General features: G+C 47.6%; 7 protein-coding genes across 16 annotated transcripts; 5 read left to right on the top strand and 2 right to left on the bottom strand.

Moving 5' to 3' along the window:
• Positions 1–573: 573 nt before the first annotated feature.
• On the top strand, positions 574–12,076 carry LOC121484185 (zinc finger protein 502-like). Of its 9 annotated transcripts, none has more exons than XM_041743046.1 (5): positions 717–1,031; positions 5,736–5,812; positions 7,370–7,493; positions 7,799–7,888; positions 9,646–12,076. In XM_041743046.1, exon 5 carries the CDS (start codon positions 10,443–10,445, stop codon positions 11,295–11,297), a length of 855 nt encoding a protein of 284 aa, XP_041598980.1. In that variant the 5' UTR covers positions 717–1,031; positions 5,736–5,812; positions 7,370–7,493; positions 7,799–7,888; positions 9,646–10,442; the 3' UTR covers positions 11,298–12,076. The 9 variants fall into 9 exon arrangements, with proteins under 9 accessions (XP_041598979.1, XP_041598980.1, XP_041598977.1 ...); XM_041743043.1 differs by having other exon boundaries at positions 7,367–7,493; XM_041743050.1 differs by having other exon boundaries at positions 717–1,062; positions 7,367–7,493; positions 10,122–12,076.
• An 8,537-nt stretch (positions 12,077–20,613) lies between these two features.
• On the top strand, positions 20,614–34,426 carry ZSCAN22 (zinc finger and SCAN domain containing 22). The gene is made up of 4 exons (XM_041743033.1): positions 20,614–22,172; positions 22,806–22,977; positions 26,115–26,567; positions 29,128–34,426. Exons 3-4 carry the CDS (start codon positions 26,168–26,170, stop codon positions 30,201–30,203), a joined length of 1,476 nt encoding a protein of 491 aa, XP_041598967.1. The 5' UTR covers positions 20,614–22,172; positions 22,806–22,977; positions 26,115–26,167; the 3' UTR covers positions 30,204–34,426.
• A 1,447-nt stretch (positions 34,427–35,873) lies between these two features.
• Positions 35,874–40,354, bottom strand: A1BG (alpha-1-B glycoprotein). The gene is made up of 8 exons (XM_041743022.1): positions 40,232–40,354; positions 40,109–40,144; positions 39,739–40,017; positions 38,804–39,076; positions 38,163–38,456; positions 37,223–37,519; positions 36,411–36,710; positions 35,874–36,046 (listed from the first exon to the last, which is right to left on the bottom strand). The coding sequence occupies exons 1-8, from the start codon at positions 40,344–40,346 to the stop codon at positions 36,039–36,041; spliced, it is 1,602 nt and encodes a 533-aa protein (XP_041598956.1). The 5' UTR covers positions 40,347–40,354; the 3' UTR covers positions 35,874–36,038.
• Positions 40,355–64,475: 24,121 nt separating this feature from the next.
• Positions 64,476–83,111, bottom strand: ZNF837 (zinc finger protein 837). Its single transcript, XM_041743018.1, has 2 exons — positions 82,947–83,111; positions 64,476–66,310 (listed from the first exon to the last, which is right to left on the bottom strand). Exons 1-2 carry the CDS (start codon positions 83,017–83,019, stop codon positions 64,662–64,664), a joined length of 1,722 nt encoding a protein of 573 aa, XP_041598952.1. The 5' UTR covers positions 83,020–83,111; the 3' UTR covers positions 64,476–64,661.
• A 109-nt stretch (positions 83,112–83,220) lies between these two features.
• On the top strand, positions 83,221–88,876 carry RPS5 (ribosomal protein S5). Its single transcript, XM_041743055.1, has 6 exons — positions 83,221–83,369; positions 84,071–84,179; positions 87,304–87,513; positions 87,673–87,801; positions 88,576–88,674; positions 88,756–88,876. The coding sequence occupies exons 2-6, from the start codon at positions 84,072–84,074 to the stop codon at positions 88,822–88,824; spliced, it is 615 nt and encodes a 204-aa protein (XP_041598989.1). The 5' UTR covers positions 83,221–83,369; position 84,071; the 3' UTR covers positions 88,825–88,876.
• Positions 88,877–90,392: 1,516 nt separating this feature from the next.
• On the top strand, positions 90,393–91,789 carry RNF225 (ring finger protein 225). Its single transcript, XM_041743037.1, has one exon. It carries the CDS (start codon positions 90,393–90,395, stop codon positions 91,392–91,394), a length of 1,002 nt encoding a protein of 333 aa, XP_041598971.1. The 3' UTR covers positions 91,395–91,789.
• Positions 91,790–113,619: 21,830 nt separating this feature from the next.
• Positions 113,620–137,090, top strand: ZNF584 (zinc finger protein 584). Of its 2 annotated transcripts, XR_005985957.1 has the most exons (5): positions 113,620–115,593; positions 116,495–116,621; positions 121,089–121,211; positions 121,815–122,954; positions 136,581–137,090. XR_005985957.1 is itself a non-coding variant. In XM_041743035.1 (4 exons), exons 1-4 carry the CDS (start codon positions 115,555–115,557, stop codon positions 122,816–122,818), a joined length of 1,293 nt encoding a protein of 430 aa, XP_041598969.1. In that variant the 5' UTR covers positions 113,620–115,554; the 3' UTR covers positions 122,819–123,897. The 2 variants fall into 2 exon arrangements, 1 of the variants encoding a protein (XP_041598969.1); XM_041743035.1 differs by lacking the exon at positions 136,581–137,090 and having other exon boundaries at positions 121,815–123,897.
• Positions 137,091–140,677: the final 3,587 nt, after the last annotated feature.

Genomic DNA, 140,677 nt, shown 5'->3' with positions numbered 1-140,677 from the left:
TTCAAGTTATTTCATTAAAGTCCCTGTATCAGCCCAAATTATGAGAGCCCACACCACACATGAATTGTGGCCAACAGCCAAGTTGCCCATTTTCAGTATCGCCTTGTACATCTTCAGAGATACTCAAGTCGTTTGTGCATGAGGTAACTGAGGAGAATTCCTCATCCAGTCTGAAGAGCAGTCTCCCATAGATTTCTTGTAAGGAGACCCAAGGTGAATATCTTCCAGACGTTCCAAGGTGTCTAGCATGGTAGTCACTAGCCACATGTAGCTATTTAAATGTAATTTTAAATTCACCCAAAATTAAAATAACAATTGAATTCCTCATGTGAATAACCACATTTAAACTGCTCACTAGTTACATTTTCCTCATCTCTAGAAAGTTCTTTTGCACAATGCTGGTCGAAAGTAAGTGGCTGAAGATTAACTAATGTGAGAAAGCCTGCACACGAGGCGGTGGCCGTGTGCAGTGCGTGGTTTTTTATTGGGTTTTGAATAAAAGACGAAAACAAAAAGGTAGGACGTCATTGGAAGAAATTAGCATATAGGCTGAAGTAGGTAATCGTGTGGTTTCCTGGGTAGGCAGAAGAATGTACTGGATCTTAGAGGAAATCTGATGAAGCTTTACAGGAAACAGGGTGCGTGTGTGTGGGGGGGGGAATTTCCCAGACTATACATAGCCAGACATGTGTGGGTGTACGTGCGTGTGTGAAGAGAAAAAGGTACGCTGTATATTTAAAAGTACATAGCCTACGCGTGTAGCTGACTGGTCCTACGCTCCAGCGGCGCAGAGCAACCAGGTTCCTACGCTCCCTCCCTGGTGCCGGCGCCATTTGGACTCCTTTTCCCAGAAGGCTGTTGACCCTATGCTTGGCTGGTTTCCAGCACGCATCGGCAGGGCTCTCTGGGAGAATATCCCGAGCTCAGCGCGGGCCACTGGCGGAAGAGCAGACCGGAAGTGTCTTTGGCTATTGTACTCACGTCGACGGCTGGTGGCGCCATTCCCGCTCTGTGAGGGGTTGGCTGCGGTGGTGAGTCCGCTGTTCCGGCGTGGTGGCTTATGTGAGTGTGAGGGACGACGAGGCCCACGTGTGCATGCCATGGTAGTGACTGAGTGGCCGAATGGGGCCCAGAAGGGAGCGCGGCCCTGGGGTGGGGGACGGGAGAGAGGAAGAACAGTGGGCGCGTGCACATGCCGGGGAATGTGAGGAAGAGACCAGTGCGTGCCCGTGAGACCTCAGCTTTGTATGGCCGATGTGACACTGCACGTGTGCGCGACAGAGAGGAGGGGTGTTTTGCATGTGAGTTACCACTTGTGTGTGCATGAGCCCTTAAGTGTGTGAGAGGGGCCCAGTCTATCCGTTCTTGTGTGTGCAGGTGTAACAGGTTGTACATGTGGCTGAATGTGTCACCACATGTACGTTTCAGGGGGAAGGGTATCCTGCATGCAAGACACCACCTGTGTGTGCAGATGAGACCTCAGGTGTATGTGTGTGTGGGGGGGGGGCAATGTGTCGGAGCCTGTGTGTGCAAGTGTGACCTCAGGTATGTGCATTTGCCTGAATGTATTACTGCTTGTGCATGTCAGAAGGGAAGAGTATATTGCACATCTGACACCATCTGTGTGTGCAGATGAGACCTCAGGTGTGTGTGAGTGGTCAGGTGTGTCACCATGCATGTTTGTGGGGAAGGGGTGTTTTGAATGTGTGACACCTCCTTTGTGTCTGCAGGCATGACCTCAAGTGTGTGCCTATGGCCTCTACCCCTTAGTCATCACTCCCTGTTCCCCTTTTCTCCAGCCCCTGGCAACCAGTAATCTACTTTCTTTTAATTTTCTCTGTTCTGGATATGTGATATAAATGGGATCAAACAATATGTGGCTTTTTTGTGTTTGGCTTTTTTCACTGAACATGTTTTTAAAGTCCATGTTGGGCCATGTATCAGTACTTTATTCATTTTTATAGCTGAATAATGTTCCATTTTGTTAATATACCACAGTTTGTTTACCTGAATAATGCTGCTGTGAACACTCACAGATTTTTGTGTGGACATATATTTTCAGTTTGGAGGAGGGAGGCATTTGGGTCTGTCCCAGGGAAGTACTTGTGTATGGCCACACCTGCTCCCTGTTGCTTTTGCTTACCCAGTAGTATTTCATTTCTAGAATCCTAGCCCTGAGCCCCCAAGTGAAAGCCAGGAGCCTGACTGCTATATGGGAGTAGATGGGAGGAAGCAGTGGCTTTGGGAACTGGAATCCAGCCCTGCAAGAGTCATCTACAACTTGAGATCTGTCTGAGACTAAGACCACATGCCCCCTATCTGTGGTCAAGCTGCTGTGGTCAAGCAGCCCAGAGACAGCAGAGTGGCAGGCAATGGATCTTGAGGAGCCGGTGAGGCACATGGCAGAGTGGTGGTGGTAGGGCTGAACATGTTCAGAAACCAGATCCTCAAAACATGCCCTGCTCCTCCTGCCTTCACTGTTCTGCCATCCTCAGCCTAATCAAGACTACCACCTCCTCACAGATCTCCTGCCTTCCCTTGCCCTCTCTATTGCTCTCTATACTGCCCTGAAGGGGTCTTTAAATCCTGAACAGTGAAGCTATGTCCCCCTTAAACCTTCCATCCCTGCCCTGGTTGTCACAGCAGAGGTGGCAAACTCTCCCTTTAAATACCAAGTAGCGGGGTACCTGAGTGGCTCATTGGGGAGCACCTGGGTGGCTCAGTGCTTGAGCTTCTGCCTTTGAATCAGGCTGTGCTCCTGGGGTTCTGGAATCAAGTCCTGCATTGGGCTTCCCACAAGGAGTCTGCTGCTGCCTCTGCCTGTGTCTCTGCCTCTCTCTCTCTGTGTCTCTCATGAATAAATAAATAAAATCTTAAAAAACAAACCAAAAAAAATTTAAAAAAAAAACACACCAGGTAGCAAGTGTTTTCAGCTTTGTATGCTAAGAGGCAAAACCAAAGATGTCAGGTAGATACTTACCTAATGAGAGAATTTTTTTCACATATTTTTTCCGCATGAAATCCAGAACTTTATCAAATGCTAATATCTGAATTTCATGTACCATTAATCTTCTGATGATTTTTCCCTCCCAACCACTTAAAAATGGAAAAACTATTCTTAGCTCACACTCTGTATAGCAATGGGTTTGCTGACCCCTGATTTGACCAAATCTACAATTCTTCCCATGCCTTCTGGGTCTGCCTGTTGCCAGGCTTCACCTACGGTTCTCCCTTTGCCCATGCCCCTGCCACTGAATAACATTTAAGCTTAGATATTACCTCAGAGGCCCTCCCTGACCACCTGATCCAAAACAGGTGCCACAAATATCTACATTATGCTTTTCAGCACTTTACTACATTTGAAGACTTTATACTTGCTCCCATTCATCATAGACTGTAAGTTCATGATGTGGTACACAGTCTCCATGGAGTATTTGGTAAATGAATGAATGAACAAACACCCTTCTGCAAAAGGTACTATTGCCCAGTTTTACAGATAGAAAGCCCAGGCTTAGATGAATTGAGCAACCCAAGGTCACCCAGCAGAGAGTGGTAAGGGGATTTGATCCTAATTCTGACAGACTCCACTTATCCCTCATGCTCACTGTTTACAGCCTAGGAATGACATTGGGAGGAAGGTGGGCACTGGGTACATCAGGACCCCAGGGATCAGCTCTCCACTCTCACCCTTGTGTGTGTTGGAGGTTGGGGGGTGCAAAAGGTCCCATGTCAGTCCTTCACTCCTGGGAGTCTGATAGGACCTGAATTCAGGACAGCTGGGACTATTGCTTTTCCCTCAGAGCATTTGCCTACCTGGTATCTCACTTTGTCCCCAAACAATCCCTGTGGGATTGTGGAGGCATCCTGACGGGTGTCTGCTGCCAGCAATGTCTATAAACCTGATAGTATTGGGCTGAGACCTCAGACTGTTACACAGCATATAATTTACTTTGTATGAAGTTCAAGAATAGGCACAACTTACATGCTCTTCGAAGTCCCAGCAGTAGTCAGTCACGCTGGGGCTGAGGAGGGCCTTCCTGGAAGAGGTGCCTGACGGGAGCTGTCTGTGATGCTGAAAGTCCTAGTACTGAGCTGTCTGAAATGGTAGCTAAGAGCCACATGGAGATATTAAAAATGTGAATCAGTTAAACTTCAAATTACACATCCAGTATCTCAGTCACACCACCTGTGTATCTACTGTTCAGGAGCCACATGGAGCTGATGGCTGCCAATTAGACAGTATAGCTTCACATTTTCATCCTCACAGAAAGTTCTAGAGCTTAATCTCGACAGTGCCTATACAGGTGTGTGCATTGGTCAAAACTCATTGAGCTGAGCACTCATACATCTATTAAAAATATATCTTTTTGATGGAGCAGCCCCGGTGGCTCAGTGGTTTAACGCCACCTTTGGCCCAGGGCATGGTCCTGAAGACCCGGGATTGAGTCCCACATTGGGCTCCCTGCATGGGGCCTGCTTCTCCCTCTGCCTGTGTCTCTGCCTCTCTCTCTCCTTGTCTCTGTGTCTCTCATGAATAAATTAATAAAATCTTTGAAAAAATAAAAATAAAAAAATACATTTTTGAAAGCAGACTCAAGTCTGACTTCCTGAGTTTAGATTCTCACCCATCACTTGCTTTACACCTTTGATTTAACCTGTGACCCTCTCCTCACCTGTATAACAGGGTGATGATAGTACTTCTTTTTCCTTGTATTAGGGAACTTGGCCAGAATTGCACAGCAAGCCTTGAGAAGTCTGCACCCTGGGGTGGCATGGAGCTGCAGCACTGGCAGCTATAGCTGTCCACAGGGACTCATGAATAGTTCTGTTTTAGAAGCAGGGGTCTGAAGTCCAACCTCCAAGCATCAAATCAGAGGACTGCTTCTTGTGGAGCCCTGAGCTCAGTGACCTTCTACCCAGCTTGGGAGCCAGGATGGGATGGAGGGTATAAAGGTGGTGTGGCTTCTGACAGCAAGGACACCATGAGGTGTTCCTATATTATATTTCATTTCACAAAGAACTTCTGACACATAACACCATCCATCCTCCTGGGGACCCAGGAAGAAATGGGCTCAGAGCAGGGATATGGCTAGTTAGTGCAACATAGTGGCACATAGCGGAGCCACAGGTCAGAGCTTCCTACTCCCAAGTATTTGTCATCCTCTGGGTCATCCTGGATCCGTGGTGGCTGTGTAGACCCCTTTACGAGAGCCCGGGTGGGCTGTCACATCCCCAGACTGATTCTGGGAGGTGTGGGACCCTCTGTCTGTCCATGTGGATGCTGCTTTCTCCATAGGATTCACTATCTGGGCTGGTCATAGGTGGGAACAAGAGTAGGGGTGCTTCACTGCAGAAGCTCAACTCAAGCAAGCATCTTGCTCTTCAGTACATTAGTTTCTTTCCTGCAAAATAGGTCTGGTAGTGTTGATCCTAACTATCCCTCATAGGGACAGAATAAGGATCAAGCAAGGTGATGTAAGATGTCCACACCATGCCTAGCATGTAGTAAGTGTTGGGTGCTATGGTTCTGCCAATCCCTGGGAGGTAAGCAGGAGGGAGCAGGCCCAGTGGTCAGTCTAGGGGGAAATACCTATGGGAGGGTCTGGGGTGGGGGGGGCCCTGGAAAGAGTCTAGTGGCTGGGAAGGGTAGAGATGTGAGATGAGGGGACTTTAGGGTGTGGGTCTCGAGCCTGAGGGCAGATCTGGCCTTTCTCATATCCCCTCTCCTCCCCCAGCTCTTCCTTCTCAGTAGAGCATCAAGGAAGACAAGCCCAAGGCCCACAATACTGCATTCCCAACAGATGTTTTCCACGTGAGTTTCCAAAAATGCCAGCAGTCTCATCAGACATACTCCTTTCTATCCTTCCTTCTGTGGTACTTCTACCCCTTGGCACTGGAATGGAGCCACAGCCCCCAAGGAACATGAGTCCTGGGGCAAGACCCCTTCCTCTGTTCTGGCCACTCCTCCTCCTCTTCCTCTTCTTCCTTCTCTCTTCACTCCAGGGTGGGGCTTAGTGACCCTGTCAATTTAGGGGACCTTGGAGGAAATCCTGGCCTGGACCAATCTGGGACATAGGCTCTTTACGGTCACCCTGCTTATTAGCAAATATCCAAGGAAAGGACAGAGCAGGGCCTGGCATATGCAGACACCTGGAAGATATTAATGGGCAAATGAGTGAATGGTGGCACTGAGCAGCATTTAGAAAGATGGTTAGGGGCTTTGGGTGTTAATGGTAAGTAGTTACTCAGAAATTGATGTTGCAGGCAGCCCTGGTGGCCCAGCGGTTTAGCGCCACCTTCAGCCCAAGGCCTGATCCTGGAGATCCATGATCTAGTCCCACGTCAAGCTCCCCACAAGGAGCTTGCTTCTCCCTCTGCCTGTGTCTCTGCCTCTCTCACTCTGTGTCTCTCATGAATAAATAAATAAAATCTCTTTAAAAAAAAAAGAGAAATTGATGTTGCTTGCTGACAGACTCTTTCTTCATGGAGTCTGCAAGGAGACAGCCACACACAAGCAGAGGGATTGTTGCCACAGCCTAGGGGTGCTGCTGTGGAGCAAAAAGTCCAGGTTGGGGACACTTACTGGTCCCAGAGCATATGTGGCTGGTGTTGGATGCCATCCCATCCTCCAGGCCTCCCCTGCCCAGCCCTAAAGAGGATGCAGACCACGCAGGTGTGACAGATGGCTATATGGGGGGCTGACAGGGGCCATCCAGCTGTTTCTCTGGGGGCCACAAAGCTGAGTGCTTTGGGAAGTGATGAGGAATTACTGTGTCTTTTTTTTTTTTTTTTTTTGGAATTACTATGTCTTAATCTGCTCAGGCTCCTGTAACAAAATATGGTAAACTGTGTGTGAACTTAATCAACAAATTTATTCCTCATAGTTTTGGAGACTAGAAGTCCAAGATGAGGGTGTCAGCAAGGCTGAGTTCCAGTGAGAGCTCTCTTTATGACTTGCAGACAATCTGTCTTCTCTCTGTGTCCTCACACACTGGGGAGAGAGCCAAGGCGAGAGCACACAGGCTTTGGTCTCTCCCTCTTCTTATGAGGGCACTAGGCCCATCATGGGGCCCGATCCTCATGACCTCATCTAAACCTAACCCCACCCCCTCCAAAAGGCTCCACTTTTAAACACCTTTATACTGAGGGGTAAAGCTTTAACAGGAATTTGGCAAAGACACAATTATTCCAGTGGGACCACAGCACTCAGTGTCAAGGTGATAATAGTGCCACTCACAGCATGAGCCACACCCCTTACCCCATAACAATCAAGTGTTTCTCAGAACATTCAATCTTGCTATTCCCCATGGGGCTGGGCTGGTCAGACAGGGCCCATGGTTGAGCCAGTGCATGTGGGATGTTTCAGAAGCCAGTGACATTTAAGGACGTGGCCGTAGACTTCATACAGGAGGAATGGGGGCTGCTGGACCCCACGCAGAGGATCCTGTACTGTGACGTGATGTTGACGAACTACAGCAACTCGGTGTCCCTGGGTGAGGCCTTCCTGTCACCTTTTTATCCATGTCCCATGTGTGTATTTCCATGTGTGCTCACACATACATGTGCATATTTATCCCCTGCCTTGTCCCCAGCAACCCATACCCAGGTATGTCCTTGCTCTGATGTGTGTCCCCTACTTGGGTCCCATCTGTACAGAGTGGACGCCCCACCCCACATCACCACAGAGAGACCTCTCCCATGCCTGAGGCACACACACTGCACTATTGGGCCTGTTGGGGCCTGGCTGGGTTGTGGCAACAGCGTCAACACTTCCCTCCTACTTTATATCTATGGGCAGGTTTTCACGATTGCAAACCAGATATGATCTCCAAGCTGGAGCAGCGGGAAGACCCCTGGATTATGGAGAAAGATATCCTGAGAAGTCCAGGTGAGTGAAATAAGATTCTATCAGATCAGTATTTTTTTTGAAAGATTTTTATTTATTTATTTATGAGAGACACACACACACAGAGAGGCAGAGACACAGGCAGAGGGAGAAGCCAGGCTCTATGCAGGGAGCCCGATGTGGGACTTGATCCCGGGACTCCAAGATCACACCCTGGGCCGAAGGCAGGCACTAAACTGCTGAGCCACCCAGGGATCCCCAGATCAGGTATTTTTTAAAGTTAATCTTTTCCCCCAGCTTTTTTTAAGGTATAATCGACAGATAAAAAGTGTACATATTTATTTAAAGTATACAACATGGTATTTTGATATACATTATGAAATGGTCACTATCAAGCTAATTTATATATCCATCAACTCATAGAGTTGTGATGTTTTTTCTGTAGTGAGAACGCTTCCAATCAACTCTTAGGAAATTTGAGGTATACAATACAGTATCGTAACTACAGTCACCATGCTTCAGATCAGTTTATTTCTCCTCCTGGGAAAAGGAGGTGCAATATACATCAAACAGCAAAGATCTAGTAGTTGCAAGAGCCTGACAGTCATTTAGTAGTCACTTCCCCAGACCTGCCAGCCACCAATCTGCTTTCTGTCTCTATGATTTGCTTGTTCTGACCTTTCAGATAAATGAAGTTTATATAAATGTATCCATATAAATTCATTTCTTTTCTTTTTAAAAAAATATTTTATTTATTTATTAATGAGAGATAGAAAGAGAGTCAGAGATAGAGAGAAGCAGGCTCCATGTAGGGAGCCCGACATGGGACTGGATCCTGGGTCTCCAGGATCACACCCTGGGCCGAAAGCAGGCACCAAAATGCTGAGCCACCCAGGCATCCCAAATTCATTTATATTTCATATAGATATATGTCATGCTATGTGTATCCTTTTTGTCTGGCTTCTAACCTCTGGGAACAGTGTTCTATGCACATTCATGTCCAGATTTTTGTTTTCCATTCTGTTGACCAGGCCCTGTTGCAGTAAGTGTTTGGTTATAAAACAATCCCAATGGCAGCTGACAGGTGGGGTGACTCTCAGCCTTGGCCCATGCCTATCTGTGTTCCATTCTACCCCTTCCTTGCCCATTGTGCAGAAGAGGGTTGACAGCAGGTGTGAGGTCACCATTCTTCGAAAGGCCTGATACAGGGCTGGCCTTTGGCTGGTGTCTGGGAACTTGGATCGTGGGAAGATTCCCACCATTCCCTGAATGATAAGAGTGGTTCACTGCATCTAAGCAATTTGTACAAATAGTGTGATTTATACCAAATGCCTGCTTTCCTTCTGGGAGTCTGAAATTTTGGTACATACTATGTAGTGGGTGCATATATGGCCAGCCCCCAGTAAAACCCTGGGCACTGAGTCTCTAACAAACTGTAGATGACACTTTATGTGTCAGAATCCAGTGCTAGAGGGGTTTGGCGTGTGCTGTGTGGCTCCACTGGGAGAGGACTCTGTCCCCTGTGCCTTCTCCCTTTGCTGGTTTTGCCCAGTGTCCTTTTGCTCTAATCAGTCACAGCCATGAGTATGACTGTTGAGTCCTGTAAGTCCTAGGGAATCACCAAGGCTGTAGAGATCTTCTGGACTGATCCACTCTTCTGTCCTTATCTGCAGGAGTACCATTGAAAGCCATGGGTCTGCACTGTCCCAGTGTGACTGCTGAGGTTCTGTCCATCCCTCGTAGATTGGCAGTGCACATTCAGGTTCGGGCTTGAGAATGTTTCTTTGCTTATTTTTCAGACTCAGAGCCTAGGCACTAAGCTGCATGGCTGCCTCTAAAGAAAGCTCTTCTTCCTCAAGAGCAGATAACAATGGGATTCACTGGGCAGGATTTCTGGCACACCATCCAGAGAAGTCACAGAGCATGAAGGCCAGGTGGCAGAAAGATAATGCCAAGCAGTGACACTCGGCAAGGGGAAGAAAAGCCCAGACTGGAGGCTTGCTAGAACTTTCTCCTGGAACCCATTCCTCATTGAGCATGGGGGCAATTCCCCAAGGACTCAAGCTTCCACGAGCTATGTTGGCAAGAAGGGCCTTGCCTGTGTTTCAGTCCTAGATCAGGGGCACCCCTGCCAAGGAGAAAGTGTATGGAGGCCCTTAGTTCCTTTCCAGACCTTCATCACCCACAAGGAGCTCACAGTAAGGAGGACACATTGGAGTGTGGTGGGTGGGAAGATGCCTTTGGCAAGAATGCATGCTCTGTGGTTTATCAACAGATTCCCATTAAATGGAAGCCCTACACGTGCAAGGAGTGTGGGAAGGCCTTTGGACAGAGTGCACATCTTGTTCAACACCAGAGAATCCACACTAGTGAGAAGCCAAATACATGCCAGGAGTATGGACAGGCCTTCAGCAAGAACTTGACCCTTGTTAAGCACTAGCACATCCATACAGGTGAGAAGCCCTATGCGTGCAGCCACTGCCACAAGCGCTTCTGAGAGAACCCATCCCTGGCCAAACACCAGCGGGTGCACACAAGTGATAAGCTGTAAACCTGTGGTGACTGTGGGCGTGCCTTTAGTCAGAGCACTCACCTCATGCAGCACCAGCAAGTCCACACTGGGGAGAAGCCGTTCCACTGTTGTGAGTGTGGCAGAGCCTTTGCTGACGCCCGAGCCCTCCTGATCCACCACAGGACCCACTTAGGAGAGAGGCCTTATGAGTGCCACAAGTGCTGCAAGGCGTTCAGCCTCAGCTCCTCCCTTGCTGAGCATGAGCACTACCACACAGGAGAGAAGCCATACATATGCCAGGAATGTGGGAAATGTGGGAAAACCTTCAACCAGAGGTCATCCCTCAGCAAGCACCTGAGGACATACACAGGTGAGAAGCCATACACATGCAGGGATTGTGGCCGTGTGCTTTCAGCCAGAGGTCCTCCCTGGCCAGACACCAGCAGGTGCACACTGGTGAGCAGCCCTACACGTGTAGAGAATAGGAAGACCTTCAGCCAGGTCTCTTACCTGACCCAGCAACTCAAGATTCATAGCAGTGAGAAACCATTCATATGTGGTGAATGTAGGAAACCCTTTGGGGATTCTTCAGCCCTGGTCCTGTACCAGCAGATGCACACAAGAGAGAGGCCCTACCCCTGTGGAAAATGCGGGAAGCCCTTCAGCCAGAGCAAGTTCCTTACCCAGCACAAGAGGATCCACCCTGGGGAGAAGCCCTTTGTGTGTGGCAACTGTGGCAGGGCCTTTGTGCAGAGCTCCTCCTCCACCCTCCACCTCAGGACATACACCAGGGAGAAGCTCTACAGGTGCAATGAGTGTGACAAGGCTTACATCCAGATGTCACCCCTCACTGAGCACTACAGGGTGCACAGAGGGGAGTGGCCCTATGTGTGCAATCTATGCAGCAAAGCCTTCAGCCACAGCACACACCTCATGTAGCACCAGCACATCCATGCATGTGCCAAGCCCTTCATATGTGGCCTGTGTCAGAAAACCTTCCATGAGTCTACGGCCCTCATTTTGCATCAGAGGATTCACACTGGACAAAAGCCCTTTGAATGTCATAAATGTGAGAAAGTCTTCAGCTGGAGCAGATCTGTGGCCTAGCATCAGAAAATTCATTCCCAGGGGACACCATGTGAGGGCAGTGAGTATCAGAAAACCCTCAGCAACTCTTTGGTTTTCATCTATCAGTGAAGTGGGGATATGCCAAACATGGCAGAGACCTTCTGTCTGTCCTTAGTGTGGTGTTCTTCATCTGGCAGAGGGCCCTCTGAATGTCAGGAACTCAGGACCAGTGCAGAGCAGCCCCCTTGCTCATCATACGCCTCTCTGCAGTGTCACCCAGTTGGGTGAGAAAGCCAGAGTGAGCCTTAAAGGAGAGCAACAGCCCCTCCCATTCTCCATCATACAGGCTCCCACAGAAGTCCACCAGATGGTGGGAGAGATCCACAGGTTGGACGGTTTCAGCAAGCCTGGAACAGAGCTTGTTCCAGTTTTGCCAAGCAAAAATGAAAACAAACAAACAAAAACAAACCTTAAAAAGATGCTTTTTGGGGGCCAGGTGGGTGGCTCAGTCAGTTGAGTCTGACTCTTAGTTTTGGTTCAGGTCATAATCTCGGAGTTCAGAGATTGAGTTCAGAGGGGATTCTGCTTCCCCTCTCTCTCCTTCTACCCCTGTCCCACCCCCACCCCACCCCCCCCACCCCACCCCCCCCCCCGCTCCCCCACTGCTCATGAGCTCACTCTCTCTAAAATGAGTAAATAGGGATCCCTGGGTGGCGCAGCGGTTTGGCGCCTGCCTTTGACCCAGGGCGCGATCCTGGAGACCCGGGATCGAATCCCACGTCAGGCTCCTGGTGCATGGAGCCTGTTTCTCCCTCTGCCTGTGTCTCTGCCTCTCTCTCTCTCTCTGTGACTATCATAAATAAATAAAAATTAAAAATATATATAAAATAAAATGAGTAAATAAATCTTTAAAAAACAAAGATGCTTTTTCAGTTGTTTGTGCCTTGTGTTAACTCAGGCCATATGGTTTTGGGTTATGTGGTTTTGTTTTGCTCCTCTGCCAGAAAGTAAAGTTTATAATGTTGAAATGTGCTGTGTCATAAAGTCGTGGTCTTTTTTTTTTTTTTTTTTTTAAGTCGTGGTCTTTAAAAAGACTGTGTGTCATTCATCAGCTTCAGCATGAGGACTTCATTAAAATCAGTTGAGCCAGTGACATTTATGTAAGACTTTAGCACTTCATAAGCACTTACATACATTGTTTTTTCTCCTCAGCAGCCCTGAAATGCAGATATTTTTATCCCCACTTCATAGACAAGGAGCTGAGGTTTTTAAAAAAATATTAATTTATTTATATATTTAGGGAGAGGTGGAGGAGAAAGAATCCCAAGCAGACTCCTCATTGAGCATGAGCCCCATGCAGGGCATGATCTTATGATCCAGATATGACCTGAGCTGAACACAAGAGTCGGATGCTTAACTGCATCATTCAGGTGCCCCAAGGAGCTGAGATTTTGAGAGGTTAAACCACTTGCCTGAGGCCCCTAGCGAGAAGCCACTCATATTTCAGGATGAAAATACTAGAGTTAGCATATAGGGACAGAGTGGCAATAATCCCTCCATCCTTTTCAGCATATGCCAGGGGCATTTACTGTAAGGAGGCAGCTCTAGAATGTAATGTCCTTGAAGAAGCAGGTTGAGCCATCTGGCTGACTTAGAGAAAGATGAAATGTAGGATCTGGGCACCCATTGCTCAGTCCAGACGTTGGTTATGTGCCTGCTGGAGCCATGCCTTTGTTCTGTCACAGGCATGAGCCTTTCACTTTTCCATACAGCCTCACTCAGGGATTCTCTGTGGCCATCAGGATGTGGTCTGGCCTTGAAGCCTCTGAATTCACCCCCACAGCCCATCTTTCCAGGTTTATTTCCAGTCATTCCTGTGTTGTCCAAACCCAACTTGTTCCGTGTCCTCAGCATCAGTACCCTCCAGGGTACCTCCTTACTGGCTGAATCAGAAGCAGCCTGTCCTCCCCTTATGCCCCCCATGGCAGCATGAACATTGTGTTGTCACTGACCATGTCCTTGTTCAGAGCCCACCCTGGACCCAGAGGCCCTTTAGCACACTCTGTAGACCCACCTCCTGGCATGTGGCAGGGCCAAAATCGACAGGGAATGAATGAGTGAATCAGTGAGACACCAAATACAAAATGACTTCAAGGAGGACGACTGGGTGGCTCAGTTGGTTATACATCTGCCTTTGGCTCAGGTCATGGTCCCCAGGGTTCTGAGATCAAGTCCTACATCAGACTCCCAACTCAGCAGGGAGCCTGCTTCTCCCTCTCCCCCCTGCTTGTGCTCTCTCTCTCAAGTAAATAAAATCTTTTTTTTTTTTTAATTACTGCAAGGGAGTTCCCAAGACCACCTTCAGGTTCCATGACTCACTAGGACTCCAGAACTCAGAAAAAGCTGAGATACTGTTTATTACAGTGAAAAGAATACAAATTATAACCACGAAGTTAGAAGGTACATAAACTGGAATCCAGGTACAAACTTCCATTTGCCCTCTCCCAATGTAGTCACACAGACTCTGTAGTACTCCCTGCAAGGCATGACAATACACATGAAGTATTGGCAGCCAGGGAAGGTTACCCAAGCCTGAAGGCATTTACTGGGGGTTGGCCACATAGATGTGGAGTACCTGCATGACTGGCCTTAGTTCCTGAGCCTCCAGCTATCTCAGAGATTAGCCTGATCCGGTGTGACTCAAGGTCCCATCATAAATCACACCTGGTGTAGCCTAAGGCTCCTGGTGAGGAAAGACACTTATCAGGCAGGATATTCCAAGGGCTTGGAGGTTCTCTCAGGAGCCAATCCCTAGGGCCTGTCAATTCTTTGTAATGTGCAGTTTGGACATCCCAGGTCTACTGAGTTCTACTCATTGCTGCACAATGGCCCAGCGCAGCTGGTGACCAGTGATGCCTCCTTACCTAGCCAAGTGCCACAGCTACTACTACAGCACACAAGAGAGAAGAGGCTTCAGCCAACTGGAGGCAGTGTTGTTTGGGATGCTCCAGATTCCCCCACAAGAGGGCAAGACCACCTCAGGGGCTACATCTTCAGGAGAGCATCTTGTGTGAGCCCCAGGGACCAGGCTGAGAAGTAGGAGAAACTGGGCAGCTGGTAAGCCTCTGGGGCATCACATGGCATGGATGGGGCAGGCTTGCCATGGGCCTTTCTGTAGGGTGGTCGGGCCTCAGAACCAGCTAAATCCAGCTCCATGAGTTTAAGTCCACCACAACCCAAATAAGCTCTGGGTCTCTACCCTCTGCCTCATATTCCTTATCTGAAAAATGGGATAGTGATCCCTTCCCTACAAGGATTTAACATTTAACTTGTAGAGAAAGAGTATGTCCAGTATGAGTGCTGTTCCACCAGGAAACAGTCTCCAGTTGAGGCAGGTCAGTGATGGTCATAGATTGGCTGCAGTTGGGCAATGAGAAAGATGTGCAGCCAACAGCTAGTGTGAATGGCCCTATGGGAACTTGGCTGGCCATGTGGAGAGGATAGCAGTTGTAAAGGCATGGGCTTTCGGATTGGGAAGACCTGAGCTTTTCTGGCATCTGATGGTCAGGGCAGAGGCTGGCACAGCACCACATAGGAGCAGGGTCCTAGCCACAGAATGTCCCTGGGGCCATTCCTTCCCATAAGGACAGATGGTCTTCAAGTTCTTTGCCCATTACCATTGATGGCTCACCTCTCTCTCATATCAAACATCTGTCTGCAAAGAACTGTCCAGACACCATGCCAAGGGCAGGGGAGCCATGGGTACTGACTGGAGGAGGCAGAGGCTGGGCATCCAGGCCCAGCCAGACAGTCCTGCAAAGGGGCAAGGGGGAGTCCATGGGGCCTCAAGGTTCTCACTTCTCTACTTGGGTGGCCCCTGGTAGGGTGTGCATCTGCACTTGAACACACCCTCACACATCGCACACTGACAAAAGATTCTCTCCATGACCAAGTTTCAGTCAGGTTGTTCTGAGCAGTTTTTGATGAGGCCTCAATCCTGGAGCTTCTGTGTCCATTATAGAGTCTAGCTAAGTCACTTTAGCAAGAATCTCCCACCTTCCATATGTGTTTACTCTGGTTCCTCCTCCTCCCCCTCTCCCCAGTGATGTCTGCACACCCTGGCCTGCCTTCAGCAAGAATCCTGTTCGACACCCCCTTTCCCCTGACATTTCCTCTTAGTAACTGTTTTTCCACTGACCCCCATGCTGCTCCCTGACTATAAATCTCCACTTGTCCCTAGTGGAATCAGAGTTGAGCCCAGTTCTATACTGAGGGCACAGGGAGAGGTAGAATCTTTTCTTTTAACTTTTTAATTTGATTTAAATTCAATTCAATTAACATATAATGTATTATTGGTTTTAGAGGTAGAGGTCAGTGATTCATCAGTCTTATATAATACCCAGAGATCATTATATCATGTGCACTCCTAATGTCTATCACACAGTTACCCCCTTCTCCCACCTCTTATGGTTTGTCCAGTCTTTGACCTTTCTTTTTTTCTTTCTTCTTTCTTTCTTTCTTTCTTTCTTTCTTTCTTTCTTTCTTTCTTTCTTTCTTTCTTTCTTCTTTCTTTCTTCTTTCTTCTTTCTTTCTTTCTTCTTTTTCTTTCTTTCTTTCTTTTCTTTCTTTCTTTCTCTACTTCTCTTTCTTTTTACCATTCTTTTTTATTTAGTTGACAGAGGGTGGGGAAGCTGCAGGGAGAGGGAAAGGGAGAGGTAGGCTCTCCAAGGAGCAGGGAGCCCAATGCGGGCCTTGATCACAGGATGCCAGGATCATGACCTGAGCTGAAGGCAGATGCTCAACCAATTGAGCCACCCAGGTGCCCCATCTTTGCCCATTATTTATTTTTATTTTTATTTATTCATGAGAGACAAAGAGAGAGAGGCAGACACAGGCAAGGGAGAAGCAGGCTCCATGCAGGGAGCCCAACATGGGACTCAATCCAGGGTCTCCAGGATCAGGCCCTGAGCCGAAGGCAACGCTAAACCGCTGAGCCACCCGGGCTGCCCATCTTTGGCCATTCTTAAATTGGTTCTTTGTTGAGTTATAAGAGCTCTTGATATTTTCTGGATACAAGTTGTATTACCTGTGTGTCTGTGTGTCTTTACGGGGATCTCTATGTCTGTGCATCTGTGTGACTCAGTGTGTGGCTATATCTGAGCAGACACAACTTTGTCTCTCACTATGGGCAGAGGTAAGCAGAGGGTGTCATAATCAGCTGGAAAGAGGTGGGAGTTTCTTATCTCAGTTCTCCGTGTTACAAAGTCAGGTTTATTATCCCCCATGTTATGGAGAAAGAAGTAGAGAACCAGAGAAGTAAAATCATCTGCCTGAACAGGATAGAGTAAGAAGTACAAATGGGAATCGAGATCAGCTGGATCCCCCTCTGTAGCCCATGCTTCCTAGTGCATCACCCTGTTCTTCCTTAACCAGTGGTTCTCAGCCTTGTCCACACATGAGAATTGCCTGGATAAAAATCTGGATGCCCAGGCAAACCCCCAAACCAATGAAATTTGGATCTGTGATAGGCAGAATAATGCCTCCTCTCCCGGAGCACACTCTAATCCCCAGAACCCATCAATATGTTACCTTACATAACAAAAGAGAATTTGCAAATGGGAAAGAGTATCCTGGGTCACCAAGTATATCCAATGTTATCACAAGGGTCCTTATAAGTGAAAGAGAGAGGCAAAGAGGATCAGAGAGATGGAAATGAGACAATGGTGAAGCAGACATGAAACAAGGAATGTGGGGCAGCTCTGGTGGCCTGGGGTGTGGTCCTGGAGACCTGGGATCGAGTCCCATGTCAGGCTTCCTGCATGGGGCCTGCTTCTCCCTCTGCCTGTGTCTCTGCCTCTCTCTCTCTCTCTCTGAATAAATAAATAAATCTTAAAAAAAAAAAAAAGAAAGAAAGAAAGAAAAGAAAAGAAACAAGGAATCCAGAAGAGGCAAGGAAATAGGTCTTCACCTGGAGCCTCTAGAAGGAACTGGACCTGGGCCACCCTGGCAATTTTAGCCCTGTGAGACCCATTTTGGACGTCTGACTTCCAGAAAAGTAAGATAATAGATTTTCGTTGTTGGAAACCACTATGTTTGTGGTCATTTGTTAGAGCAATAGGAAACCAATAGAGCCTCTCTAGACACCAACCAGACCAATTGAGCACAGCCAATTATACTCAGGTGAAAAATAGGAAAGGTGGTTCACGGAAGTGATAAAGTAAAAACCAGGAAAAATGTGGGGCTCTTTTCACTGGTAGGTGGAAAGGCAAGTTCTGCTTAGAGGTAGGGAGGCATCAATGATGTGAAGCGGGGCTGTGCAGAAAAGGCAGGGCTGAGAGCTGGCAAGCAGGAGCTGCCAGAAATAAAGCCTTCGGTGGTGCAGAGATGATCACAGCAGAGTTGGGAAACTGGGTTAACTGACAGTACCCAGAGAGTGCCTAGTGCACAAAAGGGGCCCAATGAAGGTATGGTTTATTGTTATGATTATTGGGAGTCAGCATCTTCGGGTTGTTCCTTTGACAACAGAAGGCATAAAACCACAAAGAAGGCCAAGAAGACCCAAGGAGATGATGGCAGCCAGTACCATCTACAGGCCAAAGCCCAGTACAGAGCTTGACAGGAGATGGGTCTTGGTTGAGGAAAGCAAAGGATTCCTTGGAGTAGAACCGCTGTGGTCTACAGTGGTCAGAAAACACAAAGGGGCCATTTATACAAAATATCAGAGCAGGTAAATCCATGGAGGCAGAAAGTAGATTAATGGCCCTCAGAGGCTGAGGGCAGGGGGAATAGAGAGTGACTGCTAATGGGTATGGGGTTTGTAGGTGGAGTTATGAAAGCCTTCTGGAATAGTGGTGATCATTGCACAACCTTGTGAATATACTAGAAAGTGAAACTATACATTTTAGAAGGGTGAACTTAAGGTATGTGAATTATACCTAAGAAAGAAAAGAGTTAAATTTTAAAAGGGAAAGAATATGGAAAGAGGACCAGGTGAAGGAACAAACCTTGGCAAAGGGAAGGGAAGCAATGAGAATCTATGAGGTGTAGGATGAGGGAGATGAGATGCCTCGGGCCTTCAAGACAATGGTAGTTGATGTGGGGCATGGAGAGAACATGGCCACCAGTGCCACTCCCTGGTGTGGAGCTTCTGGTGATGGGTAGGTATGAACTGTAGCAGAAGGCCTTGTCACGCTCATTGCACATGGAGTGCTTCTTACCCATGTGGATGCACTGGTGCTGGCTACGACTGCTGGATGAAGGCCTCATGGCCTTGCCACATTCCAGGTAGGCATAGGGCCTCTCACCTGCATGGGCCTGCTGGTGCTCAACAAGGTAAGCTGCAGGACTTGCCACATGCTGGGAACTCATAGAGCTTCTCACCTGTGTGACTCTGTCGGGGCTGGCTGAGCCATGAACCCTGGATGAAGGCCTGACTGCACATGAAGGTGTGCCAACACTCTTCACACACATAGGGCCTCTTACCTGCATGGACTTGCTGGTGCTGGCTGAGGTCTGCAGTGCCCTTGAAGGCTTTGCCACACAGTCCAAGTACTTGCAGGGCTTCTCACCTGTGTGGAACTTGTGCTGCTCAATGAGTGTGGAACTCTGCCTAAAGGACTTGCCACACTCAATGCATTCAAATAGCTTCTCACCACTGTGTGTCACTGATGGTGGATCAGGATGAGCTCCACTTGAAGGCTTTTCCATAATCCTGACACTGGTAGGGCTCTTCCTTTGTGTGAATCCTGTGTTTCCGCAGGTCTGATAGGCTTTTCCCTAGGATGTGTCCTCTCATGCACAGAGAGGGCCAAGTGCTGCTTGAAACTTTTCCCGCACAAGCCACACCTGCAGGGTTTCCTGTCCACACAGGCTACCTACAATATGGCTGGCTCTGGAACCCATTCAAAGCTGCTTCCATATGCAACTAACATGTGTGGTTTCTTTTCCACAGCAATGCTGTCTCGTTTGATAGGGCTGGAAGGTATCCTAACACTCCTCACAACTTCACTGCCTATAACTTCTCCTCACACTAGGAGTTTCCATGATGGGGACTGACCTTTGTTTAAAATCTTCTTGTCAGAAAAAAAAAAAATCTTCTTGTCAGAAAAGGATCCTCAGTAGGACCTCTGTTCTGGTTCCCTGAGTGGGCTTCAGGAGTGTCAATGTTGGAGATCCCTGGGTGGCTTAGTGGTTTAGAGCCTGCCTTCGGCCCAAGGCGTGATCCTGGAGCCCCAGGATTGAGTCCCACATTGGGCTCCCTGCATGGAGCCTGCTTCTACCTCTGTCTGTGTCTCTGCCTCTCTCTCTACCTCTCATGAATAAATAAACAAAATATTTACAAAAAAAAAAAAAAAAGGAGTGTCAATGTCTTCGAAGGCAGAACCCCATGAGATCTCTTTTCTGATGACCTCCATTATTACTACGATGATGAACTGCAGCAGGTCTTTGAATATGCTCTGTGGTTACCTTTGTTATCTGCAAGAAACCAGGTTAACTTTGTTGACTTGTTTTTTGTTTTGTTTCGTTTTGTTTTTTCACTTTGTTGACTTTCTAAACTGAAAAGAAATCAAAAGGCTTGATGAAATGGATGAAATTATTGGCTCAATTCTTCACTCTTCCTTCCGTACCCTTGGCCATATTTGCAGTTCCTCTCACTAAAGACAGCATGGATACCTCTTCCTTGACTTTGGGTGTGGCCATGTGACTTGCTTTGGCCAACAGAATCTGGTGAAATTGCTAGTATGTTAGTTCTGAGCCTAGGCTTCAGGCCTGCAGGCATCTCTGCCATCACCATGAGACAAATGTGCCCTATGAGCCCTAAAGACAAGTGCAGCAGAGATGGACCCAATTTATAGCCTTAAGCCAAACTCAGGCCATATTAGTCAATCCTTAGACTCATGAGAGAAGTAGGTGCTTATTGCTGTCAGTCACCGAACTGCTGTAACTAACCATTACAGAGCAATAACTGACTGATATAACTGCCAAATTATTTTTAAAAAGACTTTATTTATTTATTTGTGAGAGACACACACGGAGAGAGAGGCAGAGACACAGGCAGAGGGAGAACCAGGCTCCACACAGGGAGCCCAATGCAGGACTTGATTCCAGAACTCCAGGATAACGCCCTGAGCTGAAGGCAGACACTCAACTGCTGAGCCACCCAGGTGCCCCATAACTGACAAGTTAAAATGAATACTCCCCGAAAAAGATGAGGTTTGAATTCTGGGGAGAGGCTGAGAAGGAGAGGCAGAAAGGACGGGAGGAGGGTCTATTCAGGAAAACCCACAGGCCTAGAGCACTGGTCGAATAATCATAAAACAAGTATAAAAGGTGTCTTCCAAGGTCTGGGGTATGGAGTGGAATGGGCCGTGGTGGGTATGGAAAGTAAGGGAGAATCCAGTTAAGCAGCTTTAGGTAAGGAAACATTGTCAGTCTTTCATTCATTTATTCTTCAGCAACTCTTCTTGGGGCTCTGACCTATGCTAAGCACCAAGGATGCCCTGGCCTCAGGTCAAAGAAAAGGCATGACTCCTCCTAGCTCTAACAGCACAGACTCCCAGTCTGGACAGAGAGGAAGGCCCTGGGGAAAGCTTCAATGGACTTTCCAGACCACCCCACAGCTACTGTCAATCCAGGCTCCTTATTCCCTGGCACTTGGGTATCCTCCTGCTGTTGCCCTCTCTCCCCTCTCCTCAGAAGCCTCCTCACACTCATACCAATGCCCTTTCACCCCATTATGGGCTGAACTGTGCCCCGCCAAGTTCACATGTTAACATCCTAACCTAACCCCCAGTATATCCCAGAATGTGACTGTCATACACAGTCTGGGACCTTCATGCTCTATCAGGCCCTCCTGGGCACCACATCTCTGTCCCACAGACACCATTACACAATGTGACAGCATTACACAGAATGCTGCAAGATTATCACATTATATATCACCATTATATGGTGTCTAACACGAGGTCTCTCTCACACACACACAGAACTACCCACACACGTGGTCATAGGGAATGACACACGCAATCTACCTCTAGGACACTTATAGTCGCACAGGACAAACACATGGAATCACCTGTATACGGTCACAGAAAGCAACACACACTATATAGGATGCACACTCTTCACACCAACACCCGCACCCCTTACCATCACGCACCATGCACAGTGCTGCCTCCCGCACAGACCCCGGCCCAACTCTCTGCTCACAGCCACCACAACCCCGTAAAGGCACCCTTCAGCCAGCTGTCCCGTTCAGACTACAACTCCAGGCGTGCCCCGGGACGCGCAGGGAAGACGCGAGGCCTTCTGGGGATTGTGGTCCAAAAGGACGAGACGGCGGCGTGGGGGCTTGGGGGGCCGCGGAGCTCGAGACGCGAGACCTGATGAAAACTGTAATCCTGGCTAGCAGGCGCGTCTGCTGGACAGCGCAGCGCATTCTGGGAGTCATGGTCCCGGCGAGCGGGCGCGCAGGCGGCCTACCCTAGGAGGCGCCTCCGAGAGCACTCCCGGAAGTGGCCGCAGCTGCGCGGGTGAGGGGGTTGCTCGGGGTGCGGTCCGCTGGAGTCGCGGCGGGAGAGGAAAGCGCCAGGCCCCGAAGCCCGCGGCAGCCTGAGCCAGACGGGCGGGCCCTACCCGCCGACGGGGGCTTGAAGCGCTAACTACCAGCGGCGCGGCTGGAGGACCGACTGCCGGACGCACGGACCGAATGTGGAACTCCCTGTCGGATGTGGGAGCCATATAATGGTGATATATAATGTGATAATCTTGCAGCATTCTGTGTAATGCTGTCACATTGTGTAATGGTGTCTGTGAGACAGAGATGTGGTGCCCAGGAGGGCCTGATAGAGCATGAAGGTCCCAGACTGTGTATGACAGTCACATTCTGTTGACTGGGACGCAGCCTGCCTGTGGGCTCCGGCAGCGACCTCATCGCGGGCGTGCGTTTCTGACTGGTAGCCTGGGAGGGGGGGGGGGGTCTTCGGATGTCCTATGCGGCTGACCAAGACGGTGGCCTGAGCTTCCAGGGGATCCTGTGATGTTATGAGAGAGGGTGGGGGTGTGGCTGGCCGTGTGACCTCAGGTGTGACCGCGAGCATCTACCGTGTGACTTGACTGTTTGACGGGCTGAGATTATGAGTGGCTGTGCCGGCATCCTCCGCTGTGACGGCGCTGCTGTGAGGGCCTGTGTTTATGGGACTAACTGTGCATTTTGTGCGTCTGGGCATAGTTTGGAGTATGACTGACACCATGCCTGAGATAGGATGTGTGTGTGACTGTGTGATTGACTAAGATTTTGTCAGGCCTACTGAAATTTGGGTGATTTGCAGAGAGTTCACCAAGTAGGTGACAGGGACTTTGTGCTTTGTGTATCTGCAGTTGGAGTTATTTGACAACCCCTAGCAGGGTTTATGGATATGTCCCCCAGCACCTGTAGACTTAAGTCTGGCAGTCAACAGATTGGTTGTTTACCACATGTTTGCTGTGTGCCAGACCTGTACTGGACATCTGTCATGGATCACCTTGGGTAACCTCACAGCAGCTCTCTGAGGTAGGTGCCAGCGAATAGGGTGACTACATGTAAGGACTATTCTCCTCAGTTGGTTAAACACTCAAGGTTTGGAGGCCTTGACCTGATGTGAGGTCACCATGTTGGGAATGGGCTGAGGCAGGTGGGTGTACATGTGTCTCAGAGACTGTTATCAGTGATTTTCCAGGACAGGAGCTCCAGAGGTACAAAAAGGAGCTTGGAATCTTGCTGCATTTATTGTCATCCCTACAATTCCTGCTTCCCCTCCCCCTGTATGGTGATTCCCCACATCTGTGGGTGACCATGCTCAGCCTTTCCTCGTTCCTCCATTTGCTTAGCATCCATCTATGATGTACTTGACATAGACGGTGCCCTGGGAACTGTTGCTACAGCAAGAGCAAGCCCAGTCTCTCTGGGGCAACATGTGGTTATAGCCAGAGCTGGGTAAAGAGAGACCCAGACCTCAGAAGGATACTTAACTTGCTCCCAAGTGCTTGGACAATTCTTGGAGAAGATGGCAGGTAAAGTGCCATTTGGAGGACTAGGAAGAATTAAGTGCAGAGAGAGATTTTAGAACAAGAGGGTAACAGGGACAAAGGCTGAGAAAATGGGGATTGAGAGTAATGGCAAGGTGACAAGAGGCTCAAGAGAGCTTCATGATGGAGCTGGGGGCTAAAACACAGTTTTGCCAGAAGTTGCCAGCTACCACTGAAAGGTTTTAGGGTTGGGGTTTATTTTACTAACATTTGCTTGTCCCTATGCCCACGGCCATGCCTCAAGTGCAACATTTATTATCTCTTTAAGTTTAGCTCTCTTAGCAGTGTAAAGTGGTATTTCATTGTGGGTTTGATTCACATTTCTCTGGTAGCCGTGATGAGCAACTTTTCATGTCGCCTGTTGGCCATTTGTATATCTTCTTTGAAGAAATGTCTAGTCAAAATCTTTGCCCATTCTTTAACTGGATTATTTGTCTTTTTATTATGGAGTTGTTTAGATACAGGTTCCTTTTCAGGTATATAATTTGCAAATATTTCCTGACATTTTGTGGGTTGCCTTTTCGCTTTCTTGATGGTGTCCTTCAAATTGGGAAAGTTTTTAATTTTGATGAAGTTGTTTTTCTACTTTATCTTTCATCATTTATCCAGGAAGCCTTTGCATTTTTCTAATTGAAGTATAGTTAACATACAGTATTATATTAATTTCAGCTGCACAACATAGTGATTCAACATTTATATACAGTATAAAATGATCACCATAATAAGTCTAGTTACCATCTCTTACCATAAAAAGTTGATACAATATCATTATCTGTATTACATGTACTATACCTTACTTCCCCATGACCTATTTATTTTATAACTGTTAGTTTGTACCTCTTGATCCCTTTCACCCAGTCCCAAACCCCTTCTCTTCTGGCAGCCATCAGTCTGTTTTCTGTATATATGCAGCTAGTTTTGTTTTCTATGTCTGTCAGGTTTAATCCGATTGGTAGTCAAATGAAATAGGCTCGGCAAAAGTTGGTCGAAACAGGCTTTTAATGGGACTCAGGCTTTTATTGGGACTGTCTCTCGCTCTCCGCTCTCTGGTGAGGTTCTGTGGCCCGCAGGGGAGGGAGAGAGCGAGAGAGCAGGGAGTCTCCCGTGGGGAAGTTGCACGTAGGGGAGTGTAAGCAGGCTTTTTAAGAAGGGAGGGGTAAGGGGTTGTGTGTCTGTACGGGGTGATAGGTATTAGGACATATTACTGGTGAAATCAGTATGGGGGATAACTGCTCATGTCCTTATGTGGGGTCTGGGTAAAGTACAGTTCAGGTTTCCTGCATAGGTCCAGTCTCCCCCTGATGACTGTCTTCGGGCAGTCTGCTGGTGATGGGAAAGTTCTGAGGTGGGGGCAACAAGGTGGAGGGTCCGCCGCCATTTTGTTGATGCCTCTCGATCCCCCTTGATCCTGCTGGCCCAACAATGTCCATTTGTTTTGTTTTTTAGATTCCACATGTAAGTGAAATCATATGGTATTTATCTTTCTCTGACTTATTTCATTTAGCATAATACCCTCAGGGTCCATCAGTGTTATCATTTATGGCAAGATTTTGTTCTTTTTTAATGGCTGAGTAATATTCCATTATATATATGTGCCACATCATCTTTATCCATTCATCTATTGATGGACACTTAGGTTGTGTCCATATCTTAGCTATTATAAATAATGCTGCAATGTATACAGGGGTGAATATAGTTTTTCAAGTTAGTGTTTTCATTTTCTTTGGATAAATGCCCAGAAATGGAATTGCTGGATTGTATAGTAGTTTTTAATTTTTGCATTTTTTTAAGTTTATGCAGAACACTGGCCAAATTAACTATACACAGGGTCACAAACCAAGTCTCAGCAAATTTCAAAAGATTGAAATTGACTAAAGCACGTTTTCTGAGTACAATAGACTTAATCTGGAGATCAGTAATAAAAAGACAACTAGAAAACCCCAATTTTTTGGAAATGAAATTGCAGATTTCTAAATAACCCACGGGTCTAAATAACCCACAACAGAAATTAGAAAATATTTTGAACTCATTAAATGATAATGAAAGTGCAACATCAAACTTGTGGGTATGCAGCTAATGCTCGCTGTGTTTAGAAGGAAATTTATAGCCTTAAGTTGTGTAATAGAAAAGAGGAAAGAAAGGCTGAAAGTCAATTATGTAAGTATCCATTGCATAAGCTACAAAATAATTAGCAAATAAAGTGAGAGAATGGCCATTTTGTTCCCTGAGGAGTGTGTGTGAGATAGGAGGGAGACCTGGTTTTGTGTGGGAGGAGCAGGCTGTAAGCAGACTGGCCCTGGGGTCAGGCTCCCTCGATTTGTAGCTCAGCTTCCCAGTCCCTTCAGTATCTGGGAAACTTTGGGTAAATCTTTTCTTCCTGTGTATCTGCTTCCATATCCATATAATGGAAAGGAAGTTCCTACCTGAGTTTGTTGTGGGTTTTAAATTAGTTACTATATGCAGATGTTTAGAATGGTGCCTAACACCTGATTATTTTGAGCATCTATGTCTCTGTGAGAGTGAGTCACATCTCGCAGGCCCCAAGCCTGCATCTGCTATGTTCTACTGGTGTGAGCAGAGGTCCAAGTTCCACATGATGATAAAGTTCTGGCATTCCTGCAGATCCAGTTCCAACACTCCAGCCAACCTGTGCCTCACTTTTTTGCTGCTGCTTGATGGCCATGCCCAAGAGACCTCTGAGCCCAGTGCTCTGGGAACAAGATGGCTTTCTACATGTGAAGGTGGAGGATGAGGAGGCCAGCCTCTCTGAGATCCAGGAATCTAGACTTGGCCACACTGCCCACCCTGAGACTGCACGTCTTCGCTTCCGGCACTTCTGCTATGAAGAGGCATCTAACCCACATGAGGCCCTGGCCCAGCTCCGTGAACTCTGCCACCAGTGGCTGCAGCCTGAAGCACACTCCAAGGAGCAAATGCTGGAGCTGTTGGTGTTGGAGCAGTTCTTGGGCGCACTGCCCCCCAAGATCCAGTCCTGGGTGGGTGCCCAGCTCCCCAAGAGTGGTGAGGAGGCTGCCATGCTGGTGGAAGGTCTGACCCAGGCATTCGACAAGAGAGGTGAGGGGGAGCAACAGCACACTTAGAGCAAAGCCTGTACTGGAATGTAGGAGTGCAGGGTTTGGACTTGGGGGCTCTAATGCACATACTTGTCACCTTTGTACTTCACCCAAACTCTTTTATTTTTTTTAAGTTTGAGAGAGAGAGAGAGAGAGAGAGCGAGCGAGCGCAGAAGCAGGGGGAGGGGCAGAGGGAGAAGGAGAAGCAGACTCCGTGCTGAGCCAAGAGCCCAACAGGCTAAGTCCCAGTACCCTGAGATCATGACCCGAGCCGAAGGCAGACACTTAGCCGACTGAGCTACCCAGGCACCCTGAGCTTTACTCTTAAGTATCTTCTATCCTCATTGGAGACAAAGTTGGCTCAGCAACCCAGGCTTATTTCTTATTAATGTAGAAATCCCAGGGGAGAATAGTAAAAGGTTCTTAGCCTGAGCCCCACTGAACTGGTTGGGGTCTTGTGTTTGCCTTTGGCTGACCAGATCCCAGGGATGGACATGAGCGAAGAATACCAGGCTGCTGGGGACTACAAGCCTGTGGGGGTGAGGGTGACAGAAATGTCAGGTATGTCCCCTCTGCTGGTCTCTAGGATCTGTGTGAATCAGACCTGCCCTTAGCTAGAGTGGGCACTGTTGCTCTGGGGGACCCACATTTATGTCCCAGCCCAGGGAGGTCCTAGAGTAAGCAGCCATAAGCCATAAGACAGTTAAGAGCAGGGAGTGAAGGCTCCTCCCAGAAGGACCTGGCCCAATTTGACCTGGCCTGATGGTAGCAGATAGTGTGTGTATGCCAGGACCAGGGAGAAGGCGTGCTGTGGGTAGGGGGAACAGAAATATCATCAGGGTTTGGTAGATCCAACCACTGCTCCTCTCCCTCCTGGCCACATGACTTTCTTGTGCCTCAGTTTCCCTGTCAATAAAATGGGAATTGCAGTCATAATACCAATTCAGCGTCATTGAGAGGCGTAAATGAGGCATTACCTGTGCAGCACATGAAACAGTGCCTGGCACAGATTAAACACAGTGGAAACTGTAGCTATTAGGATGATTTTTTTTTTTAAGCTCCTTGAGAAACAGACCTTTCTGGAGAGGTTGATCATGTGCCCTTCCTTGGCCTTATCAGCTATGCATAGGCAGAGGTTACAGGGACAGGGAGAGGAGGTAATGACCCCATTCCCCTGCAGGGTCGAGAAATTTGTGAGAGAAAAGGCAATATGGCACTGAGACGAGGAGAAAGAGCTCCAGTCCAGGCAGAGGGAATGGTGGGGGTGAAAGCCTCGGTGGTATGATATGGACCAGTGCATTCTGGAAAGAGCAGGTTGTGCGATATTTTTGGAATAGAGGAAGAAAGGGGATGTGAGACCAAGCATGTGGCTGGGGAGGTTGGGTACTTAGGAGAACCTCTGTGGGCTTAGAGGAGGAAAGCTGAAATCTACAGCTGAAATCTCAGCTTGTCCACTAGCTAACTGTGTGATCTCGTACCAGTTAGTTACACAAGAGCTTCCTTCAGCTGGGCCTTACTTTCCTTGTGTGAAGTTCAGTTGTTGCAGTATGTCCTGTGAGAGCAGACTAAAGCTGAAATGAGGCAATGGAAATTACCCGCTGTACTTGGAAACTAGCACATAACAAGAGCCTAGTAATGACCAGCAGCCTTGGGAGGCAAGCAGTATAGTATCCCTCTCTTCCAGGTGGGGAAGCAGGTCCAAGTGAAGGTAAGATTGCCCAAGGCCCCAGAGCTGGCTAGTGGCAGAGCTGGGGCTCCACTGTGGACTCCAGCAGCAGTTGTTCTGCCTGCCTCCATCTCTTCCTGAATTCTGTCCAGTACATGATGCTATTAAGTGTCCGTAGGTGCCCTGTGCACCCATCAAGGTTCAGTTCAGTTCAGAGGGTCAGTTCAGGCATCTACTACCTCATTCACAACCAGTCTCCTGCCACCTTTTAACTACACTCTGCCTTCACAGCCATTTATAAAGAGTGGGCCCCAGGCCTCCTGGGGGCTTAAAGAGGCCAAGCGGGCATGTCACCCACTCACCCTCAGCAGCTGTTGTCTACTTAGGGCTCAAGGTAGAGTCGACTGGAGAAAATTGCACAGTTGTCAGCATCTGGAATTGATTCCCTCATTTAGCCAGTATTTAATGAATGTTTGCAGAAAATCCTCAGTAGGCTGTCCAAACCCCGGGAGAAAGGTACTGCCCAGAGGGAGTGAGTACACAGGCACTGGGCAAGCAAGCCCCTGTGCATGCTTACTTGCTCTCACTCTTTCAGTTCAGTTCAACCTCAGGGTCTTCCTTCTGACTCTGGAGCCAAAATCAGCAGCCTTGAAGAATGGAGAATTTGGGGAGAAGGGAGGATTGGAACTTGTGATCCAATTTTCGATGGTGTGGGAGGACAGCCCTATGCCCTTTTGTCATTGAGGATACCAAATGAGAAACTCTTCTTTGGAAACAGGGCCAAATGTCAGGAGTGTCTATGTCTCCCCTTAGAGAGTGAGACCCCAGGGCCCAGGCTGAGTGGGGGAAGCCCCGCGTGGAAAGAGTGGTGATGCTGTGGTTTGGATTGTTTCAGGATGGGACCTGGGAGCCAAGCTCTCAGAGGCAAGCTGCAAGCAGAGTGATTTGGAAGAGTCAGAGTCATTAAACAGGGCCACTGAAACCCTCATGAGAGGTGTTACCCTGGGACTCACCTGTGGTGATGCTTGTGAACCTGAGGGCAGCTCAGAGAGGCAGGCAGGACTCTCAGGGGAAATCTGGACAAAGTCTGTCCCCCAAGAGATGGATTTCAGGAAAACTTCAGAGCCTCACAAGGATGTTCCCACAGACCAACCTAGCTGTGAATCTGGTGCCTTGGGGAATAGTCCCAATGTGTGGCCAAATTTCACCTCACAAGATAAGACACCAGAAGATAAATTTGATCCACTGGATGGCGATAGGACAGAGCCTCCATACATATACTCAGGGAGGAAGTCTTCCAAGTGTGGTGAATGTGGGAAAACATTCCAGAACTCCTCAGCCCTTGAGACACACCAGAAGAGCCATTCTCGGAAGACACCCTATACTTGTAGTGAGTGTGGGAAAGCCTTCAGCCGGAGCACTCACTTGACCCAGCATCAAGTCATCCACACAGGGGCAAAGCCCCATGAGTGTAAAGAGTGTGGGAAGGCCTTTAGCCGAGTCACCCACCTAACTCAGCACCAGAGGATCCACACTGGAGAAAAACCCTACAAGTGTGAGGAATGTGGCAAAACTTTCAGCCGCAGTACTCATCTCACTCAGCACCAGCGAGTGCACACAGGGGAGAGGCCGTATGAGTGTGATGAGTGTGGGAAGGCCTTCAGTCAGAGCACCCATCTGACTCAGCATCAGCGCATCCACACCGGGGAGAAGCCCTATAAGTGTGATGCTTGTGGGAGAGCCTTCAGTGACTGCTCAGCTCTGATCCGCCACCTGAGAATCCATTCTGGAGAGAAACCATATCAGTGTAAGATTTGTCCAAAGGCCTTTGCACAGAGCTCCTCCCTCATTGAGCACCAGAGGATCCACACAGGAGAGAAGCCGTACAAATGCAGCGACTGTGGGAAGGCCTTTAGCCGCAGCTCGGCCCTCATGGTTCACTTGAGGATCCACATCACAGTGCTGCAGTAACCAAAGAAAGCCCTTGGGACCCAGAATAACAACTTCCCCTCAGAGGCTCAACATCTAAGAGAAACCCTAAATTCCAAAGAACAAAGAATGGGATGGGTGATTGATAGTACCCTAAAACGATAAGGTGCTTAAGGGCAGACTCTGGGGCTGTCTGGGAACAACTCTGCTTTTGGAGACCCAGATGGAGGTGCCTGATGAACACAAAGCTATTCAGGTCAGCTGAAGAAGTAAGCTTCCAGAAGAATGTTGCTTCTCTTCATACCCCATTCAGGTCCATCAGAGAAGGGACAGCTGAGCTGAGAACTTGTATTGGTCTTCAGAGCCAGGGCAATTAGGATGAAGTTTCTGTTGGGACTCAGTGGTCCCAAGATGCTCTGAGCAGACAGGCTCCAGCTTCATGTTCCCATGTAGCTGCTCTTCTTGCCTTTTCCTCTTTCGTTTAACCCAGGAGGGATGCTGGCCCATGCCCACCTCTGTGCCTTCACACATACTCTTTTACTCCACCTATTCATGTCTAACTCCAAGGCCAACCTGTGAGGCAGCCTGTTCTGTGAGGCCTTCTCCAGGCCCTCAGTCTCTCTCCCATTCTCCGTTAATCGAGGGTACAGCATGATATTTGCCCTGCATCTGTTTCTCCTTGCCCTCTCCAATATCCCACCAGTCATCAGCCCTGTTGGTTTTATAAAAAATTCACCTCTAATCTGTCTTCTCTGCCATTTTCACTTCTTTGAGCTCTCATCTCCTCTCATCTGGATTACAGCTGGAGTCTCCTACCTTCATTCTCTCCCCTGACTTCCTTCACTGTTTCATTCTCCACACCAGCCTCCAGGGGGTTCTTTCTGTAATCCAAACCTGATTGTGTCACTCCGTCATGGAAAGCTCTCCAGTGCATCACCTTTGGTGGCAAAGCTTCCTGAACGATTACAAGTATGCCAAGACATAAGTCTTTCTGAGCCCCAAACAACCTCTCCAGCTATAGGTGCATGTGAATATTGTCATTTTGCTGTGTGTGCAGTTATGTGAAAGTAGTTTCAAAATACTGTCCTTTAAATATATATGTCAAACTCTTTCACCTGCCATTCACAATCAGCCTCATCTACTGTAGTAGCCCCCACCTTCTACACACCAGCCATGTGGAATACTTGTGGTTCTTAAAGAAGCCATATTTTTCCTACCCATGTGCCTCTGTACCTGTACCTGGAAACCTCCTCTCTCCCCCCACAACTCAGATGTTTCACATCTCTCTCTCTAACAAAGCCTTCTCTGCCTCCTTGAGCAGACATCAACTTGCCTTCTCTGCTTTCAGAGCACCTCCTTAACTTCTCTTTAACTGCCTACCATGTTGTATTTACTCCTTGAAGAGCTTGAAGTCTGTGTTTCCCAAAGACACTGTGAGCTTCCAAGAGCAGGGGCCATGTCTTACTCTCAGTATCCATAGCACAGGATGCAATAGGCTCTGACCAATGTCTGTTGAATGAATATACTGGGACTGGTGCCTTCCTGGAGGCAGTCACCATGGTCCACTCTGGAACCTAATATATGTCTTTGCTGTCTCCTCAGCACCCCGCAGGACAAGAACAATCTGATTTCCCCAGAGCCCCAGCACCCAGACAAGCCTGGCATACCATGGCCTCAATAAAATGTTACGGTATTTTAAGTCTACCCTTTCTCTTGCCCCAGAATCCCCCTGGACTCAGTGGTTGCCAACATGCTGTTAGTACTCTCTCTCTGCTCTCTCTGGCCTTTTCTCACAGTTCTATATCTTCTTTCAGGGTCCATGTCTGTAACTAGATGTCACAGCCTCTGTTCTTAACTGTCAGGGTGTTAGTCTTCATCTCTTTTTCTGATCATCCCACCATGTGTTAACCATTTGATCTGCCATATGGTTTTGTACTGTTCATCGTCACCATCTCTCCCTATGTTTCACTGTGTGTCTTGGACTTGTTCCCTCCATGTCACAAGTAAACAGTCACACAGACCAACCAAGGAGTGAGGTTCAGAACAGGAAGGCTGAGACCCAGGGAAACAGAAATCTTGTGCCAGTATCTGAGAGAGTCCCCGATACACCTACACAAGGCAGACTGCCAGGTATAATGAGACCAAGGCTGAGAGACTCAGAGAAGGTTGACAGATGTAGGGAAAAGCTCAGAGATGGTAGATATACATTCCTAATGAAATGATCACACAGGCCTCCCACAAACCTGCAGGCAGTGGAAAAGATGTGGGCCTAAAGTTAGGCTACAGAGCCCCACTCCTCCCCACGGCTGCTTTTGGGACTTGAATAAGTGACTTCCCTGAACTTCAGTGACCTGCTCATCTGTAAAGCATGAATAAGATGACCTGACTTGTGCAGCAGCCAGCCAAACCAAGGCCTGGCCACCAGCTTGTAGCATCAATCTCCACCTCTTTCTGTCCCTATCTTCCTGCTCTTTGGCACTGAAGAAATGACTCTCCACCCCCTGGCACTCTGAGCATCTCCAGCACTCACTTTGTCACGAGATGTGTCTTCCCATGTTTATCTAAAGAGGACGTCAGGGGGGCAAAGAATCTTTATTAAGGATCTACATGCATTGTCCAGTCTGCTAAATATTATGTACATCATCTCACAACACTTAGGGCAGGATGACCATTCCCACTTTCTAGAGGAAGGGACTTGGGGTTGGAGAATGTGAGTGGCCAAGTTTATACTGCCAGAGACTGGAAGCATTGAAATTTGAAAACCTATCCAAATATGTCAGCAATTTCAATAAGCATCACTATATTCAACAAACCAAGGAAGACAAATATTAACATTGGGTTTCAAATCCGGATATAATGTTCTTTAGAATAAACACATCTAAAGTGGAAAAGTTGAGGGTAAAGGAATAGAAAAGGATATACAAGGCAGACATGAATCTGAAGAAAGACAACAGAGCTGTATTAATTTTGACAAAATAGATACAGACACAGAAAAGCATTAGTAGGGTCATAGATCACTATGTTTTTTATAAAAAGAACAATTCATTAAAAGATGTGATAGTTTGAAACCAGAGAGAAATGGATTGAAATGTGTTGAAATCATAGAAATGGATAAGACCATATGTGTAGTTGGAAATGCTACCACATTCTTTGTGATAACAGAATATTTGAAGAAATAACTACTAAAACTTTCCAAATTTGGTAAAAGTTGTCAATTTACAGGTTTAGAAAGCTCAGTGAACCCCAAACAGCATAATCTCAAAGAAACCCATACCTGCACATATCATAATCGAACTGATGAAAACAAAACATTTAAAAATTTTGAAAACAGTCTGTGAAAAACTAAGCATCATATAAAGGTCAATGCAAAAGATTATGGGTTTCTTGTCAGAAATATTGGAAGCCAGAAGGCAGAGAAACAACATGCTTAAAGTGCTGGGGGGGAAAAAATCCTGTCAATCCAAAATTGACATCAGGAAGGAGAGTGAAATACAGGATTCCTGGGTGGCTCCGCGGTTTACCACCTGTCGTCAGCCCAGGGCATGATCCTGGAGTCCTGGGATCGAGTCCCACATCAGGCTCCTTGCATGGGGCCTGCTTCTCCCTTTGCCTGTGTCTCTGCCTCTCTCTCTCTCTCTCTCTCTCTCGAATAAATAACATCTTTAAAAAAAAAAAAAAAAAAGGAAGGAGAGCAAAATTAAAACATTTTCAAATGATGTAAAACTAACAGTCTTTTGCCAGCTGGCTAAAAGCGTTGTTTTGGTGGAAGGAAACTGATAGCAGAAGGAAAATTGGAACCTTGGTAATGAAGAAAGAGTAATACATTGCAAATATTTGATCTTTAAGATACATGAGTGTTTTTTATAAAAATATATACGTGGCTGTTGAAAACAAAATTTATAACAGTGGAGTTTTCAGTGTATGTTGATATGTATATGACTACAACATAAAGAGGGGAGAGTATCAAAATTCATTCAGTGATGTATTTATTTGAGATCTGTATATTTTAATGCATATACATTATGTCTCAAAGATATAAAGTTGTCATATCACTAGGTTGTACAACTGAAACTAATGCAATATTGTATGTCAGCTATACTAAAAAAATTGAAAAATAAAAGGATGAAGAAAGATATAATCAAAAAATGTTAGAGTGACTATATTAATATCATCCCAAGTAAACTTCAGAACAAGGAAAATTACCAATGATAAAGAGAGACATTACATAATGATAAATGTCAATCTACCAAAAAGACATAATTCCAAATATGTATGCATCTTAACAACAAAGTCCTAATATATATGAAGCAAAAAGAGAACAGAAGGGAAATAATAAATAAATTCATAATTATAATTGGGGACTTCTACACCCTTCTTTCTAGAATCAACAGAACAAGTAGATAGGAAATCAGGATACAGAAGAACTGAACAACAGCAACCAACTGGATATGATTGATGAAGTCGCCAGTATTTAAATATTGCCAATTATTTTTTATGCACAAAAAAGTAATCTATTACTTAACTAATACATACTTGTTTTTAAGCCTAAGAATGAGCTGTTACTGATGTTTACCCCCAAGAAATCAAGGATCTATGTTTCCTGACGAAAGTGAAAAAGAACAAATTAATTCAGAAGTAAGTAGAAAGAAGGGAATAATAATGATACAAGTAGAGATCCACAAAGTAGACAAGAGACCCCAGAAAAAATGAACAAATCCAAAAGTTAGTTATTTGAAAACATTAATACAATTGATAAACCCCTAGCTAGACTCACAGAGGAGGGAGAGAAGTTGGGGTGGGGGAGGACACAGTATCAAGCATGAAAGAGGTGACATAACTACAGACCCAGCAAGCATTGAAAGAATACAGGAATGTTGTAAACAACTATACCAGTAAATCAGATCACTCAGATGAGATAGGCAAAGTCCTTAAACAAAATTTATCAAGTATTAGTTGATAATGCTAATACATACCCCTTGGTATGCCAGTACCTTAACGGCCAAGCTCTAAATGGACTGCAATGAGATGGTCCAGGAAGGTATTGGGTCAGGCAAAGGGCCTTAGATCTGAGGGGAAGGAGGAAAGAATAGAATAGCCCCACCCCTCCAACAGTTTCAATCTCCAGTGTGAGAGACCTAGCCTTTGGCTGGGGAAAGAGTCCAGCTCTACCAGCTGGTGGCTACTCAGTCCAGAAAACAAAACTACAGAATGCAGCCTCTCTGAAGTGCCTCCCTGTCTGAGGACCAATTTGGTCAGGGTGGGATTGGGTATGTCTGGAGCCTCAAGGTACTTCCCCAGACCCACTGGGGACCAGGCAGAGGTGCCTGGGGAGTAGGAGGCAGCTTGAAGAAAGCAAAAGGTAATCTTGAACAATGTGGACCCAAGTAGCCAATATATCCCCAGGATCCAACCCAGAGGCCATCTACCTTTAGGACCCCAGCCCACTTCCCTCAGCCGTGGAAGTACAGGCCCCTGCATCAGGGCTGCCATTAGCCAAGGACACCTTTTTTTTTTTTTTTTTTTCTTAAAGATTTTATTTACTTATTCATGAGAGAGAGAGAGAGAGAGAGAGGCAGAGACACAGGCAGAGGGAGAAGCAGGCTCCATGCCGGGAGCCCAACGCAGGACTCAATCGCTGGACCCCAGGACCGCGCCCTGGGCCAAAGGCAGGCGCTAAACCACCGAGCCACCCAGGGATCCCCCAAGGACACCTTTTAAAGATTCTATTCACATTTATTGATTCCCAGGAGGAATTAGGGACAGTCCTCCAGCACTTCCAGGGGGAATCCAGCCTCTAGCTGCAGCATGAGGGATCATAGCCAGACCGGAGAAAGCACTTGCCAAAGATACCATCAGTGGCCTGAGTCTGCAGCTTGATCAACTTCCTAGACAAATGTGACAAAAGAGAAATGGTAGGGGAGCAAGGCATCATGTGTGTTCCTCCCTAGTGAAATCAGGGAAGACCTCACTGAGGCCCCTCAGGAAGAAAGTAGCTTGGTCAGCTGCCGGCCAAGACCCCTCCCACACCTCGGCCTCCCTCCAGATGCTCTAGCTGACCAAACCACTCTGCTTCAGGGCCTTTGCACCTGTCATTTCCCTACCTCAATTTCCCTCATAACCCCAGCACACTAGGCACACTAACCAATGTGCTGGGAGAAAATTCAGGGTAAGGGCCCTCGTGATAAAGGGCACAATCTGGGCAAAGGCCAGAGGAGGAACCCAGCTCACAGAACCAGAGGAAAAGTTTACCTGCCACCTGGAGCTCCACTGGGTCACTGAGCTCAGACACGAAGGGGATGGGCAACCATGAGCGATAGCGGCAGCTGTAGTTGCCTGCGTGCTGGGGCCCCACATAGGTCAGTACAAGGTCCGCTGAGGGGTGGGTGGCCCAGACCTGGGTTGAAGGCTCCTTTTTGCCTTCCCGCAACAGCTCAAAAGTGATGTGGGGCACGACTTCCGGCACCTGGCCCTTGCAGCGCAGGATGGCATCACGGCCAGGAATCATAGCCCCACTCCACAGAGCCTGGAGCTGTGGCCTGGGAGGGGGTCCTGGGTGGAGCAGTCAGTGGTCAAGTGAGGTCCTCTCCTCAGACAACAGCTGCCCCAGCGCCCCTCTGCCTTCCTGCTTCCCAATAAACCCAGGCCTGCTGGCTGCTCCACCCACCAGGAAGCTACCCTGTGCACACACCTTTCCTCCTTTTCCTGGTCCTGAACAGAAGTGGCTTCTCCTATTATCCTCCCTATCACCCTCTTCCTCAAGATCTTGCATGTTCCCTAGACCTGGGCCTGCTCTGAGACTTCCTGGGGTCCGCAGCACTTGGCACTTTGGGCCTCAGGACAGGTGTGGAAAGAAAGAAATAGCCATGGGAAATGGTGTTCCTGGCCATGGAACCAGAAATAAGCCAAATGCGAGGCATCCCCTAGTAGGCTGTGGGCGGCAGCCCAAATCAGCCCAAATTACGTTTGTCTGAAAGGTCTGCTATGGGGACAGGACTGAGGCCTGGAGCACTTCCCTTGGGCACCCTCCTTTGCTCATGGCTGCTCCCACCCTGCCAGCTCACCATCAATGCGCAGTTCCAAGCTCGAGCTTGGAGCAGAGCCGGCGAAGGGTGACGCAGTGTCCTTGTAGACACAGCTGTAGTTGGCTGAGTCTACCACTGAGACATCTCGCAGCTGGAAGCAGGCCTCTGTTCCCTCGGGGCTCAGGACATGGTGCACTCGGCGCTTTCCGGCAACCTCGCTCACCAGAGCGAAGCGCAGGCCGGCCCTGGGTGCCTGACACCGCAGCTGCACCAGCGTGCCGGGCGTGGGGTGTAGAGTCTCGGGCTCCACGGAGAGCTCCGGAGCTGGGAGTGTCTCTGCAGGGAGGACACGGGCTGATCCGGGTGCCGAGGGGGAAGGCTTGGGCCTCATACCCCATTCAGCCTGGTTCCTTCTGCCTGAGAGCCTATGCGGGCCCCCTCTCTCCCTCAACTTAAAACTGCATCACCCTCCAGACCTCACCAGATACCTCACACACAGTCCTATACTATTCCTTGTTAGTTCATTTGTCCATGAAAACAGACGTGGGGATGGGATTGAGTTTTGTCACCAAGCCCAGGATGTGCTCCCCTGCAGGCCTGGATCCTCTTTTGGGGTCAGGCCTCCTGATCCCCGTCCTTGGCAGGCCCTGCAGCTACAACCTGGCTGCCTTCAACAAACAGGTCTCCAGTGCCCATCTGGACCTGGGAGATAGAGGGGACCCAGGCAGGTGGCATTGCCTGCACAGCCTGTGGCAGACTTGTGTGTTCATCCAATTATTCTGATTGAAGTTGCTGAGCTAATTGTCTCATTCTCAGGGAAACTGAGGCCAGGTGGATGAGTTGGGAATGGGCCCCCACCAGAGCCCTCCAGTTCCAGGGGACCCCTCTCTGGATCCCTCCTGTTCCCCGCCCCCAGAGCAGAGCAGTCTTGCCCTCCCAGCCCCATTCCCACGTTCCAGCCTGGGGCTGCCAGGCTCACCATCACTCAACAGCAGCTCGACAGGCACACTGTCGGAAGACCAGGTTTGCTGGCCACGCAGCTGATAGCGGCAGGTATAGAGACCGCCAGACCCTAAAGCCACCATGTCCAGGTGAAAGGAGATGCGGTCTGGGTTGCTGGAGCTTCTGCGTACCAGCAGCTCCTCTTCTCCCTGCCGCAGCTGGAAGTCCACGCCGCTCAGGGGCGCCACACAGACGAGAGTGGCCTCGGCACCAGGACGCAGGAGACCTGCAGACTCTCCCTGGAAACTCAGCTTGGGTGGCAACGGTGCCGCTGCAAGGCAGGGAGGGTCGGTAGAGCTAGAGTCCTGGAAACCCCTGCTGTGGGACTGTTCCTGAGAAAGCTATAGTCAGCCAAGCTCCCAGACCTCTGCCCTCCCTGCAGTAGCCCCAGGAACACCCTTCTTTGTGGCCCATCCCCAACACCCCACCCCCACCCCACCTCGCAGGGCCACAGTGTCCATGTTTAGGTCAGGTGTGATCCATCCAACTGTGTGACCACTGTTTCCCCAACCCAGTTCTGGGCAAGGTTATTCAGAGTTGAGGGTGAAGGTAAACATAGCTCTGACTTCCAGGAGCCTCCTATCCCAGGAATCCCTCTGGGATGGTCCACACACTCACCCAGTTCCTCGACTGTCACAGTAGCACTGGGCTCAGAGGGTGCACCTGCTGCGTGGGTCCGGTAGCTGCAGCTATAATTGCCAGGCCGATGAACTGGGAAGGTGGCCTCCATGTCTTCAGGGGCCTCAGCCACCTCCAAAAACTGATCATTGCCTTCCTGCCTCAGCAGGTAGGTCACACCACGAAACCCCCCATGGCACAGCAGTTTCGTCTTCAGACCCGGTGTAATCCAGGACACGGGCTCAGTTGAAAGCAAAGGTGGGGGTAGGGACTCTGCGTGTGGAGCAGGGTTGATGGGTGGTTCTAAATGACTTGACAGACATGCGAGCCCAAACAGACCAGGACCTCCACACTCATGAGGGGCACCTGGGTGGCTCAGTCGGCTGAGTTTCCGACTCTTGATTTCCATGATCTGAGGAGGGGGGGGCTCCATGCTCAGTGGGGAGTCTGTTTAACGATTTTCTCTCTCCCTCTCCCTCTGCCCCTCCCCCCATGCACAATTTTCTCTGTCTGTCTGTCTCTCTCTCTCAAATAAATCTTGAGAGAAAGAAAAAAAAAAATATCAAGGAGCCAGGGAGTTGGAAGACATTGATGGAGGAAAGGGAGGCAAGGACAAGAGACAGGGGAAAAGCAGATATGGTAAGGGAAGTATGCTGGGCTTTTTCCCAAGTACTTTCTGTAGATTCAGTCATTTATTCCTCACAACCTTCTGGGATCAGTGCACACATCATCCTCATTTTACAGATGAGGAAATGGAATCAGAGATGTAAGATGACTTGCCAAAGGCCACCTAGCTGCTCAGGAATCCCCACCCACCCACCGCCACCCCCATGCCAGAAAAGTAGGACCAGGAGTGTAAGGAATGGAGGGAGGAAGTGAGGAAGTGAGCAGCCCTCTCCCTACTGTCTTGTGGCCCCACTAAAGCCCCTGCTTACCTGCTCCAGTCACCTCCAGGAGGTTGCTTAACTGAGTCCATCTGCTGTTCAAGCCAGAACGGCAGCGGTAGAGGCCCCGGGTGTCACTCGTCACTGCTCCTAGTGGGAACCGGTGCTCCATGGCCGGTAAATCAAGGTGTACAAGTTCCTGGGTTACTCCATCCTTGAACAGCTCAAAATCTGGAGTCTCCAGGCGGGCCTGACATGTCAGTGTCAAGTTGGCCCAGGGCTCCAGCAGCGATTCGGCCTCTGCCCACAAATTCGGCCGGGTCTCAAATACTGCATGGCAGGTGGAGGTCAGTGCTGGGTCCCACGACAGAGGCTCACCTCTGCAGGTGCCCACCATCCCCAAGACCTGATCCGGACTTACCTGTGGCTGCCTTGGTCGCTGGGCACAGCAAGAAACCTGCGGGGACCGCACCTGTGAGACCCCCCCATTCCTATCCCTCCCCTTTCCTCCCGCCCCAAGGGACCTTGGCCCCAGCAACCTCACCCCAGAGCACCAGGAAGGCCCCAAGCGTGGACATGATGGCCAGTCTCCCTCCAGCCGGTGAGTGTCTGTGGTGATAAAGCCCAAGCAAGAGTGGCAAAGGGGCAGCAAGGGGCATTGACCTCTTCCCTATTGTTTGTCCTTCCCAGAAGGCAGGGGTAGGGGGGTGTTCCTGCAGGGGACAAAGGGCAAAATTCCAAGGTCTTGGAGCCTCATCAATAACTATAATCAATAATTATGTATAATTAATAAGCTAAGTAATAAATTATGATTATTTTAAAATAATATAATTTAAAAAATAAAAAATAATATAATTAAGTCACAAACCAACAATATCAACAAATGAAATGACTTAAAATATGAGAAATACAATTTAAAAATAAAAATTAAATTAAAACAAAACAAGTGGGATCCCTGGGTGGCGCAGCGGTTTGGCGCCTGCCTTTGGCCCAGGGCGTGATCCTGGAGACCCAGGATCGAATCCCACGTCGGGCTCCCGGTGCACGGAGCCTGCTTCTCCCTCTGCCTGCTTCTCCCTCTGCCTGTGTCTCTGCCTCTCTCTCTCTCTCTCTCTGTGTGTGTGTGTGTGACTATCATAAATAAATAAATTTAAAAAAATAAATAAAATAAATAAAACAAAACAAGTAATATAATAAATACTAATTGATAAAGGAAATTTTCATTTTTAAAAAAATTTTTTATTGGAGTTCAATTTGCCAACATATAGCATAACACCCAGTGCTCATCCCACCAAGTGTCCCCCTCATTGCCCATCACCCAGTCACCCCAACCCCCCCCCCCCGCCCACTTCCCCTTCCACTACCCCTTGTTCATTTAAAGGAAATTTTTAATTTTTAATGTTTGTGGGCCCTGCTCCAGGGCTCCCAGGAAGCTATATTTCAAAATTTATCAAGATCAAAATGACTCCGCAAAACCTCAAAGCGTAGGCTCTATGTCTGCCCTGAGCACACATTGTGTGTCTGCTTTGTGAAAACAAACAAGGGCAGCCCCGATGACCCAGCGGTTTGGCCCTTCCCTTCCACCCTGGGGTGTGATCCTGAGGACCCGGTTGAGTCCCTCTCCCTGCATGGAGCCTGCTTCTCCCTCTGCCTGTGTCTCTGCCTCTCTCTGTCTGTCATGAATAAATAAATTTTAAAAACCTTTAAAAAACAAGCAACAAAAAAGAGCATTTCAAACATAAAGATGAGAAAAAATTTAAAAACAACCTGGGCCTCATAAGATTAAAGTCATACAGACTTGCAGATACTAAAAACAGAAGTTAAAGTCTGTAACTTTCTGAAATGTCCATCATGATGATTTGTAATTCTTTTTTTTTTTTTTAAGATTTTATTTATTTATTCATGAGAGACACACAGAAAGAGGCAGAGACATAAGCAGGCTCCATGCAGGGTGCCCATTATGGGACTCGATCCCAGGAGTCCAGGATCATGACTTGAGCTGAAGGCAGATGCTTAACTGACTGAGCCACCCAGCTGCCCCTGTTAACTCTTTATGTAAAAAAATATATATATCCTTGCATCAAATGTTTCTTCCCTAGAGCACTCTCTTCTTTGTGCAGACTGTATCCTGGGCACCTGTCCTAACTTGAGCTCGAATAAAACTCTTTTCCTTTCTCTTTAAAAAATTTTAGTGTGTGTTCATTTTACATCAGTATTTCTTGGCATAGTCAACAGGATATCAGAGCAACTCGCCTGAGAACATCTGGGGATTATCTGGAACTCAGTGCTTGGTATCAGCTTGGGCCCTCTGTGCCCCTCTGGCTCCTCAGCACCTCATGGGTGTATGTATCTGGTGAGATCTCCTGATACCTGGACCTCTTCAACTTGAGTTGGCAGTCCTGACTTTTATTTGAACTGTTAAAAGTTACCAGTGATGCCCTCTAGGGGGGTTGATGGGTTAGTTGATTTAATTTGGCATTATACTAATTGATGTTATTAATATATAAAGCTTGAGTAAATTTTCTGGCTAGAAATATGAATAGCTCCGCTCAAAGAGAAGGGACACCTGCTCCTTTGAGTTAAATGGTACTTTCAGGTGAATGAAGGCCTAGCAGAAGTGTCTGAGGATATTCCTCAGATGTGTAGTAGTCCCATAGGAATTTCCCATCTCATAAGGTAATTAGTGATTGGCTCATCCAGGAATACACACATAAGGACTGATTTTGCAATGCTCCAAGCCCACTCACTGGTCCTAGACCTCACAAGGGTAAAATTATCTGAGGTAAAATATCCTACATTCAGACTTTTATGTTAATCTATAATAAAGATGCCTTATAAGAAGGGACCTGATTGATGGTATGAAGAGGTAAAGATGAACAAAAATTTAAGACACCTGACCCCCTTCCCAATAGTCAGAATAATGAGGAAAAGGAAGAAGAAAATAGGCAGACACTAGAAATCCTAAATACAGTCCCCCTACCCCCCGCAAGCACAAGCACCAGAACCAAAGCCCAACCCACTGCCTGCTCCTCTTCCAGAGGGCTAAAGAGCACCCAGAGGAAAAGATAGGAGACAGAGGGTTTTTTTTAAGATTTTTATTTTTATTTTTTTAAAGATTTTATTTATTTATTCAAGAGAGACACAGAGAGAGAGGTAGAGACAAAGGCAGAGAGAGAAGCAGGCTCCCCGAAGGGAGCCCGACGTGGGACTCGACGTGGGACTCGACGTGGGACTTGATCCCAGGACCCCAGGACCACGCCCTGGGCTGAAGGCAGGCACCAAACTGCTGAGTCATCCAGGGATCCCCAAGATTTAATTTTTAGGTAATCTGTACACCCAGTGTGGGGCTTGAACTCAGAACCCTGAGATCAAAAGTTGCACTCTACCGACTGGGCCCCAGAAGACAGGTGCCCCAGAAGACAGAGGGGGAAAAAAGGAAGGAAGGGAGGAAGGAAAAGAAAGTTTAAATCTGTCTCCAGCCTTGCCAATGGCACCCCTGATGCCTCTACATCCACCTCCTCCTGTTCTTGTACTCACACAGCCAACCCTTCTACTACCCTCTGTACTTCTGTACCATCAGCTCCTGCTCTTCCTCCCCTCACTATCAAGGAGCAAAAAGCACCCCAAGCTGTTGGGACACCTCCTTACGAGGTTCAAACTGGAACACCTCCAAAATCAACATGAAGGGGCCCAGGTGATCCCCTGGATCTAAACAGCCCACTTTAGATTTCCCCACAGGAGCCCCAAGTAAAATTGTCAAATGGGGAAACAAACTGATTAACCTTTTAGTGGACACAGGTGCAAAATATTTTATATGAAAGCTAACTCAAGGTTATTGGTTTAATTAAGATAAACATGTTAGAGTTATCTGCATTAAATATAAAACTTTTATTTGACCAAGGTTTTCTAAAGGTCAAGTAAGTTCATGTCATCTCTGTTGCAATCTGTAAACAAAAACATTTTTTTTCAAGATTTTATTTGAGAGAAAGAGCACAGGTGAGCCAACATGGGTGTGGGAGAGAGACAGAGGGAGAGGGAGAAGCAGACTCCCTGCTGAGCAGGGAGCCCAATGTGGGGCTTCATTCCAGGATCCCAAGATCCTGAGATCATGACCTGAGCTGAAGGCAGACACTGAGCACTCAGATGCCCCAACAAAAACGGTAACTTAAAATGATGGTTAATTTTGCCTGTGTTGTACAATTTTCATGGGTAATTGTTAAAAGCAAATAGGCTAAATAAATAAAATGTTCATAGATAAACTTTTAAATACCTTCCAAAATATTTAGTAACCCAAAACTTTGAAGTTTTGCTAAGTTAAATGATAAATTGGGTTGAAGATATCATTGGATATCTAAGTCTTTTTTAAAAAAAGATTTTATTTATTTATTCATGAGAGACACAGAGAGAGAGGCAGAGACATAGGCAGAGGGAGAAGCAGGCTCCCTGCAAGGAACCCAATGGGGTACTCGATCCAGATCCCGGAATCAGGACCTGAGCCGAAGGCAGACACACTCAATCACGGAGCCACCCAGGTGTCCCTGAATATCTAAGTCTTTATCGAATAAGATAAAACCTTGAAACATTAATTACCAAACCATAAGATTTGTCTGCTTTTGTCTTGTTACAGAAAAAACTAAAGATACTTGGGTCTGTTAATAAACAGTTACACTTTCTTTAAAAGAAAGTTACACTTTCTTTAAAAATCAAACCATGGGACACCTGGGTGGCTCAGTAGGTTAAGTGTCCAACTCTTTTTTTTAAGATTTTATTTTATGTATTAATAAGAGACACACATAGAGATAGAGGCAGAGACACTGGCAGAGGGAGAAGCAGGCTCCATGCAGTGAGCCGACTTGATCCCAGGACCCTGGGATCACACCCTGAGCTGAAGGCAGATGCTCAACTGCTGAGCCACCAAGGCGTCCCAGCATCTGACTCTTGATTTCCGCTCAGGTCGAGATCTCAGGATTGTGGGACTGAGCCCCACGTAGGGCTCCGTACTCAGTGGCAGAGTCTGCTTCTCCCTCTCCCTCCACCCCTTCCCATACTTGTACACATACTCTCTCTCTTAAATAAATAAATAAAATATTTTTAAAAATTGAAGATGCCTGGGTGCTCAACGGTTGAGCATCTGCCTTTGGCTCAGGGCATGATCCTGGAGTATTGGGATCAAGCCCCTATCAGGCTCCTTGCATGGAGCCTGCTTCTCCTGTCTCTGCCTCTCTCTGTGTGTCTCTCATGAATAAATAAATAAAATCTTAAAAAAAAAAACTTAAAAAATAAAATAAAATTTAAAAAATTGTACTATATATAATAAAACACATTTCTAAAAATTATGAAATATATTCATAAATTTGTCACTCTAAAGAATTCTGGTGTAACAGTTCACAAGTGATTCCTACTTAGTTTTCACTGGAGACTAAGTTTAATAATACTTAAAATTCTGCTAAATGTAATTAAGACTGATAGAAAATGATAAAGAGAACAACTCTGAATGTAGAAAAGTAAGGGATATATAAGACAGATATAAGGAATGAGTATACATTTTTATTGAGGGAAAAGAAAGTAATTTTGTTTTGAAATGAGATTGGCTACTTAGGGAAAATGTAGGACAAAATCTGAATGAAATAATTTTATGCATGATCAGGACTAAGACTAATACTTTTTAAAATAAGTGAGTTTTAGAAGTATACTGGCATAAATTAAAATTCGGCTTTTCCCTGTTAAAGAGACAAGGATTTCTTGGTTTGTTGCCCTGCCCATGAGAAGAAATTATAAACAAGGGTGTTTTCTTTTTCTTATCTGCTCAAAAAACAAGATTTCTATATTTGTTTTTATCAAGTTTTTAACTTATTTTTATTTTTTAAAGATTTTATTTATTTATTCATGAGAGACACAGAGAGAAAGGCAGAGACACAAGCAGAGAGAGAAGCAGGCTCCATGCAGGGAGCCCGATGTGGGACTCGATCCTGGAACCCCAAGATCACGCCCTGGGCCAAAGGCAGGTGCCAAACCGCTGAGCCACCCAGGGATCCCAGGTTTTTAATTTCTTTTTTTTTTTTTAAGATTTATTTATTTATTCATGAGAGACGCAGAGAGAGAGAGAGGCAGAGACACAGGCAAAGGGAGAAGCAGGCTACCTGCAAGGAGCCCAACGCAGGACTCCATCTGGGGCTCCAGGATCACACCCTGGGCCGAAGGCGCCACTAAACCACTGAGCCACCCGGGCTGCCCGGTTTTTAATTTCTTAAGAAAACTAAACTTCTCAATATTAAAAGAGCTAAGTTTTGCTAGCAACTGTATAACCTTCTCTTATGGCCACCTTAGTTAAATGGTTAAATAGATAATTAAGTTTTAAGTTTTGTAATGATCTGTGATGCTGTATAGGATACACACACACAGACTTCCAAGAAATGTAAATCCTAAAAAAAGTCTTTTTGACCAACTAGGCTTATTTATTTGGTATGTTGAGTTACATGGAAAGCATTGTCAAACAAATAATAAATCTTCTTAGGTTCTATTATGTGGATAAATGCTAAAACCGTTCCAAAATTTATATAAAGCTCCTAAAATTTCAATATCTTCAATACCTTACCAAGTGAGTAAAGAATGTCACTTCCTGGCAGGTTTGGGGACCTCAAGATCTTTTGGGGACCTCAAAAAGAGGAATTCACCCAAATCTACAGGTATTTCAGAAAAGTCCAATGGCAGGTTATTTGACTGAGCTTCTGGCTTTAAACAGCTATTTAAGGCTCAATCAGAAATTCCTTATTTTTTTTAAATTTTATTTATTTTTTTAAACTTTTTTTTTTAAGATTTATTTACTCATGAGAGAGAGAGAGAGAGAGAGAGAGGCAGAAACACAGGCAGAGGGACAAGCAGGCTCCATGCAGGGAGCCCGATGTGGGACTTGATCCCGGGTCACGGGGGTCATGCCCTGGGCTGAAGACAGGCGCTAAACCGCCGAGCCACCCGGGCTACCCAAGCAGAAATTCCTTATAAAATGTTCTAGCAGGGGGACTGCTGGGTGGCTCAGCGGTTGAGCTGATCCCTGAGTCCTGGGATTGAGTTCTACATCGGACTTCCTGCCTGTGTCTCTGCCTCTGTGTGTGTGTATCTCTCTCTGTCTCTCATGAATAGATAAATAAAATCTTAAAAAAAAAAATAAATATAAAAGTTCTAGCAGTTAAATGTCTGCCTTCTGTTCAGGTTGTAATCTCGGGGTCCTGGGGATGGAGTGCTGCATCAGGCTCCCTGCTCAGTGGGGAGTCTGCTTACCCCTCTGCCCCTCCCCCCACCCCACTCTACCCCTCATTCTTGCTCTCTCTCATGCGTTCTCTCTCAAATAATAAATAAAATATTTTTTAAAGTATCAGTCCCTTTTTTTTTTTTTAAGATTTCATTCACTTATTCATGAGAGACAGAGAGAGAGGCAGAGACACAGGCAGAGGGAGAAACAGGCTCCATGCAGGAAGCCTGACATGGGACTGGATCCCTGGTCTCCAGGATCACACCCGGGCTGAAGGCAGCGCTAAACCACTGAGCCACCCAGGCTGCCCATAAATCTTTTTAAAAAAAATGTTTTTGCAAAACAGATTTAGAAAAATCTATATGGTCAATCACTATTCTTGCTGCACTTACATAAATTATTAGGCCAAGTTTCCTAAAACTGAACTTATTTTACAAACAAATTAGTCTTAATTTAGCTATCTCTGACAGGAAGGAGGGTGACTTTAGAGAGAAAGATTATATAACATTTTTCTAGTTGTTAAATTCTAGTTTTGTTTAATTATCTTTGAGTATTTGCTGTTTGCCTCTAAAACTGGGCTGGATATTGAATTCTGCTTTCCTCAGATATCTGATTCTGACTCCAAACCAAAGTTTCTTCTCCAAACCAATCTTCTCTCATTCACTTACCTTAAAATCATTAAGAACTAAAAACTACCTTTTTGTTTTCCTCCAGCCTTGCAAGCTAAAGCTAGACAACATGAAATAAACTCAAGAGAAGTTTCCACAATAGCTCATGTACAGACAATCTTTTTTTTTTTTTTTTTTTTTAATTCATGAGAGACAGAGGCAGAGAGAGAAGCAGTCTCCATGCAGGGAGCCAAATATGGGAGTCAATCTGGGGACTCCAGGATCACTCCCTGGGTGTAAGGCAGATGTTTAACCTCTGAGCCACCCAGGTGTCCCTATGTACAGACAATCTTATGGCCAGTCGTGTTCTACAGGCCACTCAAAAGGATCACCAGAGACATTTGAACTACAAACAAGAAAAATCCATCAGATTGCTGCTGCCTGCCACCACTCCATCTGAGGTGCTTCAAACCTGACATCTAAAAATCTTCTCACTGGGGACTCACACAGTGATTGATAATCTGCTCCTACCATTAACCATTTTTCTTTTGTTTCCATACAAATGCCTCTTATTAATTACCTGATTGCTGGCTGAACAAGGCAGAGTCATATGGCTAACACCACTTGCTACACCTATATCAACTCCTCCTGGGAAATATGGATCCATATAATAAAAATCAAACAGCAAGCCATGTGGCTACAAGAAGCCCTTGACTACCACAGCCCCCTTTCCAAAGTGGCTGGGATTGGTTTACTGGTGAGTATCTCTTGGATACTTACTGGTATCAGATCAATTTTAGAGGGAATAACAAAATAGGGTTTGACTATTGACACTATTACAATTTCTTAGAATATACTTGAGGATAAAACTAGTGATGTCATAGTGCCAAACTATGTAAAGGAAATATCCAAGTTCTCAGATAAGGGCTATCTCTGATATCCTTCCATTAGAACAAGGGAGTTAACAGCCTACACCATGCCAAATGTTTTCATTCTTTTTTTTTTTTTTAAGATTTTTATTTATTTATTCATGAGAGACACAGAGAGAGGCAGAGACATAGGCAGAGGAAGAAGCAGGCTTCATGCAGGGAGCCCAACATGGGACTCCATCCTGGGTCTACAGGATCATGCCCTGGGCGGAAGGCGGTGCTAAACTGCTGAGCCACCCAGGCTGCCCCAAATGCTTTCATTCTAAAGTCTCTACTCCACCCTAATTCAGCGTGGAGCAGTTGCAGAAGATGGACCATCTTTTCATGTTGCATAAAAGTGGAATATAGGATTGACAATTATAACAGGAAAAAACTTACATGCCTGACTCCTTGTTGCTTCTATTTCCCTTGCTGCTGTGACCCATAGGTTAAAAACTTCTGAGCCCTGCTTATAGACATGTTACAACCAAGGTTTGCAAAAACTGCTCTTTATCCAAAACCTACCTTGGCTGAGGAGATAAAAGTAGCTAGAACCATCATCATCCTGAATCATCAAGATTGAGGAATAATAATAATTCAGGGGAGAACTGGGACTGTGCCCCTTAAGGCTAATGAGACTGAAGCTAGCAGAAAGTTTAAAGCTTGTTTTTCAGAGAACTGTTTCCTGGAATCAACTATTGTGTCTTTTCAGATCCCACTGACAAATCCACTAGCTATCTCTGTAGAAGCCTGGACTCAAGGTCAAATGACTGTTCCCAGTGCACCAACAAACAAGGCCCTGCATTCTTTACTGGAGACAAAAAGCCTACAACCTCATTCAGGTTATACCAGCTCTTAGAGCATACCTATGACCCACTTCTCTTTGTCCTAAGATAACCCCCCTGACATCAGGGATTGAATTTTGCCTTGTTCTGATATTAAGTCTCCACCTCAAAGTAAACATAAGAATATATTGTTTTTGCACAAGATTCACAACAGCCATGTAACTTTATTATTATTATAGAATGCATTTTGGCTCATTAATCCAGTGTTCTCTGACCCTCATAACCCTGCTTTGTCCAGTGGACCACAGAGTGTTTGGGGATTAGCCTCAACTCAGTCATTCTCAATCCCTGAAAGATCTGGATATTTCCATTCTTCCTCCCCACCCCCATCCCCTGTGGAAATGGCAGCATGGCCCTCTGAGGAATATCTACTGTCTATTCTTGTGGCAGGTCTGGTCCTTTCTTTTTTTTTTTTTTTTGGTCCTTTCTTAAGATGAATTAATCTCCCTTCAATCCAGGGGCATTACATCTGGCAACAACCTAGGTCTGGAAACTCAGTGATACTGTGAGTCTTCACTGTGACATCTCAGAGTCAGGCTTCTGAACACCAGATTTCCTGTCACATTGGTCAAATGGCCTTTTAGCACGTTGCCCACCTGAGGTAGTTTCCTTGCAAGGAGGTATCCATTCTCTCCAACTACCTCTTATTGCTCCCTAGACCTCCAATTCGAGTGGACATGCTCTAAGTGGACAAGTGTAGAATCTGATGCTTCTATACTCTAAAAGAATTGCAAGGCTTTACTCATGTGTTGGCATAGACCTGGAAAATAAACATGGGAAGAGCATCTAAGACTATCTGACCAAGGAGGATGAGATACAACAACACTGGGCTGGGTCAAATTTACTTATATGGGCCAATTTACAAAGACTGGATTTAAGATGTTAGATTGAGTAGCTTGAGGGAGATTTTATTTGGTAGACCTGGCTCACAGTGGCCTAAATTGGATGAGGTTGAATTGGACTTCCCTGGTATAACATGCAAGAAGGAATCTGAAGGCTTAGGGGCAGAGGAATGTGGAAGTATTTATCATGTGCAATCTGGTACATGCATGTACACACTCATCCCCTACACACAAACTCAGTAAAGAGGAGGACACCCTTTTTAAAAAGACATTGAGAAATAGGTTAGTTACGAGGGTATCTGCATCCCTGAAAAGTAGCAGTGCCCTCTAGGCCAGTGTGGGAGATGCTGCCATCAGGCCTGATTTCAATGGAGATTAAAAAAAAAAAAAAAAAAAAACAGAGCTTCAATGGCAGAGACTACCAGTTAGCCACTGTTGGCAGCAGCAATGAGGCAGTAATTAGGATGTTGTAGCCCTCAGAGGGGCTGCTTCTGTGGGAAGAGGTTTAGGATGACTTCAGGGGCTCAGAGAGTCTCACCTTAACAGATATTGTTCTTGCAAGTGCTTCTTCTCTACCAATAGGCAAGGACCACCACAAGCACCTCATTTTCACGGGGCAGGGACAATAGCACACTATCATGGCTTGCTTCTGGACTGTCAACTCAACTTTCTTTTTCTTGATCGAGATCCTGATGATCCTGACTTCCCACAAAACATCACACCCATGCATTATTGCTACTATATGAATGACAATAGCTGACTGGACCTAATGAGCATGAAGTAGCAGGTCTATTAGATCATTAAGTGGGATGGGACACCTGGGTGCTCAACGGTTGAGCATCTGCCTTTGGCTCAGGGCTTGATCCCAAAGTCCCAGGATCAAGTCCCACATTGGGCTTCCTACATGAAGCCTGCTACTCCCTCTGCCTATGTCTCTGCCTCTCTTTCTGTATGTCTCTAATACATATAAATAAATAAAACCTTAAAAAAAAAAAAAAGACCATTAAGTCAGTTAAATGCACACCAGGGACTCACCTCCTCTGTCAAGTGCCTAGGGATCTGGAACATGTTAAGACAGGCCCTTCTAAGAACAAAAATCCATTGCTGCAACATGTACTGTTACCACTAAAAAAGAGGAATAATGGAGGCCTCTGAACCTCAGACATAACACAAATACCTCAGTGTGCTGCTCCAGTCTGTTTACACCTGCAGTTTTTTTTTTTAAGGTTTTATTCATTTATTCATGAGAGAAACAGAGAGGCAGAGACATAGGCAGAGGGAGAAGCAGGCTCCATGCAAGGAGCCTGACATGGGATCTCTAATGCGGGACCCCAGAATCACGCCCTGGGCCAAAGGCAGGTACCAAACCACTGAGCACCCAGGGATCCCCCTACACCTGCAGTTTTGTGTGGGGCCCATGCTGCAAGTCCTGGATACAAAGCAGGCTGCTCTGGTATTTAGCCCCTATTACCAGAAGATCCAATGGTGCTCCTGGATAGTTTCAATGTGTCATGCAAATAAAGATGCTATGTTGAGCCTTTGGCAAGCCCAAACAGAATTCATTGCTGCTTTCAAAGCAGTCTCTCCTGTACACCCTCAAAGTTCCAGCAATAGCTATGGTACAGCCATCTCAGAGGCCCAAGCCCCTCCCCGCAGCCCCTTGTAAGTTCACCCCTTCTCTTTTGCATCCCCAGACCTAGAGGTAGTAGCTGTTCTAGGGTTATGCATCTCTGGGTTTCCAGTATCCCCTTGCATCCTTTTAGCCTTACAAAGCTAAATAATCAATTCCCTCAAAATCCCTAGGGAGATTGCTTATCTGCCTGCCCCCTACCTGAGACAGCCCCCTTCTGGCCCACATCCCACCCACCATGTGAGCCGCCAGATGCTCCTCTCCACCCAGTTGCAGTGAGATACTAGTAGGCAGATCTGAGCTCTCTATGTTGACCTCTTCTCCCCTCCCCTGGGGCCAGCCTCCCAACTCAGCAGTCAGGGTGCCAGTGGAGGAGTCCCTGCAAAGCACTGGATGTATGGTACAGTCATGTTCGGTAACGCTTATAATCAGATTTTGCTACTCTGGCACACAGCCACAGAGGGTTCTCACCAGCTGGGAATCCTCGGGCTAATTGAGTCCTTCTGGGGCTCCACTCTGGAGACAAGATGAGAAGGAACTTTCCAAACTAGAAAGGTTCCACAAGTCAGGGCTGCTTCTCTCACATGCTTATGCTGGAGGCTGCTGATCCCAGGCCCAGGAGCAAGAGGAAGCACAGCACATCCAGGGGCAGCCATGGGCAGAAAGATGCTCCCTAAAAAGGTGGTGGAGCGGAGAAGACTGACAAACACACAGATTCCAGGGGAGACCTCAGAGCGCACAGTGGCGCAGACCGGGGCAATTCTGGAATGGGAAGCAAGAATGCATGGTGGTGGCCAGGCCAGAGAAGCGGCCTTGTGCACAATGGGCATGCTGGGGGCAGTCCCCCAGCACAGTCCGGAGAGAGGAGACACAGACGCACCACCGTCCAGAGAGGATCTAGTGGCGGTGCTAGACAGAGCTAGTGCTCACCCCTCAGCGAGCACAGCGCAGAGGAATTAGGCCAGGGCTAGGGGAGCAGATGCATAGAAAGTTGCCCAGGACCAGGGAAGGGGCTTCTGAACTGGAGCGCTGCTGAAAAGAACAGGCCTCCACCAGAAGAGGTACAAGCACCAGGTGTGGGAGCTGGGGCCGGGGGCGGGGTAGGCGTGGCTGGAATAGGAAACTCCCCCCCCCCCGGCGTTTGGTGGATAGTCTGCCCCGCCCACCCCCGCGCTCTGTGGATGGTCCGCTCCGACCCCTCCCACCCCAACCATTCTCCCAGGGAGTCCCGAAACTGCTCTGGCCCGGCATCCTGCACTTTCCAGGCCGGCTCCTCCTCTAATGTCCCTTCTCGGAGGCCGCCCCGTTGGCTGCTGTGTGTTCTCAGCCCCCCACCGTCCTGCCGCTCACCCGGCTGGCCTTGCCTCGCTCTGAAGCCATCCACAATCCCCTCCGTGGTGCCAGGAAATGGGTCCGAAACCTGCTCTCTCGCTGAAGGCAGGACTTGGGGACTGTGACAACCCCAGATGTGTGGGTGTGATGTTGGGTCCATAACAAGCCACAGATGCTTCAAGCTGCTTAGGTTTATCTTTTTATAATGGACTCCCGGCTACAGCTGTGGAGAGAACAGGAGGGAGAGGAGGATGGTGGGACCACCCCTACTCCTCTCTTTGCCCTGCGCCTTCAGCTGCTCACCAGGGTGCCCTAGCAAGGCCTCTGGCCTTCTGGCCCTTGTGGGGGTTTTGTTGTTGTTGTTTTTTAAAATCATTTATTCATGAGAGACACACACATACAGAGGCAGAGACATAGACAGAGGGAGAAGCAGGCTCCCCGCAGGAGCCCAACGTGGGACTGGATTCCGAATTCTGGGATCACAACCCGAACAGAAGGCAGCCGCCCAACCACTGAGCCACCCAGCCATCCCTGGCCCTTGGCTTAAAACAAAAAAATCCTGTGCAACCTCTGATCCAGCTGAGGTGGAAGGGATGCAGGGCAGTGCATTCATCCAGCCCTCTTTCCTGGGGAGCCAACTGGGCTCTGGATCTCAGTCTCACAGGCTTCTGAGACCAGACCGCCACGTCTGGGGTGCCTGGGTGGCCCAGTAGGTTAAGCCTCTCCCTTTGGCTCCGGTCATGATCTCCGGGTCTTGGGATGGAGCTCCACTGCTGCCTCCCTGCTTAGCAGGCAGTCTGCTTCTCTCTCTCCTTCTCCCCCTCCATCCGTTTATGCTCTGTCTGTCTGTCTCTCTCTCTCTAATAAATAAATAAAATCTAAAAAGATAGAAGAAGAAGAAGAAGAAGAAGAACAAGAAGAAGATGATGAAGAAGAAGAAGAAGAAGAAGAAGAAGAAGAAGAAGAAGAAGAAGAAGAAGAAGAAAAAGAGGAGAAGGAGGAGGAGGAGGAGGAGGAGGAGAAAATAAGACCACCATGGCTGTGGCAACCTCCATCCTCTGCACCAACCCCCAGCACCAAAATTCACCACTTTTACCCCGTAAACCACTTGAGGTCACACGTCTGCAGTCAGGCCTTAGGGGTCACCAGTGAGACCCTCATCGTTCTAGGGACTGTTGTAACTGCTTGATCCCCTGCCACAGCACTCCAGCACCAAGCGGTTTTACACAGTGCTTCTCATCTTGATCCACCACTGGCCAGGTCCTGTGCTGCGCCACCAAGGTGGCTCAGCCCCCCAATCTCCCAGGGCGTCCCAGAGTTAAGGTGCAGCACCATCCGCGAGCTGATTCTGGTGCTCGTTGAGGTTGGAGCGATGGCTGAAGGGCTTGCTGCACACCGGGCACACATAGGAACCCTTGCCTGTGTGCGTGCACCAGTGGCTCAAGAACTCAGAGTTGCCCACAAAAGCTTTGCCGCAGTCGGTGCAGACAAACGGTTTCTCGCCAGAGTGCACACCCTGGGGCCGGTGCAGCTCAGAGCTGCCGCAGAAGGCCTTGCTGCAGTCAGGGCAGGCGTAGGGCTGCTCACCGGTGTGCGTGCGCCAGTGGTGTGCCAGGCTCAAGCTGCCCACGATGAAGGGCCTCTTGCCGCCGTGTATGTGCCCGTGCCACTGCAGGCCCGCCGAGGGCAGGAAGGCTTTGCCACGTTCGGGGCATGCATGCAGCCGTGTGCCTGCATGGATCTTAAGGTGCTCCGCCAGGTTAGAGCTCTGGCTGAAGGCCCTGCCGTGGTCAGGGCAGGTGTGGGGCTGCGCCCCGGGTGTACACGGTGCTCCAGGAAGTTGGAGTTCCAGTTGAAGGCTCTGCGGCATTCTGGACACTTGCAGGACTTCTCACCCATTTGCCAATGCTGCACCAGTATTGTGGTGCAGACCTTGCCGCACTCACTGCACCAGCAGGCTGGCTCTCTGGGGAGCGGTAAGGAGCTTAGCACCTCCGGGTCTTCTCAGATGCTTCTGGGCCCAGCTCAGTCTCTTCCACAGTCTGTAGGCTCCAGCTCCCCTCTGGGGGCCTCCAGGTCCTCTGCCTCCGTCAGGCCCTCTGTGGGGTCTTTCCAGGCTTCCAGGTATCCAGATGCAGCCTGTAGTTTCAGTCTTCAGCACAATCCAGGGAACATACCCTTTCCCTGGAGCCACCTGCAGGGCCCACTGTCCTGGGGACTCAACCTTGCCTTTGTCATCTGAAACAAGAGAGAGAAAAAGCAAATCCTGAGAGCTCAAAGAATTCTGGGAAATGAAGCAGAGGGGACCAGTGGGTCTCATGAATGATGTGATTGTGACAGATCTAGAGCAGGGGTAAAGCTTGGAGCTGGCTGTATCTGGGTATGGCCATCAGCCCCACCTTTCCTGAGCTGGTGCCCCAGCCCCTCTTCAGCCTGGAACAGGGAAACAGGGCAGGTTGGCCTGCAGACTCTCCAACTTTCCCCATAGAGACTGCCTCCAAGGCCAACTCTGAGTCAAGCCTTAGCCCTGCTGCATGTGGGCAACTGAGACTATGATGGGAGCATTCTGGGAACCAGTGTGCTTGCCTGGATGGTCACTTTCCACACACCCACACACTGACTGGGCAGCAGGGTGCTGGGAGGTATGGGTATGGGTGTCAAGATTGTGGAAATATTCAAAAGCCACCTGCCTCACCTCCACTAGCCTCCCATAGGGCCTTGGTCTCCAACTCTGCACAAGGCAGCTCCAGGACCTGGCTCTCATCCCCTTGCTCCACCTTGGGGGTCACAACACAACAGAGAAGTGAGGACACCTGTTTGTGAGGATGAAAATGGACCTGGCCACTTGTAAAAACACTAGAAATGAGGAGCGTCTGGGTGGCTCTGTCAGTGAAGTGTCTGACTCTTAATATTGGCTCAGTCATGATCAGAGTCATGAGATTAAGCCCTGACTCAGGTTCCATGCTCAGCATGGGGTCTGCTTGAGATTCTCTGTCTCCCTCTGCCACTCCCCATGCTCACAGGCATTCTCTCTTGATCAAAAAATAAAATCTTAAAACAAGAAAAGAAAGAAGAAACATCAGAAATGAACTACTTCCACTCCAGGGAAGGAGTGGCTGCCAGGCAGTGTTAGGCCACATCAGGCCTCTGCCTCAGTCCAACCAGGCTGTCCAGCTGCCTGAACCAAGAAAGGAGGGTGGCGGTGCAGAGCCAGATCCCTGGGGGAGAGAGGCTGAGGGCAGGGGGGGCAGGGAGGCAGGGGGACTGTATTGGCCCTGAGGCCACACCTGCATCTTCAGCAGTGTCTCCACAGCAAGCAAAGCCCATCTGCAGCTCCCCTGATCACCTTGTTGTCCTCTGTGGAGCCTGTAGCCAGCTGGTGCTCTCATGCTGCATACATGAATTGTCAAAGATCTCCGGGCCTCCAATCCACCCGCTCCAGAGTGAGGCAAACCCCAGGGGCACCCATCATTCAGGCCACCAGCAGGGTGGCCCTGGGTCAGCTGCCAGGACAAGGTAGGAACAAGTGCATGGATAGGTGCTGCACCTGGAACTAGGCCGTGGGGAAACTGCTGCTCCTCTCCCTCTATCCTGGGGACCAGCACCTCTTGGGGACTGGGGGCTGGGACCAAGGGACAGGGATACAGGCAGGACAGGCTGATGCTGACAGATCCAGAGAAAATAAGGGGCATGCAGCAGCACATCCATCCTTCTTGGTGACCCCCACCTCCCCACGTTCTGAGGACAGTGCTGAGAACAAACATCTCAAGTGTGAACTTGAGGGCATCTGTCTAACTCTGGGGTCTGGGCCAAGACCAAGTTCCCACCACCCTTCTCCCACAGCACTTCCATGCCACCAGTTCCAGCTGGGAACTATAAGCCAGGTTCAGGAGGAAGCCGACGCAGCCCAACCCAGCCAGCCCTCACCTGGAGTTCTAGCCTGGCCAGCTACTGCTGCAGCCTCTCAACCAGAGCAGCAGCCTCCTCCAGGCTGCATGGCTGCTGCCTCCAAACACAGGCCTGGATCTCAGGTGGCAGAAACTGCTCCCAGAAACTGCTCCAATATGAGGGGCTCAGCATCTGCTCCTTGGAGCATGCCTCTGGCTGCAGCCATTGACAGCACGGCTCTTGGAGCTGGGCCAGGGCCTCATAGGGCCTCTCTTCCTCCTTGTAGCAGAACTCCCAGCAGCACTGGCCAGGGGTCTCAGAGCTGGGCTCACCCACCATTAGGGCTGGTGTGCTCTGAAGGACCCCAGGGGCCAGAGCTGATGCCTTGCCCATCTGGGCAGCCATCATACCTCTTCCCAGGCAGGACAGCCACATGTTCCAGGACACTTCCTCTGGACCTGGAGACACAAAGGTGAGCCTCTGAGCTCAGCCAGGCCATGAAGGCCCCTCCTGAGAACTCTGAGAATAAATGGGATCTGCAGGTCTGGGTGCTTGCGTCTATTAGTGAATCAGGAAGTAAGTGCCCCCACCTGTGTGTCCATGTGTTTAAGAGATATACGGAGGGGCCCAGTATGTGGTCTTCTGTACCATCTCCTTCTCTCTCCCTACTTTTCTCAGGGGTCTCTGCCCTGGCTTCTTCAACTACTTGGCTCCATTCATCCCCCACAGAGAATGCCAAAGTCTGCAAACTGGATAGCCAGATTTGGCCAGCACACAGATCTTGCTTGACTGACCCTTTCCAACATGCTTTTTAAAAAATTTAAATGAATTACCAATGTTAAAAAGCAATCAGATGTTGGTAGGAATGTAAAATGATGTGGCCTATGTGGAAAACACTCTGGTGGTTCCTTAAATGGCTAAACACAGAGTTACCATGGGATGCAGCAATTCCACTCTTAGGTATCTACCCAAAAGAAATGAAAACATGTCCAGGCAGCTTTTTTGCACACAAATGAAAACAAAGAACTATATGACCTACCTTAAGGTATCCTTTTTTTTTTTTTTTATGATAGTCACAGAGAGAGAGAGAGAGAGAGAGAGAGAGAGAGAGAGAGGCAGAGACACAGGCAGAGGGAGAAGCAGGCTCCATGCACCGGGAGCCCGATGTGGGAGTGGGATTCGATCCCGGGTCTCCAGGATCGTGCCCTGAGCCAAAGGCAGGCGCTAAACCGCTGCACCACCTAGGGATCCCCCCTAAGGTATCCTTTTGCCATTTTTTTCCCTCCTTAATCTTGTGTGTATTTTCAAATTAAAAAAAAAGAGAGGGATCCCTGGGTGGCGCAGCGGTTTGGCGCCTGTCTTTGGCCCAGGGCGCGAGCCTGGAGACCCGGGATCGAGTCCCACGTCGGGCTCCCGGTGCATGGAGCCTGCTTCTCCCTCTGCCTGTGTCTCTGCCTCTCTCTCTCTCTCTCTCTCTGTAACTATCATAAAAAAAAAAAAAAAAAAAAAGAGATCTGAGGACACCTGGTGGCTCAGCGGTTGGGTCCGCCTTGGTCTCGGGGCATGATTCTGGGGTACCAGGATCGAGTCCCACATCGGGCTTCCTGCATGGAGCCTGCTTCTCTTCTGCTTGTGTCTCTGCCTCTCTGTCTCTCACGAATAAATTGATAAAATCTTAAAAAAAAAAATAGAGATCTGTTGCAGTGCTGGGGATGAGGAAACTCTTGCTAAGGGGAATTCGAGCTTTCTCCCATTTCTTTTCCTCTCTTCCTCTTTCTTTCTCCTGGTCAAGATTATAAATATACCAAGAAGTTGTCCTTCACACACACACACACACACACACACACACACACACACAAGTATCCATGTAAAAGTTTGCACATGTCATAACATATATATATATATATATATATGTATAATAATACAATTACTATAATAGCCGAAAAGTGTTAATAGGCCAATGTCCATCAACTGATGAATGGATAAACAAATGTGGTGGATACTTATAATCAAATATTATTCTGCCACAAAAAGAAATGAAACACAGATACATCCTATATGATACAAAAACCTTGAAAACATCACGATAAATGAAAGAATCAAGACACAAGAGACTTTACATTCTATGATTTTATTTATCTGAAATGTCCAGGATAGGCAAATCTGTAAGAAACAGAAAGTAGTGCCTGCCAGGAGCTGGGGAGGAAGAAATGGGAGTTTGATAAATGGATATGGAGTTTCTTTCAGGGTGATGAAAATGTCCTGGAATTAGATTGTAGAGATGGTTGCACAAAAATGTAAATATATACCAACAACATCTTGGGATAGTATCCAAATCCCCGAAGGTCCTTCCAAATTGCCTTCACTGAACCAGCCTCCCCACTGTCCTCACACTCACCTTGTGTGCCCCTTTTCTGCCTGAAAGCCTTGTCCACCACCTTTTCCCCAAAAATGCGTACTCACCATGGCCTGTGGCCACCTCCCCAATCAGTCCCCATCTCCCATACCAACAATTGGCTCTCATCCGAGGGATCACAAGTGACTGTTTGTGTCTCCCCCCAGCCCCCCAGGCCTGGGCTCTCACCTATTGGGGGCTGGATGAAAAAGTACACGGTGAAAGGAAGGAACACTGCGCAGGAAATGCCCAACGTGGGGGGTTTGGTCTCAGGAAGCGTTGGGCTTGGAGCACACCAGGAGGCCACTGAGAGTGGAGGCTGGAAGCTCCTGCGGATAAGGCACGTGCAGAGGCCCAGAAGCAGCTCGGGGAGGAGGTCTGAGTGTATGAATGAATGCGTGGAAGAAGGAATGATGGCGCAGGGCCTAGGGAACTAAGGGCGAGACTGGAGAGCTGGAGGAATTAATGAATGAGTGAATAGATGGACAAACGAATCGGAGTTGGATGACCCGGCAGCTTAGTGCAAGAGGAACCAGAAAGCAAGGGGACGAGTAAAAACGTGAATGAATGAAAGAGCAGGGGGAAGGGATGCTACGGAAGTAAATGAGGACGCCCACGGAAGAGTGAGAGGCGAAGAACGGCCTCTAGGGGTGACAGCGCTTCTGCCCCGACCCTAGGCGGCAGAGCCACTTCCGGGGCCCTCTGGGCGGTGCGAAGGCCTCACTCTCGGTGGTCCCAGAGCGCGCCCGCCCTGGTCTGCGCGGCCCGGCAGGGGGAACCGCGGGTGCGGGTCCGAACCCTGCCGGACCGCGGCCACTCGCCTCACGCACTGTCCTTGGCCTGCCCCGGCATCTACGTGGCGCGGCCCAGCTAGGACGGCGCCCTGGTCAGCACCCGGGCTCAGGCCGCGGGGTACCGGGCGGGATGGGGGTGAGCGCAGAGTGCCCACCGAGGCACCCTGGCGGTACTTCCCACTGCGCCCGAGCAGCTGCGGTGTTCGTCCCCAGTCACCAGCCCGCGTCCTTCGGTTTCTATGGGGACCTTCGGTTTCTATGGGGACCGGCCAGGTGCACCCGTTGCCGTGGATAAGCACCGTCCTTTCCGTTAGCCCCTCCCTGGCCTCATTTACACTTCCTGAGGGACACACACACCTCCACACTAAAGTCGCCAGGATGTCAGACACGGGAAGCAAATCTGGAGAAAGAACTGTTCTGCAGCCAGAGGGTTGCACATTCTTCACCTCTGTCTATTCTCTGGCCATCAAGTCCTCTTTACAACCCCATGGACCTTGTCCAGCAGGGGCCTGGCGGGGAGGGGTCCGCATCTCATCTACCTAGGCACTGGCCCCGCGGCCCTTCCCTGGGGAACAGCACGTCCAAGCTGGAATCACTCTTTGCTGTATAAAAGTTTCTCAGTTGCCTCCACTCTCAATCCAGGTGGTTTGGACAAGTGTGAATGCATGACTCGGGCACACAGCATTCCATGCCCCTTGGCCCTCATGATTGACTTAGGATGAATATAGGAGCAGCTTTCTATGGATATCACTGGAGCAAGAAGTTCTTTCTGAACTACTAGGGCTTCTAGTTTCTATGGAACTTGAAACCATGAATAGCTGTCAGCTGGTAAGTGTCTGACTCTTCATTTCAGCTCAGGTCATGATCTCAGCATTAGGGAATCGAGCCCCGTGCTGGGCTCTTTGCTCAGCAAGGAGTTGGTCTGTGTTTCTTGCCCTCCCTCTGCTCCTCCCTCCTATGCTTGCTTTCTCTCTCTAAAATAAATAAACCTTAAAAAAAAATGTATCCTTAACAGCAGGTAATCATACATGCAGTAACAAAGAATCTCAGGAACACAATACAGATGTCTTTTTTGCTCATGTCACAGTGTGATCAAGTGACCCTCCCAGAAGGCTGTCCTTGATTCAGGGATCCAGGCTCTTTCTATCTTGGTCTTTTCTATTCCTTATGTCTTCATCAGAATTTCCTGCTGAATCTTGTAGGTCCAGCTGGCTGATGAAACAAGTGAAGATGATATAGGCCATTTTATGTTACCCATCACTTCTGCCCACATTCCAATAGCCAGAACTCAATCACATGACTCCATGTAACTGCAGGAAACCTGAGAAATATAAGTTTGTGGGTGCAGGAAAAGGGGATTACAGGGCATTTTAGTCCATCTCTGCCATAGGACCCATAATATCCCCTATATATTGAGTTCATATTGGCAGCACTCAAGAGTCCAGTATAGTCCATTGTACTTGCATTGAATGTCCCCAGGGCCTCCTCATGCCCCTTACACACTCAAGAGTTTTCCCCAGCATGAAGTCCCTGGTTTTGACTGGGCTTATAGGCCCCTATACTCTTAGCCTTTCAAGTAGCCATTCAACTCCTTGCCCATATAGACTTTCTGGTGCATGACAAAGTTGAACCACCACCAAAGCTTTTCCACATGCTTCTTAGTGTAGTAACCAACCTTCAAGAGGGCTGCTAATGATCCCTGTTGGTATTCACACCCTTGTTGGTGTAGTTTTCTCCTACATTGAATTGGTAATGGTCTGTGTCACCAATAGAATATGTCATAAGTGAGTGTGTGACTTGGACTCTTGAATCGCTCCGGGGGGGGCGGTGTAGGATTCAATTACCATGTCATGAGAACACTCAAGAAATTCTATGGAGAGACCCTTTAGACAGAAGCCACTTGACAACTATATGAATAAGCCATCTTGTCAGTGGACTCTCCAACCCCAGTCACACTTCAGATGACTTCAGCCTTGTGAGATCCTGTTATGTGACTCATTCTGGCCAATGTGTGGTGAGAGGAAGTAGCTTCCAGCTCTCTTGGGCTGTGCATTCACTTGAGAGGTGTGAGACCCTCAAAAGTCCCTTCCTATATTTCATATTAGTGGCCAGCCATGTTGAAGATGGTGGCTGTTCTGTAGTCAGAGCCCCTGACAAGTGAATAGGAATGAGATGAGCAGCACCCTTGCCAACCCGTGACATACAGTTTGAACAGGATTAGTGTTTGCAGTCAATAAGGCAGTAAGCTTGTTACTGCAGTGGAACTGAGCCCACCTGGTCACATTCTCAGGTTTTCTCCAGGAAGAATTCTCTTGTGTTGAGTTTTAATGGAATGTTTTATTACACTTACCATATCACTTGGGTTTCTCTTTGGGTTGAATGTTTTTAGGTCTATTAAGGCGTGCTGATGGTTGGAGGTCATCCATGGCATATTGACCAGTGGTAGAATTTATCTCCTTCAACAATCCCCTTACATCTACCAAGGATTGATTTATCAATAATAGAATCTCTCTCCAGAATGAATGTTCTGGTTATGTGTAAAAGATTGAGCTGTCCTTGGGGATACCATTTTAGTTGGGTTTCCCTCCAGGGTAAATTCTGTGTGGACAGTAAAAAATAAATAAATTAATTAATTAAACATCCATTTTTGCCTGAGGTCCCCATATTGGCCACGTGAGAGGAAGGAGACTCTCAACGTCTACTGAACAGCTTCCCATACTTGCCACATGGAACTGCTGTCTTTCTGGTATGAGCTCTCCAATGGGTGGGTGGCAGCTGCAGTCTTCCTTGTGCTACCCAGGGTATCTTCCAGCATGACTCTGCGATGTTTACTAGTATAAAAGAAGTTAAAATGGACCTTCAAAATACTGAGAATAGACCATAGGGGTATGCGTTCTCATTTTTGCAGGACTTGCAAAGAGATTAGTGAATATCAACTTTGCAACTTTTAGCTCCTCTCCCAGGGTGGAATATGAAGCAGCCAGGAGAGCTGTGATTCTGAGGATTTCTGTGGAAAGAGTACTGAGTGACTGGGTCTTACCCTGTGGGGGCAGGGCAGGGACTCTTCTCCCTCACCTAAGACTGGGGAGGGCTTCAAGGAGACCACCTGGCTGGAGGACAGGCTGGGCGTCCCTCAAGAAGGATAGATATTCCAGAGCAGGATTTAAGCCCTCAGTGGGTGAATCCTGGATTAACCAGGACCTGGGTCTTTGTGGGGGCCATTGAGGGTGAAGGATACTATATGGTAAGTCTCCTTCAGGGTGGACTCCCTTGGGGCCGCTGAGGCTGGTTTTCTAGGCTGCCCCCTTTCTCTGTGGCTGCTTGAACTGAGAACTTTGAGCACTTCCCATCCTTGGGAACATTTTGGAAGTATACTGTGCCCAGGCCCTTAAAGATTCAAAGATAAGCCAAGCCAGCTCTGCCCTCCCTCCCGGAACTCTGGCTGGGCCACGTGGCCTCTCTGGGGCTCTTTGATACAGGCCAAGAACTGTCCCTCCTCTTCCAGTTAGGGCAAGGATCAAAGGGGGTGATTAAAGGTAGAATGCCCAGCGCAGTGCCTGGCATATAGTAAGCTCACCTAAAGTGCAGAGCTGTGGGAGTATCATTTTGGAACTAGTGTGGAGGATGGAGTGGGGAGGAAACTGGAATCACATATGTACATAACTACATATACTGCTCTGAAAGAACATGTTGCTTGTTCTAAGCCTCTGGTGGACTCCCTCTTATGTGGTGGCCATGGGGAATTGTGGCCACACATCTGGGTCCCCTCCTTGATTCTTCCAGGTAGCAGGAGATGGCATCCAGCTTGGAGTCCTCTGACAGATGAGGAGCACTGACTGGACCACCTTGCCTTGACATAGCACAATGAAGTCCCCACCTGCAATCACAAGGCCAAGGCTGCCAGGGAATCCCTCCTCCTTCCAACAGGAGCCTTCTCCAGTGACTAGAAGCAACCCAGGGGCAGGGCAGAGGCCCTACCCACAAAGCCCATGGCCATCGGCCCCAGGAGGGTCATGAAGTATGCAGAGTCCCTCTCCAGAGGCCCAGGGAGGCCAGACGAGAGACAGGGCCAAGTTACACTAAAAGGTGTGCAAACACCCAGAGGCTACCAAGGGTTAATGAAGCCCCCTAGGAAGGTGCAATGGGAGGCCCTGGGTTCAGATGTTACCTCTACCATTTTCTGACTGTGGCCCCGGGGAGTCACTCCCCACATCTCTGCTTCCCCACTTCCCAGCCCACCGCAGGAGGCAGAGCAGGACTCCTGATAGCCCACAAAGCATCTGGGTCACATCAGTGCTCCATCCCTGTGTTTATTAGCGCTTCACCAAAACCCATTATTATGCACCCACTTGAAAGGGCCACATAAAACTTTGAGTCGGGGAAACCTGCAGATACAGGGAGTACCAAGTGAGATTTAAGAAAGACTACAACCGTGGCTCAGGTGTCTGGGAGAACAGCCCCCGCAGCCCGGAGCCATGCGAGGTCAGGAGGCCGCGTGCCGCTTCTGATGCTCCTTGAGGTTGGAGCGCTGGCTGAAGGCTCGGCCGCACTCGCCGCAGGTGTAGGGCCGCTCGCCCGTGTGTGTGCGCTGGTGGCGGACCAGACTGCAATTGCGCACGAAGGCCTTGCCGCAGTCTCGGCAGATGAAGGGCTTCTCGCCCGAATGCAGGCGCTCGTGCTGGCGCAGCTCGGAGCAGCCCCGGAAGGTCTTGCCGCACTCGGGGCAGCCATATGGCCGCTCGCCGGTGTGCGCGCGCTGGTGCTGCACCAGGCCCGAGCGGCCCTTGAAGGCTTTCTCGCACAGCGGGCAGGCATAGGGCTTGGCACTGCTGTGCGTTCGCTGGTGCCGGCTCAGGTTTGAGCGCTGGTTGAAGGCCTTGCCACACTCTGGGCACGCATAGGGTTTCTCGCCCGTGTGCACGCGCTGGTGTTCTACCAGGTGCGAGAACAGGCCAAAGGCCTTGGCGCACTCAGCGCACTCGTACGGCTTCTCCCCCACCACCGACACCTTTGGAGGGCCCTGAGTCCCCTCGCTGCAGTCCCCAAAGGGTGGGCACCCAAAGAGGAAAGACCTCTGTGCCAGGGGCAGGCTGTGGCGGTGGCGCTTGGCTGGGTGTGTCTTCTGGTGGCGGTAGAGACCCGAGCAACGCACAAAGGCCTTGCCACACTCAGCACACTCATAGGGTCGCTCACCCGTGTGGATGCGCTCATGCTGCAGCAGGCTTGAGGTGCGCGTGAAGGCCTTACCACACTGGTCACAGACGTAGAGCCGCTGGGCCGGGGGGTCCCGGGCACTGCCACCAGGACCCGAAGCCTGGCCACAATGAGGACACATTAAGGGGCCTTCGGCTACCTGCTGCTGCTTGTTGTAGCCAAAGTGCTTTCCACACTGGCCACACAGGTGGGGCTCCTCTGCCATCTGCATCATTTCCTGCCGGGCCAGCAGGACCCTCCAGGGAAAGTCTTCCTCACTGCAATTGCAGGCCTGGGGCAGCTCCTCCAAAGGGTTCTGCTGAAGGAGGGTCATGTGCAGGCTCTTTGGGAAGGTCTGGGTGCCTGTGTGCCATCCACATGACCCATCCTTTGTGTGGCTCTCCCACAGCTGGGTCCTGGGGCAGCACCAGAGCAACACCTGGCCTTCACAGTGATCACACACCAGGGACTTCTCCTCAGGAGATGTTCTGTGATGCTGCACCAGGCAGCAGTTATGACTGGAGGCTTTGGCACCAACAGGGCACCAACAGGGGTCCTCCCCAGCATGTGGCCCCTGGGGAGTGACTAGGTCAGGGTCCTGACAGGAGGCCGGGCCATATGGCTCTTGTACCAGGGGTCCTGCTCCTGCACTCTGGAGGGTCCCTGGACTGGGGCTCACACCAAGGCCCCAGCTCCAGAATCGCCTGTCTTGGGGAGCTGTCTTGCCGCCTGCTGTCCTTTCATGTAGATCTCCCTCTTGAGAGTGGTATCTCTTGGCTGGGTCCTCTGCCAGGGGCCTTAGTTCCATCTTGGGCCTCTCCTCCTGGCCCCTCTTGGCTCCCTGGAGATCTGCCTTGGGAATGCCTCCCTGCCTGGAGTTCTGGGCCCGAGCCTCCATTCCTGGGGCCAGCCCCCAACACAGTGTCCTGGCTGTAGGATCTGGAAGAGCAGAGGAGAAATGGAGGTTGGCAGTTCTCAGGAGGGGAGTGGGGAGAACTGCCAAAGAATGATGACCCCAGGACTGATGGAGTTGCCCAGCTTTCCATAGCCCAGGAAAGAAGAGAAGGAATGACATCAGGCAGTGAGAACCCGGGAGCTTCCTGCCCTGACTCCTGACCTCTGCCAGAGTCTAGGATGTCACTGAGGCCCCAGAGAGCATCACCCCTCCTCTTTTACCAGTTGTTGGAGCACCATCATCCCTGGTTTGGGATGCAGCCCTTCTCTTGAGCAAGACATACACTAACTGCTCAGCTGCCCACTCCCCAGAATCCCTTCTCCACTCCCAAGCACCAGCTTCCTGGCAGCATGCCTTTCTGACTCCCTGCCTTGATCTGGCCCAGCCTCATTGCCTGCCATCAGCCAGGTCTTCTAGGAGTTGTGAGATGGGGCTCATCTGGCAGCAGAACTGAACACCAGATCTGCCCCTCCTCACTTCTACCAAGTAACCTTGGTTCTCTACGGTCTGGCAGCCTCATCTACAAAATGGGTATGATAGACGTAAACAGCTGACCTTGGGGGCCCTGATCATTCCAGCAACAATCAACACCAAGAGGGCCTGTTGCCTATTATTACTATTCCCAAATTCCACTGTGGCTGTTAGTTTTCTATTGCTGCTGTAACAAATTACTACAAATTTAGTGGCTTAAGGTAATGGAAATTTATTATCTCACAGGTCTGGACAGAAGTCCTAAGGCAAGGTTTCAGCAGTGTTGCTTCCTTCTGGAGGCTCAAAGGCAGGGTGCCTGCCTGCCTTTTCCAGCTTCTAGATGCCACCTATTTTCCTTGTCTCATGGCCCTGTCTTCCATCTTCAGTGCCAGCATTGAAACATCAGACTCTGCCTCTCCTGCCTCTTTTTTTTTTTTTTAATATTTTATTTATTTATTTATGAGAGACAGAGAGGGGCAGAGACACAGGCAGAGGGAGAAGCAGGTTCCACACAGGGAATCTGACATGGGACTTGATCCCGGGTCTTCAAGATCATGGAAAAGGCAGGCACTAAACCGCTGAGCCACCCGGGCTGCCCTCTCCTGCCTCTTCTTATACAAAGACACTGTGATTAAATTTGGCCAACCATAAATAATCCAGTATAATCTTCCATATCAAGATCTACTATCCTACCTCATAGTCCCTTCTGCTGTGTGAAGTAACATATTCACAGGTTCTACAGACTAGGACATGCACATCTTTTAGGGATGGTGAGGGGCATTATTCCGCCTATCACAGTGGCTTTTTCTGAGTTCTTCGTATGGTTTACTGGGAAAACACAGTATGAATCAAGATGCCATTGAGGTGAAACAAAACTGAATGTTTAGCCTGCAGGGCACCTGGGTGGCTCAGTGGTTGAGTGTCTGCCTTCAACTTGGGTCATGGTCCCAGGGTTGTGGGATCGAGTCCTGCACTGGACTCCCTGGGGGGAGCCTACCTCTCCCTCTGCCTGTGTCTCTGCCTCTCTCTGTGTGTCTCTCATGAATAAATAAAAAACATATTTAAAAAAAAGAATGTTTAGCCTGCAATCTTGAAGGACACACAAGCAGCTCAGGACAGTCCCGTCTGGATGGAGGCTTACTTGGCAGGGCATAGCTAAAACCTGTAGAGCGGGCAGGGTGACTGATGTGCAGCAAACATACATGGAGGGGTCAGGCAGAGAAGGCCCACCTCATGGGTACAAATACAGAAAGGACTTGCATGCTATTAAGTTACTGATCAATGACAGTCACTAATAGATGACTGACCTATTAAAGAGCCCATGGTAAGAATGAGAATCCTTCCTATGTTCTTGTTCCTTCCAGAACCTGCCCAGCACAGCCTTTGGGGTATAAATATGTGACCACAGTAAGTCAACACTTTGCTGAGCATGAGGGCTCAGATTCTTGTCCTTTTGCTCTGTTTTTTTCTGTGGAAGGCAGATATTCCTTCACCAAATGTTCCAGAAATTTTGGGCACCTGGGTAGCTCAGTCAGTTAAGCATCTGATCCTTGATTTCAGCTCAGGTGATGATCTCAGGGTTCTGAGACTGAGTCCTGTGTGGGGCTCTGCACTGGGTGTGAAGCCTGCTTAGGATTCTCTCTCCCCCATGTGCCTCCCCGCCTTTCTCCCTCTTAAAAAAAAAAAAAAAGTTCCAGATATTTGAGTCTATTTAGTGAAACAGTTTTCACCCATTCTTGCTTGACCCACTGCCGCTTTTCTGCCATTTTTGCAAGTTTCTAACAAGTAGGTGCCCAGGGGCACCGGTGGCTTGAAATAACATGACTAGGAATTAAAAAGAATCAGGAAGCATTTAATCAAGTCTCTCTACAAGTTTTCAGCCAAAGACACATCAGAGCAACTGGGTGTGGTTCTTTTCAGGATGCTGATTATTTGGCCCTCAGACGGGACAACCACAACGGCAGAAATTGGTTTCTGGTTAGTGCTTTGGAGGAAAATGTTTGGGGAGTGAAAATTAGACATACTGAATTGGTTAAAGGTGAAATTGCAGAGTTGAACACGTTTCACAGATCCTGAGGGGTCACAAAAGCAGCTTGGCCACTAGTGCTCCGCTCTTCAGGAGGCTGCTTGTTGGAACGTGGAAAGCTGAAGGGCCCACATTAAGGGTGGTTTGTCTGGTTACATATTGAGTAAAGAATCTGGGGCATTCTCTAAAGAAACAAAGGTGGCAATAAGGACAGAACCACACTGTGACCTGAAGTTTCTCAAACAGTCCTCACTCCAGTCACATGTGATAACTGCCAACCCTCCTGTAACTCCCAGGCCTTCAACCCAGGGCAGATGAGGCCACCTTTCTCCATTTGCACCTTAAAGCCACTTAGCATCTGGGTTGATTGAGATTCCATGAGGCCACATTCAGGCCCATAAGGATACTGATCCTTGCTGGCTCTCTCTCCCATATGTGACACTGAGGGGGGCTAATACTTTGGAAATCCAACACCTTCCTCACTTTGTGCCTTTGTTTCTCCATCTGACAGTTTAGCTATGTAGAGCTCAAGACTCAGAGGTGCTCAGAGCCCCTAGAGTGAGGGACTTCAAGCAAGCACGAGGACATCTGGGTGACAATAAACAATGGCATGTTGTACCCTAGTGCCAGACTATCCATGGGGCCCTCTAGAGTGATGCATCACTATGTAAGCCAGCAGGAGGATATGAGGGACACATCTCTTTTCCAAACACCTGTGGATTTGAGTCATCCTAGGATATTCTTTCCAGGTGGGAAGTGTCCACAACTGTACACTGTTATTGTGTTTCTGCCTTGAGATACTAACTGCAGCTCTCCAAAAACAGGGGTAGGGAATGACACAGGCTAACCGGGGAGCAAACAGCTGTGGGCTCCACCCTAACAGTAGATGGATATGAATCTAACCTGCAATGAACACCATGCCCAGGGTTGATGGACCCGGGCTCAGTTGCCATGACTCTTGCAGAGTCCTAACGGGCCCCACCTAGGAAACGCCAAGGGATGCACTTTTTCTAGAATGTGAAGCTTGCTGTGCAAATAAAATAGACAAGCTGGACGACCAAGTTTCAAAAAATGTCTCTTGTACACTGGGACTGGCAAAGCTGTTGCATTGCACAGACCCACTGCAGGTGGACTGATTAGCTTCTTCCACCTAACTCTCAACAATCAGACTTTGTCCTAATGAGGACAGACAGGCTAGAAGACCTGGCAGGAAAAAGGCAATTGCACAATGCACTCCCACACAGCTAGTGGGGATAGAAAATGATGCAACAACTTCTGTGGAAAGGAGCCTGGCGGTACCCCAAAAGGTTAAGCATGGCATTACCATATGAAAGCAATTCCACTCTTAGGTATCTATCCAAGAGAAATGAAAACAGTCAAGCAAAAACTTGTACACAGATGTTCATTATGGCCTTTTCCATAACAGCCAAAAGGTAGAAAAAAACCCTCATTCATCCATCAACTGATGAATGGATAAACAAAATGTAGTCTATCCATACAAGGGAATATTACTCAGCAATAAAATGGAATGAAATACTGATACATGGATGGACCTCAGAAAACATTATGCTCAGTGAAAGAAGTCAGACACAAAAAGATGTTGCAGAGTTCCATTTATGTGAAAAATGTAGAATAGGCAAATCCATTGAGACGAAGGATAGATTAGTGATTGCCAGGGGCTGAGGGATGGAAGAACGGAGAGTAACTGCTTAATGAATATGCAATTTCACGTTGGGGCGCTGAAAAGGTTTTGGAATTAGACAATGGTTGCAAAACATAGTAAATATATTAAAGTCTAAAAATCATAATAAGAAGGAACCTGAATTATACACTTCTAAATGGCTCATTTTTTTAATATGAACTATATCTCAAAAAATAAAAAAATAAAAAAAGAATGCACCCATGGCACAGTATTCTTGCTTTTGGTGTGCCCAGGTGTCTGCTGTAGAAGAGCCTGGGACAGTCTGCCCTGAAGCATCCAGGATGTCATCTGAGCCCCAGCCACAGGGATAGTAATGCATGGGAGGTGTGTGTGTGTGTGTGTGTGTGTGTGTGTGTGTGTGTAACAACACTTTTGTAATGAGAAAATCAAGGTTTCCAAAATTTCTAGGTAAAAATAAAATATTAACTTTTACCACATGCTCAAGCTGACTGTACACCAAGCAGAGTTTTCACATCAGAGGCTTAACCTCTATGTTAACAGCATTCTCCCCCAGACCCGGACTTCTCTTCAACCAAGTGTCTATTAATCCACTCATCTCAAAAAGAAAACTCTTGGTAGGAAGCTGGACACACATCTGGCATGATACCAGGTTGCTATGCTCCAGGTGTGAGGAACAATGGGGCCTGGGTGTCTGCCATGGCTTTGCCCCATGGCTTCCAGTAAATGCTGCCCCTATAGGGTCATGGTTGCTGGCCTCATACCCTGGCTTGCACAACAGCTGGTGGCCAGAGCAAGGCTGCAGGCCAGTACCCAGCATAACCGCCTGGAACCGCAGGGATCGAGGTCAATGACCCACTAGGGTGGGAAAATCCATCTGGGGCACCCTGGTCAACCCAGAACAATCACTGTGTAACAAATGGCCAAACCAGAGGATGGGTAGCCTGGAATGTGACGTCACCTAGGACTGGGCAGGTTCCACTGAAGGAAGCTGTAGTGGATTGAATGGTGCCCACATTCCCAAAAGATACATCTATATGCTAACCCCCAGAATCTGTGATGGTGACCTTGATTGGGAAAGGATATTTGCAGGTGTAGTTAAGGATCTTGAGATGGGATCATCTTGAATTCCCTGCGTGGGCCCTAAATCCAGTAACAAGAATCCTTCTGAGAGAAAGAGAGACGAGGTGGAGGCCAAGACTGGAGTGATGCAGCCACAACCCGAGTTACATTTGAAACCACCATAAGCTAGAACAGTTGCATGGGATGCTTTCTGCCTCAGGGCTTTCAGAGACTGGAGCCCTGCTGATGTCTTATTTCAAACTTCTGGCCTCTAGAACTGAGAATACATTTCTGTTTTAAACAACCTGGTTGGTAGCAATTTGTTCCAACAGCCACAGAAAATTAGTACAGAGACTGGTCCAGCACCCTTCATAGGATGAATGGATTTATGTGTGGTGGCTCTCCTGATCCCCTGTGATGCGACCAGATGACTGCTCAGTGCAGAGGATCAGGTAAGACAGGGTGGTCCCAAGACAAAGCAGCAACTCCCACCTAGCAGGAAGAAACCCTGATCTCACAGGATGTGGGGATCAAGGGTCACCCATTACTCATGTGTACAGGGCATCTCCAGACTGTCCCCAGACACCCTGCTCCCACAGGTGGCTTCCTCTGCCGATCTAAAACGTGACAAAAACGTGCCTCCCTGCATCAGACACAGCAAGTGGAAGCTGCAGACTATGGTGGAGTCTCCCTGCCTCTCTTGTCCTGCTCCAAGCTTGCTCCTGAAAGCTACTCCACCTGTATCTAGATGACCTTCCAGTCATGGACGTGAGACTCGAGGCTCAGCTCGGCCAAGGGTTCCTGGGAGCCTGTCTCCAACCCCACCCTGCATCTGCCCCAGTGTTCTTGGCAGTGACCTCCCATCTGCCCTAGGTGTTCCCCCAGCTTTTCTTTTCTTTTTTTTTTTTTTTTTTTAAGATTTTATTTACTCATTAATGACAGACACAGAGAGAGATGGAGAGCGCGGCAGAGACACAGGCAGAGGGAGAAGCAGGCTCCATGCAGGGAGCCCGATGTGGGACTCGATCCCGGGTCCCCAAGATCATGCCCTGGGCTGAAGGCTGCGCTAAACCCCTGAGCCACCCGAGCTCCCCACCCCGCCGCCGGCTTTTCTTTCTTTCTTTTTTTTTGTTTAATTTTTATTTATTTATGATAGTCAAAGAGAGAGAGAGAGAGAGAGAGGCAGAGACACAGGCAGAGGGAGAAGCAGGCTCCATGCACCGGGAGCCCGACGTGGGATTCGATCCCGGGTCTCCAGGATCGCGCCCTGGGCCAAAGGCAGGCGCCAAACCACTGCGCCACCCAGGGATCCCCCCCCGCCGGCTTTTCTAACGCTCAGCAGGGCTGGTGGATGGGAACAGGACACAGAGCAGCCACCTTCGGGCAAGTGGAGGGCTGAGAAGTTAACACGTCCCAGGCTGAGCCTTGCAGAACCAAGTGATCACAGCACATGGGAGAAAGGTTTGCGAGGCTGATAACCATCTGCCCTACTCTGCACTGCACAGAAGGGTGAGCAGTGCACCAGCAGGAGCACCGCTCTGTGCCTGTTCCCCCACGATGAGTGAGGAACTAACGCCAGGCAGCAGGGGGCGTGGCAAAGAGCGGCTTCTGTGTCCTCTTTGGGAAAAGGAATGGCAATCGCAGCCATCTACACCCCGGCGTCCAACTCAGAAATAATCTGTCATTCTCACCTCTAAAGGGAGGAAGAGTGGGGCTGATGCCGGGAGCAGCAGCAGAAAAGCACCTCACTACACTCAATGGTCACATACAGGGGGCTTCAGGAGTTGAGAACCTGGGTCATGGTCACTGGAGAGAAAGTGGGACTCCAACAGAGAGAAATCCAACTGACTCCAATATCAGGTTGCTGGACCAGGGCTCATTAAGACTAGAAAAGTTGTACCCTTTCACACAAGTCTCTCTCCTGAGGGGAATATCCCAGCATTGTCCTCCACCAGGGGCCTAGGTTCCACATCAGGTCTCTCCTGAAGGCCCAAGGCAAATCATTGGGAACCAGCCTCAGGGACTCTTCCCTGCTCTGCACCTGGACTGGAGCCTCCATCCAGGGGTTGGCCTTCGTTTCAGAATCCTAACAGCAAAATTTGGAAGAGCCCATGAGCACTGGGTGTTCTGCTCTGTTGGCAAATTGAATTTAAATAAAACATAAAAGGGGCACCTGGGTGGCTCAGTGGTTGAGGGTCTGCCTTCCGCTCAGGTCGTGATCCAGGGGTCCTGGGATCAAGTCCCACTCTGGGCTCCCAGTAGGGAGCCTGCTTCTCCCTCTGCCTATGTCTCTGCCTCTCTGTGTGTGTCTCTCATGAATAAATAAATAAAATATTTAAAATAAATAAGTAAATAATATTATCTTTCCTTATAAAAAATTTTAAAATAAAAATACAAAAAGGAAAAAGAAAACAGATCTAGAAGAGCTGAAGAGAAATGGAAACTGGCAGTTCCCAGGTGAAAAGGGTGCCAGAAATCATGAAAGCAAACCCCAGCAGCCAAGGAATCTTGGAGATTTCCTAGTCTTGAAGGCTGTTAAAAGTGACAGACATAAAGGAATTTCAGCAGGAAGTGAAGACAGCCAGCTCAGTGGATGAGGTGATCAGGGATGGGTCACCTCTTTGTATCTCTAGGATTGGTTCCTCCTCTCCCCTCTGCTCTCACCTGTCTGACCACTGGCTCCCTGCTGATTTCTGCCTCTCTCTGACCCTCCTCATCATCAACTGCCCTATACAACTTCCAGAACATCCATCTAAGCCCCACCCAACACTAGCTGTTTAATGGCTGTGCCAGTCTCTGATGGGAACTGCTGCTGACCTAGGTTTGGAGTCCAATGTACGTGTGTGGTAGACAGAATAATGGACCCCAAAGATGTCCACATTTTAATCCCCACTACCTGGGACTATATTACTTCATAAGGCAAAAGGGATGTTGCAGATGTGATTAAAAATCATAAGGAGTTATCCTAGCTTATTCAGCTGGGTCAATATAATCACAGTAGTTTTGTGGGTTTTTTTAAGATTTTATTTATTTATTCATGAAAGACACAGAGAGAGAGGCAGAGACACAGGCAGAGGGAGAAGCAGGCTCCATGCAGGGAGCCTGACGCGGGGTCTCCATGCCGGATCTCCAGGATCAGGCCCTAGGCTGAAGGCGGCGCTAAACTGCTGAGCCATCCAGGCTGCCCAATCACAGTATAAGAGGGATGCTGAGAGAGTCAGAGAAGGAGATGTGAAGATAAAAGCAGAGGTCAGAGTAGTGTGGTCACAAGACAAGGAATGTGAGCAACCTCTAGAACCTGGAGAATGGAGAACCTAGATTCTCCCCTGGAGTCTCCAGAAAAAAAATGCATCCCTGGCCATACCTTGATTTTAGCTCCTAAGTCTCATTGGAGTTCTGACCTTCAGAGCTGTAAGATAATAAATATGTATTGTTTTAAACCACTAAGTTGGGACACCTGGGTGGCTCAGTGGTTGAGCCTCTGCCTTTGGCTCAGGGCGTGATCCCGGGGTATAGGATCAAGTCCTGCATCAGGCTCCCTATGGAGAGCCTACTTCTCCCTCTGCCTGTGTCTCTGCCTCTCTGTGTCTCTAATGGATAAACAAACAAACAAACAAACCACTCAGTTTGTATAATTTGTTATAGCAGCAAGCAGAAAAGGGAAAAGTTTCCATAAGGCATTGGGAGATCTTTGACAATTTCTAAGCCATCTCCTTTTTGTCAGAGTGAGGGCAAGCCCAGAGCTTCTGTCTTCAGCATCAAGGACACCACAGTAGGCTGTCCAGGTATTTATTTATTTATTTTTAAATTTTATTTATTTATGATAGTCACACACACACAGAGAGAGAGAGAGAGAGAGAGAGAGAGAGGCAGAGGGAGAAGCAGGCTCCATGCAGGGAGCCTGATGTGGGACTCGATCCCGGGTCTCCAGGATCACGCCCTGGGCCAAAGGCAGGCGCCAAACCGCTGCACCACCCAGGGATCCCCTGTCCAGGTATTTACATATGGAGTTCCCTTCTTTTTTTTTTTTTTTTTTTTAAAGATTTTATTTATTTATTCGTAGAGACACAGAGAGAGAATGAGAGGCAGAGACACAAGCAGAGGGAGCAGGCTCCATGCAGCGAGCCCCACGCGGGACTCAATCCAGGGTCTCCAGGATCACGCCCCGGGGCCGCAGGCGGCACTAAACTGCTGCGCCACCGGGGCTGCCCTGGAGTTCCCTTCTTTTGGTTGGTTTTACATTTTTGGTTGATGCTGTCAAGTTTCCCTATCGATAAATGGATCTAAGCAAAAGCAAGTGAGTTGATATAAATCATGGTTCTCAACAGTTTTGCCCTCTGGGGAATACTTGGCAATGTCTGGCTGGAGACACTTTTAGTTGTCACAACTTGGGCTGGGGGTGCTACAGTGCACAGTGGTTAGAAACCAAGGATGTCACAACTGGGGCTGGGGGTGCTACAGTGCACAGTGGTTAGAAACCAAGGATGCTGCTAAACATCCTAAAATGCACAAGACAGCCCCACCTCCACCTCTTGACAATGTCAATAGTGTTGAGGTAAAAAAAAACCCTAGTGTAAAGAAAACCATGAAGTACACATGGCACATACAAGAGGTAAGGTTGGGGATCCCTGGGTGGCGCAACGGTTTGGCGCCTGCCTTTGGCCCAGGGCGCGATCCTGGAGACCCGGGATCGAATCCCACATCGGGCTCCCGGTGCATGGAGCCTGCTTCTTCCTCAGCCTGTGTCTCTGCCTCTCTCTCTCTCTGTGACTATCATAAATAAATTTAAAAAAAAAATTAAAAGAAAAAAAAATTTAAAAAAAAAAAAAGAGGTAAGGTTGTTTTGGGAAAGTGGGACTAGGCATGGGGAGCTAAGTGAAAAAAGCTAAACATAAAAGACCACATATTCTATTACTCCATTTATATAAAATGACTAGACCCACAAAGAAAGCAGACTTCACACTATACTGTGCATCACAGTTTTGCCAGTACAACATATCAACAATCTCCTTGTTCGAACACCTGGGCTGCATTATCCATTGCTGAGTAACAAAATACCCCAAAACCATTTTATGTTGTGTGTGGAGACCAGGATTTGGCAATGCTCTACATGAACTAGAACCTTAAGTGGGGTAACCAAAGCTCCAGAGGACTGAGGCAGCATATGGAGCCGGCATGAAACAATTCCACAGATGTCCGCTGAATGGGAACAACCCACTTTATAAATTACTTAAAAGCATCCACAATTTTCTGAGTGCCTGTTAGGCACCAGCTAGCACTGTGTTGATGGCGTTACATGGATTGACTCATTTAGTCCTCATGCACGTCTAGAAAGGCGGCGGCATCCCATCCGTTTTACAGGAGAATTGGGGGCTCAGAAAGAGAAAGCCAGGGACCCCTGGGTGGCTCAGCGGTTGAGTGTCTGCCTTTGGCTCAGGGGGTGATCCTGGATGCCCGGGTTTGAGTCCCATGTCCAGCTCCTTGCATAAGGCCTGCTTCTCCTCCCTCTGCCTGTGTCTCTGCCTCTCTTTCTGTGTCTCTCATGAATAAATAAATTAAAAAAAAAAAAAAAAAAAAAGAGGAAGCCAGGTGTGGGTCAAATTCTCAGCCTTCGGGGCTTCAGGAATCTGCAGATTTGTCCAGAGTCACTGCAGGGCCTGAAATGCTGATCCTGAGCCACAGAGAGACTGGAGCTCACAAACTCCCTGTGAGGTGTCAGTCACAACTTCACAGATGTGGAAACTGAGGCCCAAGCAGGAAAGCCACGCATCCTGGGCTGAACCAAGGCAGCCGGTCTTGGGACCCTGGTCCACGACTCAGTCAAGGGCTGGACTTAACCCCTCACCCGCCCTGCCTGCCGCCGAAGCAAAGGGACACCTGTCCACCCTGCTTCCATCACCATCACACACAGGCCGAACGGGAGGCCTTCGGGAAGTAAGCGGCTCCCCCGGAGCCCTCACCCACCCTCTGAACACACCAGAGGCTCCGATGCAACACGCGACCCACGCCACTCATCCTCCGAAGGCCAAGGGCCACTCCCGCAACCAGGAGACACGAGAGGCCGACACAGGGCCGCCACCCCTCCACCCCGGAACCAACAAACCAACCCTCCCCGCGGCCCCACCTGGACCTGAAGTGCACGGAGCCCAGCCCCGCGTCCCACAGTTGCACCGAGTGGGCAACTCTGGGTGCCTGGACAACTACCATCTCGGTGGTTCTCCAAGCTGGTGGGGGTCAGCACCCATTTCCCCTCTAAGCGACCTGCCGGGGCACAATGTCAGCTTCCCTCCCTGGTTCGGGCCTGAAAGAACCGATGGGAAAGGCCTGTAGGAGCCAGCGCAGAGGCCAGTGAGAAATGTAGTTATGACCGCGGTCCGAGCCAGACTCTCACGAGTCACTCTTCGGTGAAGAAGCGGACTGGGGAGGAATAAATCATCTCTGAAAACTAGGACTGAGCATCATGGTTACCATGGCGAGACCTACTGGTCTTCACGTCCAGGCGAGGACTGCAGTTTCCCGGTAAAGCTGGAGCCTTCCAGAGGCTCACTGTTGCCTTGGAGATGCCTTACGTCATTGCGCCATCCACTGGTTGTTGGTGAGTGGTTCTTCCCAGTAGGCTCCGGCCCAGTTCCGGTTCCGGCATGCGGAATGCCAGATCGTCCCCCAAAACCCCCAAAGCCCGAGGGTCGAGGGTCGGATGCTCTCTGCCCCATTGTCTGTGACTTCCTCAGTTCTCATCTCTAGTTCGCCATATCCTGATGTCTGCTTCTTCTCTAATGTTTGTGTCTCAATTTACCCATATTTGTGTCCAATTGTTCAGTATTTCCCACCTCTGGGTCTCTTTCCCCACCCCACCCCGATACGGGTCCCTGTTTCTCTTCCACTTAAAGCCTCAAATTCCCCCTCCTCAAGTCCAGGTCTCGATTTCTACCCCCAATTTGTGCCTTGCACCCTCAAATTGCTGCCACCACAATCCCTGTGTTGAAATTGTTCTGAATTCATACATCTGGTCTCCAAAATTTGAGATCCTGCAACTGATAATGGAAAATTTCAACCTTTACAGGGCTCCCAGGGCAGCTATACTTTAACATTTACCAAGATCAAAATGACTCCACAAAACCTCAAAACCTGGGGTCTATTTCTGTTCTTTCTTCTTTGATTTTATTTATTCATGAGAGACACAGACAGAGAGGCAGAGACATAGGCAGAGGGAGAGCAGGCTCCCTGCGAGGAGCCCAATGTAGGGCTGGATCCCAGGACTCTGGGATCACACCCTGAGCCAAAGGCAGATGCTCAATCACTGAGCCACCTAGGTGCCCCTATTTCTGTTCTTTTTTTTTTTTTTTTTTTTTTAATAATAGTCACACAGAGAGAGAGAGACAGAGAGAGAGAGGCAGAGACATAGGCAGAGGGAGAAGCAGGCTCCATGCACCGGGAGCCCGAAGTGGGATTCTATCCCGGGTCTCCAGGATCGCACCCTGGGCCAAAGGCAGGCGCTAAACCGCTGCACCACCCAGGGATCCCCCTATTTCTGTTCTTGAGCACACATTGTATGTCTGCTTCATTAAAAGAAAAAAAAAAAAAAAGGAGAGCATTGCAAACATAAGATAAAACAAAAAAATCTCTGTAGTTCCCATAAGATTAAAGCCATACAGACTTGCACATACTGGAAGCCGAAAATAAAGTCTGTAACTTTCTGGAATGTCCTTCACAGTGATGTTATTTTATTTTTTAAAGATTTTATTTATTTACTCATGAGACACGGAGAGAGAAAGGCAGAGACAGAAGAGAGAGAAGCAGGCTCCATGCAGGGAGCTCAATGCGGTACTTGATCCCAGGACTCCAGGATCACGCCCTGGTCATGAAGGCAGGTGCTCAACCCCTGAGCCACCCAAGCATCCCTGATGATTTGTAAGTATGTATAAAAATATATAACTCTACACAGTGTTCCTTCCCTGGACCACTCTCCTTTGTGAAGATTGTGTATCCCGGGCACCTGTCCTAACTTGGGCTCAAATAAAACTCTTCTCTCTTTAAAATTTTTCAAGAGTTTTGTTCATTTGTGTTGATACACCCCCTAATTCTGGAAATTTGGATCTCCAAACAATAAGGTTTAACCTTCTTCAAAGTCCCTGAGACCTCTATTAAGACTGTTCCAGGATGCCTGGGTGGCTCAGTGGTTTGGTGCCCGCCTCTGGGCGTGATCCTTGGGACCTAGGATCAGGTCCCAAGTGGGGCTCCCTGCATGGAGCCTCCCTCTGTCTCTGCCTGTGTCTATACCTCTCTCTGGGTCTCTCATGAATAAATAAATAAAATATTAAAAAATAAGACTCTGTTCCAAGGTTCTCAAATTCAACCCAGTACCTCATCTCCTCTATTCTTTACTCCTAAGTGCCCCAAGTGAGGGGACAGGTCAGGATCTGATCCAGTATTATCATCCCAGCCCTATACATTCTGCTCTGTTGCCTCATCCCCACCTACAATTCCACAGAGCCACCCTGAATATGTGGTTCTAATTTACAGCTGAGCAAACTGAAACTAGGCAAAGAGCTTGGGCTAGCCCACCCAACAGGTGGACTGGCTCAGGCACCTGTCCCTGCCTTAAAGTCTAGAATTCCCACTCTTGTAACAAGTTCCCCAGCCAAGCCACCCACCCTTGTAAGCCCAGCTTTACAGATGCTGATCGTGGCCAGGACAGTGGTAGGCCCTAGCCAGTGGGAAAAATCAACTTCCTGTCTGCCAAGGAGCCATGGGAGATGGGAACAAATGGACAGCACTGTAGGAATTGGAGAAGCAATTAAGATGTCTGTTGTTCCTCTCTGGGCCTCCATGACTATCTATAAAATGGGGGCATCCATCTCATATAGTTGCTTTCAAGAGTAAGATTGGATTCCTAGACTCCTAATGCCCACCTGGGAGCCTGGAGTCAGGGAGGGGCTTCCCCAGGCTGACCTCAACTAGGAGGTAGCCAGAAGAGGGGCAGACCAAAGTAAGGAGGTCTTCTGAATAGGACTAAAATTCGTGGGTCTGGAATTGGTGTGGAGGGAGTGGAGGGAGGCCCAGCCACTCTGTCTGCCTGAAGCCCAGAGTGGGAGCAGTGAGTGTATGAGGGACTAGGGTCGACTGGCCTATCCATCCATCATTTATTCAAGTTACTCATGGGCACATACTGTGTGCCAGACTCAGTGCTTGCAGCTGGGGATACAACAGGGAATAAGCCAGTTTATCTTCATAGAGCTTGTGACACAGAGGGCAGAAGAGATGGTCAGGGCTTGCCAGCTCAGAGTAGAAATGATGCACCAGGAAGTGAGGGTGGCCTCTGCAGAGACTTTCCACCCTTCAGGCTGAAGAACACAGCGCCAACATCCATAGACCTCTGGGTTCAGGCTTCAGATATCCTCCACTGTGTCCTAGAGATGGGGACCGTAGACCACCCCATGCCTGGCAAGAGGTATGTGAATCTTAGCTATGCAAAGTGATCTCCTCCACCTCACACTATGGGATTTTACTTCTGCTCTCCAGTACACAGCAGATCACTTTACCAAGATCTATAAAGAGGTCTATTATCTGGGGCTCCTGGGCAGCTCAGTCAGGTAGTGGCAGACTCTTGATTTTGGCTCAGGTCATGATCTCATGGTCCTGAGAGCAAGCCCTACATCTGGCTCCCCACTCAGCAGGGGGTCTGCTTGAGTCTCTCTCTCTCTCTCTCTCTCTCTCTCTCCCTCTGCCCCTCCCCTCAGTTGCTCATACTCTCTCTCTAAAATAATAAACAAAAAAAAAAAAAAAAAAGTCTATTACCAAGTGACAGGAGCCCAGTAGTCTGTCAAGTAGCCCAGGGCACAGGATCCAAATTGGCCCTGAGTCGTTTTTTACCTTTTTTACCTTTTTTTTTTAGTAGGCAACATGCCAAAAAAAAAAAAAAGTAGGCAACATGCCCAACATGGGGCTCAAACTCATGACCCTAAGATCTAGAGTTACATGTTCTACCAAATGAGCCAGCTAGGCACCCCTGATTCTGCTGTCATTTCTATGCCGAAGGGGGAAACTGAGGTTCGGGGGTGGGGGGTGGGGTGAGATGCTCCCAGCTTTTGAAGAGAAAGAGGCAGGGTTAGGAGCCTGCCTTTGGATCCTGCTGAGTGTGAGGGTAACTAGTGCCTTTATCCCGCTCAGCTTCTCTGCTTTCCTCCAGCAAGCACCTTTCCAGAGACCTCCTGCAGGACCAGGGAGGAGCCCACTTGTCCCCTCCCTATCCTCCCACAAACCCCAATGGGAGGTCCAAGGCTGCCGTTTTCACATACCAAGGCAGAGTGCAGGGATAAAGGCCACAAGTTGCAGGGGCTGGGGCCTCCCTACCCAGATGCAGTTCCTGTGCCCCCATGGCAACCTAGGTTCTAACTCTCTGCTCAAGCCAGCTTCAGACTGTGTCCTGAACAGTGGCATGAACTACGACTAACAGTCCAAGGGGACCCAGAGTCTCTGGTCTGAAACACTCCTGAAATTGGGGTAGGGGGCAGGGGCTAGCCCTTAATATCAGTCAATTAGTAAACAAACAATGCAGCTGCTGAGCACCTACTATGAGCGTCTTCAGAGAGTGGCAAGGGGGGTGGTCACTGGGGATGTAGAGGGCGGCTTACGTCAACTGGCTGGGCCCCCCTGGGATCTGGTTAGGGGGAGCAACCCCTTGGAGGCATAGGGAGGTATCAGAAGGTGAGGATCCCTATGCAGCCCTGGAAAAACTCCACCAGATGCCGGCGCATTACCCTCCTGCCAGCCCGCATGGCTGAGCAGCCACAGGGTCGCTGCCTCTGGAAAGCCCACCAGGACGTAGTCCACTGCCCAGCTAGACTCCAGGGTCTAGGTTTAGGAGGCGACAAACAGGGTGAGTGAAGCTTCAGGCACAAGCTAGCCACCTGGTCAATGGGTGGGGCTACAACGTGGGCGCAGCACACCCACCAATGTCGACCCCCTGCACTCACCCAGTGACCTCAGCATCAACAAGAGGACCCAGATGCATCAAATAGAGTGGAGGCCGTCCCCCTAATCCGCCTGTGTGCACAGCCCTGGCCCCACGTCCAGAGCTCCTTCCCAACCTCCGACCGCACGCGAGGAGAGGCGGCAGGAGCTGTAGGGGTCGTAGAGAGATGATGGGAATACCCTGGCATGTGATGAAGGGAAGTCAAGCCGGAATGGGCTCCCTCTATGGGAGGCTCAGGCCCGCAAAACCCCAAGCGAGCGAGTGTGGGAGAGGCCGACCCGAGCATGCACGTGGGGCCAGCACCAGCGGAGGGCAGTTCCTGACCACCAGGCCCACTCCTCACCCCCGAGCCTGCAGCGCGCGCATGCCTACGAAGCGGCGGTGACCTGGACGAGGAATGAGAGGGTGCCGAACTGGCTACCTTACTGGAAATCCGCGGCAGGTGGGGCGGCCCGACGGGATGCACAGCACGAGCCTGACTTCTGCCCTCATTAGACATGGAGGCCTTGGCTTCAGGGAGATCTCTGCGCCTGTGCACGGGCCCCCCCAAGACGGGGGCAAGGACTGAAATCAGAACGTCCGCCAGGCACACTTGTGGGCACACTTCTGCAAGTACGCATGCGCAGGGGATTTATGTCTTCCGTTTGGTCCAGAGGGCACCTTTACATTCTTGTTCCAGATTGGTCCTTGAGTATATCATGTCTTTTTGCACACGGGTCGTCCCCACTGACCCGGAAGTTTTCACCCTAGTTAAAAGCTTCGGCCCGCGATTCGCGGTCTCTTCCTGTCTGTGCCACGGCGGCGCGTGGTGCACGCGGTTCGATTGTGACGGCCCGGCTGCGTTTTCAGGTGAGGCCGTCGCTGGGTCGGGATCCGAGGAGTGATTCAGGGGCTTCCCTTCGGGGGCTTCCTCTTTCTCCGGAAAATGCGCTGAGGGACGCGAAGGCGCCGGAAAGTTAGGCTTTCCTTGGTGCCCCGCCACCCGTGTAGCTTTGCCCCACAGCGGGGCTCGGGAATACCGGTTTGGTTCCTGCAATCGTGCGTCGATATAGGAAGTTTCCGTTATTCCTAGGTAGTTGATGCACTCTGGCCTGTACGCGCTTTTCTCTTGAGTATCTCCTAGTAGTCCCTAGTATCTCCTTGGAGTCGGACACGCACCGTAGCCTTTGCCTTGATTCGCGTAGTGGTCCTTGATGGCAGGTTAGCGTTTCCATTTTATTCAAGAGGAAGCAGAGTCTAAAGCCCGGCTCTTCGTTAATGTCATGGCTGGGATTTGATCTCAGGCGGATGCAGTGTCGGGGTATTTGGCATCTCCTTTCAGATCTGGTCCCTGCCGCAGCAGTTGACCCGGGCCTGCCAGACGTTGGTCCTCGGGGTCCTTGCTGAAAAAGACGTGCTTCTTGCTTACATTAAGTGGTTTTTCTAGGACTAAGATAGATGGACCCAGATGTTTACAGCCTTTCTTGGTTCCACATAATTTCCTAGTTTACAGCGCGTGGGCCAGCCTCACAATTGGGGTTTATCTGGGCTCTGACAATTTGTGTTCCTAGGATGACCGAGTGGGAGACAGCTGCACCAGCAGTGGCGGAGACCCCTGACATCAAGCTCTTTGGGAAATGGAGCACTGATGATGTTCAGATCAATGACATTTCTTTGCAGGTGAGGGGGGGTGTGGTGGTTGTGCTCCCCAGTTAGGGGTTTTGGGACACACATGAAATCTTTCAGGGGAGGTCACTTGGAACTTGTAGCACCCACCAATCCATTTCTTCCTTGTGATTTGCTCATCAGTTGCTACACAAGGTGGTTCCTTTCTCAGTGGTAACATCACATCCCACGGGGTTTTTGGGTGCATGTTCTGTTTCTTCTCTGTGTGGTTGTTTGTTTTTGTTAAGATTTATTTATTTGAGAGAGAATGGGGGTGGGGTGGGCAGAAGGAGAGAGTTTCCAAGCAGATTTCCCTGTGGGAGAGAAGCCCGACTTGGGGCTTGGTCCCACAACCCATGAGATCTTGACTTGATCTGAACCCAAGAGTTGCACGCTTAACCAACTGAGCCTCCCAGGTGCCCCGATTTTGGGTTTTTTTGTTGTTGTTTGTTGCTGCTGTTTTGTTTTGGATCATTCTTTTGCATGTGGAGATCCAGTTGCCCCAGCCCTATTTGGTTTTTGTTTTTGGAGTTTTGTGCATTTTAGTTAGCAAATATAGGCTATAAGCTGTCTAACTTAAATCTTTTATACATTGTATAAATGTATCTCAACACCACTATTTGTTGAAATTAATATTTCCCCTATTGAATGTCTTGGGATCCTTGTTGAAAATAAGTTGAGCATAGATACGTGGATTTATGTCTGGACTCTGAATTCTTTTCTATTGGTCTATAAAGCTATCCTTAAGCCAGTACCACAGTCTTGATTTACTGTAGCTTTTTAATAGGTTTTGAAATCAGGAATCTGTGGAAGTCCTCCCAGTTTATCATAATCCCTAGTTAAGTGTTTTACACTGGGCCTCATTAGAACTTTTATGGGCCCTTCATTAAAAAGAAATAAATAGGGGCAGCCCCAGTGGCCCAGCGGTTTAGCACTGCCTTCGGCCTGGGGTGTGATCCTAGAGACCCGGGATTCCCACGTCAGGCTCCCTTCCTGGAGCCTGCTTCTCCCACTGCCTCTGTCTGCCTCTCTCTGTGTCATGAATAAATAAATAAAAATCTTAAAAAAAAAAAAAAAGAAATTACATTTGTGGTTGCTTTGGTATAAAGACAAAGTTTGGATTGGATAGAGTTTTCCCTTTTTAAGGTTTTGTTTATTCATGAGAGAGAAACATAGGCAGAGGGAAGTCTGATGCGGGACTCGATCCTAGGACCCCAGGATCACGACCTGAGCTAAAGGCAGACACTCAAACACTGAGCCCACAGGTGCCCGTCTTTTTGTCTTTTTTTTGGTTGTTGTTGTTTTTTATTTTTTATTTTTTATTTTTTCATTTTAAAAGAAATTAGGACATTTTTTGTTGTCTCTAAACACACCGTGGGGGATCCCTGGATGGCTCAGCCGTTTAGCGCCTGACTTTGGCCCAGGGCATGATCCTGGAGTCCCAGGATCGATTCCCGCATTAGGGTCCCTGCCTTGAGCCTGCTTCACCTCCCTCTGCCTGTGCCTCTGCCTCTATCTCTCATGAATAAATAAATACAATCTTTAAAAAAAAAAGCCTCTATTTCTAAAAAATAAAAATATACCGTGGGGGTCAAGGCACTATGCCTAGTGGAAGATTCAGTCTTGCTTTTTACCCTGGATAGTTTGTAGATCTGTTTCCTTCATGGCTTTGTTCAGCAACGTCCACAAACTTAGAAGGGCCAGGTGGTGAATATTTTAGACTTTGTAAATCACGTATAGTCTCTCTCACATATGTGTTTGTGTCCTTAGTTTTTTTGTGTGCAACCTTTTAAAAGTGTAAAAAAATTTTTTTTCATTTTTCCCTAGTGCTCTCTTAGGGCCTGGGGAAGCAGAAGTCAAAATTGTGCCAGAATTCTCTTATCTTGGAAGATGTGCAAGGCTCTACCGCAGAGCTGGACAGTTTAACCAAACCCTGCCAAGACATTTGGTGTTTGTGGTTTTTCCTGCCCGGTGTAAAGCCCTGCATGGAGACTTATCTACTTGCCTATTTGTGCAGGTGGTTCTCTCCAGGGTAGACCCCGGGCTGTCATTCTAATATCAGAATTGTGTTCCTTTTCTGTTGTTCCTTGTGTTTTACAAATACATTGTGTGTGGGGCCTCTCATGTGTTAAATGATAGAATGACGTCTGGGTGTATTTCACAGTGGAACAGTTGACAGTAGTCCTCTTCACATACATGTAGTTTCTTTGATTCCAACACCCCCATAACATTTTGGTATTTTCTAGGGAAATAATGTATATATAGGAAGGGTTATTGGATAATTCTTCTAGAACAGTGGTTCTCTGGAGTGATTTCCCTCACCCCTCTTAGGTGACACTTGGCAATGTCTGGATACAGTTTTGGGGCACTAAAACTGAGGGCTGGGATGCCTGGGTGGCTCAGCGGTTAAAGCCTCTGCCTTTGGCTCAGGTTGTGATCCTGGAGACCTGGGATTGAGTCCCACATCAGGCTCCCTGCATGGAGCCTGCTTCTCCCTCTGCCTCCATCTCTGCCTCTCTGTGTCTCTCATGAATAAATAAATAAAAATTAAAAATAAAATAAAACTGAGGGCTGCTATTAGCATAATGGATGTTGCTAAACATTCTCCAGTGTACAGGACAGCAAGTTACCTGATTGATTGATTGATTGATTGATTGATTCATTTATTTATTTTTTTTAAGATTTTATTTATCCATGAGAGACACAGAGCGAGAGAAGCAGAGGCACAGGCAGAAGGAAAAGCAGGTTCCATGCAGGGAGCCGGACATGAGACCGGATCCTGGGACTCCAGGATCACGCCCTGGGCCAAAGGCAGGCACTAAACCCGCTGAGCCACTCCGGGATCCCGAGTTACCTGATTTAAAATGTCCATAGTGTAGAGTTTGAGGAACACTTAAAGCTGAGATTCTGAGCTATGATTGTGGTTCTCCATGGCCCTCCCTCCCATTGTAAAGGAAGTGTTCTTTTTACTGACTTGATATTCACTTGTTAGAATATTACTTTTTTATGGCAGGCAGGGCCCTCACAGTCAAGCGACCACAGGTGGATGGGGCTATCCAGAGTGGGTGCTCATTCCTTCTGGTTTCTGGCCATCCTGCTCCTGATCATGGTCCTCCATCCCCTCTCCCTGCTGCCCCAGGACTACATTGCAGTGAAGGAGAAGTATGCCAAGTACCTGCCCCACAGTGCAGGCCGCTATGCAGCCAAGCGCTTCCGTAAGGCACAGTGCCCCATTGTGGAGCGCCTGACCAACTCAATGATGATGCATGGCCGTAACAATGGCAAGAAGCTCATGACTGTGCGCATTGTCAAGCATGCCTTCGAGATCATCCATCTGCTCACTGGTGAGGTAGGGCTCTGAGACCTGATGAGGCACAGAATGCCTTTAGTATACCCTAAAGCCGGTAGCTGCCCTGTGCTGTGCATGACAGGGTCCACTGGGTTTTAGGTATAAGGAGATGGGGAGGGATGTGAACTGGATGTTAGGTTCATGGCTGCCTTCTCCTAGAACCCCCTGCAGGTCCTGGTGAATGCCATTATTAACAGTGGTCCCCGGGAGGACTCAACCCGCATTGGGCGAGCTGGAACAGTGAGGCGTCAGGCTGTCGATGTGTCCCCCCTACGCCGTGTGAATCAGGTAGGCCTGAGGCTTTTTAGCACACACATGAATGGGCAGGAATAGCCACTGGGCCCTGGTGTGGGTCTGCTTGCAGCAGAAACTCGGACAAGGGACAGTTTATCCTGCCTGTTGTGTTTTACCTGGAGTGTCCTTTCCTCCAGGAAGCCTTCCTGCATTTCCATCATGTTCAGGAGAAATTCTGGTTCTGGCCCCTCTCCTGAGCAACATTTGCCTGAGGCACAGTTTCATTTGATTGTTTATTTTTACATACAGTGTGTGGGTATGTATTTTTTTTATGCAGACCTTTTGAGGATTAGTTGTAGGCATTCTAACCATTTTAAGACTTCCTTGGATATCTCCTAAGAACAAGGATATTCTGTCCCCGCCCATCACTCAAGGTATTTAACAGCGATAAAATTATCTCATGTTCTGTCACTGAAGCTGTCCCCAGTATATCCTTTATAGTTGTCCATTTTCAATCAAGGGTCCAGGTCAAGAGCACACACTGCATTGGATTTCCCTACAGTGGCAGGTCTTAAATCTGTAATCAGGGACCCAGCTTCAGCTTCTGTGTCTACCCTCGGTTTTGTGGCCCTTATTCTGATCCCAAATCTGGCAGCATTTCACCTGGGGAACCTGTGGGCTCCTCCTATGTTGTCCTGTGTCATTGGGCCAGTGGATGGTAATATGATATCCAGTCTTTGTTAGGGGCACAGGGTACTGGAGGACACCAGCCCTATCTAGTTTGGGGGCATCCCCTGTCCCCAGGCTTAGCTGACCTGTGTTCCCTAGGCCATTTGGCTGCTGTGCACAGGTGCCCGTGAGGCCGCCTTCCGGAACATCAAGACTATTGCTGAGTGCCTAGCAGATGAGCTCATCAATGCAGCCAAGGTGAGTAAAGACACTGGGGTGGCAGCCATTTCAAGAGGAGGCTTCTCCAACATTCAGAATTAACCATCTATCTCCTTGCAGGGCTCTTCCAATTCCTATGCTATCAAGAAGAAGGATGAGCTGGAACGTGTGGCCAAGTCTAACCGTTGATCACCTGGCTGTGGCTTCAATAAACCTGTCTGCCCTTGGGGCAGCTCACCCACTTGTGCCAGTGTCTGTCCTTGTGGGGCTCTGGGAGCTAGAGTGGGGATGGCCCCAGTGTCCTGAGGAGCTGCCTACATTTCTGACATGTCTTTTGGTCTGTGGGAACCCGGGTTCACTAGGGAAATACTCTGCTCAGAAAGCACCACTGACTCAGAACCATGGCAGCCTGGGATGCAGGCCTGGTCACCTGTAGTGTTCCAGCAGGTGTTGGAAATGAGAGGGGTGGGGTTGTCCTGTGTATATGTCACTCTAGTCTGTGGAAGGACTTGATGTTTATCCAGGAGATCTGGGTGGCAACCCACCATTCTGAGTGGCATGTATCAGCCCCAGGAAGAGGCACCTAAGGCCGCTGGTCTGGCAGGGGCCAGCTCTGTCCAGTCCACTGTGGGGTCTGCCCACCTTCCACCCCAGAACTCCAGTGATTCCTCTGCTCTGGCTAGGTTCCCCCAGGGGATCCAGGCTGCCTCCACATCTTGTGTAATCATGACTGCAGCCTGACCCTCGGTATCCCACAGACCCACTGCCACACCAGAATCATCTGATTCCACCAGTGGCTTAGAAGTGGATTCATGACATGTTGGAAGACTGGGGGGTGGGGGAGAGTGTTACTGCCCACCCATGGGGCCAGACTCCCTGGCTTGTCCACCTATGCCATCCATCACCATTCTGCTGCCCCCGACATCCGGCCAAGGTCAGGCTTGGTGTTCATCCTGGAGGGACCTGTCTTAGGGGTGGGCCCAGGCAGTCAGACAAGTCTGACAGGTACCTTGGGAACCTGGGATCTGGAGGGAGTGGTACCAAGGCAGCACCCTCTTGCAGGGAGGGGCACCTAGAATGTAGCTGCTCATAGGCAGAGGACTGGGGTCAGAACTGGCAGAGACTTGCCAGCCAGAGGGAGAAGCACCGACAGGTAGGAAGGGCCGGAAAGCCAACTGGGGTCTGTCATTGTCCAGTGGGGGACCTCTGGCTTCCATCATTGCTCTGTGCTGTTGGGCTCCAGTCCTGAGGCTTGGATGTCCTGTCCATCAGCTCCTCCCGGAATCTTGTATATATACGCCCCCAGAGTCTAACTAGTTCTCTTGGAGGTTCCTATCTTTGCTCTTTGTTCTCTCCTTGTTGGATCCTCCACATTGTTTCTCTGGGGCCCTTCCTGGTAACAGGTACTCCATTTTCCTCCCTACCGTTCTCCCTCACCCCAAGTCTGTAGCTTAGGACCTACCATGCCCCCTGGGTCCTTGCCCCCAGTCCTCTGTCCTCCCATCTCTTCCACCACCACCCCACCCCCTCCGTCCTGATTCCTCCTTGACTCCTACATGGACACACTGCTTCTCTCTGTGCTAGTCACTGTTCCCATCCTCTTTGCTCCTGGGTTCTACAACGCTTCTCTGGAAGCCGCCGATCTGAGTTGGGCCATCCCCTCCAGAGTCCAGCCACCGACCCTCCACAGACCCTCCTCCCTTCTTCCCTCCGCCTCCTTCCCTGGCTGACGGCCTGTCCTCTCAGGTTCCGTCCAGATGCCCTGCCCTCGGCCACCGTGGCTCCGCCGCCTCCGGACCCCTCAGGGCTCAAGCCCCAGCTCCCCGAGCTCACTCTCCGCGACCCGCTCCCCCAGCAGGGAGGGGGGCGAAGACGACGACGGCGAGGAGGAAGAAGGGGACAGCAGCCCAGGCTTGGGCCCCATCCTGCCCTCCGCGTCTCCAGTGGAGTGTCTCATTTGCGTGTCTCCCTTCGACGGGGTGTTCAAGTTGCCTAAGTGCCTGGATTGCGGCCACGTCTTCTGCCTCGAGTGCCTGGCTCGCCTGTCCCTGGCCACGGCGGGGGGCGGCGACGCGGTGGCCTGTCCGGTGTGCCGCGCACCCACGCGCCTGGCTCCGCGTCGAGGGCTGCCCGCTCTGCCCACGCAGCCAGGCCTGCTGCCCCGGGATGCGCACGTGCCGCCGCCGCGCCAGGGCTCCGTGCGCTTTGACCGCCGCCGCGGCCTGCTCTACCTGCGGCCGCCGCCGCCCCCGCCTGGGCCGCGCAAGTTCCGCGCAGCGCGCCCGCCGCCGCCTCCGCCGCCGCTGCGCCTCGGCCGCCCACTGTCTCGCCGCCTCTCCTGGACCAGCCCGGCCTGGGCCTTCAACGCGGCCGTGGCGCTGGCGGTGCTGGTGGCGGCGGGCCTCGTCGTCTCTGGCGTCTACATCTTCTTCCTCATCCCGCACGCCACCTCCTCTGGTCCCGCACGGCCCCAGCTCGTGGCGCTCGCCCCGGCGTCCGGGTTCTCCTGGTTCCCGCCACAGCCCACATCGGGGACACCCTGGACCCCTGCCTGGACACCGCGCCCTGTGGGCCCCGACCAGGACCCTGCCCTGCCCGGGGCTGCGGAAGACGTGCTGGAGCCTGAGGGGGTCTCCGAGGACACAGCCAAGGTCCAAGGAACTCTGGACAGGCCCCCGGATGGCCTGTGGGGGGCAGAGGGTGAACCCGGCAGGGCCCCGCGGGGCTGGAGCAGGAGGAGGGTGTGGGGGCCACAGTAAACGCATCTGTGCTGCAGGTCCTGTCTCCAGGCCTGGGGACCTCCCTGTCCTCCTGGTGGGGCCCTGCCAGGATCACTTGCCATGATCCTAGAGGAGGCCTCAGCACGGTGCATTGAAAGCGCTCACTTCTATGAGGGAGGCCTAGAGGGAACATTCCAGGCATCATCACCACGGAGCAGGGACCCTCCCAAGGAGCACCCCTGCCTTCATTCCCAGAAGGGCCCTCTGGGAGCACCCATGACCCCAGTCAATATGGGCATCCAGCTGAGGCAACCCTGACCCCCATCTTTGAAAAGGTCCTGCTGGGAGGCACTCCTAAACCAGGTCTCCATGAGGGTACAGTTGGGAGTACCCTTGATACTCATCTCAGGGACTCCAGCTGGGATGCCCCTCTGACCAACGTCCAACATCCTGCAGGTACCCTGCTAGAGGCACCATCAGGCCCTACAGAGTCCTACTGAGTGCACCCCCAGTCATCATCAGGCCCATAGGGGAGCATCCTCAGCTAGCAACTAGGGCTGAAGGCTCTGATTTACTCATCCTTTGACCTCACTACAGGTCCTGTCTTTGGTGGCAAAGCCGCTACTGCTGCTGGTCTCTAGTGATATCTCACTGCCTGGCCTACTGCAGTCCCCACCCCTGCCAAGGCTGTGGAGTTCTTTTCCACTCTGCTGCATGCAGATTGGGTCTGGGTGGGATCCAGCTGTTTCCATGCTGGTCCTGGGTTGTCTCTCTGCACTCGTGGCTGGGGCTTGGGCTTGGAGGGACAGGGGTGGCCTGGCCAGGGCTGAGGAGGGACACATAGGGTCTAAGCCTCAAAGTAGCTTCTACTATTGCCTTGGCCCACAGCTTCTGGGATCCTCCCAGATATGCTGTGGGGCAGTTTTGGTCACCAAGGCTCAAAGATGCCTAGATTGCCCTCTGGGTCAGTGCCACATGATTTGGGGAGTGGGTGCTCCTGGGCTGCTAGGAGACATTCTGGCCTCTCTTCCTAGATGCTGGAACCCGCGTCACTCCCATTTCCACTCATTAATTTCTTAGGGTCAGTTATTGCACCTCCTCTTCCCATCAACCTTTTTGGCAGCCCTATTGTTCCCCTAGGTGAAGCCTCAGCCCTGGGCAGCAGCCTACAGGGAGGGCGGTTCTTGGGCTCCTATCCTCCTCTCAGAAGCCTTCCTGGGTTAGTCATTACAGGGTAGATAGCTGTCATCCTCAACACAAACTGAACAGTTCTGTTTCCCCCCAGGCTCTGGAGCCCACATCCTGTCTCACTTCATCCAAAGTCAGGGTTCTGTGCATAGTGGGTAGGAATCCAGCATTTTCCAGAGATAAAGGTTACTTCCATGGGCTGGAGTCTCGTTTGATTTGTTTACATGTGTGTCCTCAGTGCCTGGCATACAGGGGGTGCCAAATAGTTTTCTCGGGAGTGACAGCATTGCAGGTGACCAAGAGACAGCCTGGGAATGCCTGTGGGCACTCTCGGCTTAGCTAGCTTGTAGACACCCTGATCTAAGCATGTCAGTGGAGCTCCTTTTGATGGGAGCTGCTGCTTTCAGGTGGGAAGCCAGAGGGACATCAGGACATCCAAGGAAGTGTCTTCCCAGACCAGTTCTTGTCCCACATCTAGGTTCCAGTGTCATCCACAGGGGCTGAGACCAGTGTGCTGGGTCACTGGGCAGCCATAGCCCAGCTCATACAGCGAGGGGACTTGGTCAGGCAGGAGCAGGGTTGGTGGTCTGTATTAGTTTTCTCTGACTCCCTTAACAAATTACCACCAAGTTCTTTGGAACAACACACATTAATTATCTTATAGTTCTGCAGGTCAAGAGTCGAAATCATTTTTACCTGGCTAAAGTCAAGTGTCATCCGGGCTAGTTCCTCTGGAGGCTCCAGGAGAGAATTTCTTTTCATCTTCTAGAGGTGCATTCCTTGGCTTCTTCCTCTATCTTCATTTTTTTTTTTAAAGATTTTATTTATTTATCCATGAGAGGCAGAGAGAGAGAGGCAGAGGGAGAAGCAGGCTCCATGCAAGGAGCCCGATGCGGGACTCGATCCCGGGACTCCAGGATCAGGCCCTGGGCCGAAGGTGGGCGCCAAACCACTGAGCTACTCAGCGATCCCCGTCTATCTTCATATTTTATTTTTATTTTTAAAAGTAATCTCTGCACCCTGTGGGGCTTAAACGCACAATCCCAAGATCAGGAGTCAGCCAGACATCCTGTCTTCCTCTATCTTCAAAGGCAGCAGCACATCTTCAAAGCTCTGACTGTCCTGCTTCTCTCATTCACTTATAAGGACACTGTGATTACATTGAGTCCACCTCAATGATCCAGGATAATTTCCCCAGAGCAACATCTTAATTTAATCACATCTGCAAAGTACATTTTGCCATTTAAGGTAGCAGATTCATAGATTTTGGGGATTAGGATCTGGCTATCTTTGGGGGCCATTATGCAGCTTACCATAGGATCTCAGATATTCCTCTTCTTGTCCCTTCCTTCCTCCATGCCAGGCTAGGAGAGAGAGTGGGGAGGAGTTGGGCCCAGCCAGGGAAGTCAGAAGGGGACCCTTAGCTGGTGGTACACAGAAGGGAGAGAGAAAATGCTCTCTGAGGATGTTCAAGAAAGGCTGCCTGGAAGGAGAGCTGTATCTTTGAAATAGCTGGCATCAAGGCAGAGGGACCTGGGGCAGTAAGGTGGTGGCTGAGGGCAGTGGGCAGAGCTGCCCTGTCCTAACTAGCTTCCTCCTAGGAGCTAGGGAAAGTACGGCTTCTCTATTCTCCCAACTGGGAGTCTGAGGCCTCAGTTTCTCCTTTCTCCCCCCTTAAAATGAGGCTGATGACAGATTTCGGGGGTCCTGAACATTCCTGTCTGCTAATTACTATGTCGATGCCTGCTCACCCACTGCCTATGAGCAAAGGGGCTTCCCAAAATCACCTGGGGGCCAGGATGATGGGGGAACTCCTCCTCACCCTTTGGCCACCCAGAGCTCTGCCCTCCCAGCCCTCTGTCTGCCCACATCATCCCTGCAGCACAACCACCCCTCCTCTGCTGCAGGCCTGATCCTCCTCCTGGTCCTAGTGCCTGTGAATACCCAGAGAGGCAGAATCAACCTCAGTGCCTGACATGGTGCAGGAGATGCCAGACTTTAGTTCTCTATTCTGTAAAATGGGTGACAATAAACACTTAACTTGCAAGGAAAATTAGTTAATCTACAAGTATTTATTGAGCACCTTCTGTATACCAAGGGTGCACTGGGGCATCTCAGGAACAAGGAGGGCCCTCACATGACAGATGACATCCAGAAAGCTGAGCAGAGGGGCCATCATCTTGGCCACACTGCCTTCCGTGTCAAAGTCATGGAGCCCCCAACCTTCCCCAGGTCCTCCCTAGCCCCCAACCTTCCCCAGGTTCTCCCTTAGCTCTCCCCTCTCCCTGCACCCAGAGGGACACCACATGATCCAGTCTACAGGGATCAGGCCAGCCTTTCCTCATGAGAGTCAAAGAGGTGACTGCCCACACCACACTGGTCCTAGCTGTCAGGGCATCTTGTGTTGAGGCCAACAGAATAAGGGCCATGGAGGGCCCTCACTAGACCCTGAGAGTGGCAGTGTCCAGATTAACATATGGGGAAACTGAGGCTGTCAGGCTAGGCAGGGCATGGATTCAAACCAGAACCAGAGAGTTTTCTGCAAACTACCTTCTCCCCTCAACTCCACGTCCTGGAGGGGCAGCCTTGGTTTTTTTCTCCTGCTCCCCCCAGCCCTGCAGTCAAAGTTCTCTCTCCATAAGTGGAGGCTTCCCTCCTCACTAACACCTGCACATAAACTAGGGGGCCTTGGGGGAACTTGTAGCAATCCTGGGTGGGGGCTACTTGAGTGTCCTCAGGACATGGCAATGGGCTTCCCTCAGAGCAAGTGAGCCAAGAGAGAACAAAGCCGAAGAAGACACAGTGCCTTTTATGATCTCATCTCAGAAGTCACATTCTATCATCTCCCCCAGATGCTATTGGATACCATATTCTCAGACTGAGTGTGTGAATGAATACAAGATCATGAGACACGGTGGTCATTTTGAAGGCCAGAACTCTACTAAAGTGGAGTCGCCAGCACAGTCCTCTGTCTTCTTTAGCCAAGCAGACCTGTGCCACTTCTTGGACCTGCTCTCTCAAGAGAGAGTCCCAGGCCTTTGGTTCAGGATGAATCCCCAGGTCACCTTTTTTGTGAGTGTGGGTGAGGCAAGGAAGAAGCAGCCAAGTAGGCAGTATGTTAGAACCAAGGAGAGAAAGGGCTTCATTCTTACCTGTCTCCAGGCCCCCCAATTTTTTTTTAAAGATTTTATTTGACAGATAGAGTGAGAGTGCACAAGTAGGGAGAGCAGCAGGCAGGAGAAACAGGCTCCTCACTGAGCAGAGAGCCTGATGCAGATCTCCATCCCAGAACCCTGGGATCATGACCTGAGCCAAAGGCAGATGCCTAACCGACTGAGCCACCCAGGCCCACCAAGGCCCCCAAATCTTAAGGAAGAGAGGAAACATGGAGCCATGGGTGTTGGTGGAAGGATGTGTGTCAAGAGTGATGGCATTAGAACAGTTGACTCTTTTCCTGGCCTCTTGCCCCCTGATGTTAGAGGACTGGGATTGAAACATTGTGGTTCTGACCTGGACAAACAACCTTCCTGCAGCTATCTCTAGTATTTCTGTATCACCGCTGGGTGAGTGCAGGCAGGGTGGCAGCAGATGGCACAGATGCTAGGGACCAGGTGGCCTGTTGCTGAATGTGTTAGAAATCAGAAATCTGTGCAGGAAACTGGATAAGCTGCCCTTACTCTTTGCTGTCTGATGCCAGCTGGCATGGATTCCGGAACCTAGTGAGGCACCGAGGCGGCTTGTTTCTGTAGCGGAAGCATGACTCATCCAGTACCTACCCTGTCCCACAGCCTTGGTGAGCCACTGCAGTCAGCCCTGTCCACTGTACTACCATGCATTAATATGGCACCTAACAAGAGTGGTTTGTGTATACTATATGTTGGCAAATTGATTTTAATTTTAAAAATGTAATAAAAATATATTATCTATAGAACTTTACAGAAAAAAAGAGACCAATAATCATCAGAAGGTATTCTGAAAATGGCATTTCTGAAAGGCTTGCAGTATGCTTTAATCTCCTGGCATGAGGGTCATTTTTGACATAAAGGTTTTATTGTAGGCTCAAAACTTTTGTTGGAAAATAATTTTTTACTATGTCAATAAAATCATTATGAAGTCACCCACCTCCAAAAAAGAGTGTTTTTGTATACCTGGAGCCTTGATCTACATAGGCCAACTATGCCAACAAAGTGATTTAGGTGGGCCCTTCAGGCCATGCTGCATTGGTTTGGTCTCTGGAGGAGCCAGAGACTGAGAAACTAAGTCAGTTTACATGGGTGCTGCATGCCTTCCTTACTGTTTCCCAAAAAAATCCTGGACACCAAGGCTTGGGTGAGTGTACTTGGTGGCAACAGTCAATATGTGTTGTCATATATATCATGCCCTGGGCTGAAGACATAGGCTGAAGTCTTAAATTACTCATGGCTCTTGATTTTGATATCCAGTGTGGCCCAGAAACAAGTGCCCTTCCCTGAGTGGTTGTGTGCACATTGTCTGAAAAGCATTCTTCCTCTCTGAACTAGGCTGGAGTTTGGTTCTGACTCAGCTGGCTCTGGGTGGTCCCTACTCCAAGAACTTGCCTCATCATCACAGGTGGCCCCTCCCTTGCCAAGAGACCAACTCAGAGCTTATTGCTCCACCAGTTCTGGACTCCACCCCAGGCTAAGCAAAAAGCTCTGTGGTGGGCAGAATAAGGCCCCCCAAATATATCCATGTCTTCATTCCTAGAATCTGTGAATGTTATCTTATATGGCAGAAGAAACTTTGCAGATGTGACTAAGGATCTTAAAATAGGAAAAAAAAATAGGGAGATTATCCTAGATTACTTGTATGGGGCTTCAATGCAAGCACAAGTATCCCTCAAGAGGGAGGCAGAGGAGTCTGAGAAAGAGATGTGACAGGAAAACAAAGATTGGAGTAATGTGGCCACAAGTTGAGACATGCTAGCAACCACCAGAAAGTGGAACAGGCAAGGAACAGATTCTCCCCTAGAGACTCTGGAGGGTGTATGGCCCTGCTGACACCCTGATTTTGTACTTCTAGTCTCCACAACTGTCAGACAATAAATTTCTGTTGTATTAAGCCACCCAGTTTGTGGTATTTTGTTACAGCATCCCTAGAGAATGAATACATCCATCTTTACACCTTCAACTCTCTTGTCACTTCTGCTCTAACTTCTGTCCTTGGCTGGCCCTGCTTCTGCCCCACCTCTCTGTCCACCTCTTACTGGATCCTCTCACCATTCCCTCTTCAGTGCTCTTCAGTGTTGGTCTCCACTTAATGTATTATGAGACAGAACATATGCTTAAATAGTCCTTGAATACTGGCTACTCTGTTATGATTAGATTTTCCTGGGCCTGAACACACTCTTCTGCATAATATTGACAGATTTCTAACGGCTTTGCTGAAACCCATTTGTAGAAGTGTGTGTGGAGAATCTGCCTTTTCCCATGTTCTATACTTCAACCTTTATCTTCATCCCTCAGGAGGCCTCCTCCATTCTCTGATCTTGCACAGCAGCCTCTCAACCTGATTTGAACCTCCTCGATGGGCTTATTTTTGGTGTCACACATTTGTGATGGGACTGTCCCTCCCACCAAAGTCAACAGGCATTTTGCCAGCATTTTATCATTGTCAGCTTGTTGGCATCAAGTGGAGGATAAGGAAGCACCTTTCAAGCAGGGTGTTTCTATAGAAGGAGTGTCACAAGTCCTCAAGGGGGGGGGGGGTAGGGGTCCTTCTACCCAGAAGACCCACCCTGTGACATATGGAATCTAGCTTTGAAGATAATTTTACACCTAGCTGAGCATCAAGGAACAGTCCTTAGGGTACCTGGGTGGCTCAGTGGTTGAGCGTCTGCCTTCCACTCAGGTTGTGATTCTGAGGTCCTGGGATTGATTTCTGCATCAGGCTCCCTGCTTCTCCCTCTGTCTGTGTCTCTGCCTCTCTCTCTCTCTCATGAATAAATAAAAACCTTAAAAAAACAATAAAAAATAAAAAATAAAAAAAATAAAAATAAAAGAACAATCCTTGGATAGGAACCATGCATAAAAAAAAAAAAAAGGAACCATGCATATATGGGGGGTGTGGGAGAGGCTTTTAGTTCAGTGCAATAATTTTACCATTATAATAATAATAATAATAATAATAATAATAATAATAAATAATGGTGTTGATAACCAAGACAGTAATGAAGTAGTAACACTCACTGAGAGTTTACTAAATTCCAAGAAGCATGGTTTTTTGGTTATTTATTTTATTTAAATTCAATTTGCCAACATATAGTATAACACCCAGCCAAGCATCATGGTTTACCTGTAGTGCTTTTTTAGTGCTAACACCCTGCAGATCAGTCCCAGAGATGAAGAGGCTAAAGATAGAGGTTCCAGAGCTAGATGCTCTGTGCCCTTGGACAAATAATTTTTTTGTGTTTCCTTAGCAGCCCTTAACAGGGCAAATATCACATGCTTCCATGGTGTTCAAGAGGCTTGAAGTGATATAGGTAAAAGACAGGGCAGTGACTAGCAGAACTCAACTTGTGGTTGTTAACTACTATCTCTGTATTTCAGATGGGGACACCAGGGCTCAAAGGTCCAACTTCTTGACTCAGGTGACCCTTGTCCCCAGTGTAATTATGCTTGGAGCGGGAATTTGAACTTGGGGTTATAGAACTATTATGTGTGCAGAAGAACTTTACTATACTTATTTCATGACCAATTTAGTAACTAATGGATTTACCAAACAATTAGCATTTTTAAACATTGAACAATCAAAATTCCTAAATATCTACTAGTGGGATGAGTGAAAAATAAAAACTTAGGGATTTAAAAAACTAGTTGTATCCATGTTTAAATACCAATTGCATCCCATTCATAGGTGTTTTATCAATTGAAATGAAACCTATGTTCACAGACCAGCATGCAAATATTCATAGCAATAAATTTATTTTAAAACATGGAAGCAGGGGATTCCTGGGTGGCTCAGCGGTTTAGCACCTGCCTTCGGCTCAGGGCCTGATCCTGGAGTCTGAGGATCGAGTCCCACGTCGGGCTCCCAGCATGGAGCCTGCTTCTCCCTCTGCCTGTGTCTCTGCCTCTCTCTCTCTCTCTCTGTTTATAATGATAAATAAATAAATAAATCTTTAAAAAATGGAAGCAACTCCAATATCTCTTACTAGGACAGATAGATACAACGTGGTGCATCCATAAAATGGAATCCTATTAAGCCATCAGAAGCAAAAAATAAAAATAAAAAAAATAAAAATAATTGACATATATGCAAAACACATCGGTAAAAATCTGGAAAACATGAAGGTAAGTGAAAGAAGCCAGGGAAGAATGACAAACTAATATTCCATTTATTCATTTTTTCTAACATTTTATTTTTAAATCATCTCTATACCTACTGTGGGGTTCCAGCTAACAATCGGGAGATCAAGAGTCACATGCCTTACCAACTGAGCCAGCCAGGTGCCCCTCTAAGATTCCATTTATACAAATTCTAGAAAATACAGGATTATATTTTTCCACATTGGCTGTACTTATAAGGTGAGAATTTTCTGAGTCCAAACAGGAAAACATGTGAGGGCATTTATGATTTAAGTCTTTCTTCTCTGGTTGCATGTATAAAACTCTCCTCTGATGTGAACCTGCTGTAGACTTCAAAGGTGGGAGACAAGACTGAAGACCTTCCGATACTCCTTATGCACATGAGATTTTGCTCCACTGTGAATTCCTAGGAGTAAATGAGACTTGGTTCTCTCTAAGGCCTTTCCATAAGCCATGCCCTTAGAGGGAGAGTCTTCCACGTCCATTCTCAGGATGTTCTGCAAAAGGAAATGTCGAAGTCTCAACTGCCAGAGACAAGTATAATACCGAGCAGTGGGAAGGGCCCAGGACCATCCACACCTCTGCCCACATCCAACTGTCAATTTTCCTTCCCCACACCTTTTCCTGCAGCCCAGGTTCCCGGGGCCGTTAGTCCTCAGCTGCTCAATGGCACGGCGGAAGCATCCGGGGCGGCCTCGGGCACTTGTCGCCTTCTGCGGAGACCGCGGAGGGAGGACACCACCGCGCGGTTAAGTCGCACAGCCCCGGGGCTGTCGGGTCGCGGTCGCCAGGGTTCCGGGGGGGCGAAACATTGTCCGCGGTAAAGGTGCATACATGTCATGGCGGGATCCCCCATTCCGGCTCCTGTGCTGTCCCCGATCCCGATTCCGCCGGTTAGGGGGCCCTTCTGGAGGCCGCCCGGGACCCGGCGACCCCGGACAGAAGCGAACATCTTTCGGAAGTGGACCTGAACTAACAACCCTCCGAAGCGGACGGCGAAAGTCCTGCCCCAGCAACCGTTCTGGAAACGCCTTGTCCTGAGCTCTCATTGGCCAGCGCCGCGACGTCGTCGCAGTGTCTTCTGGGTAGCGTAGTTCCCGCCACGGGGTTCCGCGAGGGGTAGGGGCTGAGTCCTCTGGGTGATATACAAACTATGTGAGGGCAGGGCCCGTGATCTTATCTTTGCCGAGCCGTGAGCATCCAGTACGGGCTCCGTCTCTCTGAGACTCGTCCCGACTATGGGACGAGCGGCCTTTCACAGAGGTATCCGCCCAGGCCGCGCGCTCTCCCCAGCCTCCTCAACGGTCCTCCATCCCCGCTGCCCCGGCCAGCGGCACCCTGGGCCCTGTAGGCTTTTTACTCAGGAGGGGGGTGGGGACTAAGGCCCAGACTGCGACGGTCAGTCTGAGGTCATCTGTCTGCTGGCAGGGCTGGGGTGGGGTCTGCTGACACGCGGGACCCACCCAAGTGTCTGCCTTTCAGCGTGCAGCTCTGCCCCCGGGGTCCAATGGCGGTTGAGTGGAGGGCATCCTCTTGGCCCTCACTCACTCAGACCCCGTATGTGGATATCTGCTTCCTGAGACTCTTCCTCCTCCCCACCGCCTTCACCTCCCTGCCCTTATTACTAGGGCTTCGGGAGTCCACATGTGGCCCATAATCCAGCGGTTATATGCAAGTTTCCCGTATCTGTCAGTCAATGCAATGTGCTATGGAAAGTGTTAAAGACCCAGGAACCAGGAAATGCATGGTAGTGAGCCTGAGCTGAGAGTGTTCAGGGAACCACAAGTCCCACTTAGGTCTTCTGGGACAGTGAGCAGGGGCAGGAATCAGGCCTGGAATGGATCTAGACCTCTGTTCTGAGGGTGCTGGGGGCCATAGCAGATTTAGGGTAGAGAAGGGAGATGATCTGACTCAGGTTGTGGAGGCTCCCTCTGGCTACAAGGGAAGAACAGATTGTGCTGGAAGAAGGCCCATGAGAGGCTACTGGTGATGTGTAGCTGCACCAGGATGACAATGGAGATGGCAAAGGTGCTGGTGCTCTGTATCTGTTACTTAAGTAGGACCAGCCCAATTGCTGGTTGTGAGACCGTGAGAGACACTGACCTATCAAGGAGTAGCCTAGGCGATTGGACTCAGTGGTTTGATGGATAGAAGATCTGTCAACAGTTGTGGTAGGTGATGGCTAGAGCAGGTCCCAGGGACAAGATCTGGGGTGTGGTTTTGGAGAGTACTCTTCAATGGAGGCACTGTGTAAGCACCCGGATGCACAGCTCTAGAATTCTGCAGGATCAGGGCTAGAAGCACCAAAGAGTGGCACTAGAGAGTGGGATTAGGAACACTTTGGGATGGATAAAGGATGGTGATGAATGCCGGGAGGACTTGTGGAAAGGGAGGCTGGGGGCTAAGAAGGACCTTCTAACAATGCAGTTGGAAGGTGGTGGTAGGTTTCACTAAGGCACTGTGAAGTCTGGGCCTATGTTAGCAGGAATGAAAAGGGAGAGTGGCAGAGTGGCTAAGGCTCCTGACGGACAAGTGGACCTGGGGTATAGCCTGTGGCATGGCAGTGATGGACATAGGGGGTAAGTGGCCCTGGGGTTGGGCTGATTAAACTGTCTGTGGGCTCACCAGGCTTTTATATCTGCCTTCTTTGGGGTCTGAGGATTTTCATTCAGAGTTGCAGAGGCATTCAATGGCGGATGGGGGTCACCTGGGAGACAGGCAATGTCCCAGGCCCAGTGGGCCTGGACTCTGAATGTCCTCCAAACGGGAGAGGAGGATCGTGGCAAGTGAGAAGACACCCTGTGCAAAGACAGAGTTGAAGGAAGTCCAGGATCCTAGAGGTCAGTTGTAGTTCTGCATGGCTGAATACTGCAGCTAGGAACAGGGCCAGGTAGGAAGCTTTTAAGGCAGGGCAGGAGGGTGCCTGTGGCAGTGGGCCATTGGAGGTATAAGCAGGCTGGAACAGGATAGGATTGTGGTCGCTATGCCACACACTCTCAGGACACCACATGGAGAGTGGCATATGGGGAGGACAGGGAGGACAGGGAGAGTGGCATATGCCAATTGGGTGAACTGGTGAGGTTGTGCTTGAATGGTGTGAGTATGGAACTATGAGAATGCTGAATGTGTTATGTACCTGATAGATGGCAGGGCCAACTGAAGGGCCTTGGGAGCAGGTATCTGGCCCTAAGGGAGAATGGTGAGTGTAGGTTTAGTCGCATCTGAGAGGTGTGGTGTGAGGGACACAGAGGGAATGGGCTGGGAGGAGAAGGGGTGAGGCCTGTGTGCCTGGACCAGAATATAGATGGCATCCATCCTGTTGTTGCTGTGGGATGGATACAGACTCCAATAGTAACATGAGCAGAAAGGCATCAATGGCATTGTGACCTTAGTATTCTCTCTGAGGTAGATTTCTAAGGGGTAAAGGGAGCATCGGAATATGGTGGTGGTGGGGGAGGTTGGGCTTCTGGGAAAATAGGATGACAGTGAGAGATATGATAGTACTCTTCCATATCAAAGGCTTGAATGTGTCCTTTTGGTTGGTTTTTCTTTTTCTTTTTTTAACGATTTTATTTATTTATTCATGAGAGACACGGAGAGGCAGAGACATAGGCAGAGGGAGAAGCAGGCTCCCTCTGGGGAGCCCGATGCAGAACTTGATCCCAGGATCCCAGGATAACAACCTGAGCCAAAGACAGATGCTCAACCACTGAGCCACCCACGTGCTCCTTGGTTGGCTTTTCTACACAATCATCAGCCCCTAGGATCATCTGAACCCATCACTGCAGAGTCAGGTGATGTTTGAGGGTGTGGCCATATATTTCTCCCAAGAAGAGTGGAGGCTTCTCAATGTAATTTAGAGACATCTATACCATGGTGTGACGTTGGAACACTTTGAGCTCATTAGCTCTCTGGGTAAGTCCTTTACAACCTCCCACGGTATACTGACCACCCTCTCTACATTTTCCCACTGGAAGTTCTGTCTATCCCAAAGCTGGATCACAGGGGCTGTTTCTTTCCCAGGTTCTCTATAGTGGGTGCTGTGAGTGCTGTGGTTGGTGTGGGCATACTCTTCATGCACTCATCAAGCAGTTCTATGAGTAGCCCCAATAGATATTACCTCAAGACTTCATAGAGTAGAGTTTGGGGGCCAAGTATTTCACAGGTATCCAAATGATCCCACAAATCTTGGCCTATCTCCAGCTTGGTGACCCAGCTGGAGTCCTGGCCCCTTTGTGCTACAAATTTGCCCGTCTTCCTCTGCAAGTCTTTGTGCAGGACTGCTCATGTCCTAGGCAAAGCTTGATCTCACATATTATTTCCATTTAATGTTAGATTTCTGGCTATGTGGGCCAGACAATTCAGACAATACCAGTTCATGACAGGAACCTCAGGTCACATGGTATCACCAGGCATCCCCTGGTTAGGCATTCAGTCTTTGCTGAAGGCCCATTAGCAAACTCGTTTCTCTAAAATAAAGTAGTTATTTGCCTAAAGTGTAGACTTGTTTCAAAATCCTAGAGGTCTGTCCTGTGGTTCTCCTGCTGCCACTTGCCACAAGCTCCATACAGTGTCCTGATTTGCCACAGAAACTTCAAGTATTATTGAATCTACTGTATCATAAGGCCTGGGCGGTAGAGCAACCTGAACCTACTCCAGAGCCTTTTCTCTTTCTGGTTCCACTTGAAACAGAAAGCCTGATGGCTGACTTGGTAGATGGTCCAAAGAAGATTTAGATATTGTATGGGATACCTCCAAAATCCAAAAAGTCCTACTAAATGTTTTTTGGCAGTTCATGGTGTGAGGTGCAATAATTAGATGGGATATCTTAACCTACTCAGGCGAATGAATTCCTGAGAGCTTCACTGAGGTGGCAGGCCCCTGAATTTTTGTAGGTTTTGTTTCCCACCATTTCGTTTGCAGATTTATTACTAAGGTATCTAAGTAGTTGCTACTTGTTGCTCATCAAGATCCACACAGCATGTCATAATGAAGTGGACCAATGTGATGTTTATACAATGTCAAGACAGAGCCAACTGATGTAGTCCTGAGGCAACAATGTGAACATATACCACAGTTAGGTTTGAGCAGATAAAAACAAATGGTTTCTGGTGTTCCTTGTAAATTGTATGGAGAAAAAGGCACCAGCCAGTTCATTGGCTGCATGCCAAGTGCCTGGGTTAATTTGTTGCAATAATGATATTACCTCTGGAAGAGCAGCTACAGTCCAGCCACTATCAGATTAAATTTAGGATGGATGATCCACAGTCATTCTCAAAGATCCATCTGACTTCTGCTTAGGCCAGACTAGTGAGTTAAATGGGATTTGGTGGCTACCACCACCTCTGCTTCTTTCATATCTTTGGTAGTGGCATTAATCTCTGCATTTCCTCCAGGGATGCAGTATTGCTTTTGGTTTTCTATCTTGGCAGGGAGCATATTGATCTATACTATGAAATATTTCCTTCTGAGAAACACTGTATTCAAATACCTTTCTAGGCCCAGGCCTAGATATCAATGTTGCCTGTTATGGCAGATATGCCCACCTTGTATTTTGTAATTAAGTGTTTGTGTTTGTAATTAAGTGCTGCCACTTGGCCTCTGCTACTCATGGGATGATCCCATAGAAAACAGAGAGCCCATGTCAATGGTAGAATCTCCTATAGTCACAACTGACTTGCAAAAGAGAGCAACCACAGAGATTTTTAATCCTCTCACTAATATATTTCTTAATTATTTTAGTGATGGGAATGTCTTCTGTGACTTCTTGTGGAACATAGTTGAGAGATAGTGTTGTAATTTTTATGCTGTATAACAAATTACTACAAATTTAGCAGCTTAATGCAGCACAAATATACTCCATGTTTTATTCTCCCATTCTTTACCAGTCAGTGCCCTAATTTTCACATGAGAAACTTGGCAAGATTTTTATTTCAATTGACGTAAATCAGTCATCTGCACAATTGAGTTTTGTTTGATTTTTAACATCATTAGCCCTGCAGCTGTAAGAAATTAGATTCCTGTAGGGATGTCATAGAATCCCTGTTTCTCAGACTATGGCTTGAGCTGGCAGTTTAAGAACATGAATGTATTATATTCTTTCTGTAAGTACTCCAGTGCACTCAGGACACTGTCCCATACTGTAGTCCTTGTAGTTGTCATCCCAGCCATAAAAATGAAGTGCAGGAGTAACTTGGGCTCCCAAGGTACAAGGTAATAGCTTGTTTAATTGATACCACTGCATGCCCTGGGTTACTATTATCCGGTTTGGCAAGGAGCTCTGCATTGTGCTTATGTCCCAAAACAGAACTAAGTTAGTCTTCAGAGTCCATCTTTGCAGGCTATCTCCTGGAACCATTCCCAGTACCAGTTCTGTATCAATTTGGGTTTGGTCAGCATAGAGAAACCACACAGTGCTTTGAACAGGGAAGATTGAAACATCACCAGGGCTGGATGCTGGAAAAGGTGCTCACACCTCTCCAGGTGCTCACTGATGGAGAAGTTGCCCAGATAGCAGCAGGCCACCAAGGGAGCACATAGCAAGCAGGAAACAAACCCTATTCATCCCTAAATTTCTTCCCAATGCCCTCTGCTAACAAAGGTTAGCATCATACAAGCTTGTAAAGAAAAATATTTAAAGAATCCATTTTCACAGAGCAGGAAAATGAGTAAATTTGGAGAAACAGACAGGTGGCAACCACCACGGTACCTATGCAGAGCTCTCCAACATTGACCTATTCTATACATGATATGAGTCATGCACATATCCTTCTGTGTCACACTTGAATTAGCTACTGTGTTGCAATGACTTTTTCATGGGACTGCACACATGCCCCTTCACAATGCTTTGTCACCAGCAGCCAAGGCCCTGCCAAAACCGATTGCAGAGAAGTGACCTGGAGACCATAGCTCTCCTCCTCCTTCTTCTGCCCCCTCTTTGTATCCTCATATCAATTGAGGTCTTTCATGTTCTGTCATCTGGCTGGGTCCTAGCCTGCAAAGTCGGCCCTTCCCCCCCACCCCCTTCACAGAACCTTCCAGCAATCCCATGGACTACTTCCTGAGTATGTTGACATGTATTGGTGAGACCCTCCAATCCAGTACTCAGTTAACTGACATTTTTCTGCTTTCAGGTTGTTTCTGTCAAGTGGAAGATGAGGAGGACCCTCTTGAACAGATGAAGAGCTGCAAAGCCCACTCATCAGAACACCCCCTTATGTGTGGGAAGTGTGGCATAGACTTCCAGGCTAGCTTTGGCCCCATCCAACAATAAGCCACTCATGGTATGGGGAAGCTATTGAGCAGCACAAAGGAGACCTTCCCTCACAGCTCCAGTCTCAGGTAGCACCCAGGTGTCTACACTGGACAGAAACCCTTCAAGTGCAGCAACTTTGGGAAATCTTTCCTGGAGAGTTCTGCCCTCCTCAACCACCTAAGAATTTATACTGAGTTGAGATCCTTTAGATGCTCAACAGGTGGAAATGCCTTCAAGGAGAAATCAATTCTTATTCAGAGAAAATTTCACACTGGAGGAGTTTCCCATATATGTAGAGTATGAGAAGTTCTTCAGCCACCCATCTGAATTGAGCACACATCATAAAAAATTCATACTGAAAAAACTTACAAGTGCAGTGAATGTGGGAAAACATTCAACCACAAATCCACACTTGTTCAGCACCAGAGAATTCATACAAGGGAAAGGCTTTATAAGTGCAATGAATGTGGGAAAGATTTCAGCTTCTCATCTACTCTTATTTGGCACCAGAAAGTTCACATTGGAGAAAGGCCCTTTAAATGCATGGAATGTGGGGAATTCTTTAGCCAAAAATCCAACCTCATTCTGCACCAGAGAGCACACACTGGAGCAAAACCTTATTATGCATTGAATATGGGAAATCCTACAGCAGAATCTCTTGTCTCAGTTGGCACCAGAAGGTTCACATGAGAGAAAGGCCATAAGAGTGCTGGCAGCATGGGAGTCTTCACTGAAATAGCCACAAGTGGTTCTCAACACAGGAAGGCCTCATGTGTATAGCACATGTTGCACTTTAGTTGCATCTCTTAACTTGTTTAACACCAGAAATGATAGGAAAGCCTTTAGATATATCTCTAACCTCGTTTAGTACTGGAAAGTTCATAACCCCCAAAGGACTATATAAATGCAGTCAAAATGGGAAACCTTTACCCCAAAGCACCAAACTTATTCTACATGCAAGTTTCCATACCATAGAATATCCTCTTTAGTCTAACCAATGTGGGAAAGCCTTCAGCTGCAGCTCCAACCTTATTCCACTTCTGAAAGTTCACACTAAAGGCCTTAGGGGTACAATGAAAGTGTGAAAGCCTTTAGCCATGGCTATCACCTTGTTCAGATGTATCAGAGAGAAGGGAGCCACTGCCAAAAGTTCAACCTTGTGGTAATAGTTTTCTGTTTCTGTGTAACAAATTACAATTACCAAAACATCCATTTATTAGTTCATGGTACTAAGATCAGAATTCTAGCACAACCTGGTTAAGTTCTCTGCTCCTAATAGGATGAAGGTGTTGGCTAGACTGAGTTCTTGTCTGGAACTTCTGGGGGGAAAAATCCATTCCGTATCATGGATTACAATGGAAAAATCTTGAGGCTATCTTAGAATTCTGCCTACCATGCTTTTTAAAAAGATTTTATTTATTCACTTGAGACAGAGCATAACAGGGGAGAGGCAGAAGGAGAAGCAGATTCCTTGTTGAGCTGGAAGTCCAACACAGGGCTCGATCCCAGGACATGGGGCTCAACCCCAGGACCTGGGGATCCCTGGGTGGCTCAGCAGTTTAGCGCCTGCCTTCTGCCCAGGGCGTGATCCTGGAGACCCGGGATCGAGTCCCATGTCGGGCTCCCTGCATGGAGCCTGTTTCTCCCTCTGCCTGTGTCCATGCCTCTCTCACTCTGTGTCTCTCATGAATAAATAAATAAAATCTTTAAAAAAAATCCAAGGACCTGGAGATCACGACCTGAGCTGAAGGCAGATGCTTAACCATCTGAGCCATCCATGCACCCCTGACTACCATGCTTTTTAAAGGGCAAAAGATCTGGACACCTCAGCAAAGAAGATACACAGATGGCAAATAAGCATAAGAAAATATGCTCAAGATTGTATGCTATTAGGGAATTGCAAATTAAAACATCATTATATATGTACTAGAATAGCTAAAATCCAAACTACAACAGGAGGGGTGCCTGGGCGGTTTAGTTGATTAAGCATCTGCCTTTGGCTCAGGTCATGATCCCAGGGTCCTGGGATGGAGCCCAAAAGGGAGCCTGCCTCTCCCTCTGCCTGCCTCTCCCCCTGCTTGTTCTCTCTCTCTCTCTGTCAAAATATTAAACAAAATAATACAACAGGAGGAACTAGACTCTCATTCACTGCTGGGGAGAATACAAAATGCAAAAAGGTACAGCCACTTTGGAAGAGTTTGATAGTTTTTTGCAAAGTGAAATATAGTGTTACCATATCATCCAGCAATCACACTCCTAGGAATTTACCCAAATGTGCTGAAAACTTACATTCACACAAAAACAGGCACACGAATGTTTGTAATTCCTCAGAACTGGAATCAACTCATATGGTCTTCAATAGGTAAATGGATAAAGAAAATGTGGCACGTCCATACAATGGAATATTATTCAGCAATAAAAAGAACTGAGTTGTCAAGCCACAAAAAGGCAGGGAGCAATCTTAAATGCATGTTGCTAAGTGAAAAAGTCAGTCTGAAAAAGGCACACACTGTATAATTACAACTTTATGACATTCTGGGAAAAGCAAAACTTAGAGGCAGTAAAATTGTGGTTGATGGGGACTTGGGGAAGGGGGAGAGGGATGAATAAATGAAGCACAGGAGATTTTTAAAAGAGATTTTATTTATTCATGAGAGACACAGAAAGAGAGGCAGAGACATAGGCAGAGGGAGAAGCAGGCTCCCTATGGGGAGACCGATGCAGGACTTGATCCCAGGACCCTAGGATCACAACCTGAGCCAAAGGCAGATGCTCAACCACCGAGCCGCCTAAGTGCCCCAGCACAGGGAATTTTTGATGCATCAAAACTATTCTGTATGATACTGTAATGACTGATACATGTGACATTAGGTATTTTTCCAAATCCATATTATGTACAACTTTAATATAAACTATAGATTTTAGTTAATAATAATGTACCAATATGGGTTCATCAATTCTAACAAATATACTACACTGAAGATGTTAACAGTAGGGGAAACTATAGAGACAGACCAGGAATATGGGAACTCTGTACTATCAGCTCAATTTTCCATAAACCTAAAACTTAGGGCTTTAAAAAGAATGTATATTAATAAAACTAGAGTAATATTGGTAAATAAATGTCAGAAATTTTAAAAATGAGCCAGACTAGAGACAGTCATTGGAAAAATATGATTTTCAGTGTAGTTCATACTGGGCTACTTGGAGTATAACTGGCCAGTTTCAGGCCATGTCTATTCAAATTTAAAACACGGTTCTTTCATGACAGGCTCAAGGAGAGTCATACAACAAACTTAAGAGCTGCACCGTTTTGAGGGAAAAGTGTCTAACAATAGGACACTACTGGAAATAATTAAGGAATCTCCATCAAAAAATGTTGGCACCCAACATATTACATTTATAATCAGCAAATATACTAATAAATATTCTTTGTCCACTCTTTAATAAGCACATGATGTTTTCTGTTTATCAGTCTCAACAGGCTTGCATCTCAGTGACTTGTTCTGTCCATAGCAGGGATGTTCCCATTCTCTCTTCCCTGCTCCTGATGAGTAGGGGTTTGTCTCCTTGTCCAATGTCAACCAACCCAAGAAGTACTAAAGGCTGAAAGTATGTGACCCCAGACAATGATGTGAAGCCACCCATACACAAAACACCAATAATTATGTATAAGAAGTATAAATGCATATTTCTTTTTTTAAAAAAGATGTCATTTATTTGAGAGAGAGCATACACGAGCAGGGGAGTGGGGCAGGAGAGGGAGAAGACTCCCTGCTAAGCAGGGAGCCCAATGCAGAAATAATCCCAGGATCCTGGATTCATGACTTGCGCCAAAGGCAGACACTTGACGGATTGAGCCACTCAGGTGCCCCTGCATATTTCTTTTTTTTTTTTTTAACTTACTGTAAAAGCAACTATGTAAAACCATATATATAATTGTACTGTTTTGCCTATAACAAATAGAAATACATTTGCTATTAGCTGCACAATGGAGGTGGATGAGACATAGCTGTATTGGCTTAAAGGAATGACTCCAGAGAGTATCTCAAATTCAATACAAGAGTGTATTTATTTGTCCAACCTCATCAAATTTTGCACTTGAATGTAATTTGTTGTACATAAGTTATACTTTAATAAAGTTGACTAAAAAATTCTAACTTTAATAAAGTTAGAAAAATGGGCAAAAACTTGGGGCATCTGGATGGCTCAGTCAGTTAAACATCAGACTCTTGGTTTGGCTCGGGTCCTGATCTTGGAAGGACTGTGGAATCGCGACCTCCTCCCTTGCATCAGGTTCCATGCCCAGGGATAGCTGCTTGCAATTTTCTCTCCCACCCTATCTGCCCCTCCCCCTGCTTGCTCGCTTGTTCTCTCCCTCTAAAATAAATCTTAAAAAAATGGGCAAAGACTTAAGCAGATATTTCACTAAAGCAGATACATGTACAGCAAATACACACATGAAAAGATGTTCAATAGCTATTGCTGGTGGGAATGTAAAATGGTGCAGCTACTTCAGGAAACAATTTGGCAGTTTAGCATAAACTTACCGTACAACTCTACAATTGCATCTTTGGGCATTTATCACCTCCTTGACACAAACAACAATGAAAACTCATGTCCACACAAAAATGAAAACATGTTCACAGAAAACTGAACACAAATGTTCTTGGCAGTGTTATTTGTAATAGCTGATAATGATAATAATAAGGTAGACAATCCAAATGCCCTTCAGTAGGTAAATGGATAAACAAACTGGTATATCCAGATGATGTGATACTGGTCAGCAATAAAAAGGAATAAGGTGTAATAACATACACCTTGGACGGATCTCAAATACCTTATGCTGAATGATAAAAGCCCACAGGACAGCCCATCCATACTATAGGATTCCCTTAATGTGACATGTGTGAAGTGGCATAATTATAGTGCTGTTGACCACTAGTAGTCATGATTAGGAGAGGGTATGACCTAAGGGTTAGTTAGAAGTTATTTGTGAAAGGGAACAGCTCTGTATCAGACTCAGTGGTGGTGGTGGTAACATCAATCAATCTGCACATGTGATAAAATTTCACAAAACTACATGAAGAATATATGTGAAAATTGGTATAATCTGAATAAGGTCTGTAGTTGAGTTAAAAGTATTGTATTAATACTCAAGCACATGGGTGGCTCAATCAGTTAAGCACCTGACTCTTGATTCTGGCTCAGGTCATGATCTCAGGGTCATGAGATCAAGCCCTGCATCAGGCTCTATGCTCAGCTCGGAGTATGCTTGAGATTCCCTCCCTTCCCCTCTGCTCCTACCCCCCTCTCACACACTCTCTTTCAAATAAATAAATAAAATCTTTTTTTTTTTAAGTATCATATTAGGGACGCCTGGGTGGCTCAGTGTTTGGGCATCTGCCTTCAGCTCAGGCTGTGATCGCAGAGTACCAGGATCACGTCCCTCATCAGGCTCCCTGCATGGAGGCTGCTTCTCCCTCTGCCTGTGTCTGCCTCTCTCTCTCTGTCTCTCATGAATAAATAAATAATAATCTTTTTTAAAAAACCTGCATACTTCAAACATGTATCAAATTTAAGCACCATGTCCTGCTAGATGCAAAATGGCACACAGAGGTGGGGGTGTGCGTGTCAGAACTTAAGGAGTCAGGCTGAGCTGAGTTTGTATTTGGGCTCCCATGTGACTATGTGGACAATGCCTCACCTCTCTATGTCCATTTCCTTATCTATACAATAGGGAAATTATAATCTCAGTCTTTGGTGGGTGGGAATATAAACATTTGACTGCTGGCAGGGAAAGTCAGAATCACAGCTCAGGCCCTGTATGGCTGTGTGGACACTGCCACCTCCAGTCACACTCCACAGCCTTTCACAACTGGTTGGCAGGAATCATCTCTAACTACCAACAACCCCCCATGCTGCACTATTATCTGGACAGTTTCAGGTGTCTGCCTGCTGTGGCAACCCAATCTTCACCCTCCTCTTGCCATCCTTCAGGCAGCCAGCCCAAGTAGATGTCCTACAGTTGATGACACTGTACTTCCCTGTCACTTCCCTAGAAAGACTCCATTATCTCATTACCTGTCCTTATAGTCCCTAACGTAGAACTAAACTTAAAATCTGCAAAGTAAGGGATCCCTGGGTGGCGCAGCGGTTTGGCGCCTGCCTTTGGCCCAGGGCGCGATCCTGGAGACCCTGGATCGAATCCCACGTCGGGCTCCCGGTGCATGGAGCCTGCTTCTCCCTCTGCCTGTGTCTCTGTCTCTCTCTCTATCTCTCTGTGACTATCATAAATAAATAAAAATTTAAAAAAAATCTGCAAAGTAAAAATCTTGAGGTTCAAGAAGGCAACCTCAATAATGCAAATAAAAAACATGAGCTGTTGGGCAGCCCAGGTGGCTCAGCGGTTTAGCGTGGCCTTCAGCCCAGGGTGTGATCCTGGAGACCTGGGATCGGGTCCCACGTCAGGCTCCCTGCATGGAGCTTGCTTCTCCCTCTGCCTTCTTCTCCCTCTGCCTGTGTTTCTGCCTCTCTCTTTCTCTCTGTCTCATGAATGAATAAATAAAATCTTTAAAAAAAGAGGATGAAATACAGTAGGGGGTCAGGGAGGCACTAAGACCTGAGACAACATAGGTCAGACACCAGGTGTGAAAATAACCCACCTCGGGCAGTCACCAGGGATGCTCTCTTCACCAATTCCAGTGGGGCAAACACACAGAATGTGGAAGCCACGAGAGCTATGGGGACTGATGAGGTTTGTGAGAATCCACCTCAGAAGAAGGCCTGACCTTAAGAGACTACATAGGCCCTGAGGATCATCTGTACAGGAACAACAGTGATATGCACAAACTAAATGTCCAGGGAGGGTTTCTAAGGCTGACCCCAGTGGCCCCACAAACAAAAACCTTGTCAGTGCATGAAATGCTGGGCATCTTACACAAAGTGACTGAGATGAACATGACTTGCTGCAAAGATTACAGGCTTCTGATGGCTGATCTCAGCCACTCATGGCCCCTTGGTAGAATGTGTGGTTGTTGCTCACAGAAGTCTGGAGAGGAGGTAGCATGGCCTGGGCCCCAGCTTCACCACCAACAGCAGCTTTCAAGGGGAACATGGCAAGAGCAGAGAAAACGGAGCTCTAGTTGCGGGAGTGAGGAAGCCAGTGGCCTGACCCGGAGAAGCCACCAGTGCAAAGTTCTCAAGCATCACTCTGGGACTCGCCTAAGCTCTCTCTTCTTCCTAGGATCCTCAGTACCACATCCTCTAGGATGAGTGCATCTGAAATCAGTGCAAGACATCCAGGAGCTGGATTCTTCTCCTGCCAGCCACCATCCGGATGTGCCCTGGACCTTTCCCCCTGACATCCTCAACATGCTCATTCTCCTCTGTATGGCCTGACACGGAGCAGGCTACCAGCCTACTGTCCTCTGAGCACCCAGCACCCTAGACCTGCCCAGTGGCCCAGGCACCGAAGTCTCAACACTGATAAAATCCAACTGCTGATCTTCCCCGAAACCCGATCTCCTGACAAGGTCCCCTGGCCGCTGTCACACCAACTCAGGCGGCTGGAGAGTCTTTTCTGAGCTCTGCCTCCTACTCCGTGGAGCCGACATAGTGTCGAGGGCAACGACTCCCCGGAGGCCGCGGGTACGGACGGGCTCTGACGGAAGTGAGTCACGCCTGAAGGTGTCGCCTCCCTACAGCCTGGGATACTGGGGCTCGAGACACTTGCCGCACTCACGGCGCAGTGTGGCGCCCACTCCAACGCCTTCCCTACTCCGGTTTCTGCGGCCTGAAAGGCCCTGTCAGATTCAGACTTCCACATACCGACGCTGTCCGTGAGCCGGGTGTGGCTCAGGAGAGTCTGGCGCCGGAAGTCCCTCTTCTGCCCGCCCCGCTCTCTCCGACACTTTCCTCTCTTGGGCCGTCATTGGCTACATCTGTGTGAGCGCCCAGCAGCGCCTCGCCTGTCGCCTTGGCAACTAGTAAGCGGCACCGCGAGGGAATCTGGGAAATGAGGTCCTAAAGACGCCGGCGCTAGGTTAAAGAAGGCAGCTGGAGGCAGCGGGACTTCCGGCGTTGCCAGAGCGGTGCTCCTTTTGCTGCCGTGGGTGGGCACGAACCTCTCGAGAGCTGCGAGACGGGCCGACTTCCCTAGGGGCCACACTGCGGAGGACGCGGGCGGAGATCCTCGTCGCGCGTGTGCACGAGCCGTGACCCCCGGGAATGACTCCCTCTTCCTGAGACTCGGATCGGGCGCTGGCGGGTCCGGGCTTCCCACAGGCGGCTCCCTGGTCCTTGGGCACATCTTACACGCGAGGGGACCTAGCTTCGAAGGTTTCACGTTCGGCCGGAGGTGCCTGCGCTGAGGGCTGGGGGCAAGTACGGAGTTCACGGAGTTGGACTTAATTCGGCGCCTGCTGCGGCCATGCTCCGCCCACAGCTTCCGTTGGCCGGGGAGGCGCAGGTGAGTGGAAGGTGCCCCAGGCTGAAAGTCTCGATCCCCACCAGTGGGTCTGGGTTCGGAATGAGCTCAGAATAAGCGAGGAAGGCTGTGGCAGGTGAACGGACAGCCTGGGCCAGGCAGAGGTGTAAGAGGGCCAGGGGTCTTGGAGGACCGTGTGTGGTGTGGTCAGCTGAGGGTTGAAGCTGCGAATAGGTCTGGGTGGGGAAGTTCAGTACAGAGCCGGGGGATGCCCTTAGCAGTGAGCCATGAAGGAGAGGGGTTGGACTGGGGCAGGACGGGATTGTGGTTGCTCGCTGTGGCATCACTCTGGAGACACCATATGCAGAACGGGCATGTGGGGAAGTCCAGAGAGTTGCCAGTGAGGTGAACTGGTGAGATTATGTTGGAGGTGTGGAGCTATGACATGCTGTGGTACAAAGACTTATGTGCATATTAGGCAGGAGGGCAAACTGGAAGGTCTGGGACCAGGTACTGAGACCTAAGAGAAGGGTGAGCATAGGTTTGGTTGCCTCTGGGAGGTGATCTATGGGAGGTAGAGGGAATTGACTGACAGTAGATAGCGTGGGACCTGTGTGTCTGGTTGGGTACACAGATGCCATCTGTCTGGTCACCAGCCTGTTGCTGTGGGCATGACACAGAGTCCAGTAGTAACATGGGGAGAGGCACCAATGGAGCTGGGGGCCCTGGGAGTCCTCTGAAGTAAGGGTCTTAGGAGAAAGGAAGTAGATGTCTCTGGTGAGAATGGGGATTTGGGGCTCAAAGAGAAAGATGAAGTTAGTGAGACATGTGGCAGGACCCCAAGACATTGATCAATGGCTTGGATGGGTGGCGCTGTCTATGTTTTGGTTGTTTTTTCTGCCCACAATTGACTCCTAAGGCTCAGTTGAATCCATCATTACAGGGCCTGGTGACCTTTGAGGATGTGGCTGTGTATTTCTCCCGGGAGGAGTGGGGGCTCCTTAATCTGACCCAGAGGAGCCTGTACCGTGATGTGATGCTAGAGAACTTTGCGCTTATTGGCTCACTGGGTAAGTCTCTCGCACTCTTCCCCAGCAAACTGACCACCTCTGCCTTTTCCCCCCATAGGAAGCTGTATTGATCCTAAAACCCCACCACAGAGGCTGCTTCTTTCTTAGGTTCCCTGTGCTTGGTGCTAAGAGTACTGGCATTGGGTTGTGTGTTCTTCCTCTGCTTCTTTCTTAGTAGCCTTGCGACCAACCTCAATAGTCGTTGCCCCCATGGCCTCCTGGAGTAGGGTTTGGGGTGCAGATGTTTACAAGTTGCCCAACAAATTCCACTCAGCCTTGCCTCTCTCTCTGACTCTGCTGAAGTCATGCCCCTCTGTACACTGGGTTTTGCCGTCTTCCTTCACAGGAGATTTTATACGGCTCTCCCTGGGCCAAACATGAACCATGAATTCAAATCAGTAGATCAGTTTGGGGAGTATTACCATCTTAGTGTCTTTCAGCTCATGAACATGAGATATCTTTCCATTTGTTTTGTTTTCTTTAACTTTTTCCTTTTCCTTTTTTTTTTTTTTAAGATTTTATTTATTTATTCATGAGAGAGAGAGCCACAGACACAGGCAGAGAGAGAAGCAGGCAACAGTGTTCTGTAGTTTTCAGTGTACAGGCTAAATTTATTCCTAGGTAGTTTATTCCTTTTAATGCGATTTTACGTGGAATTGTTTTCTTAATTTCATTTTAGATTGTTTAGTGCTAGTGTATAGAAACAGATTTTTATATACTTATTTTATGTCCTGTAGCCTTGCTTAAACTCATTTATTAGTTCTAATTGTTTTGTTTTTTGGTGGTCTCCTGGATATATTCCACATATATGACATCATGTCATCTGCAAATACAGATATTTTCACTTCTTCTTTTGCTTAACTGACCTGGCTAGAACCTCTAGTACTTACTGAATAGAATTGGTGAGAGCAGACATCCTGTCTTGTTCCCAATCTTACAAGAAAAGCATTTAGTCTTTCCCCTAATAAGTATGATGTTAGGTATAGGATTTTTGCAGCTGCCTTTTTCAGATGAAGAAGACCCCTTCTTAGTTTGTTGAGTGCATTTATCATGAAAGGTCATTAGATTTTGTTTAGTGATTTCCCATATTTATCGAAATGATTATGTGATTATTTTATCCTCTATTAACATGATATATTACAGTAATTGGTTTTCATATGTTCAACCTTGTATCATTAGGACAAATTGCACTGTCATAGCTTATAACCTTTTTATGTATTTCTGGATTTGGTTTGCTAGTATTTTGTTGAGTTTTGCATCTATATTCATAAGAGTTATCAATGTATCAAAGTAGTTTTCTTATATCTTTGTTGAGATTGAGTATGAGGGTAATTTTGGCCTCAATGGATGAGTTGGGAAATGTTCTCTTTTCTTCTGTTTTCTGGAAGAGTGTGTGAGGTATCTGTGCTAATTCTTACATCAATGTTATTCATCAGTGAAATCCCCCGGGCCTAACCTTTATTTTCCCCCTGTAGGGGTGTTTTTGTTTTGTTTTGTTTTGTTTGTGCTTTTTAAAGTATAATCAGACTTTCTGTTGCTTTTTTTTTTTTTTCTAACGATTTAATTAATTTATTTTTTTGAGAGAGAGAAAGAGCATAAGCAAGGGGAGCAGCAGAGAGAAGGAGAAGCTGGCTTCCTGCTGAGCAGGGATCCCAATGCAGGGCTCTATCCCAGGGCCCTGGGATCATGACCTGAACTGAAGGCAGATACTTAACTGATTGAGCCACCTAGTCACCTCTTTCTATTGATTCTTGAGTCAGTTTTGTCAGTTGTGTCTAGTTTGTGTCTTTTTTAGGAATTTGTCCATTTTATCTAATTATTTTATCTAATTATCTAATTTGTACGCATATAATACAGTTGTTCATAGTATTTCCTTAAAATCCTATTTTATAATGTAGTTAGTGATGTCCCCTTTTTCTTCTTTTTTTTTTTAAGGATTTTATTTATTTATTCATGAGAGACATGGAGAGAGAAGCAGAGACATAGGCAGAGGGAGAAGCAGGCTCCTCTGCAAGGAGCCCGATGCGGAACTGGATCCCTGACTGTGGAATTATGCCCTAAGCCGAAGGCAGATGCTCAGTCTCTGAGCCACCTAGGTGTCCCTGATATTCCCTTTTTCATTCTTGTTTTTAATAAATTGATTCTTCTATTTTTTTTGGTCAGTCTACATAGAGGTTTTTCAATTTTGTTGATCTTTTAAAGATCCTATTTTTGGTTTCATTGATTCCCTTTTTCTGATCTCTTTTTCGTCTCTGCTCTTTATCATTTCCTTCCTTCTGCTCATTTTGAGTTTAGTTGCTTTTCTTTTTCCTGTTCTTTGAGGACTAAAGTTAGCCTATTAGTTTGAGATCTTTTTATTTTTATTATTTTTTAAGATTTTTATTTATTCATGAGAGACACAGAGAGAGAGGCAGAGACACAGGCAGAGGAAGAAGCAGGCTCCATGCAGGGAGCTCGATGTGGGATTCAAACCCAGGACTCCAGGATCATGCCCTGGGCTGAAGGCAGGTGCTAAACCATGGAGCCACCCAGGGATCCCTGAGATTTTTTTTTTTAAGATTGTATTTATTTATTCATGAGAGACAAAGACAGACAGAGAGAGGCAGAGACACAGGCAGAGGGAGAAGCAGGCTCCATGCAGAGAGCCCAATGTGGGACTCGATCCCGGGTCTCCAGGATCAGGCCCTGGGCTGAAGGCAGCGCTAAACTGCTGAGCTACCCTGGCTGCTCCCCTGAGATCTTTTTTAATATGGATGCTGTGACATAATAAGAAATATATATTTTTGTTTTTGTTCCTAATTCCTAGCATAACTCCTCAAACACTTGCAATCTCTGAAGTGATAAGAGTGTCTTTTGTGTGCTAATGGGATGACTGGTGGCAGGGAGCTCCTAGATAGCTTCACGAGAGGGAGTGGTGTCCAGAATGACCAGGGCATGATAGGAAGTTGGATTTTGAGCTACTCCCTAACCCTGGCCTCTGGGGAAAGTAGAGGGGCTGGCAACTGAACCAATCACCAGTGTCCAATGATTTAACTGATTATACATAATGAAATCTCCACAGAAACTCCTAAATAACAGGATTCAGGGAACTAATGGGTTGCTGGGAAAGTGGTCTTGCTAGAGATCATGGATACCCTTTACTCTCTGCTTCCTCAACCCCCACTCCCTCTCCACCCTGGCATACTTGGCCCTTTGCATCTCTTACATTGGGCTGTTCCAGTTGTATACTTCATAATAAACTGATAATAGTAAACTCTTTTCCTGAATTCTGTGAGCCATTGTAACAACTGACCTTGACAAGGCATCAGTAAATATGAGAATCCCTGATTTATAGCCAGTTGGTCAGAAGAATGGGCGTCTGGGACTTCCAACTGTTGTCTGAAGTAGGGGCAGTCTTGTGGAACTGAGCTCTTAACCTGTGGGATCTGTTGCTGATTCTAGGTAGTTAGCATCAGAATTTAATTGAATCCTTGGACATCACATTGCTGTCTGAGAGTTGGAGAAGTAGTGTGGAATGCTCACCCTTCACCTTACCCACATTTGGTGTCAGAAGTGTTATGAGATGGGTGGCTGGGTGGCTCAGTCAGTGAAGCATCTGCCTTCAGCTTGGGTTGTGATTTCAGGATCCTGGGATGAAGCCCCCCATCAGGCTCTCTGCTGCTTCTCTTTCTCTCTCTTTCTCTCTGCCTACCCCTCCCCCTGCTTGTGCTCTCTCTGTCAAATGAATAAAATCTTAAAAAAAAAAAAAGTGTTATGAGTAAAACAGCATGGAATGTTTATAGCTCTGATTTCCCCTCCAAGAACTGCTATGTCCCATTGCTTTTGGTATGCTGTGTTTTCATTTTCATTCATCTCTTTGTAGTTTTCTTTGTGGTTATTTAGGACTGTTTTATTTAAATTCCATAAATTTGAGAATTTCCCAAATTTCTTTCTGTTGTTGATTTCTATTTTAATTCCCTTATGATCAGAAAACATATTTCGTGATTTCAGTCCTCTGAAATCTATTGAGACTTATTTTATGCCCCAAAAAATGGTCTCTTCTGAAGAATGTTCCATGTGCATGTGAGAATATGTATTCTGCTGTTATGTGGCAGGCTCTGTAGATGTCTCTTAAGTCTAGTTGATTTCTAGTGTTATTCAAGTTCTGTGTATTTGTTTGTTTTCTGTCTAGTGGTTCTGTCCATTACTGAAAGTTAAAAATTGAAGTTTCCAATTATTATTGTCTATTTTTTTACTTCAGTTATGTCAGTTTACCTTCATGTAAGGTTCTTTTAAAATAAATTGTGGCCAAACACAACATGGAGTCTATCCACTTACCAAATTTAACACATTTTTAAATGCGTGGAGGAGGTTCCTTTTCTAATACTCCATTTCCTTCATGGTTGTCATGATGACATGAGCTTCCTATGGGGTAGGGTGGGGAGGGTAAGCCTTGGCTTGGGTTGGCTCTTACTTTCTCCCTTCTAGGATTTGCACCTTCGAGGTCCCATGTGGTTGCCCAACTGGAGAATGAAGAAGAGCTCTGGGTGCCCAACGTGGTGGACTTGACTCTGATCAGCAGAGCAGAGGCTAGAAGGGGTCCTGGTCCCGGTGAGTAAGGCTGGGTGATGCCTTGGTTTCAATAATGGGCTCACACCATGTTGGGGCATTTGTGTGCACTGGCATTTTGGTGCTGAGCCAGTGACCACACACTATTCCCCTCCCTTCTGGACACACTGTGTGATCTTGCCATCCCTACCATGACTCTCAGGACCTGGACAACCTACCTACCCGGACTTTGTGCCAGTCCCCTGGTGATGTGAGATGTGCACCTTAAATAATACTTGAACACCAACTACTCCTACAGTTACAGTTACAGTTACAGTTACAGTTTCCTTTTCATTGGAGCAAACACCTCCTCTTCACAGCTTTCACTGTCACCAGGGGCTAGGCCCTGCTTGAAACCATTGTGAGGAGTGACTTGGAGACCCCCAACTCTTCTCCCTGCACTGCTCCCATCTTTCTGTCCTAGACCCTGCTGAGGTCTTTCCTATTCTGTGATCTGGCAGAGGCAGCCCTTTCTCACCCAGACTGTTCCTAGCAACCACCTGGCAATTCTTTGGACTCCTCTGTGGTATGTCTGACATGAGTTTGTGATGAAGGTGCCTCCTTCCTCTAATCCAGCTATTAGTAACTGGCTTTTCTCTGTTTCAGGTTGTCCATGTAGACTGGAGGATGAGGAGGCCCCTCCAGAGCAGATGAAGAGCTATGGAGTCTACCTATCAGAGAAGCCCTTTCTGTGTGGGGAGTCTGGAAGGGGTGTCCCTGCCACCTTAGGTCTCCTTCAACACCAGGCCACCCACAGCAAAGAGAAGCCATACAAGAGCACTGAGCATGGGGAGGCCTTCCAAAACAGCTCCAGTTGCCAGCAGCACCTGGGAGTCCACACCACACAGAAGGCCTTCAAGTGCAGTGACTGTGGGAAAACCTTCTTGAAGGCTTTTGCACTCCTCGACCATCTGATAACTCACCCCACAGACCAACCCTTTAGATGCCCAAAAGGTGAAAATTCCAAGAAGAAACCCACCCATGTTAATTACCAAAAAATTCACACTGGAGAAACATCCCATGTGTGTAATGAGTGTGGAAAGGTCTTCAGTTATCCATCTAAACTGAGGAAGCACCAGAAGGTTCACACGGGCATAAAACCTTTCAAGTGTAATGAGTGTGGCAAAACCTTCAACCGCAAAGATGCACTTGTTCTGCACCAGAGAATTCACACTGGAGAAAGGCCTTATGAGTGCAGCGAATGTGGGAAAGCCTTCAGTGTTCTGTCTACTCTCATTCGGCACCGGAAAGTTCACATTGGAGAAAGGCCTTATGAGTGCAGGGAATGTGGGAAGTTCTTTAAATACAACCATAGCTTCATTCTTCACCAAAGAGTTCACACTGGAGAAAGGCCTTATGAATGCAAGCAATGTGGGAAAACTTATGTGACCCGCTCTGGCCTGTATCAGCACTGGAAAGTTCACACTGGAGAACGGCCCTATGAGTGCAGCCTGTGTGGGAAGACCTTCACCACCAGGTCCTACCGCAATCGGCACCAGCAGTTCCACACTGAAGAGAGATCCTATGAATGTACAGAATGTGGGAAAGCCTTCAAACATAGTTCTACCCTCCTTCAGCACAAGAAAGTCCACACTGGAGAAAGGCCATAGGGGATGTTGGAAAGACTGTAGACAGAACTAGGCACCTTGTTCAACATGAAAGTCCTCATTCCAGAAAGGAGATTGAAGAGAGTAGCCATTTGAAACCTAACCCTGGCATACCCCAACATGTGTCCTGGAGTGGCAGGTATGTAGGAAGCTCTCAGGAGCCTAGTTGCACTCTGACCTGCCTAGGCTGTTAGCAGTGTTAAGTCACTGCTGGTTTCTGTGATAGAAGCCGTCCCACTTCTACCATGTGGCAGGTGCCCAGGGTGTGCAACAGTCCCCTCAGCGCACTCTGGAACAGCAGATATCCTTGGTTCCCACTCTGTATTGGAGGGAATCATGAGTGGTGGAGCCCATAATGGGCCTCCTTCCCTCCCGCCAACTGGTTTAGGTATGTCTGTGACCAAGCTCTGGTCAAGAGTAGCTGAACTATTCCTCCTGTGGGCTTCCAGAGAAGGTTAATCATTTCCACAGACATAGTTGACACTACACATGGTACCTGTCATGGATTTATCCATCCCTAGAACTGTCTCACACTTCCCTGGAATGTATGGTAATAAAAGCTTTATTGTTTAAGCCACTTTTAACGTTGGGGGTTCTGATCACTGTGTGTGGAGGGATTGAGAACAAAACTGGGCTCATGAAGAGAGGGACTGGCTTATCACTTCTCAGCCTTTTGGCTAAGATCAAGTGGAGAAGGACTGGCTTCTGTCGGGAGGAGGGGTCCCTGCCTTTGGTTGCCATAATGGGATAGCAGGATGTTCACCTCATGGCCATTACCCCGGTCCTAAAACAAAGACCCTGAAGTCCTAAGATGTGGCTAGTGTTCCTGGTGTCGGTGCACACCATGGCCTTCATTGTTTTTGCTGCCACTGTTCCAGGGCTCAAGGGAGAGAAGTCACTGAATTAACATATGCGTCCATATCCTTTGTTTTTGTGGGGTCTTTTGATTTTAAAAAGTCTGGAAACTTAATTTCCCAAAAGGTCAATAAAACTTGTATCTTATTTGTAGCTGTGTCCCTGGTCCAAAAATCATGCTTCCTGTCAAGAAAATGTTAACTTGAAGGCACATTTGTTTATTTTTAAGATTTTATGTATTTATTTGAGAGGGAGAGCACAAGCCAGGGGGAGAGGCAGAGGAAGAGGAAGAAGCAGACTCCCCACTGAGCAGGGAGCCCAATTTGGGGCTCAATGACCTGCATCAAAGCAGACACTTAATCAACCAAGCCACCCAGGTGCCCCTTGGAGGCACGATTAGAGAGAGAGAACTGTGACCTACACTTGAGGGGCTTTGAGCCACAGTGGTCAGCTAGTACCCTGTGTTGGGGTTGGAAACCACTGCTGCCTTCTTTAACCTTCACCCCCAATGGTGGGAAAGGTGATGACCTCACAGGGTAGAAACCTGGGCAGGCTTGAACAGTCAGGGGACTTTGTGCCCAGTCTGCTCAGTTTCTCCCCAACACTGTGAGGTATATCCCCTCCCCAAGGCCCAACTCAGGCCCTGCTCCCTGGGTATAGGAATGTCTGCCTCCCAATATGGGGTGGGGGGGTTCTATGTGGGAGCAGAGTTAAAGTCCAGCTGAGTCAAATAGGGCTGAGTTCTGGGTATAGGGTAGACATTAGTCTATTAGAGCTCAATCCTTTGTACCTGTGTGAGTGGCCTTGGTTAGATCTCAGATGGCCCCCAGCACATGGGTGAAGGGTCCTCTGAACCAGCTTTCTGGTTTCCCATTGGGATTCCATATATAGTAGCCAACCTATTACAGAAGGGGTGGAGGATAATGTTTTCCTGGTGATGCTGGAACATCTGAAACAAATGGTTCCTGGTGGCTCTGACCCTTTGACTTACTCAGAGTACCAGTTTGGGTGAGTCTCACTTATTCCATCATGCTAGCCCAAGCCTCACTTGGAAAGCCAGCACCAGCAGTGTACCCTTGCAGCTTCTCTCTTGGCTGCCCCCAAAATTGTTCTCTCCTTCAGCTAGGGGTACTCTCCTCTGGAATCCACACAGTAGTTCTATGCACCTGGGCACTGTTTTGTGTGCCCTTAGTCTATCAGGAATGCCTCTACATCTTCCCTGCCTCTCTGAATAGTACCCCTTCTATGGTTAAACCACGGTATCATCTTTTCATTAGTCCCCTCACTCCCACATTTGGAGTTACCCTCTCCCTGTTTCTCTGTCCTCCACATTTTGATGTCCAGCCATACACCAACCCTCTGCAACCCCAAAGTTTGTCCTCATGATTACATATTCATGTCTGAATTAGAAGGGTACATTTGGGTTTGTTAAAGATTTAGCAACATTCAGGGCTTCACTGATATTGGGACTAGTGCTAGACAGTGTGGTTCTTGATTTTGAACTTCATCTACAGAGGCATAAGCACTTAGTTTTTCACTGTGGTATGAGACATGCTTAGTCCCCATGTCAGCAGGGCAGGTGTTAATTTATTTTCTCACAGTCAGCAAGACAATTTGGTGACAGTTATGAATAAATGTGTCTTAATATTAAGCAGGAGAGCAAGGTTGAAATTCTGAATGTTCTCAGTTTGATATCTTGTGTTAAAAGACTCTGAAGGGGATCCCTGGGTGGCTCAGCAGATTGGCACCTGCCTTTGGCCCAGGGCGCGATCCTGGAGTCCCAGGATCGAGTCCCACGTCGGGCTCCCAGCATGGAGCCTGCTTCTCCCTCCTCCTGTGTCTCTGCCTCTTTCTCTCTGTGTCTATCATAAATAAAAATAAATAAATCTTTAAAAAATAAAATAAAAGACTCTGAACTGTTCACAAGGCCAGACACTGTCATGCTCTTTAGATGCCCATAAAGGGAATCTTCCTCATCTCTTGGTGAGTGATTCTAGTCTGTTCAGTTACTGTAAGAAAATTTATTTCTTACAGGGCTAGGCCTTGGGAAGTCCAAGATCCAGGTATGGGCCAATTTGGTTCCTTGATGAGAAATGTTTTCCTGGCTTGTAGATGGCCATCTTTTAGCTGTGTCCTCACATAGTGGAAGGAAGGAAGCTCTGATATCTCTTTGCTTCTTCTAAGGATGCTAATCCTGCCATGGAGGACCCACTCTTATCTAAATCTAATTACCTCCCAAACGCCCTATCTCAGTACTTTCAGATAGTGGTATATGACTTCAACATATGAGTTTTGGGAGACATTCAGTTCATAACAGTGAGTCTACTTAATATTGGTGATTTTTAAAATCAAGCTCTGAGGACACCTGGGTGGCTTAGTGGTTGAGCATCTGGCTTCAGGGCGTGACCCCAGCATTCTGGGATCAATTCCTACAAGGGGGTTCCCGCGGAGAGCCTGCATTTCTCTGCCTCTGTCTCTGTGTCTCTCATAAATTAATAAATAAAATCTTAAAGAAGTCAAGCTCTAGAATTTGATCATTTAGCACCCTAAGCAGACCAATATAGCTTACTTACTGGGACAAATGCAGAATAGCCTAAAGAGAAGTTTGCTTATAACAATGAACAAGTAATTGTCCAGTAATTTCTTGCTCATTCACTCATTCATCAAGTGTTTACTGAGGATGTGTATCAGGCTTGGTTATTGGAGCGAATCAATCTAAAGCTATAATGATGGGGTCAAGGGTGGTCCTGTGACCTGAGGCTGGCTAATGAGAGACCTCTTTAGTCAAAGCACTTGCAGGAAATTGTGAGGAAAAGGAGATTTCTTTGGCCCCTGAAGTTCATGCACCAGGATTTGGGAGTTAGGGCTGCCAACAGCCATTTTTCCTTGTTTCTCTTCCTCAGAGATGCCTGCCTGGAAACTAAGTCAAAAGAGACAGCTGAATGGAGATAAGTCAAGCACTTTTGATCTCACTGAGCCCTACATCCAGCTGTGCCTGAAGCTGTCCTGTGAGCTTTTTGGTTCCATGAATCAATAAATGATTTTATTTGGCAGATCCACTTGTATTTAGGTTTAAGTGCCTTGGAAAGGAGAGAGTTCTGCCTGACTTATAATCCTTCCCTCAGTGGTTCCCACTTACTGACATTCCCCTCTTCTGCCAAGGGCATCAGAGGGCAGAGCCTCTCAGGGTCCAGTACAGACTTTTAGCACCACACCCACAGACAGATCAAACCTACATCAGGCTTGAGTCTCAGATTCCACCAACATAAAGACTCATTTGGTGTCTATTTGCCTTCTTTGAGTTGCCCTTCCCTGCTCCAGAAGCTCCCAGCAGCATGGCACCTCCCCAAAGAAACTGGCCTCCTCCCCCAGCATCACCACACACAGCCCAGGACTCCCTCAGAGAAGCATGTCCATCTCATGGTTCCCATTTTGTTCAGAATAAAATAAACTCCTTACTGCAGCTTACAGGGCCTGCACAACCTGGTTCTTGGCCTCATGCCCTCCTTCTGCAGCACAGAGTCTTCTGCACCACTGAGTCTCCTCCTTGCTCTCAGATGCACCAGCTCATTCCTGCCCGAGGCTTCTGCACTGAGGTTGCCTCTGTCCAGAATTCTCTTCCCCTGGAGTCACCTCCTCTGGGAAGTAGCATTTGTAGCTTTCTGTCATCTTCTGATTTTATATCCTTTGGATTCCAGCCACTCACTGCTGTGGCCCTGTTCTTTGGTCTGTTTGCACATTAAATCTCTACATTGCACATCAGATTGAGATAAAATTTGTCTACCATAGGGTTCAGGCAAGGATGTGGTACACAAGAGGACCCCAGGGAACTGAATGTTTGTTGAGAGAATATTTGGCTGCCCTGCAGGATTGTGTTGGGCTCAGACCACAGCCCCTTGATCACAGCTGACTCTGGGGAGGGAGGGAGAAAGACTCATAGAAAAAGGGTAATAAATCCTTCTTCCTGCGCTGAAGAAAGTTACCTGAGTCTACTTACATATCTATCCCATGCTGTGTGAATTGCTGCTGTATGCTGGAGACTGAACTGGCCCAGTAAGGACAGAATACATAGGGGCATGGAGCATGGAGTTGGAGTTTTAGTAGGGAGATACATACTAAATGTTTATGTGCCCCCCGCCCCAAATTCATAGGTTAAAACCTAATCCCCAAGGATGCCTGAGTGGCTCAGTGGTTGAGCATACCCTTTGGATCAAGTCCTGGGATCAAGTCCCACATTAGGCTCTGCTTATCCCTCTGCCTGTGTCTCTGCCTCTCTCTGTGTGTCTCTCATGAATAAAGCAGGGAGCTCCATGCAGGGAGCTCAACGTGGGACTTGATCCTGGCTCTCCAGGATCACGCCCTGGGTTGAAGGCAGGGCTAAACCGCTGAGCCACCTAGGCTTCCCAAATACATAAAATCTTAAACAAACAAACAAAAAACCACACACACACAACTAATCCCCAGTGTGGTGATATTTGGAGGTGAGGTCGTTGGGAGGTTATTGGATCCTGAGAGTGGAGCCCTCATGAATGAGAGTGCCCTCAGAAAAGAGACCCCTGAGAATGCCTTCCCTCCTCCCAGAAATGGGTCCTTACGAGACATTGAATCTCCTGGCTCCCCGATCTTGGACTTCCCAGCTTCTAGAACTGCAAGAAATTAATTTTGTTACTTTTAAGCCACCCAATCCAATGGGATTTTATTAGAGCAACCCAAATGCACTAAGACATGGGGAGACAGATATCCCTTATAAGAAACCACAACTGGCAACCATGACAAGAGCTATAAAGGGACATCCTTAGTATGTCGATTGAGCTCCTTCTTGATTCTCTGCATTTCAGGACCTTTGAGATTGTCTTCATGTCTGTCTACTGGGGGCTCAAGTGACTTTGTGATTGGTTTTTACCTTCTAGTGAAAGGAAGTTATCATGGCTTTTAGGCATCATGGCTGCTTCTTTTGCATAGCTGTGACTTTATGTTTAGTCTAATATTTAATGATTCTACTTTTTCCAATCCATAGAGTGTATTCAGGTTTCACCAGTTATATATGCACGCACACATGTGTGTAGTTCTATGCAATTCTATCATGTCTGGCTTCATATAACTTATCAACTCAATCAAGATATGGTATTGTTGAAATACCACAAAGGTCTCCCTTATGTTACTCCTTTATAACCAACTATCTTCATCTCTATACCCCAGCAGCTACTCATCTGCTCACCTCTATAATTTCCTTATTTTAAGAATGACTTAGGGGGCACTTGGGTGACTCCATCAGTTAGGCGCCCAGATCTTGATTTTAGCTCAGGTGATGATGATCTCAGGGTTGTAAAATTGAGCCCCACCTGGGGCTCTACACTCAGCAAGGGAGTCTGCTTCTCTCTCTCTCCCTCTTCTTCTGCCCCTTCCCCACTTGCTCTCTCTCTAAAAATAAATAAATAAATAAATAAATAAATAAATAAATAAATAAATAATCTTTTAAAAAAGTGATTTAGGTGAGGTCCAATTTGTCATTTTTTCTTTTATGAATTGCACTTTTCTGGTCAAGTCTCAGAACCCTTTACTTGGCCCTAAGTCTCCAAAATTTTCTCCTAAAAATCTTTATAGTTTTCTGCTCTATATTTAAATCTGTGATTGCTTTTGTGTGAGTTGTTTTACAGGGTGTGACACTTAGGTAGGGTTTAATTTTTATTTATTTACTTGTTTTTTACCTGTGGATGTCCAGTATCCCCACCACCATTTATTTGTCTAAAAGGATATTCTTCCTCTATTTAATTTATTTTGCACCTTTGACAAAAATCAGTTGGGCCTGTGTGTGTAGGTTCATTTCTATGTTCTCTGTTTTGTTCCATTGATCTATGATTCTATCCACTAATAATAATGACTAATTTTAATGTATCCATTTCACCACAGTTTGCACTGGGTAGACCTGGAGTCTGAGACCTAGAAGAGCAGCTGGATTTGCTGTAGTTTAATGTTGCCCTTCACCTGGATGTCAACACATTCAGAGGCTCATCCCCCATCTCTTCTCCATGCAGCAAAGGAGAATTCCCAAAGGAAACTGCAGATCCATCCCCCTAGTTGCCCCCTTCCCAAGGACCTATCCCTTCCTGTCCTGGGGCCCATCTCCAACAAGGGATGGCCTGAGGACTTCCATCATAGATTTATCTTTTTTATTGACATTGTTGACTCTACACATGATATTTGTCATGGATTTGTCCAGCCTTCAAATCACTCATCCCTGGAACATACCACCTTATATTGCTCTACATTATATAACTTAGGTCTTTAATTAATTAATTAATTTTTACTTATTTATTTTTAAATATTATATTTATTCATTTGAGAGAGAGAGAGCATGAGCAGAAGGGAGAGACAGAAGGAGAAGGAGAAGCAGACTCCCCACTGAGCAGGGAGCCCAACTCAGGGCTGGATCCCAGGACCCGCCATCTGAGCCACTCAGGCACTCCAACTTAGGCCTTTTTTAAAAAGCTGTTTGTAACCTTCAGGGTTGTATTCATTACATGGGGTGTGTTGAGAACAAAATTAGGCCCTATGTGTAAAAAGAGGCTAGGACACCAGTTTGCTCATTAGCTTATGTTTTGTTTCATAGGATTTTTTTACATGGGCAATTATATCATCTGCAAACAAAGTTTTACTTCTTCCTTTTTAATTCAGATGCTTTTTATTTTCCTTTCTGTATTGCACTGCCTAGAACTCCAGAAATGTTAAATGAATGTGGTAATTGTTGACATCCTAGTCTCGTTTCTTTTCTTTTCTTTTCTTTTTTTTTTAGGATTTTATTTATTTGAGAGAGAGCACAAGGGAGGAAGGGAGGAAAGGGGCAAAGGGAGAGAGAGAAACAGACTCCCTGATGAGCAGAGATCTCAATAAGGGACTCCATCTCATGACTCATGGGATCATCACCTGAGACAAAATCCAGAGTCAGATGGTTAACTGACTGCACCACCCATGCACTCTTCAATTTTTCACTACTAAATGTGATGTTTGCCATAGGTTTTTAAAAATTAATTAATTATCTTCATTATTGATTCTGTATCTTATTTGTATCTCTTCATCCCATTGAGAAAGTTACCTTATATTCTTGGTTTGTTGGCATTTGAAATAAGGACTTGATATTTCATGTTTCCAAATATTGTGCTTCAGCAGATACTGGCATAATCCACAGTACATCTCTTATCAAGATTCAAATTAGGTACCTCAAAACATCTCCCCAGAATTAATCAATATCCTATAAAGCCTTTAGGGCATGAAGCCCATAATAGAAGCTTATAAGTCTTAGGGCCTCATTTTTCCCTGCACTAATTCCTGAAATACCCCTATTTTACCTGTGAGAAAACCCAATGGCCAAGCATGGAGGTTTGTCCAGGACCTCTGAGCAATAAATAACACTGTTATCCCTCAGCATTTGTTGTTCCCAACCCTCATACACTACTGACATTCATTTCCACTGAAAGGAAAATTTTCACTGCAATCTGTGCAGTGCATTTTTACTATTCCAGTTGTTATGGAGAGCCGTCATCTTTTTGCTTTCACTTGGGAAGAATGGCAATGCACTTGGACAATAAGTAATGCCTCAGGGTTTCACAGAGTCCTTATTTTTCACAAACCTTAAAACTGATTTGGATGATGGAAAGTTTTCTACAGGCTCTACTTTGTTACAATACATAGATGATTTGTTTCTCTGCTCCCCTTCTTAAACCTCTTCACACTGAAGACAGCATCCAACTGTTAAAACTTTTGGCCTTAAAGGGACATAAAGTCTCCAAAGAAAAATTGCAGTTTGCTATAATTCATGTTCCATACTTAGGGCATCTGATCTAGGAACGAGAACTATATTGGGATCTAAAGGAAACCCCTCATGACTGCTTAACACTGACAGATCATCTTTTTACTCACTGTGACAATTTAGAGGAAACTCCTCCAACTAAACAGATTTTTCATGGTTTACTGGTGGTTCTTATTTAAAGGATGAACATGGTAAATATCATGCTGGGTATGCTACTACAAATCTCTTTGAAGTCACTGAGGCAGAAACTTTACCTTGGCTGCTTCAGCTCAAAAGGCTGAGTTCTCAGCATCCTGAGATCAAGACCTGAGCTCAAGAGTTAGATGTTTAGCTGATTGAGCCACCCAGGTGCCCCTAAAAGGCTGAGTTCTATGCCGTTACTCGAGCTTGTACCTGAGCCGAGGGTAAAACCGCGAATATCTATACCAATAGCCAATATGCCTTTTGGGTAGCTGACTTTTGAATATTATGAAAACAATGATGTGTTCTTACCTCCAAAGAGAATAGAATTAAAAATGGCACCTATGGCTAAAATTTATTAGATGCCATACCTGTGCCAGCTGCTCTGGATATTATGGAGCTTCCTAGGCATTCCAGATTCAACTCCCTGGAGGCCAAAGAAACCACTTCACTGATATTTCCACCAAAAATCCTCTCTGAAGACCAGTAGCCAAACTTCTGTCTTGGTCCAAAGAGATGTTATCCTAATTGATAATTTGAGGGAAAGAATGATAAGAGACACCCAACAATTGGTCCCAGAAAAGGAAAAACAATATTGAAAGTCTAATAAGGGATCCCTGGGTGGCGCAGCGGTTTGGCGCCTGCCTTTGGCCCAGGGCGCGATCCTGGAGACCCGGGATCGAATCCCACATCGGGCTCCCGGTGCATGGAGCCTGCTTCTCCCTCTGCCTGTGTCTCTGCCTCTCTCTCTCTCTCTCTCTCTCTCTCTCCGTGACTATCATAAATAAAAAAAAAAAATTAAAAAAAAGAAAGAAAGTCTAATAATTGTTGGTTCAATAAAAATAGAGACCTCTGGTTTGGACCAAGTAACAATCCAGTTCTATCACTGGTTTACTGAGAAAATGACAGCGTTCATGAACCAATTTTGGTTGGGAAATATAAATAAGGTCTCAAATAGTGCCTACCTCACTATATCATCTGTTCAAAGTATAATCCAGGGAAACCTGTTCATAAATATGGATTTCATATAGCTTCCCCATCTCATGGATATAAATATGTTTTATGGTTTGTATGTTTTCTCCCTGGACCAAAACTTTCAATCATTCTACTATGGCTAAAATTCTGTCAGAAAAGGCTATCCCTATCTGGGGGAAATCCCTCTCAAACTACATAGAGCTGGGGGAACCCATTTCACTGGATAGGTACCTCTACAAATCCACACAGCTCCATTGGTTTTACAACACTTTCATTGTGCATACACCATCTTCAGTTCTCCGGGTTAGTTGAATGCACTAACAGCACTATTAAGACTCCATTGGCAGGTGCCTGGGTCTCTCAGTCAATTGTTTACCTTTGGCTCAGCTCATGATCCTGGAGTTCCTGGATGGAGCCCCATGTTGGGCTTCCTGCTCAGCGAAGAGTCTGCTTCTCCCCCTCCCTCTGTCCCTCCCCTTGGTCATGCTCTGTCTCTCATGATCACTCTCTCTCTAAAATAAATAATAAAATCTTTTTTTTAAGAGACTCAATTGGCAAAATTTATAGAGATTTTTCAAATACTTTGGCCAAAAGCTGATTGTTAGTCTTCTAAACCTCAGCCCCAACCCCTTGGGAACTCACACTCCCATCCTTTGAGACATCACAGGATGGCCAGTGCATTTGGCCCTGCCTCATTTGACCCACAGTTGATAAAAGAACATATACTTCAATATTATAAAGGCCTAATTGCTTCTATTAAAAATAACCATGCTCCTTTCTTCTTGCCCCTTGCTATAAGTGTTTCTCAGGGTGGTGCCAGCTGTATGCTCTCCTGTACCTATTGTATCCAAGCCTCCCCAAATTGAGGACATCAAGGACTTTCTACTCACAGCTAGGTGAAAGGATGCCAAATCTATCAAGATCAAGAAAAACAAAAATAATGTGAAGTTTAAAGTTCAATGCAGCAGATACCTTTTTTTTTTTTTTTTATGATAGTTACAGAGAGAGAGAGGCAGAGACACAGGCAGAGGGAGAAGCAGGCTCCATGCACCGGGAGCCCGACGTGGGACTCGATCCCGAGTCTCCAGGATCGCGCCCCGTGCCAAAGACAGGCGCTAAACCCCTGCACCACCCAGGGATCCCAGCAGATACCTTTATACCTTGATCATCACAAAGAGAAAGCAGAGAAACTGAAGCAGTCCCTGCCCCAGGTTTGACAGTGAAAGAGCTAACATGAATGAACCTGGTAAATTGATTTGAACTGTATCAAAATTTTAAATTTTTTAAAAATATTTTATTTATTTATTCATGAGAGACACAGAGAGAGAGGCAGAGACACAGGCAGAGGGAGAAGCAGGCTCCATGCAGGAAGCACAGTGTGGGATTCGATCCGGGAACCCTGGGATCATGCCCTGAGCTGAAGGCAGACTCTCAACCACTGAGCCACCCAGTCATCCCAAAATTTTAAAGTTTTAAAAAAGATTTTACTTATTTGACAGAGAGTATGTGAAACAGTACAAGTAGGGGGAGTCACAGAGGGAGAAGAAGAAACAGGCTTCTCACTGAGCAGAATCCTGGGATCATGACCTCAACCAAAGGCAGATGCTTAACCAACTGAGCCACTAGGTGCAAAATTTTGATTTTAAAAATTCTTTTACAGACACCTGTGTGGCTTAGCAGTTGAGCGTCTGCCTTTGGCTCAGGGCGTGATCCTGGATCTGGGGATGGAGTCTAGCATCGGGCTCCCTGCAGGGAGCCTGCTTCTCTCTCTGTGTTTCTGCCTCTCTCTCTGTGTCTATCATAAATGAATAAATAAAATTTTTTTAAAAAATTCTTTAAAAAAAACCCTCAGGGAATACCTGGGTGGCTGAGTGGTTGGGCACCTGCCTTTGGCTCAGGTCGTGGTCCTGGGATCTGGGATCAGGTCCCTCATCAGGCTCCCTATGAGGAGCCTGCTTCTCCCTCTGCCTCTGTCTCTGCCTCTCTCTCAGTCCGTCTCTCTCTTTTTAAAAAAAAAAAAAAAATTTATTTATTTATGATAGTCACAGAGAGAGAGAGAGAGAGAGAGGCAGAGACACAGGCAGAGGGAGAAGCAGGCTCCATGCACCGGGAGCCCGACGTGAGATTCCATCCCGGGTCTCCAGGATCGCGCCCTGGGCCAAAGGCAGGCGCTAAACCGCTGCGCCACCCAGGGTTCCCTGTGTTTCTCATGAATAAATAAATAAATCTTTTTTTTTTTTAAGATTTTTATTTATTTACTTATTCATAGAGACAGAGACAGAGATAGAGAGGCAGAGGCACAGGCAGAGGGAGAAGCAGGCACCATACAGAGAGCCTGACGTGGGACTCGATCCGGGGTCTCCACGATCATGCCCTGGGCTGCAGGCGGCGCTAAACTGCTGCACCACCGGGGCTGCCCTAAATAAATCAATCTTAAAAACAAAACAAAACAAAACAAACAAACAAACAAAAAAAAAACCTCAGGACAAAAAACATATTTAAAATTAAAAAAAAAAAAAAAAAGGAAATAAAAATAACCATGCTTGGTTGGAGCAGTCTTTTCACAGTGCACTCTTGAAAATCAATGCTTTAAGCATTGCACCTTACCACCAGGAAAAGTCACTTCTAGAAGACTCCACTGCCTCACTGGAAAAGGCCTTGTCAGGAAATGCAAACCAAACCTTGTGCCACAAAACTCCAAGCAATAGGCCCTTGGATTCACATGATACATCTAAAGAAAGCACCAAACCCTGAGTGGACCTGCACACCATCTATTAATCTGAAAGTGAAGATTTCCCAAACTGTCTGGATCAGCCTGCGTACCTTTCTCTCACGGTTGCTTCTCCTTTCTTTTATGGGAAGACAAGGCCCCTGTTTGAATTTATCAAGCCCTTGTGAAAGGGGAAACCTCTTTTTTTGACTATGGCCTTTTAAAGCAGTCCCATCATGATCCTGTGACATATTAGTTTTTCACTTGCTTTTTCTAAACAGAAGGCTCAGAATTCACAAAAATCTTTCTTTAATCTCAACTATTAACCAAGCTTCAGAGATTCTTATTTAAATTCATGTTTTCTGAATTTAAAACATTATAGGCTGTGTTATCAATAACATTTGGTTCCATACAGTTCTTTTGAGATAACAATACTGTTTTAAAATGTCTTTGAAGTTTTGCTGTTTTGCAAAAAGTTGATCAGCTATTGCTTCATGTTTATACTTGCCCTGTGTCTTCCCAAATGCACTTGGTTAGTTCTTCCAGTGTGCTCTTGTGGTTTTGACTCTTCTGCTTTCATGGCCTCTTTAATTGAATACTTCCAGGAAGATACACAACTCAAGGTCTGCTTCCATAGGGAGAACTTTTCTCTCTTGAGTCAAAAGGAGTGCCAATAAATATTTCAGTTGGCTACTTTCAGACCTAAGGTCCTGGTTTGGAATCATCATACGAGGGATGCCTGGGTGGCTCAGCAGTTGAGCATCTGCCTTTGACTCAGGGTGTGATCCCAGGGTCCTGCCATAAAGTCCTGCAATGATCCCAGGGTCCTGGGATAAAGTCCTGCAGTGATCCCAGGGTCCTGGGATAAGGTCCTGCATTGGGCTCTGTGCGAGGAGCTCACTTCTCCCTCTGCCTGTGTCTCTGCCTCTCTTTATGTGTCTCTCATGAATAAATAAATAAAAATCTTTAAAAAAATAAAAAAGAACCATCATACAATTTGGAATTGTCATGTTACTTCCTCTGTTTTGTATAACAATTTTAAGTCTTGTATTTTATTGCTGGCCAAGCTTTTCTAAGAATGATGTACCCAATAAGGAGGTGATCTCCAATGCTTACGATCTTGGTAAATTTGGACTATACATGGGAAGTGTCTGGGAGTTCTCCTTCCTAACCTTCCTTGTTACTCAAATATGGCCTTAAGCGGTTTCTAACTGCTTTGTACTTTCCCCCTGACTTAGGACCTGACAACCAGGAAAGGTCCTTCCTGGCACTGAAGCACAAAACCACTAAAATCGTTAACTACGGATCTGTGATGCTTTTGAGGAAAGATCTGATTAAAAGGGGAACTGTGAAAATTAATAAAGGAATCCTCAATAAAATGGACTTGGGAGGTCGGAAGCAGAAGCCCACATGCCCTACTACATCATCAATGGCCAACCCAACAGGAAGAAACCCAGGAGAAGAAATGAGGATTTCCTCCCCATGGGCAAAAGCCCAGGCCATGAGAGACAGTCACTACTCAGCCAATGAGAAGACACTACACCTCTGAACTCTCAGTTTACCCCAATGGACTTTTTGTTTACAACAGTGCCTCCCCTTTCCTCTATAAAAGAGCCTCCTCATCTTTGATCCAGAATTGCCTGCAGTTTTGCCATAGCTTGCTTCTCTTGAATGATAATTCTGCTATTCCTGAGTAAAATCATTTTTCTGGTAAAATAATTGACAGTTTTATTTTTAATGTTAACACCCCAACAAATGTTGGTTCAATATCATAGCCATTTATTTCTCTGCTATTCTAGGTAATATCATAAAACATTTTTGCCAGAGTCCACTTTTATTATAGCTACCTCCTTAGTTACAGCAGAGCATCAAAAGTTCTGTAATGCTCCCTATGTTGGGCTTTATGTTCAGTGAGGAGTCTGCTTGAGGACTCTCTCAAATAAATAAATAAATAAATCTTTTTTTTTTTTTTTAAGTTCTGTAATGCTTTTTCATTTATATGGGTTCCTGTAGAGGTCCTTAAGTAGAGCATTTTCCAAAGCAGGCAGTGATCCCTCAAAGCATACATACTATCAATATAAATATTTTGTCTTTTGTTATTTGCCTATTGGCAGACGTAGATGAGGGCAATTAACTCATCACTGTGAGCTGAATTAATCTGGCGAAACACATTTTCCAAAAATGAATGGCCTATGATAGCCTTCTAGGCAATTTCCCGCTTATGTTTTAGCATGAACCATCAATAACAAAAAAATTAAATGAGCATTATACAAAAGAGTAAAAAAAGAATTCTGTACAAGATGTCAGCGAATAAAGATTCACTGAAAATTTAAGAAATTAAGCATTTACTTGGCAATCAGAATTGTAATTTGGGGACAGCCCTGGTGGCTCAGCAGTTTAGCGCCGCCTTCAGCCCAGGGCATGATTCTGGAGACCTGGGATCGAGTCTCGGGTCGGGTTCCCTCCGTGTAGCCTGCTTCTCTCTCTGCCTCTCTCTGCCTCTTTCTGCCTCTCTCTGTGTCTCTCATAAATAAATAAATAAAATATTTTTAAAAAAACAATTGTAACTTGGGAGACACAGATTCATAGAAACCTGAATTGTGTTCCAAGGAAGACAAAGAAGGGGTAGAGATACACAGGCAAAAGGTTTGAAGTATAGTTCATGTTTAGGTCCTCTATGCAAAACAGGGATTGAAACTAGGTTAACTGGGATTGGTTGTGTTAATATGCAAATGAAGGATTGAAACTTGTTAAATTGCATTGGCCTCTTGATGTCAAGAATGTGAACCATTCCGGCGTCACGATGAGGAGGAAGTTATTTAAGACCAGGCAAGGGATCCCTGGGTGGCGCAGTGGTTTGGCGCCTGCCTTTGGCCCAGGGCGCGATCCTGGAGACCTGGGATCGAATCCCACGTCGGGCTCTCGGTGCATGGAGCCTGCTTCTCCCTCTGCCTGCTTCTCCCTCTGCCTGTGTCTCTGCCTCTCTCTCTCTCTCTCTCTCTCTCTCTTTCTCTCTCTCTGTATGACTATCATAAAATAAATAATAAAATAATTTAATTAAAAAAAAAAAAAAAGACCAGGCTGAGGGCTTGCAGATGATTGAAAGCTGTTGTGTTGTTATTGTTGTTTGAAAGTTCATGGTTTCGGAGTGCCTGGCTGGCTCAGCGATTGAGTGTCTGCCTTCAGCTCAGGGCGTGATCCTGGAGTCCCAAGACTGACTCTCACATCGGGCTCCCTGCATGGAGCCTGCTTCTCCCTCTCTGACTCTGCCTGTGTCTCTCATGAATAAATAAATAAAATCTTAAAAAAAAAAAAAAAAAAAAAAAAGGAAGATCATGGTTTCTCCAATGAGGACATGCATGAGTTCCTCCACCTTTATGCCTGACCCTATTTTAAAAAGAGAACCTCTTGGGCAGCCCGGGTGGCTCAGCGGTTTAGCGCCACCTTCAGCCCAGGGCGTGAACCTGCTTCTCCTTCTGCCAGTGTCTCTGCCTCTCCGTCTCTTTGTCTATCATGAATAAGTAAATAAAATTTTAAAAAAAGAGAGAGAGAAAACCTCTTAACTAGGCTTGCTGGCTCCATTTTGAAATCTCCTTTTCCAAAGATGTGTAGTTACTGTTTTAATAGAGGTCCAAATAATTGAGGAATTTTTTCCTCCTTCAAGTTGAGGAAGAAAGTTGCTGGATTCAAGGTGCTATAGTGAGAAAAGTGATATGTGAAAGGTTAAGAAACCACGAGTACATCAATATATCACCATTTTCTTTAATTATTCTCTTAAAACTGTCTGCTTTCAGCAAGATCTTTTATATTTAGAATCCTGGAAGCTGGGATCCCTGGGTGGCGCAGCGGTTTGGCGCCTGCCTTTGGCCCAGGGCGCGATCCTGGAGACCTGGGATCGAATCCCACGTCGGGCTCTCGGTGCATGGAGCCTGCTTCTCCCTCTGCCTGTGTCTCTGCCTCTCTCTCTCTCTCTCTCTCTCTGTGACTATCATAAATAAATAAAAATTTTTAAAAAAGATTAAAAAAAAAAGAAAAAAAAAGAATCCTGGAAGCCAAAATCTGCAAAAGCCATTTTTCTACTACATTTTGGGCTTAAAATTGAGCCTTTTCTTGTAAACTGAAAATAATTGCAACATTTTACTTTTATAATTAAAATAAGATGATTCAAAAAAAAATAAGATGATGGCATCTTCATTTTGTCAACTTTAATTTTTTTTTTTTTTGATCTGCAATTTGGTCTAAGATCTAAAAATAATCCTAGTAACACAGTAAGTTCTTATGATTTATAGCACCTTCATAAAATTAAATCCTTAAATAGAACACCCATTCTTACATTTAATTTAATACAACTTTTTTTAAAGATATATTTACCTATTTGAGAGAGGGGGGTTGCCTGGGTGGCTCAGTGTCTGCCTTCAGCTTAGGTCATGATCTCAGGGCCCTAGGATCAAGCCCAGCGTTGGGCTCCCTGCTCAGTAGGGAATCTGTCCCTTTCCCTCTGCCCCTCACCCATGCTCCATGTTCTCTGTCTCTCAGATAAGTAAAGAAAATCTTTTTTTTAAAGTTAACTATTGAGAGTGTGTGCACTCACTTGGTGGGTGACAGGGGGAGAGAGACAAGAGGGATTTTTTTCTTATTGCCCCTTCAGTGGTCTGAATGTGTTCCCCCTACTTCCAAAATCACACATTGAAACCTAAACCCCAAGGTGATGTTTTAGGAGCTGGGGATTTTTAGGGACGCCTGGGTAGCTCAGTGGTTTAGCGCCTGCCTTTAGCCCAGGGTGTGACCCTGAAGTCCTGGGATTGAGTCCCACATTGGGCTTCCTGCATGAAGCCTGCTTCTCCCCCTGCTTGTGTCTCTGCCTCTCTCTCTCTCTCTCTCTCTGTGTGTCTCTCATGAATAAATAAGTAAAATCTAAAACAAACAAACAAACAAACAAACAACAACAACAAAAGGAACTGGGGATTTTAGACAGTGATATAGAGCTCTCATCACCTGGATTAGTGCCCTTAAGGAAAAGGCCTGAGAGGGGTGCCTGGGTGGCTCAGTCAGTTACTTGGCTCAGGTCATAATTCCAGGGTCCTGGGATTGAGCCCCATGTCCCTGCTAAGCAGGGAGCCTTCTTCTCCCTCTCCCTCTGCCCCCCACTCGTGCTTGCTCTGTCTCTCTAGTGCTGTATCTCCCTCAAATAAATAAATAAAATCTTTTTTAAAAAATTAAAAAAAGGCCTGAGAGAGCTCCCTAACCTCTTCCACCATGTGAGGATGCAAGCAGAAACCCAGAAGAGGGTCCATCAGGCCATTCTGGTACCCTGATCTCGAATTTCCAGCCACCA

The sequence above is a fragment of the Vulpes lagopus genome, chromosome 2 (assembly GCF_018345385.1).
Source record: "Vulpes lagopus strain Blue_001 chromosome 2, ASM1834538v1, whole genome shotgun sequence".
NCBI lineage: Eukaryota > Metazoa > Chordata > Mammalia > Carnivora > Canidae > Vulpes > Vulpes lagopus.
This window is presented reverse-complemented; position numbering and strand designations above follow the sequence as displayed.

What these genes read in the sequence shown, in the direction of transcription:
- LOC121484185 (XM_041743045.1), top strand. Translation starts at nt 10,443, where the DNA reads ATGCAGCACCAGCAAGTCCACACTGGGGAGAAGCCGTTCCACTGTTGT.
- ZSCAN22 (XM_041743033.1), top strand. Translation starts at nt 26,168, where the DNA reads ATGGCCATGCCCAAGAGACCTCTGAGCCCAGTGCTCTGGGAACAAGAT. An exon ending in CCAGGCATTCGACAAGAGAG is followed by an intron (nt 26,568 to 29,127) that starts GTGAGGGGGAGC and finishes GGATTGTTTCAG; the next exon opens with GATGGGACCTGGGAGCCAAG.
- A1BG (XM_041743022.1), bottom strand. Translation starts at nt 40,346, where the DNA reads ATGCCCCTTGCTGCCCCTTTGCCACTCTTGCTTGGGCTTTATCACCAC. An exon ending in GGCCTTCCTGGTGCTCTGGG is followed by an intron (nt 40,145 to 40,231) that starts GTGAGGTTGCTG and finishes CGGTCCCCGCAG; the next exon opens with GTTTCTTGCTGTGCCCAGCG. An exon ending in AGCGACCAAGGCAGCCACAG is followed by an intron (nt 40,018 to 40,108) that starts GTAAGTCCGGAT and finishes CCTGCCATGCAG; the next exon opens with TATTTGAGACCCGGCCGAAT.
- ZNF837 (XM_041743018.1), bottom strand. Translation starts at nt 83,019, where the DNA reads ATGTCTAATGAGGGCAGAAGTCAGGCTCGTGCTGTGCATCCCGTCGGG. An exon ending in CCACCTGCCGCGGATTTCCA is followed by an intron (nt 66,311 to 82,946) that starts GTAAGGTAGCCA and finishes CTGCTCTTCCAG; the next exon opens with ATCCTACAGCCAGGACACTG.
- RPS5 (XM_041743055.1), top strand. Translation starts at nt 84,072, where the DNA reads ATGACCGAGTGGGAGACAGCTGCACCAGCAGTGGCGGAGACCCCTGAC. An exon ending in TCAATGACATTTCTTTGCAG is followed by an intron (nt 84,180 to 87,303) that starts GTGAGGGGGGGT and finishes CTGCTGCCCCAG; the next exon opens with GACTACATTGCAGTGAAGGA. An exon ending in CCCTACGCCGTGTGAATCAG is followed by an intron (nt 87,802 to 88,575) that starts GTAGGCCTGAGG and finishes TGTGTTCCCTAG; the next exon opens with GCCATTTGGCTGCTGTGCAC.
- RNF225 (XM_041743037.1), top strand. Translation starts at nt 90,393, where the DNA reads ATGCCCTGCCCTCGGCCACCGTGGCTCCGCCGCCTCCGGACCCCTCAG.
- ZNF584 (XM_041743035.1), top strand. Translation starts at nt 115,555, where the DNA reads ATGCTCCGCCCACAGCTTCCGTTGGCCGGGGAGGCGCAG. An exon ending in CGTTGGCCGGGGAGGCGCAG is followed by an intron (nt 115,594 to 116,494) that starts GTGAGTGGAAGG and finishes CCATCATTACAG; the next exon opens with GGCCTGGTGACCTTTGAGGA. An exon ending in TGCGCTTATTGGCTCACTGG is followed by an intron (nt 116,622 to 121,088) that starts GTAAGTCTCTCG and finishes TCTCCCTTCTAG; the next exon opens with GATTTGCACCTTCGAGGTCC.